This window comes from Falco rusticolus, chromosome 1, assembly GCF_015220075.1.
Source record: "Falco rusticolus isolate bFalRus1 chromosome 1, bFalRus1.pri, whole genome shotgun sequence".
NCBI lineage: Eukaryota > Metazoa > Chordata > Aves > Falconiformes > Falconidae > Falco > Falco rusticolus.
In genome coordinates this window covers 104,857,950-104,980,318 of record NC_051187.1, presented here as the reverse complement: position 1 = coordinate 104,980,318, position 122,369 = coordinate 104,857,950, and the positions used below count along the sequence as shown (strand labels likewise).

The window sequence follows — 122,369 nt, the reverse complement described above, 5'->3', positions numbered from 1 at the left end:
ATTCCACTGAGGTCAGCAGAACGATGCTGTGGCCAGAGAATTCCCTATTGTTTTCAGACCTTCCTATCCTCTTCCAAATGCAGCTATAGACCTGCACATCTGCAGCTTTTGTCTTTGCACCGTGGCTTTTCTACGAGGCTAAATGTTTGAGTAGCAGATAGTCCCTGGAGCTTCAGGCTACATCTAGGGTGTGTTTTCATCTTCTTTGCAATATTTTTTCCTATATATAAGCAATCAAATAGCATGGTCTGGTGCAGCTAACTATCCCACTGTATTAATGAAGTTTGAAGCAAAAAGTGTTGCCAGAACCCACATATTTACCAACAAAATCAGGAGGAAACGTGTCCTGATACGTATCGCATATTCATATCTGCCACAGGAATCATCTCACAATAAACTGCACTCATACAGTGTGACGGTTTGTATATGGGTTAAATCAAAATAAGACGTTGGAATTAAAACCTTTCTCTTCAGTGATGGTCTGATTCATCTCTGCTGATAAAGGACCTGAGGTGCCACTTAAGCTATAAAACCTGGAGTACCTTCCCCTCACTTGGTGGATTGAAATGCATCCCAAATCTCAGAAGAATCGTTAACCATGGAAGATTTTCCCCATTCTGTCTCAAAAAAGAGGATCTCACAAACCCCTGGCTGTGGAGACCCAGGCCTGGAGCTCAGGTTGTTGTCCTGGACCAGCCAGGAAGCGGCCGATGCTCAGCCCCAGCCCCGGTCCTGCCGAGCTCCGCAGCAGCCGCAAGCACACAGCCCAGAGAGAGGAAGCAAAACTGCCTGTATGTTACCAGCTTGATTTGGGTTTACACTGCGGTGACTAAACTATTGCAGCTGTTTCTTCTTGGTGTAAAATAATAGTTCTTTAAGGGGGCATCTCTAAGGTGCTTTGTAATGAGCAAGGGCCAGCCAAGATTTACTCTAGAGCCTTTCAAGTATTAACTCCCTTGATTTTCTTCCATAAACGATTGCAGAATGCGTTTTGGCTGAAGATGAATGTCACAGAAAAGCAATTCAACAATGCCACTGATGCTCTGAACAACCTTCAAAGTGGCCTTGAGCAGGTTAGTGTGTTAATTTATCAGGTACAAAATATTTGCAATATTTGGTGACTTCCACTCCGTGACTCGTTTACATCTTTCCTGAGTAAGAACAGAGGAAAGGAATACACTAAAGTCTTGAAATGGCAACCGTCCTTCAGTACTTAGTACCTGATTATACAAGTTATTTGATACAACCTACGTCGTATTTGCATCTGACAGCAAGGGAAAATACATGGAGAAAATGTGCTCGCTTCTCATCTGGGAAGGTGAGGAATTCCTGAATTAAAAAGAAGAGGGTGGCAATACCCTCTTGCTTACAATATTTAAAAACATGCACACCTTTGAGAGTATAGATGCAGCATAATTAAGGGGTAAGACACAACCTTGCATACCTGCAAATCGCCCCTGCCAGAGGAGGCTTGGGCTGACTTCAGTCTCCTGAAGTCTCTCTCCGGGCTGACTGCCCCGGGACATTATGGAAACTGGGAACTTGGCTCCACGCTTGCATGGACGTGATTCTCCCATGCACAATAGAGCTCTGCCTGCACATCCTGGCTATATTTTTATATTGCATTCCTTTGCCATCAGTAACTTCTTTCACAGCTGCATTTCCATCCAGATTTTCTTTTGGTCGGATTTCACATTGAAAATGCTGCAGAGCCACAGTCGATTAGCAAAACAAGGGGCTGCAATTTCATCCCCGAGATTCAGCTACTCCACTTGAATTGTGCTTTTGTGTTTTATGGCATCAACAGAAACATCTCGCTGAATTGCCGCCTTGTATTCAGTTACAGACAGCACTCGGTATTATCCGGCTTTTTGCAAAACGGCATCTCTGAACGTATCCCCAGCACACTGGAAATAAAAGCCTGGACAGGGCTGGAAGAGGGAGCAACGCTTCCTTTTTGTTTTTGCAGAGCCGGAGTCAGTGTTATTTAGTCCCCACACTTCCACTTCAGCTGTGGTCCCGCTCATTCAAGACCACCACTACATGGCAGGTTGACGGTGGCTGTCACAAAATGCCACGGGGTGACGCGGGCTGATGAGCTCCGGTGAAATAGCCTGGATACAGGAGCGATCCTATAAGTTTGTGCTTCAGAAGGCCAGCTGAGTTTCATCCTCCGTCCTGGGAGCTCACCCTGAGCACTGATTACTCCGAAGCAAGGCTCTGCCAGGGTTTCATACGAGCGAAAAGGCTCATTCGCTCTTTAGAGATGCGGCACCACCCCAGAAAGCAGCGAGACCCAAAAAGAGCAGCTAGCATTTGCCAGGTGGATTTCTTGTAAAAGAGAGTCATTTCATATTCTGCTAAGGAAAAATAAATATTATCCTTATCTTTCGCCAGCCTTCGCCTCCAGCATCAGCACCTCTGATTTTTGCCTCCGACAGCGAAGACCTAACTCTGCCCTCAGAGACGCGCATGATCCAGTTGATGTAAACAGGTGAAATCAGCGAGAAATCAAATCTCCTGCACCGCAGCCATCCCTCGGTAGAAAGGTAACACGTGCACACGGAGGGCTCTGCTTTATTAATTACAGATATCATTTACATCATCCCTATTTAACTCTATGTACGTTTCACAAGCATAGCAGCTTTCTAGAAGCCACCAGTGGCCTGCAGCGGCAGGACAAAGCGTTGCCCCCGACGCCTACCCAACGTCCCCTCCGCCAGCAGTGGAACCAGAGCAGGCACAGAGAGCAGGGGGCCAGAGGCCCTCCAATGCCAGTGTGGGGGCACCCACCAGGTGGCAGGGAGCCAGTGCCTGTTGGCACGGAGCCTGGGGCATGAGGCAAAGGAAAGGGATAGCGACAGGGAAAGGGGAAGGGATAGGGATAGGGGTAGGAAAATGGATAGGGATAGCAAAAGAGGGAGAGCAAAAGAGGGAGAGGGAGAGGGAGAGGGAGAGGGAGAGGGAGAAGAGTAAAGGTAAGGGTTAAGGGGTAGGGGTAGGGGCAAGGGCAAGGGGGATAAGGATAAGGAAAGGGACAGGGAAAGGGAAAGGGAAAGGGACAGGGACAGGGAAAAGGATAAGGGTAATGAAAGGGACAAGGGAAAGGGAAAGGGATAAGGAAAAGTATGAGGATAGGGAAAGGGACAGGGAAAGGGAAAGGCATAGAGACAGGGAAAGAGATAAGGAAAGGGGCAGGGATAGGGAAAGGAATAGCATACTGCAGAATGGCTCAAATCCCAACCGGACTATCTGTTAATAAAGCGTACGTACTAACAGTCATTGAAAAACTTCGAACGAGGCAGGTCGAGCTCTCTGGGAGGCGCTAACGGTATTGCTCTGCTTTTTTGTTCGGTTCGGTTCGGTTTGGGTTTGGGGGGGTTATTTGTTTGTCGGTGGGTGCTGTGCAGGTCACAGCGCCCCGCAGCTGCCGGGGGTCCCCGCGCGGCCCGCCCTGCCCGGCCGCCTCCGCCGCGACACCAGGGGGCAGCGCAGCCCCGGCCACCGCCGGCGGGGACCGCCACAGCGACCGGGACGAGGACAGGGGCAGGGGGGGAACGGTGGGGAGGACAAAGCAGCGGGTTTCCCCCAGGCTGCGCGCGGGGAAAGCAGCTCTGCTGCGGGGAAAGCCCCGCGGGATGCTGCGGTTTGCAGTCCTCGAAAAAGGCATCTGCGGCTGCCGCGCGGGGGCTGGCACAGGGGTTGTGGGTGCACGGATGCAGATATGCACATGGATGCAGACACATGGACACGGATGCAGGCACAAGGACACATGGATACAGGCACAAGGACACATGGTCACAGGCACAACGACACGGATGCAGACACATGGACATGGACGCAGACACAGACACAAGGACGCAGACACAGACACAAGGACGTGGACGCAGACACAAGGATGTGGACGCAGACACAAGGACACATGGACACAGACACATGGACACAGACACAGACACAAGGACACAGACGCAGACACAAGGGCACGGACACAGACACAAGGACACGGACGCAGACACAAGGACACAGATGCAGACACAAGAACACAGACGCAGACACAAGGACACATGGACACAGACACAAGGACACGGACGCAGACACATGGACACGGACGCAGACACATGGACACGGACGCAGACACAGACACAAGGACGCAGACACAGCCACAAGGACACATGGACACAGATGCAAGGACACAGCCACAGCCACAAGGACACAGATGCAGACGCATAGACACGGATGCAGACACATAGACATGGATGCAGACAATTTTTGCTCCTCCTCACACCCATCCACACCACCACCACTCCCCAAACAACCAAAAGCTTATTTCCAAAGAGGAACACAAATTTCAAAAAATGCTATAAATGGGATTTCAAAGCAAAATACTGGTTTAGGCTGATCAGCATGTTTTGTTTAGATTTAGGCCTTTTAAAATGTCTTTGTAAAGCAAAATAGTGTGCATTTCTGGCAAAAGCTATCCTTTAAAACAGATAGCATAAAGAAGCAAAGACTATGCTAGGAAGTACAGGAGCGGACTGTTTCAGCACTGAAAACTTTTTGCCAGCTATTTTCCAAACCCAGAAATGCCTAGAAATCAAGAAGCGGGAAGGGTTTTTCAATCTGTGTGCATGGCAGGATGTGCAGGCTATAAGTTTATCAAACTCAGGGTGAAACCAAGAAGCATTTTCCTCCCGTAACTTCATCTAAAAGACTGTTCTGATCCCACACCATAAAATCAGAAAATTACCAACCTAAATATTCTCCTGGCCAACTTCTACTCATCTGCTTTTCTCTTAACATAATTTTTTTTGCTAAAACACCTTTTCCCTCTCATGCTGCTATATAATCCTAGTTTCTCCTAGCCTTTGGCTTTTGGCTGAACTGAGCAACCTGCGAATCAGCCTCTCCTTTCCTGAAACTGGTCCTTTCAGTGTCAACAAATTTGCTTTTTCCCTTTCACAAAGGGCTGGGTTTCTCAGCCGGCTCCCACCTTGGGGGCTGCTGTGGCCAGGGATAGCCCACTGCGGCTTGCCCAAGCCCTGCCCAAGTTGCGGAGAGGGACAGGGTGGATCTGGGGTTGTCACCACTCTCCACATTAAAGGTTTTGGGAATATCTAGATCAGGGGTCCTCAAACTTTTTAACCAGGGGGCCGGTGCGCGGATGCAGTGGCAGGCAGCCATCTGCGGCTGCTTGGTTTCCCCCCCCAACCTCTGGCGGGGGTGGGGGGTGGGGGGTGGGGAGCGAGGTGTTTTGTAAATACCAGGGGCCGGATTGAGGACCCTGGGGGGCTTATCCAGCCCACGGGCTGTAGTTTGAGGACCCCTGATCTAGAGCAAATAGCAGCATTGAAATGCCAGGTTCTAACTCCCACAGATACCGTAACTCCCCAGCCACTGCCCCTGGACCATGTGGTCCACTCCACCTCTGCTCGCTGAGGACTTCAGGGCTCGTTTCCTGATGGCTCCTTCCTCCTGTAATACCAGAATATCCGAAGACATATTTATCTTCTGCACCTCTGTAGTAACCCTTCTTGGGGAGCTGGATATTCGCCAAGTCCTTCCTTGGCTACTGATCTGGTCTTAAGTTTGTTAAGCAGAGAGCCAAGGGTAGGCTGTAGCGATCTAACCACAAAACCCAAGCGAGCAAAAGGCATACTCGGTATTCAACACCTCATTTCACAACCTAACAGGTGAAGGCAGCACCCTTTTCCCCCTTTCCCACATGGGTAACCTCTCTGCCTACTTTTTTCCACATCGGCATTTCATGACATTGCTGGGGACATGAAGGTGAACTCCTGTTGATCAGGGACTTTTCTGGGAGGTCATTGTGCCTCCAGATTCTTATGGGGTGAGGTCAAGAATGAGGAGGAAAACACAAATAAAGGCAGCAAGGAGAGGGAGAGGACAGCAAGGCTTCAGTATTTGTAGGAATAGTGGTGTTCAGCTCAACTGAACTGAACAGGGCTGACACACACACACAAAAAAATGTAAATAAGAAGTATACTGGTTTGCTTTGCATGACTGCTATCTGGAAATGGATAATAATCTCTCTAATGCCATGCATGACATACCTGTTCATGGTCCTGTGGCTGGCAGGGACTGGGCACAGTGTTCTTGGCGATCTCCCGAGAACTGATTGTTCCGTACTGAGAAATGTCTGAACCATGCAGACATGGGAGGCTTGAAGTCCTGCCTCGACACCCAGATCTCCAACAGGCACCGAAGGTGGACCTGCCACTTTGCCTTAACTTTAGGACAATCGTGGAGATTCAGGTAATTTGGCCTAGAATATAGTTGAACCCGATCATTGATAGTCAGAGGGGCTAAAGGCTTGGGAAATTAATCTTAAAAGAGAGCAGCAGAAATGGTGTGTTGCCTCCGAACACCCTCCAGCTGAACAATGCTATTTTCCTTTAAACTTGACCTGAGCAGCTGGGCAGTCTCTGGCTGTGCTCACACACCACCCATGCTCACAGCTCCTTTATTCCCCATTCCCATCCTGGGATTCAGCCAATGTTCCCAGACATCAGTATGAGAAAAGGGGTGTCTCCCCCCAGCAGGCACCTGCAGCATGGCCATCCCAGCATCCCGTCCTTGGGGGGTCCCACATGGCACAGGGCACCTGCCTTCCCTGCATCACCCCGGCAGGAGACCTGGCTGCCAATGACACCAGGGGGGAGAGGGAGAGATGTGGCGGCATCGTTAGTGTATTTCTTTGTAACATAAGGAAATGAATAAGCTGATGATTCCCAGAAATTCCCATTGCACAGAAAGATCACACTAACAGAGGTGGGCCAGCAAGCTGGTACGTTGCAGGCACACACATAAAAAAAAAATATATATATATATGTTGCACAGAATGATACAGGTCTAATACTCAATAAATAGCTCAAAAATGGCAGTCAGGAACGTCTGTGGCAATATCTGATCCCAGCCAAGAGCACAAGAAGAGTGATGTGGGTGAGAGAGGGGAGGGCATGAGGGGAATCCATCAGGATCCCTACACAGAATGTAAGATCAACCAGTAAGTGGTGTAAATAGTCCCTTCTCTCCTGGAGCAGAATGGGGAAAATTCCACCCACGGCTGGAGGAGGGCTACAGAGCACGCTTTTTTGGGAGGACAAAGATTGGGAAAATGATTCAAGGACATAGAGGGAGCATGAGACAAAGTAGAACTACAGCCAATGCCATGGTGGGACAGCCCTAGATCTGATGTCCCGTAAGCTTTCACAAACATGTTCCTCATGCCACACAATAGAAAACCAGAGAAAGAAGGCGGCCACATCCTTGCTCTTCCTCTCTCACCCCTCGAGACCTACTTCTTTGTCTCTCTTACAGCAACAGCAGCATGGCAGATATATTCAGGTGTGCCCTCAAGGCAACTGGACGTGTATTGACTTACGTGACATTGTATTGTCTGGAAGAATCAAACTTTGCCAGCAGTGTAGTCCCTTCCTCCCACCGCCAGGAAAGCAGGGCTGCCCACAAGCTGTCCGTAAGAACAGATCTGGGGAAACTGTTTGGGTCTATACCCAAAGGAGAGAGGCAGGTTGCCCTCCAGAGGAAGGCCCCGTGGTAAGTCTCTGCCCTTGCTCTTACTCCTGAGAAGACACACTTGTGGGGAGCCTGAGCTGCCTCCTGCCACCATCACTCCCCCACCCGAGTTCCCCCAGCTCTGAAGCCCCTCCAAAATAGCTTCCAGAAAAGTTATACAGGCTACATCCACCCAAATAACTTCCCTGATGGGCAAAGGTGGAGAGGGTGAATGATGATTGGGATCCAGGTGGATCATTCTCCCCCTGGATTACAACCCTTGGGTCCATTTCCGATACGAGGGGCTGTTGATCTCCAGGCTGGTCAAAGAGCGTTATTTCTGAGGGGGGCTGCTGGCCAAGCCCAACATGGTGGGACTAGACCGTCTCCCTGGAGCTACCTTCCAGCAGTTCTCGTTGATGTTACCAGCACAGGAATGGCCCTAGGTTGTCTGTTCTTCTCCTTTCCCCCATAAAACAACAGATGAAAGAAGCCAGGGAGAAGGCTGATCAACAGCTGAGAAAAACAAGAGCTGACTTGACCTACTCGCAAGACATTGACGTATGGCCACCCTGGGCACTATGATGAAAGGTAAGCAGGACAGCAGCACCAGCCATGGCTAAAGACCTGCTTCTCACCTCAGAGTCACCCAGAGGTCACAAGCAGGCTGACAAAATACACCCACAAAAGCAGAAGGCATCATCCCAGCTCCTTTGGTGTGATCTAAGAAGACGCTCTCTGGAGGTCAGGGGATCCCAAGGGCTGCTGGCGGGAGCTGCCTGTGGCCCTTCCCCATCTGAAGGACCAGCACGGGGTGGAGGAAGAAGAGTCTTGGGTCTCTTATCTGCACAGAGACTCCCAAATTGTCTCAGGACCCTGTAGCCCCCAATGGGATATTTCCTGAGGATCAGGTAATGACGAAAGAAGCTAGTGGCAAGGAAGTTGGTCACAGGTCTGGGAAAAACCTGTCCTAAAGGAAGTTGCTCTTACACTATCTGATCAATGATGACAATTTATGACTTAAAAAAATTTGTCTTACCCACAACATTACTGTAACCTTCTTAACGAAAGGTTTTTTCTTCACACTTAAAAACTTTCTACAGCAATCCCATCAGTGGTCCCATGGATAGACTGAAATGTTTCCTGGCATCGGCTTGAGGTGATCTTCCCTTCATGTCCACTAAAGACATACTCAGAGAAATTAAAAAAAAAAATAATTAAGGAAGCTGATGAGTCTTTCAGGAATCCTAAGTGCCACACAGAGGTGTGGATTCATTTGCCTTTTTGGCACAAGCATGGAGTCATATGGTCCCTGCCCCTCATTATTGTCATTCCTTACCCAATACTGTTTTCGCTGCTCCGTCTGCTTTTGTAAGGCTGCTCCAAAACAAAAGAAACAAACTGGGAATGACCTAGGTTTTATTTCCACCGGGTTATTTTTAACCTGGATCTTCTCATCGCTTTTGTTTATGGTGCAGCTGCACAAAAAAAGATGTCTCTGCACAAATGAGGCAGCCAGCTGCAGTTCGTGTCAGAATGAGCGGGCAGCGACAAGGAGCCCTTAAAAAAAGACAGAGAAAGCTCTTGCACCTAAGTAACGAGTGATGGGATCCAGGAAGAAAGAATTGTTGCCTTTGCTGCATGCCGCGATCAATCACGCTACAAATTCCATATGATTTTATCTAAAAAACAACCCGCAACATTTGTCTTTATTTTTCCAGTAAAGTAATGCAGTTTTTTAATTCACGCATCTCCTTGTTGTCACGCTTCTTTCAGCATCGCCGAAAGACCCACCATCGCACCTTCTTCTGGACCGTCTGACAGAAGCTGCAGAGCCAAAACCAACAGAAAGGAAAAGAAAAACAAACATTTCTTTCATCAGGAAGCTTACAGGCAAGGCTTCCAGTGCTGAAAGGTGTTATCTGCAACAAAACCAAACTTACAGCCTTAAATCTGAGCTTGGAAACATTCCCTGGGCCAACAGTTCCCCTCTGCCAGAAAGCCAACAGAGCCCAGCCAGGACATAAAGGGCATGTAGGAATTACCTAAGCTTTCCATACAAGCAGAACTGGGACAGCTTCTGGCATAGCTATGGTACCATCAGGAGTGATACCCAGGACAGCAGTACTCGGAGGGCTGGGAAACGCCAAGGGGCTTTGGCAAAATGGTAAATCAACACTTGATATGCACAGAAACTATACAGGCTAAAACAGTAGTGAGGAAGGTTGCTGCACTAAAAAGGGAAGATACAGAAACATATAGAAGAGGCATAAAGGTTAAAATTAGAAAAGCAGGGCACACCAGAGAACCTCTTATAAATATAGACCAATGCTTTAATACCTTATCAGGATCTATTTTGTCTAGATATATTTGCTGTCTTTATAGTTTTCCCATGAGTGCCTCCTGGAGCTGAAAAACTTCTTCCTTGCTCTAAATCTCGCAGGAGTCAAAGAAAGGAATTTATTCAAATCCTGTGTCTGAGATTATCACATATCTGCTGCTTAGTTTCAAGAAGTAAACAAGTTGTTTGTGTTTTGAATGAGAACGTTTTCTTCCTGTGAAGCTGCCAGAGGAATTTGGTGCATCCTTCAACAACAGACTTCAAAAATGTCTGTGTAGGCTTTAGCCACCCTAAAGTACAAATAACAACAACAAAACAAAAAAAAGCAGCATCCAAAGTGGAGATCTAGCACCTCTTTCCTCACTTCAATATTTAGTCCAAACTTGACATGTGAAATCGGATTAACGATCTTTAAAGCCTGATATAATACCACTGCAGGTTCAGCCTGTAACCGAAACTTAAAAGCCAAGCCTCGCAATGTGCCTCCGAGCGAGTGATACCCAAGATAGCAGGGAAAAGGACAAAGCTTTGCAGTAACAAAGGGGAAACTGGCTTCCCAGGTCTGATCAGCTATTTATTTCCTCGTGTCTTGAGTAGATAGGAAGGTCTGCAATCTTTTAACCTCAGCCAGAGGTTAAACCAGAGTATAATCTTGCATACTCAACACATATCTACAACGACAAAGGGCTGCCCCTTCCAACCCAAACCGTTTCATAAGCATTCAAAGTCAAGTTGGAGGGGGCTCTGAGCACCCCATCTAGTGGAAGATGTCCCTGCTGACTGCAGGGGGGTGGGCTGGATGGGATTTAACAGTCCCTTCCAACCCAAACTGTTTTACAATTATTGCTGAAGCTCTGTATTGAATCATAGAATAGTTAAAGCCCATCCAGCCCACCCCCCTGCAGTCAGCAGGGACATCTTCCACCAGATCAGGCAGCTCAGAGCCCCATCCAACATGGCCTTGAATGACTCCAGGGATGGGGCATCACCCACCCCTCTGGGCAACCTCTGCCAGTGTTTCACCACCCTCATCAGAAAAAATTTCTTCCTTGTGTCTAGTTTGAGGCTACCCTCTTTCAGTTAAAACCATTACCCTTCGCCCTGCTAAAAAGTCTGTCCCCATCTTCCTTACAAGCCCCCTCGAAGTACTGGTAGGCTGCAATAAGGTCTCCTGGAACCTTCTCTTCTCCAGGCTGAGCAGCCCCAGCTCTCTCAGCCTGTCCTCATGACAGAGGTGCTCCAGCCCCGACCATTCCGTGGCCTCCTTGGGACCTGCTCCAACAGATCTGTGCCTTTCCTGGGCTGCAGGCTCCAGAGCTGTGGACACACAGCAACAGCTCATTAATTGCCTATTACACAGTAAGGTATTTTATTTTGATGCATCAGTTTGAAATGTGCTGCTCTTTAATTTTGTGAGTTCCTTCACATTGGGAAAGGCACATGGGGGAGTTCAATTTTGCTTTGTACTATTATTTTAGATCCTTTCATTACATCAGGTTTATCACGTTACAGTTCTGTTGAGGCAGCGGTTACTCCAGCCTCATGCTGGTGTAATACACACCTTTTGTTCTCCCTCCTGTTTTTCCTCAGGCTGAACAACTTCCATTCATTCTCCTTGTCCATTTCTGGAACTATCTTTTGTCCATTTTGTCTGCTGAGAGTGGCCACAACCCCAAGGAATGACACTCATCAGTTTACTTGTGTAGGTTCATTCCCAAGCACTGGGCTGACACATGCACATAGGACATCCAAGAGGATACTGAACATCTTCATACTGACTTACTGCAGCTCATCTGAAACCAGCCACTTACTCAAGGTGTCCTCTTCTCCTGCTTCAGCCTTTGGTCCTTCTGGTTTTGAACAGCTCATGTAATTCTGCATTTTCTTAGAACACCAGCACAGATAAACACATAAAATGTTGCTTGTATCTCTCCATTCTTACACTGCCAAGCCCAGTCAGTGCAATGCTGCATCAGGCAAAGTGGGACAAGTAATTCTTCCAGATTGCAAAAGAAACATTTCATTTTCATCCCTATCCCTCCATGGCTTCCTAATCTAGGCTTCGCCACTTTGTTTTTCATGGTGAAAGATTTCTATATAGAGGAAGACGCTGTCTGTATGTATTTAGCTATATTATCTCACAGGCCTTACAAATAACCTCCCAGTTTTACAGGGTCCAGCAAGATTTTATTTTTTCATTACGGAGTCTAGAAACATAAACTAAAATTTTGGCCTCTAGTTTGCCCTAAGTGATTCTTAAATATGGCAGAAAGCTGTAAAATGTCTATTTCCATCAAACTCAGACAATGAATTACACAAAACTCTGGTAAAATTGAGCTTTGTCATGCAGTAATCACTAGCAGAACAAGACAAATGGATGCACACCAGCATCTCCCTCTCCACCTCATGTGTCGTCACTATTGGTGCAGAGATGTAACAACTGCAAGATGTATTAGTCTCTTAGTCAGCAATAAAAATGTCTATATGCAGATTTGAGATCATCCTAATTCATAATGAATTCTGCATCTCTCCCCATCCAGAAAAGAAAAAGGAAGAACAGCAGCAACAGGAATCTACACTACCTGCAGTGTAGCTGGGACATTTGCTCCCAAGGGTTTGCCTGTACAGATATCTTGGTATTTAAAACCATTTTACTAACACTGACAGAAAACTACCACAAGTAACATAATAAAGACAGCTTAAACTGTCTATCTGTAACAGAACACGTCTGCCAAAACAGACTATCAAGCATCTTCATCTGTTACTTGGTATGAGGACCCTTAGCAAAAACCTTCGTATAGACTGGCATCCAAAATTATTTATTCTGTATCAGTGAAAGGTCTTCAAATCTGCTCTAGAGAAATGCCCTGAGGAAGGCTTTGGTAAAGAGATAGGGTTTTTGTTTCTGCAATATGATGGAGACTGGGTAGTTCTGAGAACAAGGACTGAGCGGTTAGTTGATCAGATCCCATATAAATGAGATACCCAATGCAAAGTTCCAAGGTGAATCATAAAAATTAAGGTGCCAGTTAGGCAGCAGACTCAACAGATGACCAGACGGCTCCAATGAAAGCATCAGACAAGTCTTAACAGTGACATGAAGACACTACACAAACACTCGTTTTAGGATGAGTTGACTATGGCATCATAAACTGAGTATTACAAGGAAGAGGGCCCCAAGCACCTGGGAAGATGTGTGAAACATCTGGTTTATGAAATACTGCCGGATATGCATTTGACTATTAGACTTCCAAAAATCTTCATGCTCATATGCAGAAAGTCTACGTTGTTTCTTGCTTTAGCAATCACTCCTCACCAGCCTCGTTTCTTACACCTAGACACACAACTACTTCATTAATATACCATCATACTAGTATTAAAAAGCAAATTAATGCTCCACACAGTGCAATTATGCTCTGTTTGTTCAGTTGCTTTTGTCTGTATTTTTCATAGACCAGTACTTCCATGACAGCACTTCTGATCTCATTGAAGGCTGCTGTTTGTGGTTCAAACAACTGACACACTTTAATCAAAAGATCCTTCAATCCAAACTCCCCAATTCATGCTGAAATGTACAACACCGTTCTTCTGAGGAGCAATTCCTCAATTAACCAACAACATCCCAAAGTGTGTTTGGTATTCCTCATCTCTCCATTTTTCTTACTCCTGTATAATACCTAAGTAATATAAACCTAATGCATCTGCTTAGGCACAAGCAACACGTGAAGACAAAGAGTACCTCCCACCAAACACCGTGAGGTTTCCCTGACTATTCAAGCTTCTGTCCGCTCAACACATGTGAAATACAATCTTTTCTAACCAATTTTTTTGTTTCATTATACAGTAACTGAGAAGACCAAGATGGGAGATTCATGACATACTCTGATTTTAGTTATTTTACAATGAAATAAAAATCAGTATTGGATTGTTTTTGTTTAAATGACCAAACACCTGCATCCCTAGCTTTATAGCACTTAAAGGTGTAATTTCCATTAGGATAAGTAAGCTTCAACTGGTCTGGGGTATTTACCAAACAATGGCAGAAGGGTGTCTCAGAAGATTAACTCTGTTTCTTTTAAGACTGTCTTCTCTGTTCAATGCATAATTAACAGTATTGATCAAACAGGGGAGTAAAACCTCAGACTTGGTAGCGTGATTTGGTATGCAGTCTGGAGTTACACATGTATTTTTAAACATGCCTTTTTAACATTCCTCCAACAATCGAGCCGACTTCGATGCCAGCTAAGCACCAATACCCATCACCGCTAGGTTCTTTGGCTTGAAATACAGGAACATTTGCTCATTATGGCAATGGGGGAAGTTCTCCCCTTGTTATCCACAGTGCAGACTTGGAATATATACCAAAATATACCCTGGGGGGGTGGTGCTGGGTGTGTGTGTTGGTTTTGTTTGGTGTTCTTTTTTCCTGCATTTCCTGAGTAAAATGTCATAATTACCCAAATGAAAGGAAGCAGTTACGGTCTTCCTGAACACAGCTCTCTTCCCTACCAGTGCTGCTGGACTGGAATAAAAAAAAAGTATTATTTGTTTATCTTTACAGCTCTGGAATAAGCAATTCACAGAAAGCAAACATAAAATTTCTCTGAGGAAAATTCCTCCTCCTCCTTCTCCCCTTTTCCTCCCAAGATCTTTGTACTAATCCTTCATCCCACTTGTGAACTGTTAAAAAACCTGAACAGTGTTCTTCAAAACCCAAGTGCAATAGGGTTACACACCTAGACCTTGAACATAAAAAGCAGCACCATGACTTCATATTTAAGTAACTGAACCTTCTCATTAGAGGTGTTGCCTTCTCTCTCAGAAATCAGGAAGTGTCACCATTCCAGGGAGCCACACATAGAAGTACTTGATAGTACTACAGCACACTTCTTTTTGTCCACATGTGCACTATTCATCCCAGTACACAAGCTGGAACAACACAATTTTTCTTGTATAATACTGGATTTGTTATATCCATCTTTTTAAACACACATTCCCCCCACCTCCAAAACAAAAACACATAAAGAAAAAAAAGCTGTGTGATCCCATTGCAGGAAAAATGACAGTGTCTTTATGATGAAAACTACATTGCTAGAAAGAAGATTCACCCCTCTCCCATTTGTTGGCCAGGAGCCATCTCCAGTGTTGTACAGCAAGGAAAATAGGAGTCGTTTGTCAGGACACCAAAACACCCCAGAAGTTTATTAAAAGTGCTGATGTCTCCTGAAAAAGCACCAAAGCAAATGAAGCACGGCTCAGCTCCAGAAGGAATCAAATGGCCACCTTCTGTTTCTTACCAATACAGATGGTGCACGTGTACTAGATTTCATATACAAATAAACCCACTTATAGGTCCCCACACAAATTAAGAGAGGAAATTCAGCACTCTGGAAATAATAGGGCTAAGATTTTGCTTAAATATGCATGCATACACTAGTATTTTAATTGTGTGTCTTCACTACAGGTATACAGATCAGACTAACTACAGCAAATACTGCATACTTACCATGCACAGAACAAAATCAGAACATAATCAACTTCATGAAAAGTGCTATCTTTCAAGAACATCAAAAAGATTAACACAGAACAGTATTAAAAACCTGATTTTGCAAGTCATCTGGGGAGTAAGACAAAACTGCTAGACATTCATTGATTTCCTTAAACTCCAAATACTTGATAAACGTTTCCAGAACCTATTTCTGTAGGTGATAATTAAACTGTCTTAGTTTTATGGCTGCTTTGTTCTTGAATCATTGAGCTGCTCAAAGGAAATCAGAAAGCAGCATACCAGAACCTGAAGTGTCTCAAGCTTCTTTGAAAATCTTTGTGCAAGCGGCACGTGGCTTCTGTACCTCTTACTGTGGCTATTTCTTGCCTGCTAGTTTTGCCCACAGAATATTTTTTCTCTTGGTTGCTCCAATTACCTTTCATTTTACACACAGATACTCGGGAGAGCCATGAAGCCTGTTTAGAAAGCTGCGTGAGGGCTGCAGGTGACACAGCTGTGCTACCAAGGGACTCCTGCTAAACAGCAACTAATTTTGCAGCAGTTTTACTCTCCTCCTGTCAGACATTTTTTGTGGAAATGCTCCCCCTACTCCATTATTCCCCGCTTCGTCCAATACAGATTTCTTTATTACTGCAGGGGGCTGAAATAAAAAATAACTATACTATCAGATCATATCTGAACTTAAAAGAATATGACTTTGAACACAGCAGCTATTTCTATAGGTTAGGTGGATCAGGATCCATCCAGAAGTTTGGTAATACAAATAATAATGCAGCAGCTTCGTCTTTTTGCATCTGAATCAAGGTGGGTTTATATCTACAGAGGATATTCAGAAATGAGTCATCTCATCTAATACCACTGTGAAATTATCTTTTAGTTTTGCTTTCTAAGAAACGGGCATAACTTCACATGTACAGAAAAAAACCCCACACTTTACCAGGAATGTTCACATCATCTTTAAAAATTTGAACTGCCTTAAAAATCTGGTTAAGCATTCCATCTTTCAGATGATTCAATGCTCCTACAAGAAATAGGTCTACATTCACAAAATATAGTAATATTTGATTTCAAATACGTATCATGTATCACTGCATATACTGAGAAGAAAGAATCTGTGTATCCTAATAAGCATTCCCATTTATATACACCCACATGCTGGGTACTTTAAAATAAACAGCATTCATTTGAACAAAAATATACTTCCAACAACAGAATTTCTCTATTAAATCCATGTTTATTGCTTAAGTTTTATCACAGTGGAGATTAAATTATGCTTAATCATCCGGTCAGTGCTTTTGTACCTTCTTCGATGCCAAAAAAAACATTTAAACCAAGTCATTCATACACTCGAAGTCTTATTACCATCCCACCATTCATCGCCTCTGTGTGCTCCTTTAGTTGCCACAAACTGCAAGATTGTAAAAAGGTATAGCTAATAGGCTTATTTATAATACCATTTTCTTCAAGTATTCAGAAAGCAGTACAAGTAGCTGTACTGTATATTAGAAACATATCTGTACTGTTATTTATTGCTATAGGATAGAGGCTCCTGATGGAATGATAGTGAAATATTGCATCACTGTGTATGAAGATGATCTCAGCGTCCTGTAATCATCACAACTCTTCCCACGTTAGTGAACGACACTAGGTAAATGGGTTTCTTTCCTTTCTCTTTCAGGCATGGGATTTCAAACTACAAATAAATAAAGCATACACTCACAACATGTGTAGTGCAAATTCCAAGTAAACAGAATGACATGGAAATAAACTCATAGTTGCCAACTTTGGTTCAGCAGGGCAGTTATGATTTTATGCCCAGCACCCTGCATCCCCACCCTCGGTGCGCACCACCGCCAGCGTCCCATGTCGGCGACAATGATTGAAAAAGATTGTTGCAGGGAGGGGCCGTAGCAGGGGAAGGAGGAGACGGCCACCTCTGCAATCCTTGCGCTTGGGTGGCCAGGCTTCGCCCCACGCGTCCCATCAGACCTCAAAAGGAAGGCTGGTCACCCACCTGGAGAGCAGCCTCCCATCCCACGTCGGAGAATTCGTATTGGCAACTATGCGAAACATGGATTGCGTGGCCCAGACTAATAGAAAGTAATATTTTTCCAGATACAACCATTGAAAGAGAACATCTACAACGCTGCGATTTAGAAAGAACTTAATAATAATGAGAATTAATAGGAAAGACATTCAACTTTCAGGGGGTGGGGTGTGTGGGGGGTGTTTGTCGTTTGTTGGGTTTTTAAACAAATCCCAAGGACTGGTTTGATTCTGCACAGCTCTGGGCCATTACAAAACTTTCTGCATTAAGCACAGGGCTAGATTTTCTTTTTTTATTGTTGTTGTTTGTTTCATTTATTTCTCTTAATTATGCAAATCTACTTCCCACACAGCCGTATTTTAAACTGAAATAAAACTCCCTAATATTTTCATGGTATAAATTATATATGCAGAGAAAGGCAACAAGAAATTTTGTATAAATTAAAAATTAGGATATATTGTAGACCTGCTCAAGACCCTTTTCTCCAGAGTATCGGTAGTGAGCAGAAGAAGAGTCATGCAGCTTATCAGTAAAATGAGTACATATTTTTGCCATTTTTCTTCAGTGCTCATTTTAAGATTTTTTTTTCCTATAATGTCTGTGTTCTCAGTCTGCAGCTTGCTATTTCTTGCACAAAGACTGGGAAAAATTATTTGTTTAAACAGCATTCTTGAACCTTCAACAAAGGAAACAGAACTAGTACTAAAGTTCTCTCAGCTAAAAGATGGATGGATATATTAAAATAATAAAAAAATAAAAGAAAAAAAACCTCTGCAAATAAAAAGAAACCTCTCCTCATTCAGGACATACACATTTAGCTTTTAAAAACTGAAAATTCATAAATACGGTCATTGTATAACTTTAGAGAATTAAGGCTTCTAAAAACTTCAGTGCCAAAATAACCTCTCTGCATCAGTATTTAGAATAAAATATTTTCCATTTTAGGTTGTGCTTGCCTTTTTTTTTTTTTTAAGACTTTTCTTAGTTCCATAGAATTCTGTCACATAATATTACATACTGAAGGGGAGTGTTAGAACTGCTTATTGAGGTTTTAAGTAGTTGTTAGACTAAGTTACAGCGATAAAATTCGATTACTGATCTGATTCATTACTACTTTACATGGGGCAGTTGGCTCATTTCACCTTTTTTTCATGCTTAATGTGGCCGTTTCTTCTATACTTTCCATTTGGTATCCCATTCTGGTAATGTCCATTAACAGCGCTATGTTCGTTGCTTGACCAAATATGTTTGCTTTGTTTGCAGATAAATTTTGTTATCCTGGCCAAAACAGAATAAAGGCAGGCAGCACCTACTAGTACAACAAAGGCAATATCCAGTAAGAAATACTGATAGAAAGAGATGCTGTAAACAGCGGCACGTAGATGTTGGGCTCCGTTGTGACGGAGGATGTAATTAATCCAGTATACAGTCCGGTTAACAGGATGACCAGGTTGGTCTTTGTGAATCTCTGACAGCCTCTGGGCCTGCTGTCGGTAGCTACAGGGAAGAAAAAAAAAAAAAGAAAAGGGAAGAAAAGAAGAAGAATTGTCAGCACACTGAGCAAATGCAAGCCTGCAGACACATAAATATGTTTAAGCCTCTTCAGATCAAACAGCGTATTACTGTAGGACTCTGGCAACCACCAGCATACAGAGGGCTAGACACGGCAAATAATCTGTCTTTAAATCAGTTCTTACAGCTCATTGATGAAGAATGACTAGAAAAGCAGACCCCTGTGTGACTAAAGGCAGAAATCCACCCTCCAGCAAAGCGACGAAGAGCCAAGCTGACCTGCTGCCAGAGGGAAATCTAGTCCAAAATGAATCCTATTGAGTGAGACACATTTGCCCTTCCGCTGTAAAGTGGCAACATACCCTGTCTAACTCTCATTTGTGTTATCGTGCAGCTGAATTACTAGAGGAACACAACAGACTATTTCCACTTGAGTCCAGAGTTCAGCCGAGAACTTTCTTCTTCTCAGCAGGCTGTCCCCAGCACCTGATAATGTCAAATTCCTTCTCCCTCACCACTGCTGCAGGGTCAACAGGTTATCCATGTAGGACTTGCCTTTAGACTAAGGATAATTGCACAACGGTAAGGTGATGCAACTGATGTTATCAAGATCTCTTTAGCAACATTCCCCTTCCGCTGTGGTCTCCTTTCCCAAAGCAAGCACTGCTTTTGCTCCCATGAAAGCAAGCAGCATTGTCAGCACTGTACCCCAAAACTATGGTTAGCTCAATACAATAAACCACCAACTAACATGCCGTTATTTTTAACCTGGAGATGGCCTGAATATCACAGGTATTTAAAACAGAATAGTTCAGAACAAACTTGTAACGTGACTCTCCTTGCACTTTAATATCCCCGAGCAAATTTGTTTGCTGGAATTAGAAAGAGTTATGAAACCCAGCTCATGGGCTTTTACTTACGACGTAACAACAACAAAAAATCTACAAAAAACAGACTGAAGTCCTCATATTCATAATAACTTATAGTATTGTCATTGTAATAAATGGCCTTCCTGACCGTAAAAGAGGCATTACTGGTCAGAACAGGATTATTCCCTCCCCCCCCCCCCCCCCCCCCCATCAAATCACAGGACTTTAGAAGAGTCACTCTTTTTTAATACCTCCATACTTTTAGCTACAATCCAAACATGCCACCCTACATTCGTATAGGTGTATTTTGCTCCAGGCCCCTTCAGCAGCACAACAGACGCTGCTAAATATGAAGTAATCAAGACACAAAAAGAGACCTTGATCTGCAACAAGGAACATGTCAGTACAGGTTTGTTTCTATAACCTTTCTGCCCTTCACATGGCAACTGTCACAAAAAACAAATGAGACAATTGAGGTTTGGTACACTGAGCAATGAGTTTAGCAACTACACAGAAACCTGATCAATTGAGTAATCTTGTGAAATGGGACAACCATCCAAAGACTTGCCCCAACTGTACACACCAATAAATTCCAACATGCATTTTCTTTTTCCCCTTGCACAAAGGTTCTGTATATGCATACTTAATCTGTCACAATTACTTAAAATAAAAGCAAGAAACAATCACTCATTCCATACCTGGGATCATTTATAACTTTTACTAGGGCTTCATACAATTCGTTCTCAGTGATGGTCTTCCAGTTCAGCAATATTCCCATGCCTTTGGCCTGCACACGAGTCATAGTATCATAATGGTCTCCAAAAAGAGGAATCCCCACCACTGGGACCCCATGGTACATGGTCTCAAAAATGCTGTTCAAACCCCCGTGACTAAGAAAAGCCTTAATGTTAGAGTGACCTGAAAACAGAAGAGGCATGATGATTAAGAAAAATATTTGTATTTCCTTAATGTAAAGTTATTGAGGCAACTGGGTACTACACATTTGTCACCATGTTTCTACGGCTGCAATTCAGGAAGGCAAAAATGAATGCCACTGGTTTTGAAGTTCTTCTCAAACCACTCCGCTGAAATTTCACATGTATTAGATTATTTCCTTATACACTAAGAGAGAGGGAACGACCAATGCAAAGAAAATTCTCACGTATACAAGTTGTGTAAAATTATAAATGGAATAATTAATATACATTGTTTACTCCTAAGCAGCTGCAGATGGTGACTACAACTAGTTTAGCAACACAAATGAGCCAGGGAGAGAGCATTTTTCCTCATTATTCATATGAAATACAACCTACTTAATGACAGGACAACTGACGTTACATTCTCTCTAAAGCTTCACATGCCTTACTCCAGGCTAACAAGATCTGACAATAATGATAACCTCATGTAATGGAAAAACGAGACTGCCTCAGAGCAATTTAGTAACCAAAACAGATCTACCTGCTTTAGAAGTCATTTGCCTAATCACTACATTATGATAAATACGCCAGCTGACATGCACACACACTGATGCACACACATGCTTAATGCATTCATCAGTGCCCATCATGCACTAGAGCTGTTTGGCAAACACACAAACACCCAGGTATCCCAGAGATGACCTTAAACATTCTGTCGCCCCTCGGATGTGCAATGCATTCAGCTACCCTTCGACAAGGAAGGAAGGGGAAAAAATAAAATAAAATACATAGACTAACATATAGTGTTTACCAAAAAGATGGGAGAATATCAAGTTTCATCTCTGCACCTGAGAACTTGGAGTACCTCAGCTTAGTTAAACAGAAAGGTTATTATCAGCTTGCAACACGTGCCCAAGTTCTGGTAGAGCTTTCTTCAGAGAAAAATAGATGTACATATATACAGATCCCTAAGACTCGTTTTGATGCAATTTGAACAAATTTCATACACTCAGTTTTATGACACTTCCATGAAGAGGCCAGTCAACACCACACCATGCTTTTTTGTAACAGAGAAATAAACAGTGACAGTCATCAGTTCCCTAAAATATCAGATTCAAGAAAATTCCTACTTATTTATCTTTGATAATTATTTTTTCCTCAAACAGCATAGCTTCCATGGTATACAAGACACTTGTCAAATTTTTCCTGTTTATTAGGCGAAATGGTCCTTGGAATAACTACGTCCTTCCACCCTATTAACTTAAGGAAAAAATGAAGTTAGTACCAGGGAAAGATAATTAAGATCAGGGAGGTGTTCAATTTCATCATCTTGAAATTCTGATGAATTCCATATTCTTGTTCTAGGGCTTCCATTACAGAAATTATCCTAGCTTTATGGCTGCTAATGCAGTAGTATATTGTTGAATGAGTAACCTGAACTCAAGTGAGAATAAGCCATATATGAGCAGAATAGATACTCACCAAGGAGGTCATTTTGTGGCAACCATTCTATAAGCTTCGTATTGTTGCCTAAATTCCTTGGTTTGTTTCCTGAAAACCTAAAACAGTAAAATCAATTGGAAGCTGAGTTATCAAGACCTCCAAAATCAATAAACTCAATCCAGGGAATCAAACCAAATGATCCACAAGCCCTAACCAGATTTCCCGTTACATGGGGGTACGTTTACTCACTATTCCAAAGAAAACAAAATAGGCTCAACCAAAATGCTGTAAGTAGCTAGTAACTTCCACTTCATTCATTTTCCTTGCAATCTGGCTTGAAACAATGTTTTCTATTAACACAATGGCAATGCAGCTCCTTCTCAAAGCACGTAAGTAACTCTTCACTGTGACTGGCATGAGGTGTTCCTTTAATTTCTCTGTGATTCCAGGTCCATTGCTTTACTGAAAACTTGGGCTGGTCCTAGATAATTAACTCCACCAAGAACACCCTATCAGCACACAAATCATAACCCCTACCACCAACACAAGGCATTCCCTTTCAGCCAGCCAGTTCCTTGTAGCTCCTGATAATTGACACCATCTTATTTTGAAATAAATTACTAATACCAGGAAGACAAAGGCTGACAGCTCAGCTTATGAGGCAAGAAGCTATTGATGAAAAGTTCATAGAGATCAGACTGCAAGACAAGTGTATTTTTCTTACTTGCTCAACTGCCTAAAACCCAATGGCAACATCTTACTCACCTGGGGGCAACCCAGGAAAAGTTTAACCCATAAAATACAGACTAAAAGTACAAACTGATTTACATATTAATGTTATACACAGTTAATACAGAAAGTTAATTATATTCTAAACAGAAGAGGGGCAAAAATTACCAGTGACTACTAGAGGACAGAGCTGTTTTGTGACAGCTCCATCAAATGACTTAAAAATATTCTAGTTACTAGAAAGCATTAGAACTGCAACTTCAGAAAGAATCACCTACATATTCCCAATTAAGCAAGCCATACATCTTTACAACTGGCTTGTATGTTCTGTATGTTGAAAAAAGCCTATGTTACTCGTGCAAAGTTAAACAGAAGTAAATAAACTGCGCTACTGTTTTGGCTCTAACTAGCACTCCGTAATTACAAGCATAAAAAACTACAAACATTTTCTTGATTTGGCATTGTGACATAAAACTACCAAACAGTACTGCCACCTTTCTCATATTCAGAAATGCCTTAGTATAAAAACCACCTGTGTCCAACACAGGCCATCAGTGATCTGAAGGGAAAAAAAAAAATAAAGAAAAGTAAAGCTGGACTCATAATTTGGTATTTAATTATGGATCTCAAATTCCCACTGGGGTGACTGAAAGCCACTTGCTCAGCTCTCCCAAAGACTATGTCTTACACCTAGTCCCAGGGACATCTTCCCATTCCACAATTTGTGATGGAAAGAAACAGCAGGTGGGTTCCCTTATCCAAAAAGTCATTTAGCAGGTAACAGATTGCAGATAAAACCAGAACAAACCAAAAACCAGAACAAACAAAAAAGAGCATTGGTAAGGAAATGCGAGTGAGGAAAATGAAATATTTTAACAGAAGGCTTCAACTGAAATCATTGCTTTTGCATTAAAAAAGCTATCCGCAAGAAAAATCCATTAAAATTGATTTATGTACTACAGAAAGGGGTTATTTCCTACAGAAAAACATTCCAGGGAAAACATGATAAAAGGATAAAACAAAAGAAAAGTAGTAAGATCAACTGGGACTAATAGCGTCACAGGCTTCATAAGAAGCTTATAGCGGCTCTAACACAAACGAAAACTGAGGAGATCTTTACTACAACTACCAAAGGTTCTGTGCCATTGCCTGTAGAATTTCCATTTTCCTGTTCATTAGTGGGGTTCACTATTTCGATTACACACCGGTGAAAACGGTCCCTAAGAGACGGCAGGGAACGGGCTGCTAAACAGACTGCTAAGGCAACTGCAGAAGTGCAGCTGTCATAAATTTTATGACATTTATTATATGGAAACCAATGGTTCACACAGACTCCTCTGAATTACGTTACAGAGCGATGCTCCATGTGAAGCGGAGCTGACTAAACAGTTCTTGGATTTTTACAGTAAGTTGAGAGCACTACTCAAGATGTTTTTAGAGCTGGAATGAACTGGATTTTTACTCCTGCAGATTTTTCTTCTTCCAATTTCTCACAGAAAAAAGACCAGTGAGAAGAACAATTATGAAAGTCTATGTTTACAATAAAAAAAACCAGGCCCAAAAAAGCAAGGAAGAGAAAGAATAAAGAAAGCTTAGGATTAAATTAGCAGGATGACATTCTTGCTCCCCAGGGTGGCTTCTTTAGCAGAAATGATGACAGCATGTCACAAATGTTGTAACCTCAGACTCTTTCTTCACTGTCCCCATTCCTTCTAGGATGTAAAGTCCGCACAGGAGTATAACCTATGACTTATTAGGCTACAAAATCCTTCTTATAGCAGGGGACCGCAACATTTCCACACAGAGCGTCTTTCAAAAGAGTCAAGTCCCCTGTGCCACCCAGACTGTCTCAATTTCAGCTTCTGCAACCCTAAATCAAGATTGCACAACAGGAAATAAAGAGTGTTTCAGGTCACCCCACATACAACTGTCATGGCACTTACCTCCAAATAACTCTCTGAGGCAGTCTTGCCAGGGCATGTGCTAACTTATTTGCTATCTCTTCTGACAGGTACTTCACTCCAGCTCCAAATGAGACAAGGACAAAACCATTTTCATTAGCACCATTCACCCACGTCTGGAGGTCCTGTTGAAGTGAAAATTTATACTGAGCACGGTAGAAGCGTAAGTAAACCACAGAAACAAGAAATACACATGGCTTTGGAAGAACAATTGTCTGTTCATGTTACTTCACAAGGCAAGTTTCAAAAGTCACAAACATTTTAGAAATCAGCAAGTATAATGACTCAGTACTTCAGAATCCACGGTACAAGCTATGGACAGCGCAATTCCTCCAGGTTTCATTTAGCTTCCATATTAACAACCAGTTTCTTTTGATAATTTGTCTTTTCTTAACTGATCGGTTGACACATTCGCAAGTTAACACATTATATTTTAACTCATCAAAATATGAACAGATCTATCTTGTAGCATCAGCCTGGACACACAGCACAGGAAATACACTAATGAAGTCTGGGACTTAACTGTGATTTCTAGCCTTAAAGGAAGTGACAGAGCCTCAAAAGAGCTGGTCTTCTTTCATTTATATAAAATAATAAACACAACTTGAAAGAAGACAGAGCTTAAAAAAACACCTTCGGTTTCCACTGCTCCAATATTTCAAGTATTAACGAATACTGCATCTGCACAGCAAGTACAGGGTGAATGCCCTTCTTTCTTAGACTTAGATACTTTAACTTACTTAGACCTAACTGACTGCCTCTTCCGCAGGTTACCAGTGTTAAACTTGTGTATATTGAATATAATAAAGGCCAAAGCCCTCTACATCCTTACGCTCATCCTCCTCTTGTCATTACTCTGAAACTGAGTCTCTTGCAACGCAATTTTTGCTGACCCTCTTGAATCAAGGGCTGCCTCAACTTCGGCAAGGAAGGCAACAAAGCCAAAAGCAGAGATCTGCAGTCCTGCATGCTCTGAAAGCAGAGCCAGCATCAGCCTCCTGGGGGTAACCCAATGGTCACACCGTAAGATTCAAGTTCAGCGGCAGCAGCTTTTACAGCAGGGCACCCCGTGACTCTTCCTTCTGCAGCAGGGTCGGGCCGCTACCTTCAGCTGCACAGGGCTTTGGGGCTCTCACCAAGAGATGCTCAGCTGACACGTGGTCACTGCTAGGAGCACCCAATGCACAACCATGGCTGGTCCAGGGTTTCATTGCATTGCACACCTCAGTGCCTTGGGTCTAGCTACAGGTAACTGGGCAAGTCACAGTTAAGTTGCAAAGGAGATTGCAACATGCAAACGCTGAGGGATGCATTGGTGGAAACAGGGTTTGTGTCACTGATGACAAGGCAAGCCAGCAGATGCCACTACCAACTGCCACCAGGACAGAAGGGGCTCGGCAGGGCCAGAGGAAAAACCATCCCAGCATAAGACAGCAAGCACAGCTGCCAGCTAAACAAGTCTCAGCCACAAGAACAACACCATTTGGCTTCAGGGCTGGAAAAATGATGGGGGAAAAAAACGTAAAAGCCTCAGTGTCCCCTTTCCTGTTGAAAACACAGATTTAAATTCTAGCTTTTCCAATGCAACTGTTGGCAGGGGGAACTAAAAAAACCCTGTATCACTGAAATACAGGTGTGATCAGTCTGCCCAAAACTATCTTCTGTTTTCCAGGATATGGTTTAATTCTGGTCTCACCAAATTTAAACGTAAGCCAGTTCAACACCAGTACGGCAACAGGAAATGAGTAAAAAGAAAATTAAAAGCCCTGTTCACAATGCACTTCTTGTCCTGATAATAAATAGCAGGCCAGAGAGCAATGGAGTAATGCTGTGCTACTGTATCTGAGCACAGAACCACAAAAGCTACCACAAAAACCAGCAGGCATACCCAAGATCTGCACATTACACTGGGGGTTGTACATGAGTCTCTGCTATACAGTGAAAAGGGGATTCCATTTCCTCTAGAATCCACACCATTTCATTTTCCTTCATCCTTTCCCAGTGCACTTTTCCATATTTTTTCCCCCTGCACCTGTGGAGGCAGGAGGAAGAAGGAAAAGGAGAGGAAGTGTCTGTGACCTGCCCTGAAGCAGAATCATTTATTATGGGCTGACATGAAAGTTTCCAAGTGGTTTTGATTTGTTTAAAGTTTGTCCTTGAATTTTACTGAGGACCTAGGGCATGCTGCAAATGTAATTATATTATAGTCACTTTTACTTAGTGGTTCAACTAGTTACATCTTGAACCATTTCCTATCTGTTGTTTAAAGCCAAATAGAAAATAACCTTTTGGGGGCTCTAGGACAAACCATTCTGAAAAGCAATCAAGTACCAAGCTGTAAGAGACAGCTCTCTGCCCATTTGTGACATTCCGTCAAGTTATATCCTGGTAGCTGAACTCACCTGTTACAAAGTGGTTTTCTTCAGACAACTGGAAGAAGCCCAGCACTCGCAGGCTCTGGTCTTCATAGGGCACTCACCAACCCTGATACCTACTGGAAGTTTCTAGGGTGCCTTCCTGATGACAACTCCATGCATGACACAGGTGCTCCACAAGTCAACAAGAGGAGACACTCTGCTGGACCTCACAGACACAAACAAGGAAGACCCTACCTGGAGTGCAAAGGTCAGGGGAGCCTTAGCCACAGCGACCATAAAATGAAGGAGTTCAGGATACTGAAAGGACAAGGAAGATAACAGCATCTCCTGGACCCCAAGAGAACTGACTCTGGCCTCTTCAGAGACCTGCTTGGAAAAATGCCTTGGGATACAGCCCTGGAGAGAAAGGGGTTCACGAGTCCTAGCTGATACAAGCACCACCTCCTCCAAGCCCAAGCATGGTCCATGCTAATAAAGGTGGCAGCACATGTGGCAGGAGGATGAATAAAGGAGTCACGGCAAGACTCAGATGTAAAAAGGAAGCATACATGAGGTAGAAACAGGGAGAGGTGGCCCGAAGGGGGAGGAGGGGGAATATACGGGCACTGCCTGAGCTTGCAGGGATGGGGTTTAGAAAGCCAAAGCCCAGGTACAGAATCTGGTAAGGGACATGAAGGGCATCAGCAGCAAAAGGAAGGTCAGGGGAAGCATGACCCCACTGCTAAATGGGACAAGTGACCTGATGACAAAAATAATATGGTAAAGGCCAAGGTTCTTCACACTTTCTTCATCTCATCCTTTACCAGTAAGGCTGGCCTTCAGCAATCCCAGGTCCCTCAGACCAGAGAGAAAATCTGGAGCAAGGAATATCTATCTACCTTCAGTGGAAAATCAGGCTAGGCTACTTTTAAATGAACTGACCACACACAAGTATATGGGACCTGATACAATGCAGCCAGAAGTGCCAGCAGGCATCCAGGAGCTGGCCAACATCACTACGAGACCACTCAAATATGTCTGAAAGGTTAGTGCAATTGCAGGAGATTCTCGCAGACTGGGAGAAAAAAGAAAGAAAAAAAAAGAAAAAAGGAGAAAACCCAAGAAAAATAAGCTAACATCACTTGCATTTTCATGAGGGAGGATCGATCCAGAGAATGGGCTGCTCAGCCTCACCGTGATCCCTGGAAGGCAATGGAGCAAATAATCCTGGAGGTCATTTCCAAACATCAAGGACAGCATGAATGGAGCAGTCAGCACGGATTTATGGAGGAAAAATCAGCTTGGTCAACCCAACAGCCTTCTACATTGAGAAAACTGGCTCAGTGAATGAGGTGCGGCAGTGGGTGTTAACGTACATTGGCCTGAGTACTGCTTCCAGCACTGCCTCTCACCATAGCTTCACAAACTGATGTACTGGCTACACAAATAGACAGTGAGGTGGGACTGAAAACTGGTTGAACTGCAGGGCCTAAACAGTTGTGGTCAGTGGCACAAAGTCCAGCTGGAGGCATGTTTGCTTTTAGTAAGCACCAAACCAGAGTAGCTGGCACCATGGCTCAAACATTTCTCATTCAGCACTGCAAATTCCTACCTGTGACTACTTATTCTTAGTCACACAGGTTTCTGCTGCGAGAGATCAGTCTGTTCTAGCTCAGGAATGGCTCCCAAGGCTACTGCTCCTCTGTGCTTAATCAGAAAATCTTCAAGACTTCATAGCTCCAGTGTATTCACATAGGAAGAATTACACATCATTAAGTAAATGTAGAGGAAGTATAAAATATTTCCTTGTAATGGAATTTCTAAAATGGCATTAAAAAATCCCCATGTATACAACAAATAGCTATCATGTACTTAGAATTTTATGTAGAAGGAGAAAAAAAAAAAAAGGAACTTTACTAGGTACCATGGAATTAAGAGTCACCCTACAAACAGGCTTTTGCATTTTATTGTTGTGCAATAGCAAAGCAACTGCTTTCTGTTACTATAGCTGATTTCATAACCAAACCTTTGTAACCCTCCCTTTGAAGGTAATCCCACTGCTTCAGTGGAACATAAGCACATACAAAGGACAACTTAAAATCTTGACAAGTAAGACAATATCCTTGCCATCAGGCTCAAAAGATGTAATTTGTTTGCCATATTAATCGGGATTACATAAAAATATCAAAATCAGTGGAATACAAACTATTTTATTTTGCATAAGCTGAAGCCTGTTATCTGAGTTTTCGCTCTCCTGACACACCAAGTGCAGCAATACACAAATGCACACTTGCAGGCTCTCAAACTGGGATCCAAGCAACAGAAGTTTGCATGGTAAGATTCTAATTAATTTCAGAAAATCAGGCACGCTTCCCCTACAGAGAGGTGCACACAAGAAAGAGGTAAGTGCAGTGAGGTTTGCCATGCTTAGAGTTAGTCAGGTGGAAATCAGCTCCAATCCAACAGGTACATAATGATTAACACAAGTGCAACCGGCAGGGTCTTAGCTCAGACAGAACAGCCTACGTGGCTGCCAAGGGCTTCCAGACCAGAGCTGGATGATGCCTGGCCAACCCAAATCAGAAGCAATGGAACTTGAAATTGTCCTCTGGGTTTCTTTTAGGATGCTAAATCAGAAAGAATATGATTCCAATTCCTCACACAGTCACAGCCAAAACTGTTCTGTGTCAACCTTGAGAAGATCCAGAAGAGTTTCAACTCAGCTTGCTGTATTTTGACATCAACCGAAAGGTTCTGTCCTCCTGCCCTGCCTCAAATTTGTCTTAATTTTACTCAAGCTTTACATCGTGCTGATAGCTTGCTTGCCCGCCTTCTGATCTGCAGGCCCCTTTCAATCTGCTTCCCCAGAGGGGTGCTGGAGATCAGTACCATGCACGGACTGTAGAAAACTAACTACAGACTTGTCAGGACAAGGGTTCTCCTTGTATACATCTGTGTAATTCCTGGCATAACACAGTCTTAATTAAATGGGATCACTATGCATTGCTAAAAATGCAAGAGTTGGGTAAAAATCAGGAAATGAAGAAGGGGGGACTCCTTGCAGAGCTCCCCAAGTTCGTGACCTGCAGGAGTCTTTTATTCTCAGGCTCCTTTAACTTCTTATAGTTATTTCTCCTGACAGCTTTTCAGTACAAACTTTCTAAACTGAAGATCTAGTGAAACTGAATCCCAAGCGAACAACATTCACAGGTCTTTGGTTGCAAGACAGATCTGAACGTCCTGGTACAATTAGCCAGGCCACAGTACAAAGGCTCACTATTTCCTTGTACTTTCCCTGTTCTTTGTGTGGCGTACAAGATATAGAAATGATAGAATAGATAAAAAGCAGGCTACGATCCTGGCACAGGAAAGAGACTAAATACTTCATCAGCATTATTACTATGGCTATGTACGTCACCTCATTGGCACACACACATTCCTAACATTTACTTTAGGAGGTGCACAGCAGTGACTGATGCAGTACAAGCAGTGCAAAAATACAAGCTTTGAGCAATTCTCACAAAATCTGAATCATGAAAGAGAACAAACCAATGCCACAATTTTGTTTGCCTACAATTTCTGCATATCTAGCCACTACAGGCTTTAGTCACCTTCCTGCCTGCCTTTCCATTCATTAAGCCCTAACGCCCCTGCCAAGTACCATTCTCAGTGAAACCTGCGCTCCAACACCGTATGTTAAAAAACTTCGCAGACACCTAGGCTCATTCCCTATGAATTCACCCCATTTTCTTAAATCCACTTACACTTTTGACCTCCGGCACATTTAGTCTTTCCGATCAAATTATGCACCATATGAAAATGCACTGAGTCAGGATGAGTCATTAGAGCTGCCTTCATTAAAAGCGGTATTCCCTGTTTGGGCAGCATTTTACAGCTCCTTGCTTGCAGCCTGGTTTAAATGACGTTCAGGTAAATTCAGTGCATTTTTTTTTAACGTAAGGAAAGGATACTTCATATTTGAAATTACAACTTTTGCTAAACCAACAGTAAAGGTCTGAGGAGGGGGGTTATTAAATTCTGAGCTGCATTATTGAGCCTTCCTCAAACTACTCCTTGAACTTCAACTGAACACAGAAGGAAGAACCTTTGACTTTTGCAGTTAATTCAAACTCTATACATACATTGTGAAGACAAGCACTTCTTTAAATTGTTACCTCTTTCAGTGACTGTAGCAGAGCCCCCAATGACTCCTACCCTCCTCAAGATACAATTATTTTCAGGTTTTGTGGTACAGGAGGAAAAACTCTTGCCTCAATTACTTCACGTCCTAGCATAGCCAGCAGACAACACTGCTTTGCTGAGGCTACTCTGCAAACCTGACAAAACGACCAGCAGCCTAGAAACAGAGACCTGGCTTTCCCCTTCCAAACTAGGAAACCTCAAACACTTATAACCCCCAAAGCTTGATGAAATTGAAAGCAAAATTTCCAATAGAACTTCTGAAAAAAACTTAAATCGGGCATTCACATAACTTGCAGCTGAAGAAGCATTAAAAATTTAATTCTTCTTGGTAGGTTCACACCAAAACAAAGCTGACATTAATGAAGTATTAAGCTGGATACACAGGTGCACAACGGGATTTTGCAGAAATTATAAGACACTTTAATACAGCTGAAAAGTCTGGGATTGAAGAGGTATTTGCAACAATGACTTGAGTGAGGGAGGCTGTTTTCTCCATGCTCTCTCAACAGTAGGTAGAGAGGCTCGCCCAACAAATCCGAGCACCTACCACTAGACACATCACACCTCTTCTTGCCCACCCCCATCTCCTCACCAGGCACAGCACAGCCCCAGATGAGTTTAGATGACGTGAAAGACAGAAAAACTGTCAAGCCTAGTACAGCACACATTCAGTTCCTGAACTACATTTTGAATCACATTTTCTAACTGAATTTTCAGTTTCATCTAATTATAGCTTTATATACAGTCCCAGTAAAGTATCATCTAATACATACATTAATTACTGTTTTCACTTGAGTTAAATGATTTTAAAATTTAAAATGCATGCTAAGGTATGAAATGCTTAAGGGAGCCCCAATTACAACGCTGTGCCAAACCCTGTCAGGCCTCTGCCTGTTTTCATGCTAACTCCTGTGCAAATGCATGTTCTTTGAGCAAAACAGTAGAAGGGACTGAAATTACAAACTTCCTTTTGAAGCTCCCTACCTGTTCATTCAACTATCTAGTTTCACTTCTGTTGACTGACTGATCCTGGCACACTTAAGTCCCAAAGGAGGTACCGATTCATCTTTGACCTTACTGCGCATCATGATGTGCTTTCTACACCCTTTTAGTAAGTGATAATTAAACACACTTGCGTCTCACAGAGAGGTATGGCACCTGCACAGACCAGGCAAAGGCAGTCAGAAGGCCACTATTCCCTTCCTTCCCTAGGCAGGGGGATTTCACATGGTAGCCCACCTGCCTTGTGGCCATTTCACCCCTCTCAGAAGCTGCATGCTTGCTTTTCAAACCCTGCCTGGCATTTATCATACACACCGTTCATAGGCTGCCTAAGCAGGCTTCTTTTTCAACACGGGTAGTATTTTATTGCAGTGAGAGCTCTGCACAGGAGCAGACACTACGACCTTGCCTTGTTCTCCTTTCCAAGTTTGGCTGCTTGGAAGTAATGATTTCTGTGTGACACTACGTTACTGAAAAGTGAAGGTTTTTGAGTATGTACTGGTCTTTTACTGAGGTTCTCCCCGTGCTTGCATCAGGAGAATAAGCACTTATTGATCTATGCTGTATATATAGGCGGGGGTGGGGGGGGATTAAAAAAAAAAAGAAATAAATCTTTTTACCATTCTCAGACAGGAATGCTATTGTGCCGACCCTACTATGTGAGCTTTGTTCTGTTTGATTTTCTAATTAGCTATTCTTAGCAGGCTTAGATGCTAAATGCACAGCTGTGACTATAGAGTGAGGACCCAGCTGGCAGTAACCAGTGGTGCCTAATACTGAGCTTTGTTTCAGATAAACAAAGTACACAAATACAAACATAACCGGGTTTAATATCCGAAGCTTTCCCTGTTCAGCTGCTCGATTCAAATGTGTAATAGCACAAATGTCTGTTCTTTGAATATGGTTGCAAACCACCATTCCCCACTGGAAAGCACAGGCATACTATGCAACTTCTGCTACAAAATCCTGCACAGAGTAGACAAAACCAGATCTATTTCAAAATAAATAAGAAGCCACATGAAGTGATCTTTAGAAAGGAGATACTCCCTGATAAATAGACAGAAAGGTACATAGGCCATTTTATCAGTGTCCTAACTTTTCTGGCATCTTCTAAATAGTACTTCTCTCGTGAAATATTCAAATGCTGTATTAATCCATTTTTAACCCAATTTCAGATTTTACCAAAAACCCAACGCTTCAGCACAGGTGGTTAGATGGCATATAGATGCCATTATACAACCTTTACTGTCACTGAACAAACAGGGTCCTATCACATAATCGGAAAGTTAAAAAATAACATCTCACTCTACAGCAAACCCAGAGAAACACCATCACTTTAGGCAAAGTATGCTGTTTGTATTTACTTATCATGAATTCGTAAATCAGTTTACAGCCAAAAATAGGTGTGTTTTTTCATTTGCTCTAACAAGCAAAGGCCATGGGACACCACAGCAAACACCTGACAGCACTGAGCAGAGGATGGCTTGCACCTCCCTGACTCAACACATCCAGCTGCTTTCTGCTGGCTCAGCCAAACATCTCCGCATCGGCTGGCGTGTATGGCACGCTCTGAAGGTTATTTTTCCACTAACTAAATCCCTGCCTCTTATAAGCGATGGCCACAAGGCAAATGTGCTCATCCCATTTTATCAGGGTTTGTTCCTTTCCATATCATCAGGCTCAGTCAATTCAATTAAAGCAGCCATGCTGCTCCCAGCCAGGACAAGATCCTTCCCCACCCCACCATTTCCCTCTGGATTAACTGCAAGTTAATTGTTGTCCTTCCTCGAGTACACGTTGCTGTCAGCCACCAGCCTCCTCTCTGCTGCAAACTCATAACTAAAACATATTTTTTCTGGTTGCTCCCCCTCTCCTCTCCATTTATTCTGCTGCCTGAAGTCCAACTGAAACCTCTAAAAATGAAACAGAAAAGGTAGGGTATTTGTAAAGTCTCAGTAAGTTTCTATATTGCCTTCCCTTAGATACACTGAAGTTGGCTGACCTGTGCCACATACTATTAAGATGCTGATAAATCTCATTCTATTAATGAGATCTACCATATGTGAAGTCCACGCAGTTAATATTCATATTATTTCTTCTTATTTTATAGTTCATACTAGCATACAATAAGATAATTCTAAAAACAATACTTTGTAGACATTAGTCTAATGCTACAATCTGAGTATGCTTTTAAAAACTCCTCTATTTTCTTGCTGGTTGAAGCCACGCTAACACTCTTAGCTGGGAAACAAACTGTTAAGGTCTGAAATGTTTTCTATTAGGACCCCAAGCACTAGTAAGTGCACTGTCATCATGTATTAATCTAACAATGCTGTTGATAAAGTGCTTCTTCAATAATATTAGACAGATTCAGCCCTGTCAAAATACAGACTTTTTCATTTTCTGTTCTTCACTAATTATTTGGTGTATGTATACTGCACATTTGGCTTATCAAAATGTATTGAGAGGAAAAAATATATCTTTAAAGCCTTATGAAGCTTTCAATGTCTGAAATGTTGCATTTTCTCATACCTGACCTCTACAGCCTTTTCCCATTTAACATCCAATTCTGACAAAATGTTTAAGTCCATTTAACTTCAAAGAAGAGTGAAATTCAGACTCAAAAACACGGGTAAGAAATACAGTCCCACAAGCCCTTGTCTTTTCTCCCCTACCTCAGCCCTCTCTAGAGTTACAGGCATATCCAATGAAGCCTCTGAGAACACGGTCTACCTAAAACTAGAGGTCAACCAGAAAAGCGCCGTGCAAGTACTTCCCTGATGCAACACCTTCCATCAAAAATCCATTACTCACTGGACCTTTGGCAAGCACCCTGGGAAAGCAACCTTGCCTTTCAAATGAATGGAAGGTAGTCCAAAAGTAAGAAGCCTGCCCTTCAAGAGAGGTTATTGAAATCACTGCATAGCGTAGCATGCGCAGCAGAGGTATCTTCAAATCCAGGATTCAAATTAAAAACCTTGTTGACACTATATTCTGTTAAAAAATACCTCTCCAAAAAAACATTCATTTTCCTAAGCATGAAGTCCTGTCTTATTAACTTGCAAGCATACACAAAATCGTTTTAAGATTATTACATGTAAATGCAAACCAAGGTTTTGCCAATCCTTCCGCAATTTCAGTAGCTGCATATGTAGTGGAAAAGCTGTACAAGTAACAGTTAAGAAGTATGGAGACTGTTTTTACCCACTCCATCTATAGAACATTGTGTCAAATTGAACTGCAGTAAATACAGTAAGATGACAATTGAGAAGAAGCTGAATTTTAAGTCCAGATCGCCTGCCTTAAAGACACTGACACACTGCCCCATTCATAAATCCACATTATGAACTAAATCAGGTGGGAAATTTTGTCTTTCATTGTTCCAGTAAAAGACCTGTGCTCTGTAGATGGTAGAAGATCTAATTCTAAACTGCAGCATTGATTTAATAATGGCAAGTTCTTCTTCATTTCCTCTTCAGATTAAATAGCCTTCCTTTCTCCCTGGAACTTACCTCCTTCCTTCTCTCTTTTTTGAAAATAGTTATATACACATGTGCATATATATACACACACATATATATTTTAATATAATATATTTTAAACAGGACATCAGTCATCACCCCTTCTTTAAAAACAAGGTTAAGATCAGCTGGCTTCTGAGCCTGTGATAAGATCTCACATCCTTCAATAAGACCTCCCTAATCTCCTCTTCTGCTCCTCCACTTGGATGGGGTGACTTGAACTGCATTCAGAAACGCTTAGGAGGGCCCCATCTACTTGTGTCCCCCCTCGCCTCTGCGCAGAACGCATGAAGAGAGATCAAGCATGACAGTGGCACTCGCTGGGCAATACCCTGTTCTCCCCTCTTATGGGAGCCCGGGTCCAGGCACAGGCAGGGCTGCCCGCACAGGCGGCACAGCATTATGCAGAATGAATCCCCACAGCAGCTACCAGGTATCCTGCCCCCAGCTCCCCCAGACCAGGGTTACCCGACTGACACAGCACGCTGCCCTGCAGCATCCCCCGGGCATGCTGCACACAGCCCGGGAACACCTGGGGAGATGCAAGTGAGCTACAACAGGCAGCAAAACAGCAGGCAAAGGTTAATACCCAATTACAAAGGTGTGTGGCTGCATTAAAAAAGTAATTATTTTTAAAAAACTCTTTTTAAAACTCAGCAGTTTTAAACAAGTAAAATCATTAGAACAACACTGTTAACAGAACTGCTGCTCAAGGTGCTGTTGTGACCTACAAGCAGCTCACTGTCAGGACACGAAAGAAGACTTTACTTCAAGTCATCTGTAAAGTACATCCACTGAACCTGGGGACTGAAGAAATTCCTGTACACCAGCTTTCAGCCAAACATAAACTTGACTCCCTGAAACTACAATTCCCTTGAAGGCACGCTTTTAGCAGGAATGGTATCATTTGGAAGACAGACGCTTTTTTAGGCAGAGAAGCTGAAGATCCATTACTAATTTTCCCAGCGCTCTTCGAAAGGTCACGTAAGAGGCGCTTGAAGCCACACTGTGGAAGAGATTACATACCACCTACTGCTCTCAGGCACTAACACTGGGGCAGGGACCCAGGTGTGGAACTGTACCTTCTCCCCAGCCGTCATGTTTGGTTCTTCCTCAGAAATCTCCATCCTCTTCTGGAGGCCCCAGCCAGACGCCTCACCACCCCAAACAACTGGTACCATCTAAGACTAACCCAGCCACAGGATATACAAATGCCCAAGCAGATTATTAGCCGAACACAAGCTGTCCACTTAAATAACCTTAAAGCAACTAGCACATCTGAAAAAAGAAGCTGGCTTGATTACAAAGATTATTTTTTAAGTCAATAATAATAATTAGGGTTGCTGCTCTTAAACGACAGCTTTGAACATGTCCCAGATTATACAAACATGGTGTTCAAACTCAAGCACATTCCAAATACTACAGAAAAAAGTATGCCTCCAGAAATAATTCCCATCTTCTGTTTCCCTACACAATGTTAGAATTTATCCTACCGGATGCTAAAGAAGTAGATCATGAGGAAAAAACACTAGCTCATTTGTCATACATACAGGTCAATCAAAAACTTGCAAATGACACTCGCAGTTAAAGCACTGCACATTACAGAAGTGAGTAAATCTTGTTGATTAGTGCACTGCAATATGAAAATCATGAATTAGAATACTTAAAAACAGAAAACCTGTTTATAATAGTAGTTTATATTATCCAGATGGATTTTTTTTTGTAAATGGAGTAAAATAACTTGTTGCTTTTAACTTTCATAAATTGACCTATGCAACATCCAAGGTGTGAACCTTGCATTTTCCATTCCCAGTACACACAATCATTTGAGCTGAAGAAACAACCACGTCGTACTACTATCCATGAAGCAAGTAAACTTGCTTTTTGATGGACAGCACAGGCTTGCTGTAGAGGTTTTCTGTTCCTTCATCAGATCACTGGATGCCAGCTTACGTTTCGCATGTATACTTAGGGGACCTGCCTTCCTGAACACATTTTACTGGAGATACTTCACCGACTTCTGCAATCAGCCCCTCATCCTTTTCCCTGTGTCTTACACCACACAGGTAGATGCTGAGTCTTCCCAAATTTAAAATGCAGCAGTATAGCAGGAATAGACACGGTCTGTCAACCTAGCCAGACTGGAGCATCTGAGACTGGAGACTACAGCAGTTTTATGACTGGGTATCTGGAGAGCTCAGGCAACACTTACCTGTGTAGCAAAAGATTAATTGTTAGGGGTGTGGGGGTGAGCTTTATGTGGAAATACTATTTCAGAGACAAAATACATGATCATATGGTTCTGTACGGAATTTACAGTGCCCCATAATCTCTATCAACCTTGAAAGACTTTTTGCCTCCCCAGCTGATAATTACAGGCATTTTAAAACAGCTCTAGAATTGCTTCACATCACCAGAAATTTACGGTCAAAAGTAGCTCTAGAAGAACTGTTCCCCAAACTTTGAAAAAAAGAAATTAAAAACCCGATGTGCTATGCCATGTGCAAAAAAATCTACTGCTACAGTCTGCAAGAGCTTATAGACTGTGCCCTTGAATTTGAATTTAGGAGAAAAATCTGATCTAAGGAATAAAATGACTCTTCCACCTTATTTTAAATACCAGTATCTGCTAACACACACCTAGCTAACATACAACTGTCAGCAAGCCTCCCAAAAAAAAACAAACAACTTTTTAGTGAAGATATTTCAAAGCCACCAATTTGTTACATAGATGTAGATCCACAGAACAACAAGATTAGATAAGAGATCTACAGGGAGGAGCAAGGAAGTTCCTGTAATTACTATTTGATGACAGCTATGGCTGAAAGGACAGCTTCCAACTCTGAAACGTGAACACCCTCCTTTGTAGCATAAATTCAGTTTACTCAGGTACGGAAGAAGTTACAAAAAAAAAAAAAAAAGAACTGTCATTTGCTTCTCTTTTCCCACCAATGATAAAATGGCATTCAGTCCAAAGTACCACCTCAAGATCAGTGTTGTAAAAAGGCATAGTGTCACACAGAAGTAGTTATGAAACTTTAAAAACTGTGCTGATGTGTAAAAGCAGCTGGTCAACTTACAAACTACAGGGTATGTGTCATTTTAGTTTGTGATTTTCTTAATTTTTTTTTTTAAACAGTGACACTAATCTGTGTAATCTCAAATACAGCTAGCACTGGCCATTAGGAAAGTAAACGTTCTCTGGAAAATACTGCCGAGTAACACCATACACTTAATAGTTTAAGTCAGCAATGACCTTAAACACTCGATATTCAATCTGTCTCCAGCTTTTGGTCTTTTAAGGCTAGTTCTGCTTGCACTGTCCTCTATGCAATTCAAAATACACTCTTTTTGGAGTTCACTATACAAACCCTGGGCTCTTTCCCACGTGCGCGTAAGATTTGAATCACTTGTGGGCAACGGGTGCAGCCACATTATCCATCTCCTTGCCTCTTACAGAGCACCCTATTTATGCAAGAAGCACCTTCTAAATCCACACACTTTAACCAGCAAAGACAGCATGTTAGCTACCACAGAATATGAATAGCTGTGCAGTGTCCGTTGCCTGCGCCGAGGTTTCTGAAGCAATGCTCAGCCCTTCCACCACAATGAGAGAGCGACACAAGTTACACTCAGCTTCATCCATCTGCAGCAGGGATCAGAGCAGCACAGAAGGAAACATGCCCATCATCGGGAATTTCAGTTCGACACGCTGCCTCTCTGTAAAGGGCAAGACTAACCCTGCTAGGCTGAGAGGAAAGCTCCCAGCTGCCCGTGCCATGCCGTGCCGCAAGGTGCTGCAGGAAGCCGGGCAGAGCGGTGACCTCCAAAGGACCCACTGCTCTCCTTGCTGGCTCTTGGCTCCCTCTCCTCGGCATGCTGATCACTGCAACCACGCCGAGGGACACTGCGTCAAGCACAGACCGACATCAGGGCACTGACTCTGAGGGAGAGAAAAAAGGAGATCGGAGCCTGGTGAAGGCTTCCCGAGATGTCTCTGCAGGCTGCAACCCAAAGACACGTTTGCAGTTTGCACACCGCAGCCAGGCGATGTGTGCTGCAGTCATAATTGCTACAAAGCTCAGCAGCAGCTAAAAATCATGCCTGCCACGCGAGCTAACTGCGTGATCGGCTACTGCTGGTTTCTGGCCTGGGCAGGGCAGTGAGGCTATGCCCCGATATGGCCAGTTCCCTTCACGGGTGACGTGCGAGATGCGCAGCTAACATACGGTCCCTGCAGGGACTGCAGCCTGCCCTTACCTGAGCACCGTGCCAGCATGGCAGAGACTCTGCACATAACTGTACACACTCCAGCAGCTTGACTTCGGCTACATCTATTGCGGTCCTTGATCTGAGCATCCCCCACAAAGCATGTCACTTAAAGCCACGCAAAAGGCCAAATGCTGCTGCAGACCCCCCATGTCCCCCATGCAGATCCCAACAAGCATTTGGTTCACAGGTGAAATAAAGCTTCCAGCATAACACCCTCCAAAATAAATCTTGTTTACCTGCACCAAAAAATACTTTACAAAGGGAACCTGAATGCAGTAAGTGGGGATGACTGGGGGATTTACAAAACCCTTCCACTGCCCTGAACCAAAATATTAATGCAGATGGGACAGGGACAGAGCAAAGCAAGAGTTAGGTTTTCTTCCCCTCACATGCACAACATTACATGACACAGATATTCAGCAGCCCCTGCTACAGGCTACCTTTAAAGCTGTGTTTTTCTAACTTCTCTTCAATGAAAGTTTAAGGAAAACACAGGTGGAGAGACTAAGCAAACAAAGAGCTACCACATCCCCTAGAATTAAAGAACAGCCATCCTGTAACAGTTAGAAGACCCTGACCTTTGTCTCCTCTTTGCTTAATGACTACTCTCTGCCTTTTCTTTTTAAGATGTTACTTACTAGGAGAAACACAAGAGCTCTTCAGTTGTGTACAGGAATTCTAACTTGGTTAAAAAATTTTTCCTTTTTCACTGTACCACAAACACACCCCAAAATAACAAACTCCCTGCTGATGAGGCAGTGGTGCCACAGCTGAAGTGCCCGAGTATTTTGTGTTGAGCAGGTATCTTGGACTTGGAAAAAAACATACATCTCTAACCACAAAAAGTAGACCAGGCTACCTCAGAGAATGTAAGAGACCTGAATGGCTTCTAATGGTATCTTAAATTTGCCTGTTAAAGCTGTTATCTCCAGCCACATGCTCCTCTTTTCTGATGATCATCGGTGGGCAGGAATGTTGCTTTCCTTTACAAGACTGCTCCTGAAGCATCACCATTTCCAGCCCAGCACAGAAACACAAACCAGCTCTACTTCTGGCTCACCTTAATGCTCCAGACTAAAAGCTGCAGAAAATAAATTAGCAAAGGCCTCTGCCTTAAAGATGCAGCAATAGCTGAAAAGAGTCACAGCACAAGCTGCCCAAAATTTAATTTGCCAGAATAAAGCAACAGTTATAAATTTTATCTAACTGTTCAGTAAAAACAAACTGATTGCCCAATAATTTACCTGCAATACATACCACAGTGGATTATGCATAACAGTTTAGGCATGGACAAATTATATGGTAAAAGATGAACACACTTTTCTGTCTCTCGCATTCAATCAAATCCTGCACTTAGATCATTGTAAGAATGAATTGCCTGATAAAACTGAAGAGAAGGTAAATGATGCCTCAGCTCACAAATAATTACAGGGTTTGGGATTTTTCCTCCTGTTGTAATAAGTATTTGCCAGCCTGTACTCTACCTACAGGTCTATTTCAAGGTCACTGTTGATCTGGTTATATTAAACATTTTACTTACTGTTCCACCTTCTTGCATCATAAGATATTGTAACAGGTTAACATCTGTGGTTCCAGAGTACATGTGGGAAGTACAGAGAAATATATTCTCAAAAGGCTCCAAATACGTATGTGCATGTACAAATAACATCTCTGTATCTATACACACACACACACACCTGTTCTCAAATCAGATACTTTCTTTGCTCTAAAGTGGAGTGGAAGAAAATGGAAGGAGCAGTTTTCTTTCAATGTTTTTTTACCCTAAAAACCAATCTACAGAGACCAAAGAATAGACAATGTTAATGTCCTACACAAATTTATCACGCAACAAAGACATTTTTCTTTGTACAGAACAACAACAACAACAAAAAATTGGTTGGGAAAACAAATTGCTGAAACTCAATCCAGCCAGCAAAGTTTTCCAGGAGAAAATTGGGCTGAAATGTGTTTAGACAGCACAAGGCTACCTTTAGTTCGCTTTTTCAGGGTACCTGTGCAGCCTGACACTTTCTAAACACAAACACATTCATGTACAGGAAAAACCAGTTAGAAACAGCACTGTTATGATGATCTCTGATGACACCTTGGAGAACAGACCATAGTATATGCCGGCATATAACCACTAGTATGTTCAGAGTACAACGCAGGTGCCTGCTCTCATTCAGCTCAGATGCATTTAAAGTAAACAGAGGAAAAAAAAAGATGAGGGAATTGGCTCGGTGTTCCACATCCTGCAGCCCCAATCTGAGCATTATCTGATGTCTTCCGAATCTGTGAGAAAAGTTACTGCTAAATCACAGTGCAAAGGATAAAACAAAACACAACACACCCCTCTTCCACAACCAATTTTCAGGCTAGAACAGATGAAAAGCTGGCCTGGCAGTTTTCATGCAAAAAGCAAAGGCTGAATGAGGCATTTTTAGACATAAATTGTTAAGCACTGCAGGTCTACCTACCTATTTATCAACCAGCCAGAAGCTTCCATTAATAACCATCTCCAAGTCAAGATCTATTTGTTTACATATACACAAACGGAAGTGTAAATGACATGGTTTTCTGGGAAATTTTGTTCTGCCTGTCACTCACCATTGTGTTGCTGAAGAGAGGCAATCTTGAGAATCAGGTATCAAGTATCACAGGTACACTGAAGTAATCAAACTTTAATTATTAATCTGTGCAACCAGGATTTCCGGAGTGAGTACAGTCACTATCACTATTTCAGTCTGAAGTTCAGTACCTGATGGCCAGTAATTGTACAGTAAAAATTCTATCTTAAGTATAGTAGTGGTGCCACTTATGTCAACTCGCATGATCTCCATTTCTTGGCCTACACACAGTTTCTTCATGCTTGTATACACCTCATTTTAAAGATTTTTTTACCTATCAAACCAAGGGAAGCAAACTCTCCATAAAAGCACTAATACCATGAAATTAGATAGTATAAATCAGCGGGCTTCTTTAAGTGTAAGCAGAGTTCATGTTCATCATTCTCCCTTCTTTCCATTTTAACCCACGCTCGGTCAGAAGCTACAGATGTACTTCCCAAGATAGCGTGCACTGTTTTTTCCTCAACCATACCATTAAGCACCATACTCAAAAGCAAAATACTTCCTGTAACCGCAACACTCATTTTGATGAGTTTGTGTCTGATAGCTCCCCCCAGCCACCACCTCAAGCTACCCCCAGTGACTTCAAAGGTATATTTCACCAAGCAACACCAAAAGACACGAGATCCCATTTGGAATTCACTGCTTAAAAACTGCTGCTGATCATATGAGGTCAACCAGATACCACAGAAATTACTGTGAAGCTCAGCAAACCTTACTTCTGGCAGAGGGCTGGCCGGTTTGGTAAGGATTCCTCCCACATAAACAACATTGGGTAGCGTAGGTCTCGGAAACTCCAGTGCTACATCAGTACAAAGCATCCACAGGCTGGATCCATGAACCAAGTCATACATGGACCGTTCTGGTAGAACCTTGTGTTTCTGCATTATCCTTTCATATTTTGGCAGAACCAAAAAACTGACTCCAAATCTTGAAATAAGATAAACAACAGTATTTTTAATCCTCTCAAATAGGTTCATGTGATCTGTGAGCAGCGAGTTAAATTCTGGAACGTAAGACAGGGGAGCTGGAGCACCCACTTCTGCTGGATACCAGAGGCCAGTGGAAAAGACGGCGTATTTAACCCCTAAAAGATGAGCTATAACAAATCCACACATCTCATTGGGATCTACCAGGAGCAGGTCAAATTTTTCCTGTTTCAGGGCATGCATGAGGTTTCGGTTGCCAACGATCATGTCGCAGTTCTTGGAATAGTGGTCCAGGATATCGAACAGTTCAAGGGCTGTCAGCCTCCCCGAGAAGATACTCCTCATCTTGGACTGGAGAAAATCATCCGAGGTGCTGCTGTTAAAGATCCCTGGGTAGCGCTGAAGTCTATAGTGATTAGATGGAGGAATCTCTCTGCCCTCAGAGAGGAGAAACACTGTCTGGTGACCTTGGTCATGCAAGGCTGAGGCCAGTGTCTTGAAAATATAAAGATGGCTTTCAAACATAATTGGCGGCACAACAACGATTTTGGCAGCCCTCGCTATCCCGACAGCACTCCACAGGAGAATGAAAGCTGGAGCGTACGGCTTCATAGCTGAAATGAGAAATAAAACCATTACATCAACAGAACGCAGGTTTGCATGCTACCTGGGAATTATTTTTTTTTTTTTTAAAAAAAGTTATTATGAGGCTGTCCCAGAAAAGCTATTCACATCTCCCTATTTTGAAGGCATCTTTGCAGTGGCCACGGGGAACAAGAGTGCCACTCAGCTTCAGAGTGCATTTGGTAATGCTTGGTTTCCAGCGAGAGCTGCCTTTTCTCCTCCCTCTTTCCATTTTTAATTAAGGGTAGACGACAGACTTCTTCCAACACCAACACAGCACCTGCATTAAACAGCAGCAAAACCAACTGACACAATGAGGTTGGTACCCTCCACGGAAATACCTCATGCACTGCTGCTGGATTATGTATGCCATCCAACACCTGTGAGATCTTGTAGGATCTGCAAGCTAGATCCTGCTACATTTGGGATTATGTTTAAAAGCACAACTGAATTATTGTCATTGTAATAAGTGAACAAGAAAGATGCGAAGTTCAAAGACTAAAAGAACAAAGAAGTTCAAAGGTTAAAATCCTGGGCTTATTTACACGAGACCAAAAGGATGCCCCCTCCACTGGAACTTCTAGTATGTCCATTTTAATTTTGCAGCCTTTAAGCACCATACTTCACAGTACTGTTAACACTGCTATAAGCATTTCTACCACAAGGTCTAGTCACCCACAGCTTTCAGGCTGTCCTCCTTCAAGGCGCAACTCTATTCTGATTTAAGGATAACATTTTCTGTAGCTTTGTCTTCATGTAAGCCAATGGGCATAGAGAATATAAAGATTTTTTCTTCTCCTAAAAACATGCAAATTCATGCAATATTTTTCTTTAGTATCAACACCGATCGGACACACAGGGGTGGAAAGTCAGAATCTGGCAGGAAGACGCTGCCATCGAGTAAGAAACAGCTACTTCCACCTTTCAAAAATTGCTCCTTGTGTATAAGAACAAGTGAAATAACAGGAGTTAGTACCACATACACGAACACCACAACTTCTACTGAAGCACTTTCAGAAGTACTTGATTCTGAACCTACTTCAATCAGCACTTGAGCATGCACTCAAGCATGAGCCTAACCTATGCTGAAAACAACACTGCTGTCTTACAGCTCTGGACAGCTGCAGGCTGCCAGGGAAAGGGAAAGTACCTTCCCCCACCATGTTTTGGAGAGTAAAGCCCATAAAACACGGTATGCACTAGATGAAAGCCAAGTGCATTAGAAGCACAGAGAGCACATGTCAGAGAACTCCTTAGTCACTGTAACCCTCCCCAAGACAGAGAAACAAGCACAAGCCAAACCAATCTGCTCTCTTCTCATGGCAAACAAACTCACATGGAAACCTGAGTCTGTTGCAGTGTCTTTTTATAAATAAGCACAGAGACAGGTAACACTGCTACTCAGTCCTTGTTACTGCCTTACAGTGTAGTCTTATAACCCTCCTACAACAGATTGATCAGGACTTTTAATAGATTATTTTTTTTAACGTTCTGTGGGTTACAAGCTCACCAACAGAGCATCTCATATTTGTATTGCTACTATATAATATTGTGTTTTCTGAAAGACACCCCAATTTTCTGCTACACCAGCTTCTGCAAGTGGCTTGACTTTCAAACATTTATAATCATGCACCAAGCCCAAGCAAAGCTGGAAAATCACCACTAGGTACACCGACTATTCAAATCAGGTTTCTAATCTGCAATTTTTCTTATTAAATTTGAAGCCGCCCCCACACCTGTGTTCAGAATGTGTTAGCCACTACCTCGGAAATTACTGACCATCCCTTAGAAAACTCTACCAATTTCAAAGTAATTATCACCAGCAGCAGTGTGTGCACACACATACATGTGCACAAAAAAGTCCACTCAGGCAGACGCTTTTCTTTTTTTTTTTTTTGGGGGGGGGGGTGGTGGTGGTGGTGTGTGTTATTCTTCCCCAAGACAAAGCCCACAGCACAAAGATGCACAGCAAAACCTTGCGGTACCCAGGAGCAAGGAACTGAAACAGAGAATTTATTGAGGTCTCCACAGCACCACCATATTCACAGGCTGACGTAGCATTCTGGGAAGCACTCAGAGGCTTTGCTGTTTCTAGGAACAAAGCTCAATTTTGCAGAGATAACACTTCAGGGGAAGAGGGAGGATATTATTTGCTGCAAATATTAGCAGTGGCATATGAGAACTTCACTATGCTGCACCACTGTCACTGACATCAGGAGAGATTGATTTGTTTTTTAAGCTGCTTCAATTAGGGTGTTGGAGATTACCCTGAAACATCTTCTCCTTGGCAAATAGCAGTAGTTAAATCAAACCAAACAGCAATCCTATTCACTCTCCAATAAAGTTGGAAAAAGCATTCTTACTACATGAGAAACAGCTTACCTCCCAGCATGAAGGCCTGACCTGCCAGTGAGGTTAAGGTATTAAATTGCCTTTTTAGTTTAGGCCTTTGCTTTCATTGGAGGCTTTCTAGAAAACCACAGCACCCCACAGAGCTCAGCTACCCTCCCAGGAGCTCCCATTCAACAGATGTGCCAGCACTGAGCCCTGCTCACCATCCCACTTGTAAAACTTGCAGGTTTTAAGCCACAGCAGAAGGTTGTGCAAGTGCGTAAGTACACAGGCTTGGCATACAGTGCAGCACTGTACCAACAAGCCATACTCAGCTGTCTTCAACAGAGCCCCACTGGAGGTTAATGCTTGTTAGGTTAAGTGTGGTTTTAAAAAATAAGTAAAAAATTTTGTCAATGAAATAGCCAAGAAAAATTACTACTCAAATTTGGACAAAACCCATTATCGATTACATCTCCCCATGCTAAAAGCATTCCCACGGTATTAAGTTGCTGCTCCTGTCAACAATATCAATATTACAAAACCATGAATGGAGGTGTAGGATTGGGAAACTCAAACAGTTAATGTTTCTATCAGCAGTATAAATCAAACGTACCGGGAGCCTAAGGGTTAGTCATGATCCAACAGGTTGCCAGCTGCAAGCATGCCAGCTGTACTTTGATCTCCTGACCCAATACAGGCCCCGAGCACAGCACAGGAAGATACAACCCCTAGCCCTAAGGTGTTATTTTCCACAGCCGGGGTTACACGCATGCCACCAAAAGCCATGGGAACTATAGCTATGCTTCTCTGGGGCCTGACAGTAACTGCCCCACCGCTCATCATGCAGCAGCCATGGTTTAAATGGGAACTGCACTGGATATTTTACTTTTTATGAAGGTGCTATAAAGCACTACCTAACTAACATGAAAATATAACTACGAGCAATTTATCAAACAAATTATTCCTCCTCTTGTGGTGTACCAGTGTCAAGAGGACACAACACACTTCCTCAGGAGCCTGTAGTTTGCTGTATCTTCAGAACTGATAAAAAAAATCACTTAAAAAATGTTACTATGTAACTGCCCTTTTCAATGCAAACATCTTCCACAGGGACAGGAAAATCTATGTACTGGACCTGCCAAGCCATAGAGATAGATATTAAACACATGATACTATTAGAGAAATGCTGATTAAGTGACAATTTTACAGGGAAAAAGAGCATTGACCTTATATTGAACTTCTGGCAGGAACCTGCAGGATGAAGCCTCATCATTTCATCCCCTGGCCAGGCAGAAGCCAGAAGAGGGGAGCTTGGAAGGTTTGTATTAAGCAGGAACAAGGGCAATATGTAACTACACTTCGTAAGCCACGCAATCACGAGCGTAATTCTCATTTCGCAGGCTGAGAGACAGAAAGAGGTAGGTGCTTGGTGCCATCAGCAGAGCAACACCACAGGACTAAGCAAGCTCAGCTCCACTCTCAGTCCCAGATGCCTTTTCACTCTGACCATCCTTCAGCACTGGACTCCTTCAGCACATCAGATATTTCCACCAAGACCGGGAAATCTGCAGAGGCTTGTAAGCAGTTCCTAGGCAGAGGGGGCTTTATAGGCATCAAGGAGATGATGACCTGGTGCTTAGTTTGAAGCCAGCTCATCACACCCAGAGCACACAGTCATACTCCAGCAGTGAACGCCCAGAATGAAACACTTGCCAAAGTAAATAAAAAGAATCAATATTCAATGCAACTGCTTTTCGTTTCTGAATGCTAGGAGCATGAAGAACAACTGTCAAGTGTCCAAACATAAAAGAGAAAAGAAAACCCAAAGCCAGAGGATAATCCATTTCTCCAAGATCGTTAACGATATAAAACCATCTTCTGTCTTGAGTCCTTCTGCTTAGGATTTGCCTCCATTAAATAAGATTATTTTGGTGTCTGAGCTGGTATATAACATCCTTTTATAAGAGAAGAAAAGAAAAAAGAAGAAAAAGCCGAATTTTCTAAAATTTTTAACAAAAAACAAACCAACCACACCCCACAAAATTATCGTTGAGTTGAAGCCATTGCTACTTTCAGCCAAAAAGCCCTACAAGCAATGGTATGGAGGAGGAAAAAAAGAAATTCAGAGTGGCTTTATATGAGTGAAACCAACTGCCAACTGTAAAGAGCTCACCTATTTGAGTGCAAGAAAAAGTTAGACATACCAAGAGGTTAAACATTAAACCTATTTCAACAGCTTCCCATAGTTAACGACCTACATGTGGGTTGGTTTGGTGGTTTTTTTTCAAATTAAAGTAGTATGAGTTTTAAACTGTGTTAGAGAAAACCAAGCACATTCACAGAAGACTGCTGGAAGGATGTTTTCAGCTGACCAAAACAGTTCTAAATCTGGCTTTTTTTAAAGAAGTATTTTTCCATTTATCCATAAAGACCAAACAGGACCTAGAACAAGATGTGTGACTACACAAGAATTGGTGACTTTCAGAGGGAAAAAATACAGGGGAGGATCCTTCCCTCCACACCCTGTCCCCTCATTGTTCGCAAAGGGGGAAATACTCGAAAATTGGGCAACATGGAAAGAAGCTGAGCAACATGTATGTTTATATAAATTATATCAGAAAGTCTTAATGTTTAAGTTAATATTATAAAATTGATCTAATACTACAGTCATATGCCAATCCTAAAAATGGTTTTAAAATAAATCCAATTAATAATTTATGTAACAGTCAATCACAGTACTTGGAACACATACTGAAGATGAGATTTATTGTCAATCCCTAATAATCTGCTGATGATTCTACAATTAAAGCTTACAGGAACGTTTGGGGGTTTTTCTGCTTTATACCACTGGCTGCCTACCTACTATTTCTGAATCTCACAGAAATAACCATTCCCAAGCCAGCAATACCACTGTCAGAGTCTTCCTCTGTTGCAGTGAGACCTAGAAGCAGAAGAGGCTCTCAAGCACCTCCATATGCAAAACACAGCTTGAATTCAAACTGCACAAATGTTTATCACTACTCAAGAAAGTAAACAGTTCTTACACACTTACACAAACCGCAATGATATAGAGTTCTTTTTATTCATGCGTAACGCTCCCAATTTCTAAAGCAGCAACAAAAAAGTTTTACAGGGATTGAGTTCAGTGATGCTATTACCTTTTTTTAAGTCTTGCTTCCTTTCAGCCTTTCTTTAGATTTGCTAAGGTTTGTTGAGTTTCCCTGGGCAGTTTGGTCAGAAGACCGGAACCTCTGCCTAGAAAGGTGCCCTTCATACTGAACAGCGGTGCTCTGCAGCAAAGGAGCGATCTTTCTAGCTGCTGATCACTCACCTTACCCAACAAGCTCAAATTACTCATTACAATTTAACAGATACCAGTACACATTAAAAAGAGCAGGCTTACCAACTAGACTTCCATCTCTACAAATCCAAATGTGGATGCTAATGAGCACTGCAAGGGCTCATGGCTCATGCCCAAATGGAAAGCTAGTGATGTGCATCACAGAGGAGTATAATTATTCAAAAAGGGGGGAAATTTGAGATTTGTATGCATTTCAGCAAATTGTGCGTACTGCAAACTGCTACCAGAGTTCTGGTAACATGCAGATTTATTACTTAGTCTTGCTTACAGTATTGTCCCCTTCTCTTTACTATCAGTTCATTACACAAAATCATTATTTTAGAAGGGAGAATACAAACCCTGCTTTTAGAGCTGTAAACTCTCCAAAATGTTGCATTAGTGATCTGAGCCAACTAGAACAAAAGGCAGAAAACCAGAAAAAAAATTTGGACAAAAAAAAGTGTTTATCACCAACTAAACTTTTATTAAAAAGTTGCAAATCTGATGCAGTTTCTACATAGGCAAGAGTGGATCTTGACCCATTATCGGTTACATACTGCAACTGCCCGCGGCATGCTCCATGCATCCAGACCAGGCTGCTGCAGAGCTGGTTGCTTTTGTTTCACCAAGCCAAACTTGGTATCAGTTATCCCATCAGCTCAAGTCTCCATCCCAAGTCAAAAGCCAGTACCATCAGCAGTGCAGCGTCACCTCGGCAATCAATCCCACGCTACCATACCCAACAGCAGCACTTACCACAGGTAGACATATATAGTGCATTTATTTCTTCCAAGACAGTATGCATTGTAGCTCTAAGGGACATGTGGTCAAATGTATGGTTAAGACAAATGCTGAGCTAAGTTGTGACTGAAAGGCAACCGGTTACTGAGAGCACTACAAACTCCCTCTGTAAAGCACGTTAGGAGCTACTGGCTATGGTTTACTACTGGTTTTAATAAAAAGCAAGCACTAAAGAGGAGAAAGAAATTAGCACAGATCTCAGATTCTTACCCGAGTTATTGAAGCTCCAGTTCTGCCCTGCCTACCCGAAATCCCACTGACATTAACTTATTTTATGCGCAACCCGTTTGCTTTAGCTGTTATTAAACACAGTTTTACAGTTACAGCATAGTATCCAACCTTCACAGGCTTGTAAATGTTTCAGTTAAACAAACACAGACCCATACCCCACAATGCTGGTTGTATGACCAAAGGCCCTGTAAGCAAAACATTTTATCAAGTCTAAGACAGCAAGGACTGACTAACAGAAAGGATTTACAATTAAGTATAAAGCTGGAAAAAGAAGAAAATATTCCAACACAAACAAAAGGTTCTCTAACACTTGTTACAGAATGATTCAGTAATAAAAATACAGCTAAGATTTGGTTTGGGTGGGTGCATGTATCAGCCACTTGCTAGCAGCTGATATTAGGCAAATATATATATATACACACAAGCATGAATGCAGTGCATTGATTCAAAACTGGGGAAGAGCAAACAGAGAAAAGGTCTTTCTTTCTATTTGTGACATCCTCCAAGATGTCTCTTGAAACAATACAAATAATTTTTAAGTCCCTCTCAAAACATTTTCTTTTAGAGAATGTAATTTAATACGAGTCCACAGTATTTTTTTTTCAGGCACCAGAGCAAGGAAATGCTACCTATGTGGAGAAACGCACTGACCAAATTATGTCTAACAGCACATCTCAGATCACAGGAAGATTTTAATTAGTGGCATAAGTAAGAAAGTCTATGTTCTCCAAACGAAAAGCACAACTTGACTCCTAAACCCTTTAGGCTGGCAATTGTAAAATATGTTCTTAACCTATAAAACTGCTTGCTGTACTGTACATATTCTGTAAGTAATAGGAAATACTACTCCGTAATCCTTTAGGAGCATTAAAATAAATCAGGCCCATAAGCTGACTTCAGGCAGCAAACTGAAGTTTTAAGATTAGGAAGCAGTTGCTACTAAGCAACTCACTTGCCGTAAAACAGATGAAAGCATTAGAAATGTGTGAAGGCACAGAGCCTTGGAGCAGCAAACCATTGTATTATCTAGGAAGAGACTCTGGTAACAGGTATTGCACGACCTTTGGATTTATACTCCTATCACACATCTTGCTACCAATTGCTGAGGTAGCGCATACTAGGATTGCTATTTTGTGTTGCAATGTTTTAGATTAAGTGGTAGGATCTAGTTTGTAACTACTGCCCTATTTCAACCAAATGAAGAAATGAAGAAATCAGTGGAAATTATTAGTAAGAAATCACGTGTGCATAAACAGGGGCAGGCTATTGCATTTACTTTGTACAGTTTCTTGAACAACAGCTACGTCCTATCCAGTGAGTACAAGAATGCCACATCTACAGATAAAAAGAGGAAGATCTACAGGCATTACAATGTCACTGTAATCATCTGTCAGACTTACTGTGTCAGTTATGCAAACAGAAAAGGAGTTGTTAAGAGGGAGTAAAAAGGATATGCAATTTATGAAGCCCCTTTCAGTAACAACTTCATATTTGTGTAACAGGTTTTACCAAACACTGAAGGATTTTATGTAAGCTTTTGCAGTCGAGAGTCACAGAAAACTGATTTTTACAATCCTTGCTCAGAAGACAGCAAGACAGAAGAGGTACTTCTCTTTCAAAATACAGGTTTTACAGTTAGTACACAAAATATTTTCAATAGACAGGGTAGCAGATAGATCTTTAATAAGCTACATGGGGATAAACTCTTACACAAGGCATAATGTCATATTAAGATGAATTTACAGCAAGGGACTAAGGTATAACATTCTTGGTAGCACTCTGCCACCAGCTTCTGAAAGAACTGCTTTTTAAATGCATTTGCATCGTTATGGAAAACCACCCTAAACTTCTGAAAATACCAATCATTTTCAAAAAGATTAAATATTTACAAAGATTTATCTTTATTCTTTGAGTAGAGGAAGGGCTTTAAATGAATCTTTATGGTTCTGGAAAAAGAGTCCTAAACTTCTGAAAAAGATTGATCATATCCAAAAGCATTTAAGGTTTGTAATTATCTTTATTATTCAATGAATAGATTCTAAACTTACCAAAGATTTCTAAAGTTATTAACAGTAACACATCCCAGCTTTTAAATGAAGTCACTTACAAACCATAGCAAGGTCCACATACTTTGGGATTATACTACTTCAGCATTGACAGCATCAGTCAAGAAGAGATTTAGCTGAGAATAAAGGATTAAAATCTAATTAACATTTTCATAACATGAAGTATGTTACAACGGGGCAAAGGCACATTCTTCTTCATATGACTTATGTTTCTTAACACACTAAGCACTAAAACTGAACAAACAGTATTCAGTTAAGAACACATACTTTATTTATTGGATGTCACTATTGTACCAGTATTCATTTTCAAAAAAGATTCAGTCCAACTAACTGCATGAAAGTGTGTTTCATAAAGATTTTACACCCTATGAAACACTACTCACATAGACCTACCAGAAAGGTATTTTGCATTGTTTTAACTAGCCTCAAGAATACATTTTAATAACCCAAACAGAAGTAAGAAGAGCAAGTACAGCAAGTTCTCTTTTGTCCTGCTGTGCACTGGGCAATTCAAACAGGGTATTTTAAGACTCCTATAATCTTTTAAGTCTTTCATCTTATGTAGCGGGGATTAGCATTTGCAAAAACTAGTCTACCTGTCAATGTTTTGTTAAAACTGAGCTCTATTGCAAATTCTTCCATAAGGCTTAGCCAGGCCTAGAAGAGCAGCATGAAGAAAAACCCCATCCTTTCTGCTGCTGGCCAAGGTCTAAAGCCAGTACAGCAAGACCAGAACAGGCTCCTGGCCCCAGCACCTGCGGAGCTGCACTGCACCCCCAGAACTGGGAGCAGGGGGGAAGATGGCACAGGCATGTCACTAGGACAGGTCCAGTCGGGCTGCGCTTATTACTTCAGGCCCCACGCCAGAGCAAAGCTGACCATGTATGCACGTGATGCTGCAACCCAGCTGATGTGCCACCCTGGACCTCCAGATGGAAAGGAAGCACAGTGCAGAAACCTGAGAATGAAAAGCCTGCTCCAAAAGCTATGTGCCTTCAACTGAATGCAACCCGACTCGGTGTGAAAGCCACTCAAGATTTCTCCGCATTGGTGCGCTCTATTATGCGGGCCTTTTCCTTGCTGCCCGCAGTTACTCTACCCCCAGCACCTTGGAACGATAAATGCTTGACTATATATAGCAAAAGAGCCATCTATTTGAAAGCGAGACACGTATATTCCTTGCAGAGAGATTTGTGTCGTTCATTCAAAACAAGGTAAGGACGTTTTCTGGTAAATTATACATCTTCCTCACAGCTACTGCAAATTCAGAGATGATGCAGTATTTTGGCACCAATATACAAGTCCCTTGACAGAGTCTCCTTAACTTCTGGAGACCTTTCCTCCAGGTACTGAGATCGGAAAGCAATGTTCCTCAACCTGCTGCAGCCAGAAAGGAAGCAACCAGAAGTCATGTTGTGCCATCAAGAGGCAGGGCTATTAACACAGAGAAGTCAACAGGTTACTCCACATTTCCTGAAGCCACCGGTAGTGTTTTAAGATGGGTCACAAACTGCTGGCCCTGCTCCTGCTGTGTGACACTGCACTGCCCAGAAGAGCAACAGAGTATTACCACAACGTGTTTCATGCTACACAGCAGTTAAGAGCAGAAGGAGAAAGAAGAAAGCTTTCTAACTGCAGAGAGCATGGGGCACAAGAGGCACAGCAGCTGATGGACTCAAAAATGCGCCCACTGAAGGGCCAAAGCTGCCCAGGAAGCCTTCTCTTCCGCACTGGCATCAAAAGACAGGTTGAATCAAAAAGAAAAAAAGAAAAAAAATACCCCAACTGTCCAATTTTAAGCTCTTTCATCAGCGACAGATACTCCTTCAATAAAATGACTCCGAAGAAGGGACTGGAGGAAATGCCAGAGCACAACTTGGTAGCAAGCTGGATTTGTTGGTGCAACAAATGCAGTCTGTAATTGTATGCTGCCTTCACACAAGCATGAGTTTTGCCTCATGAACGAGCCTCAGGATCTGGAACATTAGTTTCAAATTTGAACATGTTTTACTGGGATTTTTTTTTTAACTTTAGTAATTGTTTGAGGGGATGCTTCATTTTTCGCTATAGTTAGCTTCAGCTTGGTACAAGCTCTCCCTGGTCACGCCATCACATGACACCTAGAAGCACTGAATGAATTTCTTTGTTTGGTTTCTGACTTCATCCTATAGCAAATAACTACATTTTAACAAGCCAAACAAACAATCACAAGGGAAACTATAGCAGATTTGTTTCTGCAAGGGGAAATACAACTTTGAATAAAGTTAAAATACTTGATTTAATAATGTTTTGCTCTTATTCAGCTCAATTAAAATATATGAATTGCTCAAGACTGTATGCAGCAACACCACACGCTTCAAAAACATTCAGATTGTACAGTCTGTTCATCATTAGGCTCTATTTTGAAATTTACAGGTCAGGGTTATTAAAACAAGCCACTGTCTTGCTTTCAGATTTGTGTTGTATAGTGTCTGCTTTGAACTACCTCTTAGTTGACTTTAGTTCTTAGAATAAAAGTTCTGTATGTAACAGCTTTTCTATGTGGTTTGATCTTTAGACTCAAGATTTTAAAAGCAGGATCGCATTACTTAAGAGTGAGAAGAGACAGAAATCAACTTCGGAACCTTCTAAGAGGTGCAGACTACATTCCACCAAAGGGTAAGAAAAGATGGGGGGGGGTGTGTTGCAGCAGCTGCATAAAGATCTTTATATACTAGAAAATAGCAGGAAGTTTCTGTGTATCAGTAACTGACTAAGACTGGATTAGAACTTCAGAAATAAAAGGGTCTAAACAAAGGGTTTGTGGTTTTTCAAAGACAACGTGAGAAATACAATCAAATAATTCAAATATTAAGAAAACAAAACATAGATCCAAAGGTTGCAGAGCACCAAGATAAAGCTGATTGACAACTCTAAGATTATGACTCACAGAGGATGATCCGAGTGTAAAACCAAAGCAAAAAAAAATCAACAATAAACGATCAAGTGCTTCTACATGTGCATGTTTCTGTTCCTGCTCACTGAAATTGCACTTTCTGGGACGTGAGATGATCTTCCTCCACTTCTGGAAAGCAACTAGAACTTTTTGAACACTATCACTACATAATAACAAGTATCTGAAGGGGTTTTATAACGGAAACATGCTCTTAACTACTGCTATAGGCTACCAAGTTATTTCACTAGTAATGATTTCATGCAAGATTGACTGTTTAATATAAAGTATAAGCTGAGATTAAATTATTTGTAATACTCCCATCTTTTTGAGCATACTGTCATGAAATAAAGCTAACTGATAAACAAGCAAAACAATTACAAAAGTATCACAAAGCACAGTAATTAAAAATTCAGCACCATGAATGGTGGCAGCTTTAGGCTATACTCCTAAATTTGAGACGCTGTACACCAGACAAATTTATTTCACAAGATTATCAACTTTGAAAGAAAAATGTGGATGGTCATCAACCGTCCTTGGGCAAGTTTCCATGCAAGTCCTCACAAGACTTATACCAACAGTTCACGTTTACAGACTTTCAAACCCCACGAGCAATGGATGCCCCAAACACTGTACTGGCCTATCTAGCCCCGTTACTGAAAAACACCTGAAATTTCCCAGTTTAGAGCACTGGGAAGAAAAAATGTGTGTAAACAAAACTTCCCACAAATATTTTATGCTTGATCTCTTATGACAGACCTCTGTGCCCAGGGACCAAACACCATACATATCAACAGACACCTCTCAAAGTTCAGTTTCTTTGAACTCAGCAACAGGAAATAACACTCTTGCAATGACCAACAAGGCTTAATCAAGGGTCTGATTCTCTAAAAAAATCTTTCTTGGTATTTACTGGTGTACAAGTTTTATTTAGACTACCAAGACAGTCTCCCCAATTTCACTCAGGCATAAAAGGCTTAGTAGAAGAGAACCTTGGAAGAAAGCAGAAGAGGCTGAAGTCTTTCTTGCCAGCAAGGTATGGAGCAACAGCAAGATTCCCACAGCCTGTAACTCATGTCACAGACTATCAGCACAGCAGGTTTCCTGTACGAAAGGCTGACCCATCTCTTACACCACCACCATGTTTGCAGTCACTGCTACCTATGGCCCACAAGCTATAAACAGTTTCAGCTGGTGCCCCAAGGACCATCAGGAACCAACACAAGCCTGACTTGGTAGCCAGGCAGCAAACTGATACAAATTGATTGAGTTGGTTTTCAAAGCAATGGGAGTGATCAGAGTATGCATTTGTTTCCAGTTTAGCTAATCCACCTCATGACATCTTCCCATTTACCTTCACAGCCAAACTCCCTGGCTATCAGTTTGCCATTCATGGAGGGAACAGTACCTGCAGCTTTAAAAAGTTCAGACTGCACTAGAAAAATCTCTTCCTTTGGAACAGTCGTGTGGCACTGGAAAAGGTTACTAGAGAGGATGGGGTACCTCCATCCTCGCAGGTAGTCAAGACTTGGGACAAGAAAGAGTCACAGCTGACATGATGTTACATTGTCAATAACTCTGTGTTGAGGGAAAATTTGTACAAGACCTTCCACAGGCCCTTTTAGCCAATATTCCTGACCTACTGACTCTCTAGGCACCAGAGTTGGCAACTTCTTCATTCCCCCAATGGTAATTCCTGCAGAGGCAGTGCTGCCTGCAGCACAAACTCTACCCCAAGTACTGCCAATGCCAAATACCACCTACAAACTCTTCACTGGCAGTAACCTTCTAGCCAAGAATGCTCTTGAGAAAGACACTGCTACCAAGGTCCAAGTTTAACATCTCAGCACACCCATGCTATTAAACAAACAAAAAAAAAGTACTTTTCAGCACCTGTTTGCATTGTGATAAACTGGCAGAATTGCTTCCCAAGCAAACTTAAATAAACATTTAACTACTTACATATGGCATCTACATTCTCTAACAACTATCCCATTTAAAAAAAAAAATAAATTAAATCTTACTAATTTGAAACACATACCATGTAAACTACCACCACAGCTCAGCAGCAGCTCTTAAACGAGACGGGAGAAACCAGATTAGGTTTTCACTCGAAATAATATTTCATTATAAGCATTTAATACTGCTGGAAATTAGATTTATTAGGCACCATATCTCCTATGTTTCCATGCATATTCCTATATCTATTTCCCACATTTCACCTTAGACAAAAATATTTAATCAAAGTGGGGGAGGGTGGGAGAACATTTTCCATGAAACAAAACAGATTCAAATTACTAACTAAATCTGCATTCTCAATCAGTTCAAGGACAGGCGTAGCCAAGAGGAGATGTACAACTGCATTCAGAAGAGCAGGTTCCCTCTGCCAGCACCGCACATTGCAGAGAACACATCCCTTTACACTGCTGGGTTTGAGAGCTGCAGCGGGCTCCGCAGCCATACTTCCCACTTCACCTCAAAAGCCGACTGTGCATCTACATGCTGTTTAAATTACTGTAATGTTTACAGCAGTATTCTGGCCAAAATTCCTGTTCCTAACCCAGATTATCATTCAGAGCGATACGCTTCTTTGGTCCCATTCATAGTGTAAGCTAGGAAATACCAGAGCCTTCTCTGAATTTTAGAATTTCTCATTTAGAATATTAAATTGGGAAGACAACAATGATGGCCTGAAAATAAAGTTAAGGGCAGGTAAGTAACAACACATGAGTACTGGCCACAGAGGTTTTTCTAACACTACTACTCTACTTTTTTTTAAAGTCTTTACAATTCCTTTTTAAAATACTTTTATTTTTATGATTTGTGTTCTTGGCATTGAATTACAAAGCCTATTTGTTTGATTTAAGTCAAATAACTTCCAGCTTCTAAGTTGGAGGGAACCATGAAATTCAGCATATGTAACTGCATCTCAGTTTTCACAACTGAGGCCTTCTATTTCAGCATTTACATCTGAAGGTTGTGCTACAGCTATGTACTCAATCCTCACATGTAACAAACGTATGAAAACTTCTTCAAAACTGGTGTTGATGTATGGGTGAAAATAACTTGTCTAACGGAATACAGTGGAATATAGTATAATTTAAGGTACTCAGGTGGTCCTTCACCTTATTATGTTCACATTGCTACCTCCCCCTAAATACACTGAGCCACAACCTTCACAGTTTTTTTGTTTGATTTTTAAAAAGCACAATGTTTCACCAGGGCATGAAGGCTCATTTCCAACTCAGTTCAGAATCTGAAGCTGACCCAAGATTTTCCATTAACTCACCCTTCAGTTATCAAGCGGGAAGGGAAATCAGTCTTAAGTCACTTCTATCTCATGAAGCTGAACCATCCATTCACAGGAGGAAAGAACAGCATAGAGCGAGGAAGAAAGCTGTACTTGCTCCCCTATACAAATAAAATCATGAGCTTGACCATAAATAACCATGTTACTTATGAGAAATTGTCTTAACAAATCAGGTTGTAACTACTTTTTGCAACTCTGAACTGTATAATTTAGAAAACACATTGTCTTTCAAACCACTGCCATTGTAACTGTTACATTTACAGTTTGTAAAAATGCCAAGTTTGGTGGTATTTTTTCTATTTACCATCATTTCTTCCCATATAAAACCCAGCTTTTTGAACTGAGCTAGTAGCTAGGTTTTTTTAGAAAACGAACAATCTACTGATCACAGAGTTCAAGATTTGGCAAGGATGTAAGTGTTCCTTAGTCCCAGGTATAGCTGATTAGATGTACTGTTTCTAATAGCTAAACAATTAAGTTACTCCATAAAACCACAGGTAGTGTCATCAATTCTTCTCATATTGAGGAATTAAAAACACACACAAGATTTTATGTTAAAAACTAGAATTTTCAAAAGCTTCCTAAAGAACAGAGCTATTACTGCTCCAACACACTGGCTCCAAGTCAAGAACTGTAGCACAAAATCTTTCACGTAATTAGCAAAATAAAAAATAATTTAAAAATAACAGTGTGATTATGTAACAGCAAAATGGAAAGCTGAAAATTGTTCTCTTAGACATTATGAACATTATGAAAAGAAGTATTTTAATGGACCTGCAATGAAAAATAGCTGTGATCACTCCCAAGAGGTTTTCTTTACAAAGCATTAAAAAAAATAAAAATAAAGACTTCTTCCCTACATGGAGTATTAACAGGACCTCACACTGAGCATTTAAGATATATACATTCCAAGTGTCATAAAACACTAAAAATATTTTGTCAAAGGATTCAAGGAAGCTTATGTCACAAGTTTTGGAAATTTACTCCAAGCATAGTTGTCCCGAGGGAAAAATGGAAAAACCACCACACATTTCAGGGCAGAGAATTGCATGAAATTGTTCCAGTGTATTTCACTTCCTGGAAAACAGGGAAAAAATGCCTATTCACAAACATTTTGAGCTGTATCAGAAGGTCAGTTTTCAGCTCAAAGATACTTTCTAAACCAACAAGAACAACAACAAAAAAACCAACACCCCCCTCCCAAAAAAAAGGATAAATCCATGCTGAATTTTTTTTTAATAAAAACCTCAACAAAAGAAGGTGATTTCAAATGCTTCCCATGTACCAGCATTTCTCAAACACAATCCTATAATCTTCTTCAATATCATTCTGTAATAATGAAAGGGAAATCAAAGCATTTCTGTTAAAAGTTACAATCTAGAGAGAAAAGCTATCTCATTTAGTAAGCATCTCTTCAATATGATCTTACAACAGTTGTCTCAACAGCTTTTAATACTGTAGTGTGATTTTTCTAGTAAGTAAACAACTAGAGACTCAAGATGGAGTAAACTGAGATGAATTCTTGGTACTAAAGCAACTGACTAATGCAGTGATGTGGAAAGAAGGACTGACAAGAGCCCAAGGTAGAAAACACAAAAGTAAGTAGGTGTGAGCAATGAAACACTCAGCATTTGAAGTCAGAACTAATGTTCATGTTCAAGAAGGTCTAGAAATAATCAAGTCAGGATAGGCACTGTTGCTACAGTTATTAGTATAATTAATTGCAGAACGTATTTTAAGCAGTAGGAGCACTGCAGCATCACAAACCCTCTACACAAGTCTCAACAGGTACAGAACAGACCATACACAAAGCTACGCTTACTGGCATTGTTTTACGGATGATGAGGCTTACCACAGTACCTTCTCACCCCACGTCTGCACCTGTAGCAACACACCTACCACACAGAAGAAAAAAACAAAACAAAACAACATTGATACATTTTTTTTTTTTCCCCCCTTCCTGGAAAGAAAACATATTGCTAGAAATCAACCAAGTCAAATTATATAAGCAGAGAATTATGGTAGGTTCTCTTTACTTTTTCTCCACAAACTAATTAGACCATGTTGTCACAATCCACAGCACCCCTGGCACACAATTACAACCCAGTACAGTTCCTCCAAGTGAACCAACACCATTATCATTCCAAAGGGCTGATTTGGATAACAATCTCTAAAGTGATTCAGATATGACAAACATAGCATTAGAATTTCATGAACACAGTAATTCAGACTACCTTCAATTTCTCTAAGCTGTAACTAAAATAGCTAAATTTATCACAGTGTGCTAATCTAGAGTTACAACAGAGTCCTGCCTCGATCACAGGCCAAGCCCAAACTGTAGGTGCAATGACTGCCAATGAACTATGTAACAGCCACTAACCATTCACTAAGCTGAAGTTGCCACCAGGGTATAAAACCATCCCACCGCTTTACTACCACCTCCTCAGTGAGTCAGCTGCCCTCCACTCCACTCACAGGCAAGAGGGCTCTTGCAGAGCTCAGGTGACAGCACCCTGTGCAAAATGAAGACACAGGGATTGTCTCAGATGCCCTCTCCTCAAGCCCTGGTTAGTCCCATAGGCTCCTCCATCCACATCCTACTTCAGAACCACCCAACTGCTTAGAGCACCCTAAAAGTACAAAATGTAAGGGGCATTTACAATGGACCTAACACAATTCTCACCTTAGAGTCTATTACCTGGACACACATGACAACAGTAATTTTCTTTTCTTGCTCCCTGCAAGGAGCGTCTGTTGATGGCAAAAGTTGTGCAAAAGTAAGAAATAAGACATAAGCATTTCAGGCCAAGTACTCATTTCCTTGTATTTCAACAAAAATACTTTCACAATAGTGTGAAAGCCATCTGAGAGGGTGTAAGACTCTAGCACAAGCTGGTTAGTAGTTTTGAAAAAAACGGTCACTGCAGTATCCAGTGTTCAGCCTGGATCAATGACCGAAACAAAAGAACAAAAACAAGGAAATGTGAAGTAAAGGTTAATTGCATACGATGTTGTGCTATAAAACTAGCTCAGCTAAAATATAAGTGACCTTGTGCGACAATTGCTTGGAAAAGCAGGCAGGCAGCTTCACACAGGCCACTTAACCAAGACACTTTTTGGAATAAACGTCTAGAAACAAGTGATATGTGAGTTATTCCTGAAAGTAAGTCACTTTGTCTTAACGTGAAAAACAAAAATACTGCTTCCAAGGTCTTTGCTTGGGGGGGAGACCCTTCAAGGATGTTTAGGAGGTACCCACTGCTGTTCATCTCCACACAACTCCGATGAGCATGCAGAACAGGCTGCGTATTTTTTAATGATTTCCCATTGTTCCACAGCCAGTACTAAAACGAGCGCATAAACAAGCCATAAAAGACAAGACACCGTTTAATATCTGTTTAAACACCGCAACTTTATTGGCGTATTCCCTTAAAAGTTGACGCTTCGCCGTTTTCCTCCGTTTCGCGCCCCCGGGGAGCGGAGCAGCCGTTACGCAGTGCCCGCCCCAGGCCAGGCGGCTCCCGGCGGGACGGGGAGCACAGGGGAAGCACCGGGCACTCCAGCCGCGTCCCAGGCCCGGCACACACGCCAGGGTCCCCTCACCTTACACGCTTCCAAGTTTTCCAGCTCTTCCTACACCCACGCCGGGGACCCTTACGTTATACGCCTTCCAAGTTTTCCAGCTCCTAACTACAACGCGTCCCCGGCAGCCACCAGCCCGGCTTACATAACTTCGGGCCGGGCTGCCCCTCACGGCGGTACCCGGGGCCGAGCAGCCTAATGAAGAAGCGGGCAAGGCCAGACGCAAGGCTGAGCCGAGCCGAAGTCGGTGGCCGAAAGGCAGCGCCCCCCCACCCCCTTCCCCCGGGCCTGCGGCAGCGCCCGCGCGAGCCCAGACACGCGCCCGCTGCCCCGCGTCAGGTAACGCCAACGGTCGCGGCGCGAAGGGCGCGGCGGGCACCCCGCTCCCGGCACGTACTGTCACCGCTTGCTTCATCCTCCCAACTTCTCCCTCTGCTGAGGAGGAACAGCACGAGTAAGTGTTCGCCTTAGCGCCGCGGCCCCGTCGTCCTCCTCCTCACGGCTCTCAACTTCCTCAAGGCGCAGCGCGGGCACCTGCCGGGCCTCCAGCGCCGCAGCGGGGCCGCCCCGCACCTCTCCCCGCTGCGGCGCCGGAGGGCGGCCGGCCAGAGCCCGCCTGCCGCCCGCCCGCCCCGGGAGGCCGTGCCACACAGGTGCCATGCCCGGCACGCAGAGCCCGCTCCTCAGGCACGGCCGCGCTCCCTGCTGCCCCCCAAACCCCTCCTCTCCCCACGGCAGCAGCCCGACCTCACCTCAGGGTAAGGGCGGGCACGGAGCTGCCGTTGCTTTCGCCCAGGAACGACGCCTCTCGGCACCCCCGCAAGGACACGGCGCTCCCTCCCCTCCACTCCCAGGTCACACCGTCCCCTCCGCGCCGCTCCCCTTGCTCAGGGACACCGCATCGCCACGGCCTCCCGCTCCCCTGCGGCTTCTCTCTAGTCAGTCCACGACTACACCACCCCCCCCGCCGTAGCTCTCCCTCCTCCCCCCACCGCTCCCCCGCCAGACCCTCCGCCGCGAGGTTGATGCAAGGCGCCCCGGGCTTCCTCTTGCGTTACGGGAGGGGGGAGAATGAGGAAAGGAAGGAAAGCAAAGCAAGAGGAAAGGAGAAACAAGGGGGAAAGAAAGAAAGAAAAAAAAAAAAGGTACAAAGGTGAAACGAAAGCCTCCCTCCTCCTCGCCCACGGCTCCCGGGCAGGGACCCTCCGCCCCTCGCCAGCGTCGCCGCCTCGGGGGGCCGGCGGAGCCGGGACCGCCTCAGTCCCCCCGGCACCCCCCCACCCCCACCCCCCCGCTGCCCACGGGGGTATGCCCCAGCTCCCTCACCGCTCTCCCTTCAGGGCCGTTTCTCCGCGTCGCTGCCTCTGGTAACGAGCCGAAGAGCGGAGGGAGCCGCTGCCGGGAGCTCCGCTCGCCGCTCTCTTCCTTCAGTAGAGCGGGCGCGGGGGCTGCGCAGCTCCGTCCGGGCCGGCCTGAGGCCCTGCTCCCACCGCAGCACCTCCGCTGCGGCGCCGGGCCCGCCTGGCCCCTCCGCCCAGGCTCTGCTGCACCTGCTGCGGGGTTGGGCTGCCCCTGCGGCGCGGGCCGAGGAGAGGAGAGGGCACCCTCGCTCCGTCCCTCCCTCAACTTCTCATCACTTTCCTCTGCCCCCGCTCCGCTCCGCCGCGCTGCCGCCCCGGCTCCCCACCGCCCGCCGGACGCATACACCGGCGCTGCCGTCCTCCCCCCCCCCCCCCGCGGAGATGCTGCCCCGGGTCCCTCGGCTGGACGAGGCGAGGCTCCCCTCACCCCTTCCCCCTGACCGGCGCGGAGCGCTGTCCTGCGGGTCCCCGGCCTCCCTCCCGCCCCATGCACTGCCCCAGCTCCCAGCACAGCGGGGAGCTCCCGGCGGGGCAGGTCCCCTGTGCCCGCCTCTGGCGGGTGGGACCGGGCCCGCCCTCCGCCAATCAGCCCAGGCACGGCGGGCACGGTCGGCGGGGGAGGCCCGGCCTCCGCGGGCCGGCCACGGCCCCTCGCCTCGTAGGGTACGGGCTGCTCCCGTGCTGGCTGGCGGCCTGGCACGCTGCCGCTCGGGCGGTGAAGTGCGAAGCGTGGAGGATTTGCGGGGCACTAGTCGGCACCCCTGTGGGAATCAGCCTGCACCTGCTGGCCCCGTGAGAGGTGCCTGGACGGTAGCCGTGCCCTAACGCTGCCCTCTCGCTGCTGCCTGGCTTCAGTTAGAAACAAAGTACAAGCACTCAATAACGCCGAAGCTGTTTCTCCCTCTCCATTAGGGCTAGGTGCAGTTGCCTCGTTGATACTGGCTAGTCGAGTGATAACGTGGTCCTTTATTTCTTCCTCTTTCAGGAACAGGCACTTAGTTCCCTGTTGCTTTGGTCCCTACTTGGAGAAGGCTGACTGAAAGGGGATGCAATGCTCCTGTATCTCCTATCTTTCACCATCCTGGGAAAGACCTACCAGTAGCCGCCTAAGCTACCACCTGGCAAAATTTAAATACTAACGGTAATCCTCCAATTAGTTTGTTGGTTGTTTTTTTGTTCTGGGTTGTTTGTTGGTTGTGTGGTGTTGGGGATTTTGGGGTGGGTTTTTTTTTGGGGGGGGAGGGGGAATATTGCTTCCCTACCATTATTCACTTATTATATAATAAGTGTAATTACTTCACAGTTGACAGACAACAGAATTCTTTGAAAGAACAAGATTTGCCCCCCAGCCCCCTCCAAACTTCATCTCTGCTTGTTTTACAAGTCCAAAACCATTCTGCAGACCCACCAAGCTAAATGCTTCTTTATTGATGTTTTTGTGATGAACTTTAAAGGAAATGAAGTTTCAGGCAGTCCTTCTGATTTGACAGATAAGTTAGTCTTTTAACAAAAGTGAAGGTTTAAGTTTCATCAGGCAAAACAAGAAAGTTAATGAAATTTGAATTATAAGAAAACTGAACATAAATTGTTCTTTAAGTTGACCTCTGTTCTAATAAAGATGGCTTGCAAAAGAAAATGAAGCTTCAGTTTCATTCAAATTAATCTAGTCTGAGTCAGAACTTCTCATGCTATTCATTACAGAGCATTTTACAAGCTCTTCTGTTTCTCACATATAAATCAAATCATTAAAGTTTCTCAAATCTCATGCCCCATTTGATACCTAGTTAACATTAAATTACATGTTAGGCTTTAGCAGGTGATACTCAAATCCTATGAGCCAACAGTTGCCTCTGGCCTTGAGGTAAGTACTGAGCTTCTAAAAAGGCAGTTCTGAAGTGAAATGTCCCAGAATCAAGCATACAGAGCCACTATTATGTTCAAAGATTTAGTTCCAGGCAAAGTAAATTCAAACTGTAATGCCAATTGAAGACAATACATAATAGTTGAATAAATTCAGTTACTCTGCATATCTAAACTACCTTCTTATTCCAGTGGTATCTGATTTAGTAAGTCAAATAGAGCAGAGGCATTCTTAGGTTAACAAGGGGCTTAAGTGTAGATTTGAAGCAAGTATAAATTTTTTTCAGACTTCCCTGAGATATGTTAGTCTCCTACATGCTTCTGAGTATTATTTTTGTTTCTTAGGTAGCGGCTGTAATAAAGCTGATCTTGCTGTGGAAGTAGCAATGCTAAAATGTAGTAATTGGTGCAATTACCAGGGGAACTTTATTAAAATAACTTATTGGACCTTCGTAAAAAATTAAGAGTCTCTTTATAGAATGTTGTACTGAAAATGCCTACGAAGGTGGTGGTATTTTGAGTTTATTGTATACTATTTAATACTAACTTGGGAGAGATTGTTACTTCTAGGTGGTTTTTTACTCATCCCCACATCTACCTTTCCTGTCAGCAAGTCAGAGTTACTTGATTTTATCAATATTGTGCCTTTCCAGTTTCCTATCTTCAGCAGACCGCTGTAGGTCAGATAAAACATTTTATTAAAAAACAATGCATTCAGAGTTAATGATTTCCTCATAACATCACCGTATGTTTATTGTAACATGTGCAGTGATCTTTCATTGGTGCAAATACTCTAACTCAAAGTATGATGTCCTGTCTTTGCCTGTTATGGTTACATGCCTTTGCAAAACTGCTTTTATTCCAAACTCCAGATACACATATAATTTTGTTTAACATTTTTGTATTTCTTTCAAAGATGATCTTTTTTTTATTTGAGGGAACTACTGAAAGATATGGTACCTATATTACAATAGCACCTGCTCTCAGAGAGACTGATTTTTGGATTGGAAGAGTAGCTTCAAACTTGAACACTCAGTATAAGCTCAATTAACTGTTTTCTAGGCAGCTAATCCTGTAATGAATTTGTTTTCCTTCGACTAGTCCAGGAAAACCAACTTCAAATAGTGACTGTAGTTGAGTATCTTTTCAATGGTTTCCTGGTATAGAAAACTCTAAATGTACTAAATGTTGATTGTCTTGCCTTCAACTATGGAGGTACAGTGCAGTTTGGGGTGAAACCTTCTAAAGTTCCATATCACAATAATTTTCCAAAGTAGTTGAAACTAGAATTATTAATTTGTGTGATACAGTTATTAATATGTAATGCCAAGTTTCACCTTGTCACAATTCAATATCTCTTGGAAATACTGGGCACTCCCAGAGACTCAAATTATGGGGTCTGAGCAGATAAAGTAGTATTTTACTCTGCAGTATCGATGTCTTGTAACTGACAGCTCCAATCTTTTATTGCCTGACTTGTTATTTTGATAAACAATATAGTGATTTTATCGTTAAAGAGATGCAAGTGAACCATAGATTGGTTTTAGATTAAAAAGTGTACATAATGCAAATTATTTGGGATTTTTTTCTGTCTTTAATGATTTATTGTATTTATTACTTGCTGCATACTTACAGCAACCCAGCTGTGCAGACAGTAAAAATAAGGTATCAATTATTAGTTAAGCTATTATTATAAATCTAAGGTATATAAGGTATACAGCCCAATACCGACACATGAAATTTTTGTCCTGCAGTAAATTCCAGAAGATAACACAGAAATTCTGTTTTGCAGTAACTTTGGTTTTCCAAATTGTGATAAGGAAATCAGATTCCAATGTAATAATGAAAAATCACAAAATCCTATAAATATGAAGCATTTTTGATTTTCATTAAAGTTACACAGGGCTAACAGACACTTCAGAAGTGTTTTTGAATAACCTTCTATTGTTGTCCAAAAGGACACCTTCATATTATTTTTCAAGAGAGGAATTAATTTAATTTGCTTTTAAGTTGGACACCAATGTCATCAAAGTTACTTTTACTAAGAAATACCATTGTGAAATGTTTCTCTGATGGATTTAGAACTTCATTCTGTTGGAGGAAGGCAAGAGTGCAGCAGCTGCAGAACACTCTTTCCTGGTGTGTTTTCTTCCCATTAGAGATTTTATCATACTCATAAGAATATAGAAATATTACACGGTTAATTCCAGGTTTGTGTTTCTTCCAATCTGGTTAATTGGGCTGGACAATGTGCGTAATTTAAATTTAAGATTATGTCCCTTGTACTTTTCTCCTGATTTGCACTGGTTGTTGGCAAAAGAGGGAGTAACTTCTCCAGTAGACTTCTGGATCATAATGATTCAGCTCCTGAGTTTGTTTTCTTAGTGCCTTATTTTTTACTATAATGCACATACTTTAAGAGTTTCTACAGAGCAAAGTTGAAGTATAACCTTCCTTGTAACTCATCTAAGATTATGTTATCTAATTTTGCTTGTTAATTGGTATGAGATCATAAGCAGCCAAACTAATTTATTTAAATAAGATTTTTAGTTCTGTTGCCTTACCAGTTTGCCAGATGGAACTAATCCTCTGAAATGCATAGTACCTAATTTAACTGCAGTGTTACCAGACAATCATCTCTTCTAGATCTGGTTGCCACATCTTGAGACCTTGTTCACAGATCCCCATAAACACAAAAAGAGGTGTAAGGAAGAGTCTGCCTTTGCTGTAGGCAACTGTTGTTATCTCACATAATTAACACTAACACAAAAGTGACATTGATTTTACCTATGTAGGTGACTCCTGTAAGCGTATATTATGTCTATGAATGGTGGTTCCCAACAGAAAATAACTGCTGTGTAATCACGCTATGTTTTTTGGTTCTTCTTAAGCATGAAATGGTAATTTCTCATTAACTAATGCATATTTGTGTAGAAGCAGAATATGGGGCATCTCAATCAGTTTTTCTCCTAGAGGAGAAACCTGTGATGCAGCTGCAGTTGCACTCTCAGTGCAGCCTGTGTGTTTACAGAACATGATGTTCTATACTCTTGAGTAAAAAACTTAACAAAGGAAGAAGGAATCATTTACAAACAAATTTCAGTGAGATCACACCTCGTATCATTCCTTGTCTGGCAATACTGTAACTTTCTGAGAAGGTTTGTTGACCTCAGGGTCAGAGCACGCTCATCCAGAAGAGTGTTAAAACCATTAATTCCACTTCACTGTGCTTCATTATAAAGGACATACTATGGCCCAAGAAGGTATGGGAAAGGAGCACTTAAAAGTGTTTAAGGGCATTGAGCAGCTGCCTTATGAATAGAGACGAAAGAAGCTCGAACTCTTCTGTGTGGATAGGAAAAAGCTGACGGAGAATATGGTCAAGATTTGCAAAACAGTGAAAGGGAGTAGAGATAATGGATACACAGCTGTTACTCATTAGGTCCTGTAAGCCAAGAACCAGGTGACACTAACTGCAGCAAGTATCAAACAGATTAAAGACATGAAAGGAAGCTCTTCTGGAAAAGCAGCTGACCTTGATGGTTTTTATTACCTCATGGAGTAAGACGTAAGCTGTTTCAGCAGGTTTGGAAAGGGAGTAGGTAGCTTCATGGGCAATAAGGCTATAAACAATCACCGAAGGCAGGGGTTTACCCTGTAACTGTCCAAATACAATAACCGAGCATCCTGGGTGAGTAATGGGGGAATGGATTATAAGAAGTGGCTGTACTGTCCCTGAAGGATATTTTTCTTTTTTGCTGTCAGAAACCAAATAGTGGTATAGAGGGATTTTGTTCACCCTTACGGTATTCCTTATGTTGAGAACTCTCAACTGCAAAGCATAGAAGCTCATGAACTGTGTTCGGGGTTTTTTTGTTTGTTTTTTGGTGGGTTTTTTTTGTCATCTTTGTACTGATTTAAGCAGAGTTCGGTATATGAGATGTTAGTTAAAAAAATCTAAAGACTCTTTTTGGTTTTGTTCCTGTTACAAGGGGAGGTGAGTGTGGTTTTGCAAAGTTTTGCTCTGGAAAATTAAGCTGTGTTTATGTCTGAGTATTGTAAAACCTTAAGGTAGTATAGATATTACGTTGAAATGTAATAAGCGGGCAAGAATTGCTAGGTGTGGTGTAGATGCTTGTTGTGTGAGTAGGGTTTTGTTTGTTACCTATTCTGGGGACTTTTTGTTCATTTCTTTGTTTTATGCTTAGCTATGATTCACTGAAGTAGGTTCAAAACCTGTGCAACTCATTCTTGTGTTCTAATACTTTTCTTGTGATGCTGCACCTTCAGTTGCTTATTGAATTGTGTAATCCTTCCTCTTGTGCTTTTTAAAAGGAATGTGGAAGTAGCAAGATGGATTTTTGTGTTCATGTTTTGACAAAATTGTTAGTTTTCAATTCAATTTCAGAAGAAAAGTCACTAAGTATATGAAAAAAAATCTGCACATGAAAAATCATGCACAAGGTTTTATTTATTATTCTGTTTCTATCCGTAAACTTATCTTTTTGGTTATAATGTTTTCTTTAATTCTTTGGGAGTTGAAATTTGAGCCAACATTTGAAAAGCCATTGGTATCATTCAGATGAAGGTTCAAATACCAGACGATTGTTAATCTCTGACCAAGCTGATCTGTATAAACTCAGAAACCGTCTGTATGGTTTTAAAAGTTGAATTTTTAGTTGCAATGAAGAATGTTTTATTGTTTACAAACGTAATTTGTTATTTTGCAGGCTTCTAAACTGTGTGCAAATAATGCCATTTATAGCCATCCTTATCCATCTTAAAAGAAGACAAGGGCTATAATTTTATTTCTTTAAGCTTGAGGCAGACAACACGTTAACAGATATCGGCGATAGTCTTTTGTCATTGTAAAGTATCAAAAGGTATTCAGTCTATTACCTCATGGGAGTAGCTTAATCTGATCAGTTTTTTAGACGTGAAGAAGGAATTATGAAATGCTACTACAATAAAGGCCTTTAGAAGAGGAAAAGATCTTTTAAACACTTAACAAAGACTGGTGCTTTATACCTAACCAATGCAAGCTGCTTTCTTGGTACCAACTGCCATTGTTCTGGTCCATATTATCTGCATATTCTAACAAGTAGCGAGTTTGATATCTGACTGCAGGGGGTAAATCAGTCCAACAAGATGCCTGAATGAACTTTTTTTTTAATGTTTCCTTGATAAATTACTTTAGGGAATACTGATTAGGTTTGCAGGTACAGTTATAACTTAAATCATGCATGATGGTAAGCTGTGGTTTATGCAATTTTCCTGTATAAGCAGAAAAGATTAGTAGTATATGACCATAAATAAGATAAAAAATAGTGCTTGGGATACTCTACTAAAACTTCTTGCTGTTTGACTGAAAGAAAAAAAAAGCAACAAAAACAAGCGTATTACTCCAACTATGTTTTATTATATTTGGTTCTTGTGACATTTCTCATTGATGTGAGAGGTCTTACCACACCTGCTAAAAGAAACCACCAACCCCCAAAAGCTCTGTGCATCTTGTTTGTTCTCCTTACCTCATCTGAAAGGCAGGAGTAATGAATAAAGCTAACATGTAGAACCTCAATAGGGACTCGGGGAGGTAGTTAATTGAACAGAGATCTAGCTGGTCATTTGATAGGGGGATAATTGACAAGGGTGTGGTATGGTGTGTGTATGTGTGCTTGTTTTCTGTTCTATAAATGGTTATTAAGAGAGTATTCATAGCCTTAATTGTAGAGTTGCAAAAGCTTGACAAAACAAATGGTTATTAATCTCCATTAAATGGAATTCTGCATTTCCTCTTTCATGCAGGTGGGTAGTTTTCTTTTTTTTCCGGGTTGTTTTGGTTTTTTCTTCTTCTGTTGTCAGAGGTAAGATAAGATGATTAGGCCATACCGGGCTCAATGTTGTTATGTCTTTGTAGTCAAAGAAGACACTAAGCAGTAGTCTGAAAAAGTTTGCTAAGCAGTGTTAGATTCTGCAGAAAAGAATTTTTTTCCTTCCTTCCTTAGATGTCTGGATATGTCTTCTGTCTCCTGAGAGTGCACGCTTTTGTGCTTTGCTTGGTAAACTAATAATGACTGTAATCTTTTCCATTTGTCATGAAAGCACCCTTTTTTTTTTGAGATGACCTTGGTATGTCTATGTTAGGACTGAGTTCCTGCAATGGAAGGATGATAGTCTCAACCCAGGAGGTCCCTGATTAGAGACTTATAAGAACTGAGAGAGAGGAGAGGAGGGGAAATCCAGAACAGGACTCTTGAGCCTCCTTTTTAGGGCATTTGCAAGGGGTACAGGGCAAAGATACTGAGTTCAAGTTCCAGTGCCAGGCGACTACTTAATATAAATACACTGTCTTGCTTGTATAGAAAGCTAGGAGATGTAGGGGACTGTGATTTCCAGCAACTGGTACAAAACAAAATAACCCAACAGCATGATTAATCAAAGCTGCTAAAGTAATGAAGCATGGCCACTGATGCAAATCCACACAGCATGGGGAGAATATGGTGTTTCAAGTGCCAGGAGCCTATCTCAACAACTCTGCAGTACTTTGGTAAGTCAGCAACTTCTAGTATTAAATTCCTTGCAACAGCTGTGGGCCTTCACTAGCAATGCCTGTTAATCTTGTTATAATTATTGCATTGGGTGTGATGGGAAGCATGCCAAAATCACTCTACGTACCTACCGTGTACCAAGAATTTATTTCCCAATGTTTGGGTAGCTACCACCGCATCCTCATGCCAGATACTCCAAACAAATTCTTCACTTGTGTGTGTGTTTCATTCTGCAAACATTATGATATGCTCTTAGAATGTTATGCTGAAATCACCACCACCCACCATTTTAAAATCTTTGTGTTTCATTTAAAGAAGCAGTCGTTCCAGAAAGTATTCCTTTTTGTTCTTCAGTTTCTACAGTAATAGGCATCTTCACAGAATTTCCTTGTCCCTATTTCATCTTTGTGACATTCTGTACGTTTTATCAGATATTTGCCACCTTCCTTTCTTTTGAGCAGCCCTGGTAGTAAAAGCATTCTGTCAAGCTCTCTTCTGAATGCTGCAGAAGCCCTTTTTCCTCTTGCATGAAGTAACAGTCCCTCTTCATCACATCTGCATGCTTCATGTATCATAGTAGGTGTCATTCCTTTCAGTTGTATCTAAGAAATGCATCCATACTCTGCAATTCTGCCATCAATATCTGTTTTGGAGACCACAGCCATTCACAACTAAGTCTGTCTCTTTGTTTTTATAACTATTCTGACTAGAACACTTGCTAAGTAATTTTACATTGCCCACCCACCCCCAAGTGGCTTTACAATTTCTTACAAATACAGTGTGTTATTATTCGAATATTAATTCTGCACTATCTGTTTTTAAGAGTATATCTCGTAACATTTCCTAAAATGTTAGGTTTTTCTCTGTTCTTCATCTACCTATTTTGTGCTGTTTCTGGGCTTAAAGCAACCAGAAGGACTGTGGGCCTGAATGTATTAAATGAATCATCTGGAGTAGGGGATCTGCTTTGGAGTAGAGAGAAAAAAAAAAAAAAAAAGTCCTTTTCTCTCCATACTGCTGTCGTTAATTTAGTTTTCAGTGTTGCCTCCTTCCCTTATATTTAGGGGGTGAACTAAATACCAGGAGAAGGATGGGAATGAAACTTCTAAGATCAAGAATCCATTTCTCTCAAAACTAGAGAAAATAATAGTTTTAAATTGGAACTCTGACAAGCTATAAAGAGAGCTGAAATTTTTAATTATATCTAGAACATATCTATACATATTAGAAATCTTTTGGGTTTTTCCCCCCCCATTGATGGCATACTTACTGTTTTTCTTTCAGACCAAAGGTCTCAAATGAGTGATTGGATTTGTCCATTATTTTTTAAATTACAATCCCACACACTAACCTTTAAACTTCTTACATTTAATATTTTTATGTAATTCTGAACAGCATAATGTCAAAAGGCTGTATTAAATAGAACAAGGAAATTATTTCTAAACAAGTAGAATGTATGTATGACTGATGCTTATACTGTGTACAAACTAACTCTAGAGAATTGATTTTTAAAGAATTGGGGAAGATAATATTTCGCATTCTTAAAATGTGTTATCTCTCCTTTTCAAATAAGCATTGTTGTCTGTTTTTGTTTTCCAAGTATCTTTTCTTCCTTTCTCCTCCTGGAGGGGAGATTTGTCTCATATTAATCTTCTTAGTTTATTTTCTTTCCATTAATACATTCTCATATGTAGTTGTGTGGATGTGGAACTCTTTAGCATGTATCTTGCTTGTATCTTTTACCTATGAAGAATTTCATTAATCACTTTTAGTAAGCATGATTCTACATCTCCTTCACTAATACTTAAGTTTTTCTTGAAACTGCAGTTGCTTTCCTATAACTTTACAGTTAAACCTTGTTATAATTGCATAATCAAGAAACCTAGCCAGATGCTGTGACTGTTAGTTTAGTTTTCTTTTTGGTAAACCTGCACTAGCAATGCGGTTTGTATGTTCTTTTTTATTCTAAAGAAGTCACAAGCATACATTTTCTGTTTCGTATTTAGAGAATAAGATGAATTAGGGGTATGAATTTGAATGCAGTGAAGACTTAGATTTTAAATGTGAAGTCCTTTAAGATCTAGAACCTAGATCTGAGCCCTAGTTTGTTTTGCTTGAAATGAAATGAGGAGCAAGAGAAGAACTGATTTTCTTCCCCATACTGACATCTCTGCTTAGAAACCAGTCAATTATTATGTAACTCCATCTGTGCTTATGAACTACCAGAGAAACCAAAACTGGACAGGAATGGATGGATAATTGCTGACAGAGATGTGTTGGCCCTAGCTTGTGATGGAGGACAGGAGGACAGAGCAGACTGACCATCTCTCAGTGCAGAAGTGTTCTAGCTGTTCTGCAGTCCTGTGTTGTTGCTATATATATGATCATACAATGGTACGTTTCCTGTGTTTTCCGCCTTGTATGAATGCTCTTTTTCTGCAGGACCTTTTCCTTTACTGAACCTTCAGTTATTTTAATTAAAGCTGTTAAGTGTCTCTCACTGTGTACGTTTATATTAAAGCCTTCTTGGGAATCTTGAATAATATATTGAAGTTTTTGCTAAGGGAAATTGCTTAGTTTCATTCCAAGGCTGTGTTAAATATATGCAAGAGGTTCAAGGTGTTTGGAGCAGTGACCTGTTATACTTTAGTTTGTCCCGTTATCCTGTTAATCTAGTAGGAATGACTGCAGACCAGCCAATCAAAAGGGTATGTTTAGGGAAGAAAATTTGTCATTTAATGAATAATCTCTCCTTCTACACTGTAGTTCTACCAGCCATTTAGGTTGGTTCACTTTTATTGGTAAGGCATAGCAGAGCTTGGTCAGTTTGCAATTAATGTATCTTTTTTTTCCCTTCTCTGTGGTGAGAGTCATTGTGGTGTGGTGGTGGTGGTATGTGTCATTGTCCATGTCCATTCCCTTCCCCCCACCCCCTGCCCCCTGCTTGATTATAAACTGAGATTTTTGGGTTTGTGTGCTGTGAATGGAGAAGTGTACCAAAATCCATTACAGACCTGTCACATCTGGATTTGAATATTTGGAAGCCTTAATGATTTGTTCTGCTGCTAAATATTGCCCCTGTAGAAGTTTTGGAATTAGGTTATGGAGACTCTGTGTATCCAGCATAACAGAAGTTCTGGAGCATGGGAATCATAAAATAATTTAAGCTGGAAGGTATGTCTGAAGGTCTGATCCCACCCCTGCCCAGAGCAGATCATACTAGTTTTGGGTGCTTAGGGCCTGACTGCTTGAATTTTGAACATTTTCAAGGAGATTCCACAGCCTGTATGGGCAACCTTTTCCAGTGTTTGACCACCATGATGGTAATGGGTTTTTTCCAGGTGTCTAGTCAGGTTTTCCTGTGTTGGCCTTTGTGTCTGTTGCCCTTCATGCTATCACTTCGCACTTCTAAAAGAGCCTAGATCCTCCTTTATACCATTCCATTACATAGCTGAAGACAACAATAAGGTCTCCCCTCAGTCTTCTCTTGAGATACAAGACATATGAGAAGTATTAACCTGCATTCTTTCAGTCTTTGCCTGAATGTGGATTTTGGGCAATAGTGTGCAGATATCCTTCCATGTCTACTCAAATCTTGGGCCTATTTTTTAAATTTGGGTGCAGATAGGTGTATGTGGTGCTGAAACAGTGATTCCCAGAAGGACAGTGTTTGGAGACTGCATTTAAATCCCATGTTCTTGACTCAGATTAGGTCTTGAAATCTGCAAAGGCTGGAGGGAAGACAGAGGTGGTTCCTCCCTTTGATTTATTTCATGTCTCTGAAATAGCTGAGAAAGCACTCGTGAAGGAGCTCATTGCAGAGGCAGCAGTTTGAGGGATGGAATAAAACCAAAAAAGAAGAGACGGGATTAGTGAAATTGAAGGCATTGGTAGGAACAGGGCATGACCAAAAAGTTAAGTATAGATGATACAAATGCAAAGAGCAAACTGGAACTAGTGTGTAGTCGGCAAATGGTCACCAAAATCACTGTGTATATCTTAACAGCCTCAGACTTTCAGGGATCTAAGTTATAAAGCAGCAGGAAACTACTTTTTTTTTTTTTAACTTATAAACACATAGTAATTTATTTGTGGGCAAGATAAGAGTAAAAAAGTTAATACAAATATTGTAAAGAGAGGAGTCATGGAAACTATTGAGTTGCATTTCTCTAGAGGAGTGGGGGAAGATTATTGGTGGAAGGGGGAGGAGTAGTTTGCTTTTCAGCCACTGCTTTGAATAATGAAATATTTATTCCCTGGAAGAAGAAAAGCTGAAACAATAGAGCTGTGTTTATAGAAAAACAGTCATTTGTCCAGACTCTGATTTCTGGTTCATCAATACCTCTTTGTGAGAGGTACTTGCCTGAAATATGCCTTTGTTTCAAATGGAATGCAACCAGAGGCGTATATTGCAAGGAGTCTCAGTTGGACAGGCTTAAACAAACAATAAGACAGTGCAAAGGCTGAAATTAAAATGTATATATTTTTTCTGTGCCATGTTCTATTCATTACCTGATTAAAGCACAAGGCAAAACAATACAACTTGAAGCTTCCAACCAGAAGAATTGTGTATCTGTACAGCAATGTTAGATGCTTTCTGAAAGGTAATGCAACATTATTCAAAACACAATTGCCAAGCTTTTCATACAGTTTGTTTGATGAGGTTTTAAATGATGGAAATAACCAGCAAAGCTCTCTTAATTTGTGTCTGTTCGCAAGGACAAACACCAAATTTTTCCTTCCTCCCCCTGCAGACCACTGAGCCCAGTGATCCATTGTTATATTGGAGGGAATGTGACAGGTGGTAACTGAGATGGCTTTAGGTCACTCTTAGTGCAGCACATCTATGGTCTCAAAACGACATCTGCTTGCCCAGAGGCTGCACTAGTTTATTTTCTTCTCTCCATGCCCCAGTGTTGTTTGTTGGAACCAATTAAGAGCTGGTAGTATTTATTATAACATTGTTGTTGGGTCGTGCCCCTGTTGTGATGACAGTGTGTGTTAAGGCTTCCTTCTGTCACAACCACAACATGGCCTAGTCATAGCAGAAACTTAGGACTGGTAACTTAATGGCATACGGGATATGCTTCTAATTTAATTTGTTATAGTCTTTTTCTCTTCATACTGGCATGTTGAGCTTGGCTGGTATTTTGACTTTTGTTGTTTGATTCTTTTTGCATGCACCATCTAGTGGTAAAAACTCACAAGGAGATTTAGGAATAGGGTTCTGTTTCTGCTTCAGTGCTTTTTTTCTGTGTGGTAAATCTGTCTGTATCTCTCCCTCTCTCCTATGCTGTGCCACCCCACTGCCCCCCCTGGTTTTTGTTGGATTTTCGGGGTTTTTTTTTCCCCTCTCTGCTAAAAATAAGGCTTGAGAATTTCCCCGGACTCCTTTCCAGTCTAGTTCACGTTTGGAAACTAATTGGCTGCATCCAATCTCTGTGTTGCCTCCCCCCCCCCCCCCCCCTAGAAGCTTAAGTCAAATGAAATGATCACCAAAAGTTATCTAAGATTCTATAATAAGTGTAAAAGGTGACTGCTGTATTATAGTCAGATAAACAGGTGCTGCTGTACCAATGGAACCATGTATCTGCAGTCAGGGGAGAGACGGCTTCTACCACCTATTGTAAAAGCAACAAGATAGAGAAATAGAAATGAACAAGAACCAGAAATTAAGGAACTACGTGAATGATAAATCATGGAGAATATGAATGTGAAGTCAGTGGGCTAAAAGTAACTGAGTACAACAATGCTTATGCATGGAGGGTTCATTGAGAAATCAGGACAAGCCATCAAAGAATTTGTGAAATGACTTGCACATGTTCATGACAAGGTTGGCAATAGTTGCTTTATTGTATCCATATGACAGCCTGGTTTCAACAGTATGAATGCCGTTATGTCTGCACAAGTAATTGACTTACTCTGGTCGCCAAACAAAACAAACATATGCAGCCCAATGGAATGAGCAATATTTTATTTTGCTACTTAAATACAAAAAATAGTTTTTTTAACAAAACAGAAAAAATTTTTATGAACAACTAAATTTTATTATTCTTGACAACCACAGTGATGAACAGATGGTGTCATGCCTTGCTGTCTTGCCTGGATCAAATACTTCCTCTGACTAATGGGTTGTTGAAAATCTCTCTCTCCTTCCCAGAATAACATTACCTTCCCTTCTCATCAACACCATATTATAGAGTACCAGAGGTGTCTTTAAATTTCATTAAAAATATAAAGGAAAAAGTGTTTTCTGATGATCAGTGAGTATGCAAATGCTTAAGTGCTACATCCTAACAGATAAATCATGAAAGACTTGTCCTACAGTATGGTATGACCTGCTTTCTTTGAGTACTTGGAGAGGAAAATATGAGCTTGAGCTTCTTTAAATAGGAAGGGCTTTGAAATCCTGTCATTTTTTTTTTGACCCAGGAAGATGGCATATAATTAAGATTAAAATAGCTTTAACATCGTTGATTCTAGAAATGTTTTCAGCCTAACCTGCATTCAGTTTTGAACCAACTGATACCATGTTTCTGGAATAATCAAGAACCGAAAATGAAAGAAAAAAGTTGCTGCACTCCTCAGTTTTATGCTTTTATACATGATCACAGCTATTTGTTACAACGAAGATATAATACAAAGATAGATATAAATATATGTTAACTTAGACATAGGATTCATTGTTAGCATGAAGACTTCACTGAGTTCTGCCATAATGGTGTAAAGTTGTATTGCCATATCTCTCCCAGGCATGGATGTGAATAAGGGTAAAAGACAGCTGTAGGTACCTCCTGTTTGAGTAAGGTGCAGTTACTTGTCTTTAAAGTACATAGCAAGGAAATACTACGAACAGGCCAGTTTCTATCTGCAATGGGATAGAATCTCATAAACATTTTCTTAAGTCATAAAAGAGGGTGTATCCTCAAAACATGAAACTTCAAGCTATTACCAGATCTTAATTCTTGTCTTAGCCATTGGAAAGGATCACTGCTTTCTTTCTGGAACAGATGGGACAGAGGCAAAAGGTGGCTGAATATGTAAGGTCAAGTCAGATAATGAAACAGTGTCTTTACAGTACATGACGAGTAAGGACATGATACTGACAGTGACTCAGAAACTCTTTTGCAACCTATGATGCACTGTGTTGACTAGAAATAACCCTCAAAAACTCAACTCCAAATTTTAATTAGGTGTGAATTATCACACAAACCTTAAGACATCTATCTGTGAAACACTGTAAGCGTGATGATTAATGTGGTCATAGTGTAGTGAACTACAACTGTGAATTTTAGACAGGAGTCGCTGAAATGCTTTTAAGTTGCATGGTAAACATACATTAAATTGAACTTGTGCTACCTGTGGCTTCTGGTATATAATGCGGTTATAGCTTTTGTTGATCAAACCATGTATGTGGAGTTGAACAAGTAGTGCAAACAGTAAGGAAGTATTGCCACTTTTTTCTTGAGTGTCAGCGATGAGATTCTTGCACAGCAAGTGTCCTGCTTCTACTTAGCTGGAAACATTTGCAGATGGTAGTACTCCTATATCTTGTGTGCCTTGTGAGTGGCTGTAGTGCCAAGCGCAATGAAATACAGTCGGGGGGGGCTGTTCCAGACCAGTCTCTGCATTACAGTAGTTGACTTATATTGTGAGTTTTGCTAGGTCAGTGAACTTTCTAAGGGCAGGAAATGGAAATTTAATTAACTATTGCGTTACTAATCATTAACATTGTTAGTCTAATAGGGGATTTTAAAAAGGACTGTGTATGAAAACAGACAATGGCTCTTGGACTAGGATCTTTAAGGGTCCTTAACACAGAGGCAAAAACTATAAACCCTCTGGGCACAGGCTGTAGCTAGGTATAAGTGTGAATGAAAATCAGTGCTCTGTTTGCTCTCTGATAGTGGGGTAAATTTCCATTCATTCTAGGTTTCAAAAGAAATTTTAAAATACTAGCATGTTATCATAAAATACTTAGATTTTCACTTGGAAAATGTTAATTAATTTTATCTTATGTTAAACCTCCTGAACATCTCCAAGTATCCACAGCAACTCTTCTCTTATATAGGCATTTACGTTGTATTCTTATGTTGGCTTTAAAACTCTACTAAGTAGTTTCACTACAGTTCCGAGCAACCTCTATGACCATGTGTACAGACAAGTAGCATGTACATTTGGATGGCTGTGTAATGGAAAGGAGAAGTTTTCATATGAATCTGGAAAAACATAGGCTCTGTCTTGCACAGAGGGTTGGTCAATTCCAACTGTGGACTGACAATAGCATCACCATTGTTTCACAAGAGTAGTATTAAAGCTTTTCACTTCTGATGCAGCTCTGATAGGGTAGAAAAAAAAAAAGCAACCATAAAGTTCTGTTGGAATTTTGGCAAATTTATATTGTATATTTATTGTGTGTATCATAGAGAGGATCTGTACAATGTGACACATTTTCTCTTCCAGCAGATTTAGGCAACAAAATTCAGCAGACTACATCTATGTTAGTTCTCATGTCTAATCAGTGACGGTCTGCCAAGCATGGTCCTCAGAGGCTGGTTCTTTATCATTAACATACAGTTGCCAGAAGTACAGCTATCCAGGAAATTTACTTTGGCTCAGAAAACAACTGTTGGCGTGATGTGATTTACTCTTCAGGAAAACATTCCACTCCGCAGAGCCAAGATACTTTTAAACAGACAACTTATTTTCAAAGGCATACTTCAACAAGCAAGAGGGACCAACTGTTTTGACTATATAGAGAGGATAGGATTGATAATAAAGGTGAAACAGCCATCTTTATTTCCTTTCTTTTTTTGTGTATGCAATGCATAGCACCACCACCATTTGACTGATGGCACTAGGAACATAAATTACATCCCATTGCATCTGATACCATGGCAGTATATGCCTTGAAAGGAAACACAGAAAAAATCTGCAGACTGAAACAGAGAAGACAAAAGCACAGTAAGCAAATCCTGTTGTAGAAGCACATTGTACCTAAAATGTTGCAAGTAAAATGTATATACATGAACCTTGCCAGAAAATACTAATTCCTATTCCAAAATTGCAGCACTCTATTAGATTAAGCCTTTAGTAACAGTCACATCATTAGAAAAAATGAATGCTAAAGATTGGAGATAGAATATGACACTTTTTCTAAAATTTGCATCTAAAGGCCAGTGTTATATAGTCTCACAAAGTCAAGTGATGTGCTAGAGAAAGAATTAGTTTATATATCAGCTATATGAGATAGAAAGTTACAGTTAATGCTCTGACATCCCTGTTGTAGACAACCTCTAAAACCCAAGAGATTAATGTTTACCTGGTCAAGTTTGAGCTCATTTGGGGCCTGTAACAGTTCAGATTAGCCCTGAAAATGAAGGAACCTTACTGGTATTCTGCTCTTTTTACACTCTATGCCCCCACACGGCGACCAAACAAACAAACAAAAAACCCCCAACAACAACACCCAGACAAACCCCTGCTCTGTAAAGCAGAATCATTTATTCTAGCAAACATTTCACATACTTGCAGATTCTGCTCAGGTTAAAGGCTAAATAAAAGCAAGCTGTTTATTTAAGGTCTTGTGTGTCAACAAGGTAGAGGTGGAGTGATGACTGTTGCTCTCTTCAGTTCTGTACATTTGCAAGTCACTCTGTTTTGTGCAATTTCTTGGTTTGGCCGAGTTGATTTTAATCTCTGAGGTAGCCTTTGCAATACCTGACTGGTGATTGATGAATAATTTGATTTCCCAGTCATAGTTGTATTGATGCTTTCTTTTTGTTTGTCCTTTCTTGGATTGTTCTGTGTAATGGGTGACAGATTAAGTTGTTTTCTTTCTTTTCCGTGATGCTGCTAATCTTCCATTGGAAAGGAGGGATACGACATATTTCCAAGAGTCAAATTCCGCTATAACGCAGCTAGGCTAAAATAAATGTTGACTGTCCACTGATCTGACTACCTTAACTGGTAACTTTCAGAAGAGTGTGCTTATTGGCAAAGATCTTTCCAGATATGATTTTAGTGATGGCTTTGTTCAGATTGATGTAAAATAAGGCATTTACTGTTATTTCAGGGAGGAAAAGAGAGCTGTTATGCGGCATAGCTGCACATTTCCATTCAAAAATGGATGAACCTCCAGAAATACCTCAGAATTAGCTACCATGTAATGTACTGAAAACACACACGTGCCAAGCAAGAAAGCAGACTTAGTGCTGGAAGAATTTATATGGAAACAAAAATATCTTCTCAGTTTTAAGCTCCTGCAGTAGTTTGTTTCTGCTTCTGTACCTGAGTACCTCGCCAGATACATGAGATTTTGCACGTGTATCATTGTATGCAAATTGTTTAATTTTCTAACTTGCAAAACATTTACATACAGTAGTCTGTGGATTTAATCTAATGAAGATGGGACATATCCTAGGCAGATTAATATTCTTCTTCAGAGGGCAGAACTCACGTGGCCGCATTATAAAGTTTCACATTAAGAAAGAGATTTGTGCATGCTCTGTCATCTTATTCTGGTATTTTCCAGTCTGTGTGAATTCACACAGGTAACCTTTTACTGAGTCCTCTGTGATTGCATGCCCAAAGGCTTGCCTAATACAAGACTACCTCACCCTCTGAGCTTTACCTCTCTTACATCCCTAGCCCTTCACAGCAATAGAATTCCTATCTTAATTTACTGTGAAAATCTTTGATTGGTGTAGCTCTTAGGACAAGTACCTGTGTATCTTGCTCTAAAGAGCCTATTAGCCACGCAAGGCACTGCCGCAGAAGTGCATAGCAATTATTAGGGGGAACACAAATGTTATTTGAGAAATTGTACTAGGTTCAACCTAAGGATTTTGGTCAGGATGAGCTGGATAAGCTTTTGGGGAGTGCACTTCCCTCCTTGCATTAATTGCAGGAACAGAACAATGAAATGGATTTATTGGTGTAAGATTATACCTTACACAGTGTTTTCAGTATGTAATTCTCCGAATAAGTTGTAGGTCCGTGGTTGTTATGTCTTTGGCATGAGATGCTTGTGTGTGTTTATATATGTATATACACATACATTTTATGATTTTTCACGTTCTTTTTCAGAATCACTTTAGTCAGCATTTTTGGTAATATCTTGGAATAAACGAGTAAAATATTTTCATCTGTTCTTCTCCTTCAAGGCAGATCAGCTGTGAGGGAAACACTGTGAAATGTGTTTACAGAAACCTACTAAGTAGAACTCTCAAATGCTAAGCATTGTCCATGGGTGGCTTTTTCCCCCGCTCCTATACATTTTCTCTCTTTCTGTCATACTCAAGATATCTCTGTGCCACTTGGTCTGTTTTTTTCTTTACTCTTCTTCCAGTTCTACCTATCTAGCTTTTACTGGATTCTGTTTCCACTTGGTTTGATTCCTTTGTCATTTGCCAATTATAAATAAATTATCTATGTAAATAATAGTATACGTATTTAAGAAGATAGTCTTAAATGAGAGATGGATCTGGACCCAAATGTTCAATCTTTCTCTCACTTTCCTTCTGAAACATTCTGGTGAAATTTGGATGAGAATTTAAGCATGGAACATGAAATTGTTAGTGTTTCTTTCTTTGTGAGATACCAAAAAGACTTCAGTGAGGCTTAAATATGGGCTTACTACTTAAAATCCATAGTTTTAAACACTATCTCTTAGACTTGGCAGGGGAAGGAAAGGGTTGTTGATATGTGATACTGTGTAAGGAATCTTGCAGTAACAAGCTCATGTGATATGAGCCATGCTGAGCATACAGATTTCCTGTACAATATTCAAGGACATCAGGCACTGGGTACCATGTAACTTTCTCTTGGTTTTAAATAACTGCAGAAGTAATGTTGTCTGCCTTTAATCCCAAGGAAGATCTGAACAAATATTTCTATTCTCTTTATTAATGGTATAATAACAAATGTTTGGCAAAAACGATTCTCCTCTTAATCTTCATGCTTGTCATCCTTACTCTTAGGCAAAGGTCGCTGGATCATGTCATGGACTGGTATTTGCCTTGGCCATCAGTGTTGTCCTAATCTATTTACAGTGGATGGGCTGGATTCTCCCCCATACAGGCCTGTAAATGTCAGTGCACTGATATACAGCTATGCTAGAGCATCATCAGTTTAAGAGGCATTAGCTTTTGCCTACGTGTGGACCACTGGATTCACAAGTATACTTTGGAAGCTGTTTCTGTGTGTGACCGTATTGTGAGGACTTGGAGAGCAGAAGTCAGCGATTCACTGTTTATTCTTTACATGAGTAATTGGGGGGGAAAAAAGCTTAATAGCATATACATAATTTCTTTGCAGCAAAGAATGGTTTTCTGGGGAGTGGGAGCGGCATCTAGATTATACTTCAAAATGAAAATACAAATGCTGCTGACTATCATGGCTCTGTCACAGTAACTTAAATACTCTACAAGAAGTTATAGAAAGTTTTCAAAAAAGATAATTTCCTAGTACATTTTCGCTGAGAAGAACAGCATCTTTCTTGTCTTCCTTGACACAGGAAGTTGGCTGCTGTCTTGTCTTCTGAGATACATCTTGAAAAGATAGTAGTAGTGAACCGGGGACCTCTGATGAAGCAGTGTTCCAAGAGCATTATATTAGAAGATAGCACTCTGAATTTTGGCTCAGAATGAGTGCACTGTCCTTTTATTGTATAACTTTACAACCTTGGCTCTGATAAAATTACTCTTGAACTTTACTTCAATGCATGTACTCTATTAAATCTGTGCTATTCTGCTGGTAGGTAAGCTAGGGATCTTCCTGCTTATTGAATGTCTGTAAATGCTAAATGAAGCTCAGATGCATGCTAGGGCTTATTGTGGGATGAGTATGAATCATCATTAAATCACATCTTACCTGTTAATAAGTGAATGTATCTCAGAAGGTGCTGTATGTTGAACATACGTATGGGATAAAAATGTCACAGAACAAAATCTTGGGGGGGGTGGGGCACTTTAAATAATATGGGGAAATGTGTTATCCTTAGGCAGCATTTTTCATCAAACGGAGCTTCAGAAATATAACTGATGACAAATATGGTAATATCAGTACAAGTCAACCCATTCTCTCTACCTGTCTTCTTTCATTCTTGTGAACCAAAGTTGGTACAGACCCACCTTAATAGGTAGAGGAGTTGAGTAAAAAGCTGCTTTGTCTCACCATAAGAGCATAAAACAGCTGAGTGAATGTAGTTCTGTAAATAAAACAATAGGTGAGCACAACCTTCAAAATTATTGGGCTACAAGGAAGTCAATGAATAAAGATTTTCGTTACTGGGGCTATTGTAGAATTCAGTCTAGATTTTTTTTTTGGACTTACTGACTTAGGAGACATATGAAAATGGTGGTTTGCGAGAATCCTATAGAACTTCTGTATAGCAAAGTGGTTTGATTCATAAGAAACTAATACAAGTATAAGATGAGTGAAAATTCCTAGCATTAAATGTTGTCAGTGTATATCTATTGAAGTGCTTTGCTACAAATGTTTTTAAAAGCATTGGACTTGGAAGTTCAAATATGTATTGAGTTAGTACTCACATACTTGTTAAGTCTGCCAAGCTTGTGGCTGCCTGAAATTTCCACAATAGAAAAGTGATCCTAACAATGAGTAAGTCAAGGTAATTAGAGTAATATGATAAATCAGGCTAGCCATAGCAGAGACTGTCTTCCAAGCATGCTCCCATTCAGTTAGTCATTGCCATCTTTTGTAAGATGTACATGATCCGTATCAAGATTTTTCAAGTGAAACTGAAGTCTTGTTTGTGTATCCTGGTTTCGGCTGTGTAGTACTTGATTGCCGGCTGGGGTTAAACCATGACACTGTGTCATAAAGTACCTTGTTCACAGTGCTGAATTAGCCTTACTTGTTTTATGTTGGTTTTTTGGTTCACCTCTCTGCAAAACTGTAGTCTATGAAATAATTTTAGAAACTGCTCCAGCAATATATTTTTATAAGTATTTCACATAAGAATTGTACTTACCTACACACACACACCCAAAAGTGTAACTGCAATGCAATCATAACTTAGAAAAGTATTAATGTATTTCTGACAGAAGTTACGTTCTCATGCATAATCTGTGTTGCTTGCTGTGTACTTCTGTGTACTTTGCCTTTGTATATGTAAATGATCAGTAAAATAATTTTAACTTGAACTCATTTTAACTTGTAACTTAAGCAAATTCATAGCTTAAGTTCAAAAGCCTCCAGGTCAGAACTGAGGAGAGAGAGTTCCAGTTTCATTCTTTGCCAAATTTTTGTGACCTCATTCAGATTATTTGATCTTTTGTCATCTCGACTTAGTGCCTTTTGACATTAACATAAAACCACTTACTTCTTCCCTAAACTTTATCCACCCATCTTTAAGGCATAAAATATAACTACTAATTTTAATGTTCTCCTTAGCAGGGTTGGGAAGAAGTGCCACCAACTTTGCAGTTTTGATTCAGAAAAGCTATTGCAGAGAAAAATACTAAAGGGTTCAGTTCAAAAGTAGAGATTGTGTCATCATCTGCGCATGGAATAGTGATTCTTGTCAGTGTGTGACATCAAGAAGAGGTCCTGAGACAATAAAAGTCTATGTAAACTTTATCGAATTGACCTTTTCAATATGTGCTTTTAATATTAGAATATAGTTCTAGATATGCAACTGCTTCATATTCTGACTACTAAATGACATTTCTTTGTTTAAAATATAAAGTGACCAGAATTAAAAATTCCAGGGTTTTGAAGTTCTTTTATTGGGAAGAAACTTTCTCATAATGTTATATCTCAGCTTAAAAGATCTTTGACCACATTCCCAACGCAGATTTTAAATATGGTTACAACAAATTATTCCTTAACTGTATAAGTTCAACACTGAAAGTCTAAGTCAAACAATGGTAATCTTGTATGGTATTACAAAACCCAGTCTGTGCTGCAGTGCTTTAAGAAAAGCTGGCTTTGTTGTTTTGGATGTTTCCTGTACATAGCCACTACCAACCTTGCAGCAGCTTTTTCCAGTGTGTTCAGCTCTGGTGAGGCCACACCAGGGATACTGTGTCCAGGTGTGGGCCCCACAGCACAGGGGAGATGTAGACATACTGGAGAGAGGTGATTAAGCAACTGCACCATCTCTCCTGTAAGGAAAGGCCAGGATAGCTGTGGCTGTTCAGCTTGGAGAAGGAAAGGCTCAGGTGGGATTTTATCAATGTGTATAAATACCTGCAGGGAGGGTGCAGAGAAGGCAGAACCAGGCTCTTTTCAGTGGTGCCCAGTGACAGGACCAGAGGTGATGGGCACAAACTGAAACACAGGAGGTTCCTTCTGAACAGTAGGAAACACTTTTTTGCTGTGAGGGTAACCAAGCACTGGCACAGGTTGGCCAGAGATGCTGTGAAGTCTACTATGTCAGTGTCAGATCTGTGAGAGATCCTGAGACAGCACCAAAGTACCCTCAAAAAGCATCAGAGCATAACTTCCCTTCAAACATCAGCCATTCTGTGATTCTATTAATGATTCATGAACTGTACACATTGCAGGACCGAATTAGTTATGCTTTAATGCTTTAAGATCAGACCCTCTTACATAGCTATACTGAATTGATGCATTAGCATAGGGAAGTGTGACTTAGCCATTATGCATAGTTAAAATAGTACTAGGTTGTAGGAACTTCCAGACAAATTATCTCACCTTTCTGAATCCATGTGTAGCGTCCAGCTGTATAGTTTGGTCTCTTAATCTTTAAAGGGCAGAATCCCATGTTTCTGAGTAGATGCTGTGACAGCGGGGAAACCTGGGGCTGTAGACAAGCAGTCTGACTGTAGGGATGTGCTCTGGCCATGTCTGTGTGTACCTCAGGACAGGCCCAGAGGACACACCAGCCCTGTGTAACACCCCACTCCCTGATCAAGGCACAAGAACAGGGAGGCAGTTCTAAAGGATACAGCTGAGCAATGAGAGCAGAACTGCAGAGTTTGTCAAAAGCAGTGATCAGCCTGCATCGGTGATCAACATTAGATGCATCCCAAGATGGATGGGAAACTGGGCTGTTCATTTTGTTGACTAGATAAGAGCTCTAAAGTGCTCTTTGGAAAATCTAGTTCTAATCTAGCTCAAAATCAAGATACAGCTTTGTTTGACCTTTTTTATATGCTTTGTATTTTAATCATTGCAAAGTCTTTTTTTTCAAAGTTACTCTGTATATTTACAGAGAGACACTTTTGTGATGCTTATCACATGAACAAATGAAATTGCTATTTTTGATGAAGAAGGCTGATGTCAGGGCAATGCAAATAGCTCCTTAGTTGCTTCTGTCTGTGGAGCTCAGTAAGCTTTCTCTTTGATTAACTTGCAGTGAGAATTCTAACTGTTCTTCCTATTAATATAAATTGTATGCATTGTCTAGGCCTCTAAGAAATAATCATAACGATCTAATAATCCAATGTGCAATTGAAATCTAGAACCCTGCCCATCTTAGACTATTTTATATTTTTCTGTTTTAATGGGATGTTCTTGAAAGAGCTTAAAACCTTTTGTTGTATCTCTTCCTTGTCTCTGGCTTCATTATGTCATTAAACACAGTGCACTCCGTGTTAGATACCAGGAAATTACCCTTTCAAGGTTTTACAAACAGCAGACTTAATGTCACTTATTAACCAGTCATATGAGCTATTAAAAGCCCACTTTCCATTGACACAGTCCTGCTCCCCCCAAGCGGGACTTTGAGAACCCTTGAATTCACCCTAGCTATGGCTGGAGAGAATAAGTATATGGTGTTTACGCCAGTTCAATGAAAGGTTAATAAGTAAAGAATACAACTCTTAAGTATATTTATGAAAATACATATACTTAGTGACATTTCATAGAATCATTGAATAGTTCAGGTTGGAAAGGACCTTTAAGGGAAGGGGGTTTTTTCTGATCATTAAGGTCTTAAAGATGTGGCTATAAGATTGGTAAGTAATAACATCATGAAATAACAAAAATCCATTGTATAAATCTTTAATCCCTTGGCATTGTATTAGTTATATACTTGCAGCTCTGATTTGTGACAGCATCCAAACAGCATACACAACATAATGGGTAACATACTAGTTTTTAATACAAGTCACATGCATGCACTCCTAGGATGCCCTCAATGTTTCCTTTAAAGTTGGAGTCTATACAGATTTCTTGCCTTTCAAGAGAATGCTCTCAGCCTTCCTTCTAAAGTTAGGGTTTAGTCAGGTTCCTTACTTTTCAGATGCGTTGGTTGCAGCTTTGGCTATATAGTTGCTATCATTTCATTAGAAGGATCATGCAGAGAATTGCAGTGGGTTTTCTGGGTTGCTTTTGCCAATTTTTTTCGAACTTTTTTTAATGTTGATTCTTCCAAATCTGTTTTATGGTGATTGCAGTAGTACTAAATACAAAAACATTGTGTTAAATATATTAATCAGTGAAGGAGAGGTGAGATTTCATTTATATCCATAGGAAACAATAGGTATCATTGCTATGATTAGGAAAACCCCAGAAAGCACTGTTTATCCAGGCTAGTTGTAGATAATGATGGCTATTGTTTAGTTTTCATTAGTACAGTTTTTTGTTTAAAGAGTGTTGTGGTACTGCTGCCTCGGGTGCCTGGTTTCATGATTTCTCATGCTCACATTACTTATGTAGTAGACTTGTCAGTTACATACAACAAATTTGGGAAGTTCAAAGAACTATTTTGCACATTCATTAAGGGAAGCACTTCATACTCACACAGCCCCCAAACTGATGGTGCTTCTGTCTCAGAGAAAAATAGAGGGTATATAGCAGTCGGTTGTTGCAATATTATTTTTTTTAAAACCTTAGAAAGGTATTAATGAGATATGATTCAGCTGGTCTGATAATATTGTTCTATGGAACTAGCAGCCCTGAAGAAGACTTCCAAATGAATGTGAGTACAGACAAGATATTTAGCAGTTTTCTGAAAATTTGTTCACTTTGAAAGGTATGCTTAGAAAGTAAGAGGACAAGCAATCAGAACAGTGAGATAAAATACTTAAAACTATTACAATTCTTCTTGTTTCTCAGAGCCCAACAGGGAGACTCCAGTGTAAGCTAAAGTAAACAACAGGGTTGGGACTGGAGTAACTTAAACCACTGGCTGCTTTGGTAGGGATGGCTTGTTAGCTAAACTATGGGGAATTTTGTTTATGAAGAGATTTTATGACAGCAAGACAGGTCCTGATGCTCTCAGTCCTTTTTATTTTTTTTAATTATTATTATTACAACAGATTTTCCTTCTCGCAGATTATTTAATAGCTGCCTGCCTGGTTTTACTTTAGTATGTGTTCAGCCCACACAAGTACATTTGCTCTGGACACAAGAGCAGATTTTAGCACCAAAGGATCAGAGGGAGGGAGGTGTTAAATAGTCTTTGAAGTCTTGATTTCTTTGGGCCTTTCCTGTGCGATTTTAGTTCTGTGTCTCTGGCCTTGCATTAACTGTAGTAGGGAGAAGCAGCTAAGAATGTTGACGTGTCAATATTATATAAATCTATAGAGAGACAGGCTTCTGTTTCTATCCAATATTCCAGATACAGGAATATATGGACTTGGAGGTTCAAGGGTGAGTGAGCCCAAATGATCCTCTGTCTCCAAAATAACGAGAAGAACTCAAAGGGATTCTGCTGCCCCACTCCTCTTTTCCTTCTCAAGGGCACTGAGTGAAGTCAGTTCCTCGTGTTCTGCTGATAAACTTTCCAGAAGTCCATGGCAGTGCAGCACTCGAGAGCAGTGCATTACATCTCTGGCCACCTATTGAACCTCCCTCCCATCGCTTGCTTTAACAGGACTGTTATGACTGTCACGAAGTTTTTTAAAACCAGATTCTGGTGCTGTAGTTTCAAATACTCTGGATGCATGAAAGGATGCACTAAAGAATATTTGTGACACAGAGTGACTGCTGAAATTGTAAAATAATTTTTGTGTTGGATGAGTTTAAAGCAAACAAGAAAAGAAACATTTCCTCCTATTTCTCCCCAACAGATTAGATTCTTGTGAGGTCTTTATGGTCAAGTTCCTTTGTAGTGAAGGTATTATATGTTTAGGGCAAAGTTTGATAATTTCCCTGTATGTCTCTTGAAAGAATAACAGCCTTGGGATAGTAACTTTGAAGTAAAAGTACCAGTCTGGGAATAGATCTAGCTTTGGTGAGGAGTCCTCCAAATTGTTTAAAAAATCTTACGTCAAAATCACTAAAATGTGGCATAGAATAACAACAGATTCTAACTTTTCTAATAAGCTCAGACAATTTGACTGTCTAAGGACACTTAATTTACCATTTTCTTCTGACAATTGATGGTGACCTTAAATACTGGTAAAGCTCCTTCTTGTCACAAAAATGACTGTCCTACTGCTGTGCAATATCCAGTGTGTTGAATCCTGCCTTTGCAAGGGTGAGCACATCCTCTGCACGTTCAGAATTGCCACTTGCGTAATCCCGCTTCCTTCCAAAGGCTCAGCGTATCCAGCATCAGAGGCTGTTATTTCTGCTGCTGCTGTGCTGGTGAGTAGACCAGAGAGAGGACATCAATGTATTTTGGCTGTTGTGTTCCTTAATGGATGCTGCTGAGAAGTGTGAAGTCCGGTTTGGTATCTGTGGTTTAAGCTGTAACTAAAATGAATCCTTAACACTGAAGATGGTTAGGTAAGCAGAGGAGGAAAGAGATGGTAAATAAAATCTCTGTTTACCTCAGTAGGGCTTCTAACATGCTCTGTGTATAAATCTTACAGTGTTTTTAGGAGACTACTGTTGTTTAATACAAACCTCTGAATAGCTCAGTTATCCTGGAGTTACCCTGCCCTACCCAGGATTTTCAGCTGTTGAGAGTAAGCAGAGAAAACTGTAGTTTCAAAGGTGTAGACTAAATTTGACTCTTCATAAACCGTTCTTTCATGGGTGTTGCCATTATCCAGCTGAATAAGTCCCTAGGGGATGTTCTCTTATCTCTCCCATTTAATTCTTAACAAACTGTCTCTCAGCTCTGTGTTGCAGGGCTATCCCATTTCAGGTCTCATTCTGGGAATTTTTGAGATACCGCTATTTGGAAACCAGCTTTTAAGAGTAAAAAGTAGATATCTGCCATAAAATGTTGATGTTAACGTCCACTCACATTGTTAAAAGTTTTAGTATTCCCCTAAAGTTAGTGACTCGGAGCTTTACTGTGTTCCTGCTTCTTCTGCATTCCTCTCTACAAAGTAATTGATAGCCTGACCTGATGACCTTGTGAGTCCCACTGTGTGCCATGTTAACTTCTTCACAGAAGCATATATAAGCATGAAGATTTTTCTCATGGGATTAAGGATTCTGGGTTTGGCCAGAAATTGTCTTGCTCTTGTCATGCTCATCTATGGTCTTTTGTCTAACACCTGGTAAGCAGGTTTGTCAGAGCAGGAACAAGCCCTGAAGAGCTGTGAGGTTGTGCAGACACAAAGAGTTCACAGAAGCTGAGAATCTAGTCTGATGGATTTACATCCATATAAACAAAGCCAAAAGTTTGTCTTTGTGGGATTATTGCTGTAGAGAGGCACTCTTCAGTGAGACTCGACCTTGTGCAGTGGGACAAGTGTAAACTCTCTGGGGTGGTGGTAAAGTGTGGCTGGTTGGTACTGAAAGTACTGAAATGACATGCTATAGGGACTGACCTATCACCGGTATGAGGAAGATACTGTATACAGATGGTGGAACCAGGGACTTTAATCCCCTCTGACTTGCAAAGTAAATTAATGGAATACAGGTGGCCTTTCATATCAATATAGTTTGAAAAGTTTAGTATGCTCTTGGCTTGCACCGTTTTGCTGTTACACCTGTAATTGCTAAGGACATTATTATTAGTCTTTGATGTGGTCCTAAAAAGATTAAAAAAAAAAATGGATTGATCTGGTGAGCAGAACAGTCACATCTGGTAGAATAAGCTGTACTTGAATGTTTTGTTTTCTGAATAATATACTTTGTCTTGTTCCTGTGCAAACAGAACATACAGCTTATGTTGTATAAGCAGTTTCTTGGTCCCCTGTTCCCATTAGAAGATTTGAACAAAGTCTGTCAAGGGATGTACACCCTACTGAAGGCCCACAGTGTCCAGGAAGGTGCTAATGGGCTCCTCTGAGCCCCAAGCTGTTGCGAGGTACCCTTTCTAGGTGGTGTGTCTGGTGAAAAAAACATGAAAAAGGAAGAGGCAGAATTACATAAGAATTAAGCAGGAACGAAAGTGAACTTCTGGCTTGCCTTTCATGTGGAAAGGCCATCTAATTTGCTTTTTTTACTGCCTATGAATATGCTCAGATACTGTTTGTTTTTTTTAAAAAAGGCGGTGACCCTTCCTGGGACCACAAACTTTTAAAAACTCTTGTGGCTGAATACTGCTGAATGGCACTGGGCCTCATCTGTTGCTGTCTGGGTGTTATTCTTGCCTTTATTATCTATCACAAACTTACCAAGGGAAGGCTGATTCCAGAGGCACGATAGCACTGAGGGAGGGGGGACTGAAAAAAACAACTTCATTTCTTATGTGTGAACAAATGGGACTTCTAACCTACTCTTCTGTCTGTGCAGAGCAAAAAGCAGTGCCACAGGACTCAAGGGCATATAAACTACAGCTTGATGAGTTAATGCATTCACCTGAGCTGCCAGAACTAGCGCAGGGCAAGCTCTGTACGTAGGCCCTGCCAGTGCCATCCTCTGTAGTATTTCCAGATCCTTGATGTTGTAGATCCACTGGAGAAACAGTGGGAAGACTCTGGAGGTGGTTTTTTACACGTGAGGAAGTACTGTGAAACACTGTTGCTGCACTCCTGGTCTTGGCAGATCAAAGGCAACCTCTTCCTAAGGGGGGGGGGCGGGGGGAGTGGTTTATCTGCAGGTATTTTCCACAGGGGAAGCTGGTTGTGTAGCTTAATTATAATGAGATTATATTATCAGGGGGAAAAAAAAAAAAACATATTGAAAATAAAAAAGGCTACAAATACATCTGTTTCAATGATGCAGTGCTTCAGGTGTGAGCTATACCAAGGCATTTTTCTTTCTTATGGTGGACTGTGTGCATAACTTGTTTGTAAACGTACATTTTTTTTCCCTTGGATTTTTTTTTTTTGGAGAGGGTGTGGCTGAGGAGGGAAGAAGAAAAAAGGAAGAGAATTCTAAAGATGATTAATCATAGCAAAACGAACTGTTTTGGCTGCAGTAGTTTTCTGTTGGATACTTTTTTTCTGTACTGTTTAAGTTTGGGCTGTTTGCATTTCCACTTATGTTAGTGCATTAGTGAGTAGAGATAATATTGTAACTGAGGTAGAAAATCACATTTTAATAAGTAACTTATCGCACACTTGATGATCATTAGCAGAGATTACCCTGTGAGTCAAAATCCAAAGTACAACTCATGGATTTGTATATGGCAGCTATACATCTCTGATCTGATACTAGACTTGTAATTATTTTTATTGATCAATATATATATTTTTATATATTAATCCAAAACGTGGGCATTTCTCATTTGAAAAATGATTGTGCAAAAGTGTCATTTTCTTTATTTCTACATTCACAGCTGTGTGGCACATTCAGTTCCAGTGAATCTGACATCCTGTAACCAGAATTCCATTCATGATAACAGTTAACTCGGGTTTCGGTTGCAAAAATTACTAGTGCTGCTGAAAGGGTAGGTAGATGTTGGCTGTTGTTTGGATGAATAGCCAGCTGGAAACCACAGATCTAGTCAATTGTATTGACAGGAGCATGGCTGTTAGGACAGCTGCAGCTTTTCTGCCTATGCTTACTATAAGGACTTTAGCATGAAACAAACTCCTGGAATACTGCACTAGTCATGCCACTCTTGTGCCAAATCAAACGGTAAATTTCAGGTTTGAATGCCAGAACTTTTGTTTCAGGAGTAAAGGTTTAATGTGAGGATGTTTAACAAATTTATAGATCACACTTTAGTTATGTTTGGTTAGTAGTCCAGGTTGATTAAGGATGCCCTTTGGATTTCTGACTGCTCCAAAAAAAGACTCAGCAGTTGAATGAGATTTGTAAGAAAGTTTGGGAGGATTGCCTGAAGAGAAAAGGTATTGCAGAGGTAAAAGAAGCACAGGCCATCCTCACAACTTGATCATGCTACTACACAGACTAAAAATTACTATTACAGAAGTGTGGGGAGTAAGGAGACAGACAATAAGAACCAGATTCACAAAGAAATTTGGAATGTTGAGGGAGAGATATCAATAATGCTACTGAGTGCTTCAAAACAGGTATTTGAGATGGCCTAGGATATTAAAGTCATTCAGGTAGGGCTGGCAGATGGCACAAGACCTAGGAGAGGTGTGTGCTTTTCTACAGCGCAATCTGGATGTTGGGCAGGGACTCCCAAAATAGCTTTAGGATGCCTAAATGAATCACAGCCATGCTAACAACTGGTTTCAGGGAGTTGGATATCCAAGTGTTCGGACAAACTGGGCTTTGGTTCCTGTTGCATTCTATTCTGGCCAGAATTCTGTTCTTTCAGAGTTTTGTTTCGGCTCTGGGAAGCATCTGCAATATGTTACTTTATGGTCCTATAAAACCAACCTGAATAAATGTTACCATTTCACAATTTGCTTCCATTGGGATAAATTTGGGCCCTGAGTTGTATTTTTTTACTCATTATTTGGGGAAATAGAGAGAGAATGGGCTTCGGTGGAGTATGTTAAATATTGCAGGTGAGAAATTGTTGTCTGATCCCAGATGGGACTATTAAAATATGATTTATTTTTCCTCCAGTGTAGGCTGGTCAGCTTCTGAGCTGATCACCTTAATTTAGGGTCTGGAAATTTTCCTCAACAATCTTGCATATTTTGTTAATTGTAAAAATAGTGTTAAATCAAGTTAATAGAGAATTATAGATACAGCTACGCTCTTGGTCCGAGCACAGCTGGTCACATGTAGAATAGTGAAAAATGATGCACACTGAATTCTTAAGACCTGGTTGTTTCCAAATACTCCATGTTAAAAAAAAAAACAAAACAAAAACATTCATTCTGAAAGTTCAGTCATGCATGCACCCTGGAACTGCTGTCACAGCAGGAATAGCCTAATTTGAACAGCTTGAGTAGCATGATTGCTCACAGCATTGCAGCAGACTGTAGGTCAGTCCTCTCAAGGTCTCACAGCAGCATTTTGTTTAGGGGTTTTGTTCTCACAGGGAATTATGATGCGTAGGCAAACTTTTCTATATTGTCTATAACAGTAATATTCAGAAAACATTTTTAAAAAAATTAAATGCCTGCTGTCTTAAAGTCCTTTCAAAAACAATGAAATGGAATCTTCCAAAGCTCAGTAACAGGAGTGTGGTGATATTCTGAAAGAATGCAAGAATTTATTAGAAGTATTCAACTTTTTTTTTTTCCTCAGCTAAATCACTTTGACTATACAGCACTTCTATCCAAAAAAAAATGTTTCTAGATCAAAACTATAGTCCCCTTTCTGTACTCAGTGGTACTCACTAGGCAGTGTAACGTAATATCTGTACATCAGAAATGCTGAAAATAGTGCTGCTAGACCCAAAATAGAGAATGATGGATGGTTGAAAGAAAAAGGTTTGCATTAGCTTTTGATAAGTATATTTGTTAATTTACAGTCAAGCTTTACAATGCATGGTCACATTTACATAAAAATGGGATCTTTCCTTCTTCCATCCTATTGAGGAGTGTACACTAGCACTTCCAGTGCATATACAGGCTGGCTGTGGGAATGGGGGGGGGAGTTCAGCATATCAGAGTTAAGCAAGGACCTTCCTTATTGCTGCTTTTCAGTATGTAAAGGAGACTTACAAAAAAGTCAGAGAAAGACCTTTTATTAGGGTGTGTAACAACAGGATTAGGGGCAACATTTTTAGACTGAAAGAGGGCAGATTTAGATGGGATATAACCAAGAAACTTTTCTACAATGAAGGTGATGGGACAGGTTGCCAGAGCAGCTGTGGGTGCCCCATCCCTGGCAGTGCTCAAGGCCAGGCTGGACGGGGCTGGGAGCAGCCTGGGCTGGTGGGAGGTGTCCCTGCCCATGGCAGGGGGCTGGGACAAGATGATCTCTAAGGTCCCTTCTAACCCAAACCATTCTACAATTCTGTGATTCCAAGCATCTCTCAGGCTACTCTATCCAGCCTATGGGCTGCCTTTCTGAAGTAGGATTTTCTCTGTTTTAATTATAAATTTTGCCATATTCCGTATCAGGTACTTGGGATAGGTCAAAATTGCAGAAATAATTACATGCAACTACGTCAGTGATTATTACTCCTGATACAGCTAATTTATGCATTAGTCACAATTATGTGGTATGAAGGATGTGTGAAGTCGCAAGGTAACAATTAAATGGAAATTGTTTCCCCTGTAATTAAATGGGCAGTATTACTTTTTAATAACTAAAATTTGAATCCTAAAATAGTTGGAAGCATTTCTTCACCACTGTGATTATGTATCTTAACGAAGCATTATTATTTTGGTTCTGGAAGGTGTCTGAAAATGCAAATAGTAGGAAATCATGCATAGCTACTTAGTCTTGGAAAAGCAAAGATCTGATTTATGTCCTCAGTTTTATATAAAACTGTTGTTTGAGGAATAAGCTGGCTTAGTTTATGTTTACAAGACTTAGAGGATTAAGGCAGTATGATCACATTGTAAGTATACAGAACACATTATCAACGTAAACTTTTCTAAAATGTCTTAAGTTTTAAAACCTTTTTGGGTATTTTTTTTTCTGTAGCATGTTTCATAGGTTTGCATCTTATTAATGTTCTCATTATAGTAATAGGAGATGCAGCTCTTTCTGTCTTTAAAAAAAAAATGCTTTCATTGCAGAGCTAACACTATTATACCTTCCTGTGGAAGTACTGTATTTTCGTACTTCTCAATCCTCGTAGAGAATGTCCAGCTCAAAGTTATATAGCCTGTGAAAGTGGGGAAAAAAAGTGGCATCCTCTCAGGTTTTCTTGCTGTTACACAAGTAATGCCCTAACATGCAGATAAGCAATGATGTCCTTGCATTATGCCTATGTTATCTTTTAGGCAGCAGCAGAGGCAAATAATGAAGAAGACCCAAAGAACTAGCTGCGCTGTCAGCACTCCATAGAAAACATGCATTAGTGTTTTGGGGCTGTTAGCTACGTTTCTAAAGTCCAGTCTGTTCCAGCCTAACTCAACTGAAATTGAGGTTGCTGGGAATCAGAATTAGCTATGCAGTTAAAAATAACATCTTGTCATTTTTGCCACTTCTGCTTCTTGGATAGGAAAATGACTACAATTCAGAAGAGGCTATATAATTAACACTCCATACACAAGTACTTATCTGTCTATATACACATAATATTATAGATATCAATATATAGTGTAGAACATGGGACATAGGTTCTAAAAAACCGATGGTAATTAAGATAGCTTATATTTCTGTAAGTAAAAGGATAATAATCTGGGCATCACATATTTAAAAACAAGCAACCGTAGATACAAGTACACAATGTTTTTATTTATAATTTTTAAGGTATAATTTACTAAACAAAAATACAGCCACACAGTATTTCATCTGCCACCCTAAATAGATGTATAGGGGTTTTCTTGGTTGTTTTTTGTTTGGTTTTTTTTTTTAAATATATAATTAGAATTTGACCTTTGTTTGCTCTAATATTTGGTCAGGGACTGGGTGACTTCTGTGATACAGTGATATCAACCTGTGCAGAGGCCTGGGTTGGATCTGAACTTGTGTTGGATCATCCTGTTGCATCAGTTTAGAGACAGGGTTGGCTTTTATCATCTTAAATTCTTAAATTACTAGAGGTGTCATACAGACTCACTTCTATTCTTTTGATTCATGTTCAGACCAAGCTAATTCCTATTCTTTTACTGATCCTGTGGAGGCCATCAACAATTAAAAGTGTTTTCTAGCAACAATGCCATTATACCGTAAGTATTAATTGAATCCAGCTCAGGTGTGCTCAGCACACATCAGCCTAGAATTTGTAGCTGTAATCCCTGCTAATGCTCAGACTATTGCAAATATAGCTGCTGCCATGTAATGGGGAGTTGTAATAGTTCTCAGCTGTATCCACAGTTGAAGATGATTTGCCAATGCTGTTTATACCTGTTGAGTCAGTAAAAACAGCCAGTGGCCAAACCCCAAGGTTTGTTCTTCATGGGCCATGGTCAATAGAACCGTCAGGGAGACTTCTGTAGCTCAGAAGAATTGTTGTGCTGAATACAAAAACTAACCATGCAAACTGATGTGCAGAAAGGAATGGTAATCGATTCACTCTGTCTGTAGTTGGGAGTTGTGCTCTTTCCTTAAAAGTGAGAAGCTTTAATGTGTCTGAAAGACACGTTTGCTGAATGTATTTGAGATGTAACGATACAACCAAGAAAGAAGTGCATTTGGAAATTTTTCATGTTACTGGCATGTGTCATCTGAAGAGCTTTAGTAACTTTCTTCCAAGGTGTTTTAAAGGCATGACAATCGCGCTATCAATAGGACAACCACATTTACTTTTAATGTATTTCTTAGAAAAGGGCTTGATTCCATGTTTAAGAAAAAAAAAACAAAAGCAAACCTAACCGCTTGCCTTCCTTATGGAGCTATACCAAATAACACAAGTAACTGACCTGAAAGGAGTCATTACAAACCTGAGATCTTTTTATAAGGAGAACAAGGGGACCCCAAGAGGAGACATGGACAGTGAATGGCCCTGGAGAAGAGGAAGCCTGCAGATGAAAGTGGTAAAGGAAAGCCACATGTTTTTTCCCCAAAATAGTTAATATTAATTAGGACTAACAGAGAGGTAGGTTTTCTGATGTGTGGCTTTTCTGGTAGGATTACAGACAGCATGTGTTCTAATCTGATTTGATTGATTTCTAACATTACTTCAGTAGATTGTCTCCTGTTCCCCCCTCAACCATATTGTAACTTTGACCTGCATAGTCTAAAAATAACTCGTTAGCTGAAGAACTGTTCTATCTAGAACATTGTACTTTGGCCCTGTAATGTAGAGAATTGCTTTTTATCACAGCATTGGTTATAAATACATTTAAAATGATTTTACCAATACTAAACCAGTTGCATTTTTTTTCCCTATTGTATTTACCAAAACCATGTGATTAGGAAAGAAGTTTTATGAAGCATGGCAAGTCAGTAGGACTGATTTATTAGTACTAAAAAAGTGTCAAGCACTGAATAATATGAATGAAATAGGAGATGAATTCTAAGAAGCTGGTCCATCCTGATACTCACCAATGCAGTTGGATTACCGCTTAATCATTTCACTGACACTTGTAATTCAAGCACTAAGTATTGACTAGGATTTTGGTTTCTGCCTCTTCGATGTTGTAGGAAGGAAAAAGAGAAACATGAGGTTCTGGTAGAACAGGATGGGGTATTTCTTCATTCTTTCCCCCTGCCACCCCCAGCTATTTCTCCCCCAAAAAAGTAGGGGAAAGAGATCTGTCTGAGGGTGAGGCTGTAGGAAGAGATACTGGTAGTTGACTGCCTTGAAATACGTTCTGATATATTCTGTTGACTGTTGATAGGGTGGACCTTGTTTCCTATGTGAATAAATGCTCATTGAGAGCATGTGTTTCTCCATGAAAACAGCTGGCATATTGCCATGAAACCTGGTGTGTTAAGAGCTGAGCACTCCTTTCTTTGTCACTATATGAACAGCACCTCCTCCTACTAATCTATTTGTTATTTTAGAGAAGGTGGTATCTCTCTCTACCACAGTTCTATTTTCAAACTGAGAAGTATCGGCAGGAAAATTTTTGTTTGCAGTGGTGTATAAAGTTTGTTTGAACAAATAAATCTTTCTTAAGACTCTGGAAAAAAAGAGAATTAATGATTGACTTCACTTAGATTAGGAAATATCATGAAACTCATTAATGACAGAAGCAGCTTCAACACTATTGTATATTCTTTCTACTCTGTTTTGCTTTTTCTTATCCAGTGTCCTAAATCATAAATATCATCTATTTGCTAAAGACATTTTGGAAATAGCATATATTACTTAAGGTGTGTGTTGTCTATAGAACCGTCGAATTAGTACATTCAAAGAGATGGTGAAGTGGAAACCTATTATTGCCTAAAAAATATTTTGAAAGCAGTAAAGGAACATTTTAATGAAAGATATTAGCCTCTAGGAAAAAAGTGTGATTTTTTTATTTTTAAACCATTTGACTGGCTGGAATTACTGTAGTTTTAATGCCTTCCCTCTTTTATTCAGCTAGGGGGGGGAAAAGGCAGGAAGGATCTGGGGTTTCTCTTAAAGCTCCAAAAGCTAAGAGGGGTAAACCAAGTTAGAGTATTCCCATTTTAATTAATCCCATCCCAGTGTCAAGAGCTTCAGCAAGGTAAATGTGCTACGTGTTGTCTATTTCAGTGTAATTTTTGAGACTTCTATGTAATGAGTATTTAGAGTTCTTTGCCTGGGAGGTTTAATTCCTCCCTCCAGAAGTTCAAGATGTAAAAACTGCTAAGTGAAAGTAGAATAGAACAAAGTGCTTTGATACTGCACTGGATTTTTTTTGTCTAACAACAAAGAAACACATTCATTTGTATGTAATGAATTTCTCTCACGGTTCTGGAAAAGCTCATTGTTTATTCATGAAGGAAGATCAGTAAGGCCTGGCTAATCCAAGCATTTCTTTTTTATTATTATTATTTTTTTCCTAAAAGGGGATGATTCTTGCCTTATGAAACAGAAGGATTCATAGGAAAATGTGTGTGGCTTGGTGAAGGGAAGATGAATGGGAGTTTCAAAGTGGGTATGTGTTTAGAGGAATTCTAAATCAGACCAGGTTGTGTATCTCTATTGCTTTTTGTTGTTGTTGTTCATGATCACTGACACTAATATCACTTGCATTTTAATGTTCTTATTTGCATTGTAACTGGCCTCTTATTCTAGCAAGTAGTTCAAATGTAAGTCTTTGTTGTTGTTGTTGGTTTTTTTTGTTTGGTTTGTTGTTTTTTTTTTTGGCTGGGAAGGCTGGGTGCACTAACAAAACCCTGTAATTTAAGTCTTCCAGGGAAAAATTATGTTATAGGAATGGGGAAAACACCGAAAACTTGTAAAAACAACTTGTTAAAACCAGAAGGACTGGTAACATGGGTGCAAACAAAAGTTAAAATGATGATGGGTGAAGAGGAAAAAATTACCCAGTAGGGGACAATTCATGTGCTTTACTATTTTCTATTGGGAGAGCTGGTTCTTAAACTTCTCTAGAAACATGAACCTGAGGTTACACAGACATTATCTGCATTGCTTTGATGACTGGGAAACGCCGATTCCATCAAGCAGGAAGGAAGAGATGTATGTAGTAGGTGCCACGACCTCCAGGCTTCTTGGCACACAGTGCAGCCTGCTGTTTCCTGGACCGTGACTCTGATGGATGCACATATTGCCTTTTGATCTGTGCCCAGTGTGATTTATGTAGGAACCACCTTCTCCTTTCTTTTTTCTTTTTACAAAGTTGCTTCTTACCATATATATTGCCCTGAAAAATTAAAAAGCCTATTAGATAGTTTAAATAATTTAATTAGAAGAAACCAAAGGGCCAGAACTCCCTCTAATCCTACTGAAATGAGAATAAAATGCCAAATAAAAAGGAAATTTCAGCTCGCCAACATTTCATCCTGACAAGGTTCTAGTGCACGATGATAAAATTTTCCGTTCTCAATTATTAAAATCCACTTAAGCAGCAATTCACAAGCATCATGGAACACTATTATCTACTTCTAATAATTTGTTTCTAAGAGCATGTTAGAAGAATTCAATGTTAAAGGAAATGTAGCCAATAAATGCTGATAATATTTTTTTTTTTGAGGCAGCACTAAAGCCTTTTTCTTATTGACGTTGTTAGTGCAGCTGCCTCTGTTTTGATTTAGAGTTATTGTTCAATGTAGCTGAGGGAGTGAACTGAGACACTGACAGTGTGGGAGTATGCCTCAGAGACAGACATATCAAGTGAGCTATTTGAGCTGGTTATCAATTGTTAATTGTCTACTGATCCTTAAACTAGATACCTAAACTGAAAAGACCACTATCAGCAACAGATGCAAATTATATGGATCCTGTAGGTGTGCAGGCCCTACAATATAAGTGGGATACTAAATTTTTTATTGCCTCTTTGAGCTTTCATATCTAGGCAGTTTTCCTAGTGGGGGCCTCCAAACCCTATGTTGTTCTAAATTCACTTGTCACTAGAAGATAATACTTGACCTGAAACTGCATTAACGGCTGCATATTGACCAGTTGTCCGTAAATATATTTATTGTTGGCTTTCCTATGTCAAATATGCTTCCTCTGGGATAGCCCAGTGCAAAAACTTGACTGACTTGGTGCTTACCATGAGAATGGTTTCTATGCTACCCTGACTTTTCTGTGTCTCTCTTGAACCACCTGCCTGCTGTTCTTTGACATTCTTAGCCTGACAGTTTTGAATGTTGTTGTGAGTTTAGAGCTTGATGCCAGTACATCTCCATTCAGGTACTGCCTACCATTTTTCTGATGTAATATTTTACTTTCCAGACGACTTAACATCTTCAAATGGGAGAAGGAAACAGAAGAAATTGATTCTGTCTGAATGTTGCTTTTTCCAAGTAGCAGTGACTGCAAGCCCAAAAGCTGAAGATACTTTGTCTGTAGAGGTTCTGTGGCTGTCATTGTTTAGTGTCAAATGTCAAAGCACGAGACTTTGGCAGGCTGACCACTCGTTTGGGATGTCCTCCACCCCCGAATCAACCCTGCTTGCCTCGTCTCTATGAGGGTAGTACAGAAGCTTTCTTCAGTTGCTGCTGAGTGAAATAGCTGAAAATCTTCAAGAAAACTTGCGATTTGGCCATAATGTAATTTCTTGGTTACTGGTGCTTGTAATGATGCGGATTGGTATAGGGAAGCAGACTAGGCACCTGGAGGCTTTTATCGGATGGGGGCTTTAAGGCAGAGTGAAGCAGATCTGGAGGGGGCTTCCCGACAATAATTCTGTGGCTGTCCCTACAGTCTGTGTAGAGCAGGAGAAAACATTTACTTCCTGTCCCTTTTTGAAACAGCCAAAACAGATGCCAAATTAATCATCCCTTCACAAGCATCCATAGCAAAACCGCCCAAGTGATAATCACTGGGAAACCTGCTTAACTGAAGAGCTGGTGATCTGGTACATCTTTTCCCTGAGCTGGAAATTCTAGATGCCATTTCAACTATGCTGTTTTTAATACTTCAAGACAATACAATGCTATTGTTGTTCATAAAAGTTACCAGTACTGTTGTGGTTGGCATTGTTAGTGTTTGTTGAAGGAGTTATGTGTATTCAACATGATACAGATACTGGATTTAATGATCAAACTTCTCGGAACGTCACCTGTTTGCTTTCAGTGCTATGTGGTAACGTGCTTGTGTTGGGAGTTCGTAGTGCCAAGTTGGAGCAGTCTTTGATTTATGCCTGTGCATGTTTTCCTTGATTATTGTGTACACCAGAGAAGAGAAGCACCACTGGAAAATCTGTTGTGTGATAAGGTTTGGTGACAAGGTATATTGTTCCCCTAGAATGAGCCTGTATGCCTTGGTTTGCTTTACAACCTGGTAAGTGTTGTCCACAATGTGGTACTTGACGTCTCAAACAAAATTTTTCATTGAATGTTTCTGGTTGTGCATCTGTTCCTGGTTTATCATTCTGTAATACCTACGTTTAGTTAATGCATGTCTTTGTAGCGTCTTCTCTTTAAATGATGACTGGAGGGCGTTTGCTGCTTTACAGAATTTTTAAAATTGGGTAAGCTCTTCTTGTCTGACTTGCAGCCATTTATATCTTCAGTCAGAAGTGGGACCTTCAATATGAAACTTATTTATCTGTGCTGCAGGGGGGGTCCTACTGGGTGTAGGGTTCGTTGGTTTCTTGGGCTTCATTGAAAAGTAGCAGTCCATATGTAGCATATCCTTTTTTTAAGTGATACTTTAAGTCAGCTCTCTGAACTTTTACTTTATACAGTCCATACTGTCCTTTCTTTTAGTGTTGGCTTTTTTTCTTTATTTCTAACTGTTAATTAGAATATTGAGTTTCTTCCCTCACCATAATGGGCAAATATTTCTCACCAATTCAGATTTTAAAATAACCAGACATCTTTCACAAGCCTTAAACTGATGCCCCTGTGGTTTATGATAGTTTGCTAAGAGCTCCTTAAAATGCGGGGGTAGTTTGGTTTTAGCAACAAAAGCTGCAAAACTGTTTCTTTTTAAGAGGGGTAAGTGCCAATCCACTAATTGCCTTCCCTTCTTCTTTGATCTTTCTGACCAGTTTTTTCTCATCATTGGAGGACTTCTCTGAGTTCTGAAATGAAAGGAGGCATCTTCTAATCAGTCAATTCTCTGCATAATTCTTTTTCCCCAAAGAAGCCAGTTTATAGCTCAGCTGAGCAAATGTGTTTAAAAACACAATCTGGGTCATCTAAACAATAAAACAACTGGATGTCAGCTTCCAGTTTTCTTGCAAAGGCAAAATTTAGGAAGTTAAAGCAGACTTCACCTATATTGGGATGGTTATGAGAGATTTATAGCTCATTAAATTGTATATCCTGTTCTGGTGTACCCTTGGTGGTGAGGATATGGGCCATTGATGGGTTCCACTAAGATGCTGTTGACCTCCTTGCTTTGGCATAGGAGCATGCAATAAAGATGAAGGTGCAAATTTGCTGACAGATGCACTTCCTATCATTCATCTGATCTGAAGAGACACTGAATCAACAGAATAAAGATCTCAGGGCTACCTTGCTGCAAACAGCTGTGCCCTTCAGAATGATACCTTTGTCCTTCAGCGTTCATTCAAGTGCTTTTGGAAAATGATAGCCTGAGCATTAAAATAGCACAAAGCAACAAAGTCCTCCAGAGAAGGGGAAAAATACAGATTTAACATAAAATGATACAGCATTGCTTTCTTCTTTTATCCTTTTGTCTTTAATTTCAAACTTTAAAAAAAAAAAATTGGTAAGACTGTTCCTTCTGTGGCTGTATCATTGTGTTTAATTGCTTACACTGTTTTGTTGTTGTATATAAAATTTAAAACCTTCCTTATTGCAACTGCAGAAATACCCAATCCAGTTCAGATGTCGTGCTTTTATTTGCACTCACTGATGACAGCTAACATCTCGGAAGATGATCCTGTTTAATCCCTGTCTGGGCCAAGCCCATCCATTGAATTTAATCTACAGTGATTTTCCAGCTGAGTTTAGTAGAAAGCTTTTTTGTTTGTAACTTACCACAAATCCCAAATGCAAACTTAAATGCAGAAAAAAAAAAAGTAAATGCAGACTTAAATATGGGGGGATGGAAAGGCAGAAATGAAGAAAATCTTTCATGAATGAACCTTCTTACAGGTGAAAGGCAATTCTGGGATTAATGTTTTGCAATCTAATAAGAGGTAACACTGCTATGTGGTGTCTTCTGTAGAAACGGGGAATGCAAGTCTGACAGGTAAACATTTGTTTTGCACAATTCCTGAGTGATGGGCAATGAATGTTCTATATGCAGCAGAGAGAAATTGGGTGCAACTTCCTTTGTAAATAATTATCATCTGTCTTCTAATAGGCTATAGTTATCAAGTACAGTAACAGTTTCCACTAAGTGGGTATTGTTGAGTGATAAGTAACAATGACAGTCTTGTATGATTATGTAGCCTATGCATCATATGTATGAAATCAATACTATGTGTCATTAACAGTTGTGCTTAACAGTTTATTATTTAAAATTGGATTTACCATTTGACATTTCTTATAAGTTTAAAAACGAGCACTATTGAGATTGAAAGTATGCAGTGGTGAATGCATGTGCTATACACCAGCAAGATGTGTATCTAATGCTGCAGATTAATTTACTTCTCACACTGGTCCCTTACACTAAGCATTCTTGTGATTTAAGTGTTAACAACAGCGCGAGTCATCTCCAAAAAGAGTCATGTCCTTATAGCTCCTTTCTTGGCTATCCCTGACTGCACAAAAAATTGTGGAATACATTGGATACTGTCACTAAAAGACTTGCATATTGATAGTATTTACCTAAACAATCTGAAGTAATTTGACATTTCCCGTTCTGTGGGGCAGCTGGTATATCTTGCTCTCATCATCAGTTACACAAGTTATAAGTTACTTAAGTGCATATTGCTTTCGTACATCCTTTTTTTCCATATGCATGTATGAGAATGAGACAGAGAAAATTGTGAAGTAAAACTAAATTATTGCTTTGCATATATACTGCATGATGTTGCTAGTGGTTTCTAAGTTTGAATGTGGTATGTACAGTTGCCTTGACTGAAGTCCTGTTTCTATCATAAAACTATGCAGTGGAACAAATGATGTGCTGGAATATATTGTTGCTGTTCTACTCTCTCTTATGCTAACACATCTTTTAAATTTCCCAGCCAGTAACTACGTTTTGCTTTCTTAAATAGTGGACAGTGATTCATCTTGGGCTGTACCTGAGTTTGAATACTAGGTAACTTGGATTATTTTTTTCTTCTTGCAGAACTATGAGATTACATTGATGTTTATCCCTGCTATTTTGTTACACTGCCTTGAGGCATTTCTTTTGTTACGTATCCACACCTTTCTGTGCATCCAACAAATTTTTCAGAATTCTAAGCCACTGTCACAGGGACCAATGTTTTCCTATGTGGCTCTATGGTTTGGTGTGATTTTGTTTTTATTTTCCTCTGCAGTGGGACACAATAAGAGTTTGGATCTGGTAACTACACTGCTAAACTCCTGTGTCTCCTTGTCTTGCATCCTGTCTAGGTTACTTTCAAACAAGTATTTGGCACAGGTGAAGATACCTAGCTGATGCTTTTTTTTTTCACCTGCTCTGAATCCAGACAAAAAGTCTGCACATTTGAAGTTGCAGCAGGTAGGCATGGTGCTGCCATTTTATAGAGCTTTTAATACATAGTAATATAAAAAAAAATCAAGGTTATTGTAACATGCTAGTTCTGTTTGCATAGTTATTTTCAAGAAAGGCTGTGCTTTATGTGATTACTGTAGGGTAAGTTAGTGGCTTAGAAATGGAGTAATCCTGACTGGTGTAATTTTGGGGTGAAGATTCATTCAACTGTCCTGGCAGGTTATTTTATTTTTACTGGGTTAATTTTCATTAGTCTTGACGACATTTAGTTGAAGATGAAACTGTAAATCAGAGTAGGTTTCCTAGTACTTTTCTGCCCTGGATAATGCAATAGACCTGGGCATCATGTAAGATATCTGATTTCTGCCATCTTCATAATGCCAATATTGGGAAAAGGGCTTGAAGCGGCAGACCACAGGAGAATGAACAAAATTCAGCTTAGAGAATGAAAGTGGCTGGGGATGGTAAAGGTCACTGGCTGTTGATTTGGTAGAGCAGGAAAATAATTTTTTAAGCTGTGATTCTCTAGAACCCATTTTGAGTGTAGTGATGAGAAGGAAGGGGGTTAAGTGGTAAGAAGACAGAGTCTTTTTGATCCATACAGTCTGGTAGCAGGCAGACTGTTTAAACAGAAGAGGGGTAAAAGACTTTTAACTCCTTTCTCCATGCAATTGCAAATAGAGCACATAACACTAAGTGGTACACCACCCTGTAGCAGGGTATCAGAGTTGGCTGCTGACCTTCTTTCACAGCAGTTAGTACAAATGTCAAAACAGTGATTGAAGCCCTTGCAAAATCTTCTGTTTAGATGCAGTGGCACGAAAGGGTTTCTTACCTTGACAGCTGTTACCTTGACAGCTGTGTGAGTAACCACCCCTTGCATCTCTCTTGTGCTCCATGATGGCACTGAACACAAAACTACAGTGATGGTAGGGATCCTCTTAACATCTCGACCTCTGCTACTACTGTTAGAGCTCCTTTCATTGACTTGTCATTAGATGCAGCTTAAGGGCACTTCTTTTTTGTCTGCTGAACACTGCCTTGGAAATACCTGCATAGAGCGAGCCCTCTATACCTGGGATTGAACTGGCAGGAATCCAGTGAGAGCAGCCGAGCCTTGGAGTCGTTTTCATTACAGAATGGGAAGAACAGGAGGAGGAGAAGCGTGGTGTTAGTAGGTAGGAAAAATGACTGTTGCCTCCCATCACGGTGGAGGTGATATGTCTTTGGAATGATCCCAGAGCAGTGGACAGCATAAAGATAAAAAGGCTGATCTGTTTACTTACAAAGCAATACTAACCTGATTGAAAGAGTAGTTACAGGCACTTCCCTATGAATTGTAAAGCAAAGCAGCTCTGTGAATCTGAGACGCTTTTTGTAACAAACATCACTTTCTTCACTGTATGATGTCTTGTCAGTGGTTTCAAAGAATGTTTGTGCTGTGTGTACGGTCTGCTTTCAGGCTCGCCAACTAGTTCATAAAATGCAACGTGCTTCTGGAGAGAAAATGTGCAATGATAGAGCTAAGGTTCTATAGAAATATACAGTGCATTCTGAAATAATTTAGAAAGAAGTGCGTGAAAGCAGATATATCCTGATGAATCCTACTTTGGGGGGGGGGGGGGGGGGAGGCGGAAACCAAACCAAAACAGTGACAGGATACATTAAAAATTCTTGAGCAGGAGGAATACAAGAAATTATCCTGTGAAAAGCATTGGACAAAACAGAGAGTATCAAGATGGTGGCTTTGTAGGGGATGAGGAGTGTGTGGTTATTTTTTTGTAAAGGGTCAATGGAAAATGAAGTGTGACTCAGAGTATTTTGGAAATCCTGATTAATTTTGTGAATTTGATTTGAAATCAAACATTAATGGCAGCTCTTTGACTACTGGAACTGGTGTTATGATACCCACTGCAAACTTGTTACAAATACCGGGTCTACTCTATACCATGCCATTCTGTATTACCACCGGGAAGTGCCCTCCAGTGTTTGCTGGTTTATTTTCCAAAAAGTTTTGCAACTTGCAATTCTTCCATTCTTCTTTAATGCGTCTGTTAGATTTATATTTTTAGATATGTTCACCAAAGCGTTGCCAACTTCTATCTATAACTTCAGCATGCAGGAATGCACTTTTGGATGCTGCTTTCAGTAGAACAAGAAATGTGAGTCTTGAATGAAGGGAGGTACAACCTTCCAACTTCATGTGTCAGGTGCTTATTCCTTCAGTTTGGGCTGGTGCCAGGAAGGTTGTTTAATCACTTAGGTGACTGCTGTAACTTAAAACGAGCTCCTTTTCAGTTCAATATCAGGCAAATGTTAAATGTTTTCACTGTCTTTTTTGCCTTCTGTGTGCTTTGCTGTTAAAAATGGTCTTGTTGTGTTTTCCATCCATGTTTATACAGTTCAGTACAGATTTGGTTTTTAAAAAAATGAATTTTACTTCATAAAATTGATTTTCCTTCGGTTGTTAAGCTATGTTTAAGTAAACTCTGTGTAATCCTTTATTGAAGATGGTGCAGTTGTTCTATGTAGCAAGAAAAAATGCCGTGTATGAAAAATTTAGATCTTTGTCCTGCATAGTGTAATCATAAATATACATAGATCATAAGTATTAATTACAGAAAAAAGTGATAGTGCCATCTATTGTTATAACTGCTTGGTGCTTTGCAGTTATAACTGCAATCCTGTCTTGTAGCATGTTACAGTATGTCCTTTTTTTCAACAACTTGATCTGAAATCTTCCATGTATTTTTACTTGCCTGTGGCTAATGATATTGTAAGTTTGGCTATGATATGTAGGCCATGTGAAAAGAGAGATCAGGAAGAATACACTGCTAATGTTGAAGAACAAAATGTTAAGGATTGGTAAAGCTTTACTACCTCTATTCTGAAAAGCAGGGATTTTGTGTTTGATAGAGGAATGATTTCTTGAAAAAATATACCTATCTCAGAAAGGTGACAGAACTTTTGGATGCTTCACAGGGACTTGTTAAAGTTTGAAAGCTGAATTCTGCTAAGATTGTGTGCTGTATATACTGCAGCCCAGGACTGCAATCATTAAGAAACTCTTTCCTGCAATTTAATCTCCTAATAGGTAGAGGTGATTATGGCACTGATTGTTTCTGGAAATGAGAAGCCCAGGAATCGGTTTCTGCCTGTAAATGAAGACTACTGTAGTGTATGCATACAAGGGAGCAAAATTAACTTCAGGGCTCTACGATTAGTCTTTGACTTTGTAACATTTAATATTCCTTTAACTACTTTCCAGCAGTAATGCATGTCTACTCTCAGGTAGGTACCTGTTCCACTCTGTCATTAGTATACTAAAGAAAGTGATTTTAAGAGAATGAGGGAGGTCATGAAAAACTGCAGGAAGTCAAAATGTTTAAGAAAAACTTGAAGAGGCTGATATCTTTCTTTACCTGTTATTATCAATATCATTCACCTTCTTACTGATACTTTGGCACAATTAATACCAGGAACCTAGAGCCAAAAGCTCTCTTTTCAAAAGGGAGGAATGAAAAGGAGATTGAGTGGGCATGTCACAGGGATTTGATGTCGTTTTCTGAAGTACGTTTATCTTTCATGAGGTTTTACTGAGGAACATTTTCTTTATAGGGCATGTTCCAACATAATGGGTGATGCTTAGTGATTGTTTTTCTCCCTGTCCTGCCCCCTCTTCTAGTACTGTTCCCTACAGGCTCATGTGCTGTGTGACGTTCCAAATCCCAACTAATCCAATAACAAAACTATTAAATATACAAAGTTTAAGATTATGTCTAAAATAACTAGCTTTTGGGTTATAGGTAGGGATTTCAATGGTGACTTTCTGTTCCAAAGTTTATACACAGAGCCAAAGCCCAAAACAGATTAATCTGTCTCAGAATTATCAGCATCCTCCAAACACTGGCTATGAAAGTACAGGAATTGTATCCCAATGCAGTTTCTCCAGACAGAATAAAAGATAAACTAGTAGCAATAATCCATTCATAATGTTAGAGATTCCAACTATAAAGTGCTGTATTTTAACTGCAGCTGAATTTTACCACTGAAGTAGTATGTGGATAGATTTTTCTCATCTTTGGAACTGGCAAGTTATGTCAATCCGTACAATACGTTTGAGCTACATAGTTTGATGTTGTATGAGATCATGTAACTTGTGCCATATGGGAGGTCATACTGTAGCTTTCTCTCCTGACCCATGAATAAGGGGGGATGGTCAGGAAGGAATAAAAATCATAAGAATTATGTACAATAAATTCTGAGATGCTAAGAGTTAATAAGGGTCATTAGGGAGTCAGCCACATTCACAATTTAAGCATGTGCTTTGCATCAAAAAGCAGAGTTTACAGGTACATTTATCTAGTAAGGTATTACAGTATACGAACTGTATCATTTACCTCTTGATTTGCTTTGATTCCCTTTACTTAAATACAATTTTATTCAAAACAAACAAAAAAACTAACAAACAAAATGGTTCAATGACTTAAGCAAATGGAAGTGATGCTGCAAGCCATTAAGAGAAAGTAAGAATGACATAAGTCAGAACAGCGTAGCAATGGGTGAAGGCAAGACAGGACACGTCTACACTAGCTGCAGAAGAACAAAAGCCAGTCTTGCACGCCAGCTAGATACAAGTGAGCTTCAGCCTGGAAGCTGAATCTGCTGTACTGGTAAGCTTATCCTGCTGTCAGGATAATGAGAAGCTGGACTCGACAAACTGTATCCTGTGCTGCTTTGAACCAGGTGATTGCATAGGGAAGAGTGTCTTTCCTAGCTCAGACTACTTCCTCACAGTGTCACAAAGAAAGAGTGAATGTAGAAACCTTTGTGTTCCTCAACCAGCCAGAGAACTAGCTAAGACCTGTGTTAGGGTAGAAGAGTGTTGCAGAGCCAAAGTGGCTTTTTTTTTGTGTGTGTGTGCTAAATATTGGAAATTTTTGTAGTTCCTTCCTCTTCTATATAACTATTTAATATACTTACAGTGCTGAAAGATTACTCTCGTCCCTAAACATGTCCTGTTTAGTAACTGAGACAACAAATATCACTTGCATCAAGTATTTGTGAGACACAGATTTTATTCAGATTCTACATGGCTACCTAGTGTTAGTGTTTATTACATAATTAAATTGTGACTGATTGTTAGTTTTATACAATCATCACCTGAAAACATATGTACACAATTCTTTTTTTTTTTTTTTTTTTTTAGCTACCAAAATAATTGGAATTATTCCTCTGTGGTATGTGGCTCTCTTTTGTACCCCTGTATTACTGCCCTACATTGTATTCTGTTACACTATTGTACACAGTTGAACTTGATGGAATGCGTTATGCAAATCTGTGACTGTTTCTTGTGTATCAGCAAGAGAGATCTCTGAAACGTAAGCACTACTGCAAAGTTTCTGATTGAAGTCGAATGTAGTCGAGCACTAGCATAGTCCACCTGTTGTAAGAGGAAGGGGTGTTGTGGATAGTATGAGGCCTTAACTGCTTAATAATGCAAAACAATTAAAATTTGCTGATTCTAGTGATCTAATCAACAGTTTCTACTGACCACAATAGGTAATACTCTCTGAGAGTGAGAATGTTTGAGAGAATACTGTAATACATACATAGCAGTGCTGAGGTGGGAGGACTAATGTCAAAGGGACAATCCAAGACTTTGGGGAAAATGGTATGTTAGAGAAGCAAGGAAAACCATACTGCACCACCTTGATCCTGTGTTATGTTTCCTATCACTGGACAAGGATAAAAAGTAAGGATGAGTTCCATTAGGCTGAGAATTGTAAAACTGCAAGACCAGAGAATGGAAGTTCAGAGGAGGGATGGCAACCAGTCCTCCATGGGACTGCACCAAAGGAGTTATCTTGGGAAAATGGGAGAGGCAAAGATAGGGTTGTGCAATGCACTAAAGCTGGAATAATCTTGGTTAGAGTTGGCCTACTTTATTTCAGCTCAACAGTGCCTCAGGGCAGAAGACAGGGCACAGAATGTAGATGCAGCTGAGCTTGTCTGACACTCGGTTTGAGCTGTCTGTGAGGGCCATCACTGGAGTTATGTGATGATGGGGGAAATGAATCAATGCTTTTCATTTACAGGCAGGCAAATCATAATAGTTCTGTTTATAATTCTTCACCCAATTTGGCATGCTCAATGTTCTAGGTTTGAGAACCTTGCAGTCTGGGATGTGGTAACAGGCTGTTTCTACAAGCTGTGGATTCATTTGGTATTAGGCAAACACAGCTCCCACTTGAACAATGAGCTTACTGAGCTGTGGCATATCAGTTATCATGTAGTGTCATAGTCAGGTACTTCAGGGGCTGCTGTCTTTCCAGATATACAAGTAACATCCAAATTCTCTAGTCTGTCTGGGAAAAGTAAAGCACTGTGGTTGGTGTTACTGTAGCACAGCAGACTTGATTAAGGATTAAGTCAAGTAGACTTGATAGTAATCAAACATTCTGTTGTGGTCTCGCGGTTGCTACCCTTATTGATGTCATGGCGAGATAACTTGCAAATGAGTTGGGTAGTTATTCATCATGCATGTCCATACAGACCTATGCCTATTATTTGGGGTGTGAAATCATGTCCCATTATTGAGGTCTATATGTGTTCCCCAACCTGGAATGGGGATGAGACTTGAATATATCCTTTCCTGCTCCCCTGCAGTGATCAGAGTTCTGTGTACTCTGTTGTAGCTTGAGGACAACCAGATCATCAGAGCTATAGCATGTCATTGATACCACATCAGCCTTGCTGCCTAGACTGCTGCAGAGATTTAGTACTATGAAGACGTCACTTCTGCCTTACAGCTGAACCGCTGTACACTCCTCTTCTGTTCTTACAGTCTATGTTCTTTCTACTGCATGTGCATTTATCCCATTTCTGCCTCATATGCATCCCATCCTTATACTCCACGCCCCTGCTGATGGGAAAGAGAAGGCAGAATCATATATGTGTGGCAAAAACACTGGGATGAGTTTAGGACCGAAGTAGAACAAAACACTCCTGTAGCAGAAAGGAAGAGATTGGTGACTTCCTGGGTTTAGCTCTCCTCCTTATCTCAGGCTGAGCCGTAAGTCTGAGACAAACCTGCATTCTGAAGACCACTGAGAATGCCATTCTCCATGGGCTTGCAGAGGCTGAAAGATCCACATATCAAAAATTATTTCTGTCTTAAAGTTTGACTTAAAGTATTAATTCAGGATTCTAAAAATATAAATTATAATTTGAGATCCTTGCTAAGGTTTGTGAGGTCCTTTCTTAGCTACCATGTACACTGAAAAGATGGTGAAAAGCTTCTAAATACAGGAATGTGTCATATTCAAAATGAGTTGGATATATGCTCCTTAGGCCTTGCATATCATTTGCTTATTTTTTTATTTATTTATTGTGGGACACTACTTAAACCCTAATCAGTGCTGATTGAAAAAAAAGAATAATCTTTGCTTTGTTAACTATTTGAACTATTTTGCAGAAATACAAGCCACGGGTTGTATGGCTGGAGTAGGGCGTATTCATAAGACGTTTATAGGGAGGGTGTACTTCACGATGAACTTATTCGTCACTCAACTTGAAGTCCTTCTTATTCTCCAGGACAGAGCCTGCCTCGTTTTCTGAAGTTTTACAAAATAGAAAGTACAGTGCCAGAATTTATTATTATGAAACTCTAAATTGTATGTCAAAGCAAATGTGGAGGTGACAACACTGAAAAGGATAAACGCTTAGAAATCAGTTGGCAAGGCTGCAGCTAAATCACATTCATACATTCATATGATTACTTCACACAAAATGTAGGACAATTTTCAATATCCTGTGATTGTATTCTTGGTCTGAACCCTTCAGAGCTGTATTAGGTCACGACAAAGTGTTGGGTTCAGCAAACAAATTTGTTGTGAAGGCTTCTCCTCCCAGTTCATTAACTACCGTCAACAATTGCGACAAGTTTGGTGATTCACGGCCACCTAAGTGGTTAGCCAAAAACAGTGGGAGCAGGGGAGTTGTACACAAAAGATATGATAGACTCGATGCCCTCATGTGGATCAGATACTGTCATTTGCAACAGTCATCACGTCTGCTGTGCCACGAGGTTTCCTTGGCTTGTGACAAAAGGTTGCTGCAATCAGTCTGCCTTGTTCTTACTTCAGGGCGGTCCGTCTGCTCGGTTTGCTGAGCAGCTGTAGTACCAAGGAGACCCTGCACAGTCTGAACGCAGATCGCACTTTTATGTTTTGTTTTACAGAATGTCTATTGGTAAGGTAGCCTGTGCAGAAGCACAAACTTCTCAAGAGTATGCAAATCCAATTGGGATGTAAATTAAGTGCTTGTGAGGAAGATTTGATTTTCTTTCTGTTTGTGTGTTACCTATTTCCATGCATATTAGAGGAGGCTTATTGTGGCTTCAGAATCTCATTTCACAATGGAATAACGTTCCTGAGAAAAGGACAGAACTCTTTGGCATTATACGGCACCACTGTCCTCTTCCTACAGAAACTCTTTCCTTGAGCACAAACCATTATTGCACTTAATGTGAAATGACATGAATTGTCTGTGCTGGGTGTATGTTATAAACAGCTCAAAGGTCCCGTGGCACATACAGTTATGTGGAGCTTGCTGGGTTGCCACAGAATAAAAAACACTTGAGTGTGGTTCTAATTCTAAAAGTTGGTTAGTGGTCTCAATAATATTACTATCAAAATAAATACTTTTGAGGAAGGGTGTTGAAATCATTCTTGCCCTGAGGAGTGTGTTTATATTCCCTCAGAAAGTGATAGCCTCTGAATTTAGGCTCTCATAACCTATTTGAAGCTGTAACCAGTCCACTGTGGATGCAGAGGGACTGCCTTCACTGCACGCTCTCTGCTTCTGCACAGTGTGAGTCTCTATCCCTAGGAAAAAGAAATCAGTCCTGAATATTTGGGGAACGGGGGCCAGGATCTCAAGTAACTTCAGGCTGGCTGCATCTGCATTTCTACCGAGGCGTGCGCGTATGCGTGCACGCACGCAGGCTTCTGCTGAGATGCTTCTCATTCTTGTGCAGTTTATTGCAGTAGGCTGCGGATGGTGCTGACTCTCAGAAGCCTAAAGAATGTCTTAGCAACATGCATTCCCTCCCCGCTGGTCAGAGTGGGCTTTTACAGGAATGTATGCAAACCTCCCCTGCTGCTTCATCTTCCAAAGAATACACAATGTCTGTATTGGAGATAACTTGCATAATTGGGTGCAGTTTGCCTTTTATAAAGGGAGCGGGTTTATTTTCAAAACTTGGTAGTTTCTTTGGAGACCATAAACATATATTCTGTTTGATATTTTGTCAGACTTAGAATATTGATCTAGAAAAAATGTTTGCAACAGTATTCTTTAATAAAGGTAGTTTAAAATGCCTTTTAGTAGCTTTAGTTCCCAGAAACAGCTGCCCACTGCAGAAAGTAGGCTGAAGGCATCTGTTTTAACTTTAAAATAAAAAAGGGGGAAAGAAAGAAAGAAAAAGTATTGACCCTAGTTGTAGGAGTAAAGCTCTATGCTATTCAGTAATAAGTACTTATGAAAGATTTCTTCTGTTTACTAAAACATATGTTACGTATCATGTCGTTTGAGCTAATTGTTTAGTTCTACTAGGCAAAAAATGAGTAGGTGTCTTGGAAAATAGCTGTATGCCAATGTCCAGACTGGAGCAAACGAGCTCAAAAAAATGTGTGTAGGCCACATGGTCATCTGAGGATTTGTTTTTATTTTTCTTAGTCCTTCTGTGTTGCTCTGTTGTCTGTATCATGGTAAATTGTTCTGTCAGCAGGATGGAATATTCTGAACAGCTGATTTAATCATGCATTGATTAGATTCCATTTGCTTCTTGAAGACTGGAGGATTAAGAAATTGTGGTGATAAGCACAGTGAGAGAGCCAAAATGGATAAATGGATGGGGGGAGAAGAGAGGCAAGGGGGAAGAGATAGGTATTCCAGCCTGTTCCCCTGGAAAAAAACCTTACCTCAGCAGTCTGTACATATCCAGTCCTGTACCAAGTGAAAGGTCCATTAGGACATCTGCTATTTGCATACTTTACTGTGATGAGGTAGAGCAGTTTGTTTCTGCAGCTGCATTGTTAATATATTCCTGGAAATAACCTTTGCTGTCACCCTAGCTGTTACTGTCTCGTGGGACTGGCAGTGTCTGTCCTTTCTTTTATTAACCCACTTATCAAATTTATTACTTATGTCCCTTGACTGAGATTGCCTGCGCCTTAAAAATAATACATGAAGGAGGGGTAGAAAGAAGTGGACAGAATAGTTGGTGATGTTCCTCCGCATGCTGTTTAAGGACCTGAAGAGTGACACAAGCATCTAGCCATGTCATATACTAAATTGTGGCTTCTGTTGTACCAATGTTCTGATACTCTCCTGCATTTTCAAACATGGGCCAAGGCTCGGCTAGCCGTGATTTGTTCTGGGTTCAAACACAGCTCCATTGTTAAACTAATTTTGATAGGGGCAAGTACAATATGGAAATTGAGTATTTGTTCTGATCTTTAGTGTTTTGCATTGCCTTGCTGTCCAGTCAGTAAGGTCAGCAGCTGGTTTTGCTGCTTCATGAACAGAAAAACCGCAACATATTAAAATGCATGTTAAGGAAATAAATAGAAGTGTGCTAACAGTGGGTTGCAGTAGAACACCATGGTGGTTATGCTAAATGGTTTGTAATTCGGCATGCTGTCTCTCCAAGCTGGGAAGTCAATTTTGCTGCAAATGATTTTGAAAATGCCAGACAATGACTTTAGATTTAAGTTGGGAGGGACTGAATCACAACCCAGCTATCGCCCAGGATGGACATCTAAGAAAACGGTCATTTAACAGTATTGGTGCTCTCAATCTGTTATTTTTTCTCACTGGCTGCAGCCGGCAATGTTACTAGTGGCTCTGGGACAAGCCCAGGGTGTATCAGCCTTTACCCACTGGGACACTGTCTGACCAACCCCTACGCTCTGGTTCCCAGGGGATCCAGATCGGACGCTTGCCTGAGAGTAGTTTCTTCCGTCATCTTACATGTCTGGAGAGTTGTTCATTTGTTTGTTGTGCGTGGAGGTCACAGCACAGAATACATAATGAGGTCAGATTACAACACAAAGTCGGGATGCTTGCAGGGTGTGCATCCAGTATCCGCAATCTGCAAGCACTGCCAAATCCCCTAATCTAGATGATGTCATGGAAAAGGAATGACATCCCTCAAACATGCCATGACTCACCAAAACAAATTACCATATGTTTAATGCAGCGTATGTTATTGACTAATAAATCTTCCAATGAAGGTTTAACATGGGTGGTTTTTTCCTTTTGGAAGAAAGCTGCTGGAAGTGCCAGAAACTTGTACGTGCTCTGTGGGTGTGCTCAGGTGTACAGCAGACTGGGATGCAGACCAGCAAGTAATGGGTGGGGTATCGGAAAGAATATGGTTGATGTTTGCAGGTGTCAGAACAGAAGACAATGTGTCATAAAGTAGCATGAGAGAATAGGGACAAATATCTGTCCACCCAAGAATAAATATTGATTTATGTGTGTGTGGGAGAATGGTAAAAGGAGCTAATACGGTGACATCAACATAAGTATTATAAAACGTGTAATAAGCCACCTCAAAAGCACTGTTACGTAAGAAGGAAAATATTCACCTGTAGCTATACTTTAGGGAATAGCCATTCATTATTCCTGAAGCTACCACTGGTGAAGGCAGATTAGATCCTAAACTGCTAATGAAAAATCATGAAAACATAGGGAAGCTTTGTTTTTGTGTACTGTTTTCCTTTTTGTCTGTTTATTTGCTTAGTTTAGGTCTTTTTTTTCTTGTAATTCCAGAAGGAAAAAGATGTATGACTATCATATTAATCTCGAATAAGATTGTTGAATAGATGCCAGTTCATACAGTACCTAAGAACAGGTTTGAACAGAAACCTCAAATATTTACAAGTTAAGTTTTTTAAAGTATGTTCTACCACTCTAACTTACATTTGAAAGAGCATGTGCATGTTGTCTCAAATGCATGCCTGTTCTTCAGAAATTGTTTTAGGATCTGTAAGAGCTTCAGAAATGGCTTTTGCAGTTATAACTATAATTGTGTTCCTTTAGCAGCTTTACTGCTTTGTCCCCGTAATGCTCTTCCAGTGAAGAAACAAGTATAAAAAAATCAGTCTTTTGAGTTCCTTCAATATGTAAATGTGCTATTTCCCAGATATTACCTGGGGCAGTGGGTATAATTATATAATTACAGATGTGCAATGAGTTCCATACCCCATGGACTAAATGGAATATTCATGTTCCTGCAGATCCTTGCCATAATTTTTCTGCATGCTTTTGAGTCGCGCAAGGTACAGTTCTGTCAGCTTATCAGAACTGTTGAAAAGTTTCCCTTTTTTAGGAAAGGGCATGCAAAACACAAACTTGTTAAACATCATGTGATTTATGTCCTACTGGTGGAAAGTGTGTATATGCTCCCATATATGTGTTTGTTACAATCAGCATTTTCATAGTTCTGTAGCTGGGATATGAATTTAGAATGTAGAGAAACAAATCACACTGTTTCTATAATTTTGTTTTAAGAGGGGGTCTGTTCATGTCAAAGTACAGTATAGAATAGAACAGAATCATGTAGGTTGGAAAACACCTTTGAGATCATCAAGTCCGACCGTTCACCCAGCGTTGCTAAGTCCACCACTGAACTACGTCCCTGAGCACCACATGTATGCATTTAGTTTTTTTAACACCTCCAGATTTGAGAACTCTCAGAATGGAAGTTAGGAAAAGGCTGGATTTGCATAAAGGTTGTAAGAATTTGAAAAATCATTTGTTTGCTTTTTAGTACTATTAAGTGTCCTACGCTGCTTCACAGAGAGGAGCAGACTCAGTATGGTCCAAGATGAAGTCCACTATAGTTACTGTAGGTGACAGCAGTGAACTTTTTTAAGCTTCTCTTAAGTAAGCAGCTGTCTACCTAGAAATCATTGCCCAACTATTTATCTACCTCCTGTCCCTATTTAGCCTGAATCTTGGAAAACATTCTGCACATTGGTAATCTGTAATCCTTATCTGTGGGTTCTCATGGCAGTGAAAACTGGGAGTTTGTCTTTCATTGTTATGGGTTAATGGTGTGTGAAGCAAAGCTTGTTATATGTTGTACAACATAATGCTCAAAATAATTTCTTGCTAAAAACTACTACTCTTTTCCGTATCTGGAGAAAACAGTCTAACTTTTTATTAGAAAAAATGGCTTAACTTAGTACTATAGACTTCAGAGCACTGTAGCTATAATTGTATCTTGGTAGATGTTAGGTATTGATATTTGTTCAGTAGTAAATTGAATCTGCAATCAGTAATAGTGTCCTTCGTTGGCTTAAACATTTATAGAGGAGATACTTCTGCTGATGAGTGGTTTAGCTGGTTGAAGTTTCAGTGATGAAAGTTACTACGTTTGTCGTGCAGTGTGGTGTAGCTGAATCCTGCAGTACCCTTTTCATCCTGCCTTAGTGATACATATCTTATTAAAAACCATCCAAACAAAAAAAAAAAGCCTTAAAGTAATAGTATCTCATTTGCTTTAATAGGAGAGGTAGGAAACCAGTGTATAAAGAACTTCCTTTGAAACATTTCTTTTGTTTAATGTTCTTCACAAGTAAAAATAATTGATGCAAAAAAACATTAAGGGCAAACACAGATGTATTCCC

The 122,369-nt window shown here is 40.8% G+C and overlaps 1 protein-coding gene and 1 long non-coding RNA gene across 6 annotated transcripts; one reads left to right on the top strand and one right to left on the bottom strand.

The window, feature by feature from the left end:
* Positions 1-1,264: 1,264 nt before the first annotated feature.
* LOC119150964 lies at positions 1,265-10,238 on the top strand. The gene is made up of 2 exons (XR_005105249.1): positions 1,265-2,549; positions 9,310-10,238. It is a non-coding gene; the product is annotated as an uncharacterized LOC119150964 (long non-coding RNA).
* Positions 10,239-16,597: 6,359 nt separating this feature from the next.
* UGT8 (UDP glycosyltransferase 8) lies at positions 16,598-64,775 on the bottom strand. 5 transcript variants are annotated; one of them, XM_037394147.1, is made up of 6 exons: positions 64,319-64,775; positions 43,563-44,386; positions 24,844-24,986; positions 22,211-22,287; positions 20,510-20,729; positions 16,598-18,927 (listed from the first exon to the last, which is right to left on the bottom strand). In XM_037394147.1, exons 2-6 carry the CDS (start codon positions 44,382-44,384, stop codon positions 18,564-18,566), a joined length of 1,626 nt encoding a protein of 541 aa, XP_037250044.1. In that variant the 5' UTR covers positions 44,385-44,386; positions 64,319-64,775; the 3' UTR covers positions 16,598-18,563. The 5 variants fall into 5 exon arrangements, with proteins under 5 accessions (XP_037250044.1, XP_037250071.1, XP_037250061.1 ...); XM_037394174.1 differs by lacking the exon at positions 64,319-64,775 and adding an exon at positions 63,745-63,866; XM_037394164.1 differs by lacking the exon at positions 64,319-64,775 and adding an exon at positions 63,390-63,656.
* Positions 64,776-122,369: the final 57,594 nt, after the last annotated feature.

Coding starts and splice junctions, on each gene's coding strand:
- UGT8 (XM_037394147.1), bottom strand. CDS start 44,384: ATGAAGCCGTACGCTCCAGCTTTCATTCTCCTGTGGAGTGCTGTCGGG. Junction 22,288..24,843: donor CCTCAGAGAGTTATTTGGAG/GTAAGTGCCATG, acceptor TTACTGTTTTAG/GTTTTCAGGAAACAAACCAA. Junction 20,730..22,210: donor GCCACAAAATGACCTCCTTG/GTGAGTATCTAT, acceptor TTCTGTTTTCAG/GTCACTCTAACATTAAGGCT.